This window comes from Saccopteryx bilineata, chromosome 1, assembly GCF_036850765.1.
Source record: "Saccopteryx bilineata isolate mSacBil1 chromosome 1, mSacBil1_pri_phased_curated, whole genome shotgun sequence".
Lineage (NCBI taxonomy): Eukaryota > Metazoa > Chordata > Mammalia > Chiroptera > Emballonuridae > Saccopteryx > Saccopteryx bilineata.
In genome coordinates, this window is record NC_089490.1 from 337,039,018 (window position 1) to 337,153,291 (window position 114,274).

At 39.4% G+C, this 114,274-nt stretch overlaps 2 protein-coding genes across 5 annotated transcripts; one reads left to right on the plus strand and one right to left on the minus strand.

Annotated features, from left to right (window-relative positions):
• The first annotated feature begins 13,539 nt into the window (after nt 1-13,539).
• CCDC90B (coiled-coil domain containing 90B) lies at nt 13,540-40,639 on the plus strand. Of its 4 annotated transcripts, none has more exons than XM_066249219.1 (9): nt 13,540-13,777; nt 15,920-16,039; nt 17,625-17,728; nt 31,104-31,205; nt 31,847-31,888; nt 31,981-32,052; nt 32,148-32,201; nt 34,586-34,700; nt 40,057-40,639. In XM_066249219.1, exons 1-9 carry the CDS (start codon nt 13,705-13,707, stop codon nt 40,110-40,112), a joined length of 738 nt encoding a protein of 245 aa, XP_066105316.1. In that variant the 5' UTR covers nt 13,540-13,704; the 3' UTR covers nt 40,113-40,639. The 4 variants fall into 4 exon arrangements, with proteins under 4 accessions (XP_066105316.1, XP_066105289.1, XP_066105298.1 ...); XM_066249192.1 differs by lacking the exon at nt 13,540-13,777 and adding an exon at nt 13,802-14,008; XM_066249201.1 differs by lacking the exons at nt 13,540-13,777; nt 31,847-31,888 and adding an exon at nt 13,802-14,008.
• Nucleotides 40,640-46,650: 6,011 nt separating this feature from the next.
• On the minus strand, nt 46,651-106,770 carry ANKRD42 (ankyrin repeat domain 42; the record flags this gene model as incomplete). The annotated part of the gene is made up of 12 exons (XM_066249180.1): nt 46,651-46,746; nt 57,767-57,911; nt 60,214-60,340; nt 68,071-68,243; nt 74,473-74,578; nt 81,268-81,393; nt 87,498-87,698; nt 92,345-92,480; nt 93,846-93,965; nt 96,601-96,708; nt 103,628-103,794; nt 105,789-106,770. Coding segments are annotated over 12 exons (2,481 nt in total), but the record flags the coding sequence as incomplete, so codon positions are not given.
• Nucleotides 106,771-114,274: the final 7,504 nt, after the last annotated feature.

The following is a 114,274-nucleotide window of genomic DNA, read 5'->3' on the forward strand; positions in this document are numbered from 1 at the left end:
GATCCATAATGCTTTTAATAAACCCCTTCCTGCTTAACCAGGGAGAACAGATTCTGTTATCTCTAACCAGGAACCCTCACACAGTCAGACTGCTCCTGGCCTTCTACCTTCCAAAGTTAAGGCCCCCAAACTCCAACTCCCACATTCTCCATCAGGACTCAGTTTATCTAAGCAATATGAAGAGCTTGCTCTTCTCAGGGGCTCTGGGCTGCATGCTGGACCTATTGACATGAATGAGACCTAGTCGCTAATTGTGTAATCAAAATTTTATCAGAGACAGAAAATCCAAGAAGGTTTTTGAATAGGAGACACCTATGTCCCAGGAAGCTTATCTCTGTTCTACAAATGCATCTTCTGGAAAGTGAAACAAGGACCAGTAAGCATTTTATGAGATGAGGATTTTAAAATCTACCAAGAGCTAACAGCACTGGTCACCACAGCTAGGCGACTCCCATAAGGACAAAACACACACCTCCCCACCAATGCTACCCTGTTTCCTAGTAACAAAGGCCCCGCTCATTGCTTACCGCAGTGCAATGGCCATTCAAAATTGTACCCACATATGGCTGCTGGGGGAAAGAACCCTGCTTGTCTTGGAGATTCCAAGGACTCTGTGCCATTCCAACCTTATCTCCTATTAATCTCTTCATTCACTGTGAGGCTTGGGGACATCTAACTTCCACCATCCCCCAAGCAGGAGCTGCCCTGTCTCCCTTGAGTCCGTCATCCTGCTCACTGGACTTGTCAAAATCCTACCCACCCGCCATAGCCCAGCCAGATGCCACGGAGCCTTCAGCCATTCCCTGGACACAGGATCTACTTCTTCCACCTCTGTACTGTAGATTCTTGACATTTATAGATTTTAACAATCTCCACTTTGAACATTTTCAAACCACCCTAGATGTCAAAGACATGGACTAATTTGGAAATTTGTTGAGATGTGAGGCTGGTGTAGAGGATAATGTCACGGAGCCAAGAAGGTGGTGACCAAGTTGGGTATAAATGAGGCCCTGGAGGTTAAAGAGGGCAGAGAATGTAGCAATTCCTATTTCTATCCTTACCTTTGCCCCACTCTGTTTGAGAAGGGCTGGTAAGGGATTGGAATCTAGTCACCGAACCTCATCAGAAGGGTCTGGGGGCATCAGGAGAAGCAGGCCAGGTGCTCTTACAAGGGAAAAGGGGAAGGCTGTGTAGGGGAGCTGGCCAGGGACCCAGGGAGCAGGACTGAAGCACTGCCGATCAGGAAGCAGGGCTAAGACACCAGGTGTCAGGTAGGAACAGTAGGTTTTGGAGCCAGAGAACTGACCAGATATCCAGGAACCAAACACCGAATTTCCACGCTCCTTTGTTATATCTGTTGATCGAGCTTGATAAGGTTTCAGTATTTCTGTTATGTCTTTTTCTGAATCCTGTGGAAGACTATAGAGCACCCACCAAATGCCAAGGTCCCAAAGACCTTGCTATATAGTTTCTGAAATGTGAAAGTCTAACAGACTTGCAGAGAGCCTCCTTCACTGTACCTGTCTCTTGGAGTTGTTGGGACCCTGCCTTCTCCTCTACTAGACTGGACAGGGATGTTGTCCAGGCAGTCTTTGTAGTTATCTATGGGACCACAGCTCAAAGTGGAGCAATCACGGCATTTGTACACGTGACTATGCTAAGTGGTCCAGGAGTGACATTGAATTCAAGCTGGCCTATGAATCTTTACCTTCCAATGTTTGAACCTGGAACCTGAGGAAGCCAGGCAGCCTCCCTCTGGTGGTGCAGTGAGTTGTAAAACTTCAGAGCTGTCAAAGGCTATTTTCCTATCATATGGAAGTCAGTCTGCAGAAGTACTAACAGCTAATGCTTTTTAAACACCTTCTATGTACTTAACCCAGGCACTATACCAAGCCCTTTATGCACATGAACTCATTTAGTCCTCGAGCCAACCCCAGGAGGTAAATAACATGAGGATCCTTGTCTACAAATGAGGAAAACGAGGCAAAGCAAGGTTAAGAAGTTTGCTCACCATGACACAGCTAGTAACAAAGCCCAAGCTCGCCTGGTGCCAGAGCCCATTGTCTTACCCACTGTGCCACCTTGCAGAGGGGGCATGCAGAGGGAATACAATAGCAATGAGAGACGACAAGAGGCTCTGTTGTATTCAAGCCCCTTCCGCAGCTGTTCCAGACTGCTGGAACTGTCCTCTCCTGTGTCTACAGAGGATACCTGTGCAACCAACACAGGGTTGGTTCTCAAGGTGAGTTTCTGTCACTAGCAACCAAAACACTCCTGACAAACATAATGTCTCCTCAGCATGGAGCATGTCTACCAACAGCACTCTGCATTTTACTCATCCCATGTCAGCTGGACAGCCAAAGTGAGAGTCCAACTCCACATGAAATCACATTCTTAAAGCCCTCCCATATCCTTGTAGTGCCCTAAGAGAAAGTCGAGACCTGTCTGTGTAACACACAATGTTCTTCAGGGTGTTGCCCCAGCTTCGTTTTTTACCGTTTCCCTCTCCCTGTCCCCTTCCCATAGCGATCTACAGCTAAAGAGAGAAAATGTATTCCTGGACCCCATGTGCTCTTCTCCCCCAACCCTACCACCATTTTATGTAAGTTCACCCCAACTGCTCACTAGTTCTCAGCCCCGGTGTCTGTTTTAGGGCCTGCTACCCTCCCTTCCTCAGGCAGAAGGCCCAAGATGGAAGTGCAAGACACTCCCAGATAGACTGTCCACCTGGCTGACTCCCAAATGTACCCCTATCTTATCCTTTCTGTCCACTGGTATTCTGTTCCCTAACTGAAATGACACACGAGGAAGTACCCTGCACAGTGCCTGGAACACAGTAGTTACTCAGTATGTGATAGTCTCCTTCTTCCTCTCTTCCTCTCCTGGGAACCCTATGACTAAAGTGCTAACATCCTCATCCTGTCTCCTGAAAGCAACTCAGGACAGGCTCTGCACTTCATACGCCCTATGGCACCTCTAAGAACGGTCGAGCCTCCTAAGTCTTAGAATCTGACAAGAATTGTTCAATTCCAAATGCCTTATGTCAAGTTGGGTGCCACTTTGGGGTCTGGGCCCTACAGGGTCTAACTGTGAAGAGGGAAGAGCTCCTGAAGCTGGCACCCCGGCCACCCCAACAGGGCTGGTCCACACAGCACGTTTCCCTGACCCGAGAGTCACTATAAAAAGAACAAGCTCCAAGCAAGCTGTTCTGGAAACATGGTCCCATCCTCACAGCCATTCTATTTGTGTCAGCAGAAGCAAGGCGGTTGGAGCATCACATTCTGGTATAATTGGAACAATTACTCCTTAAACGTGATAATTACAGTTTGATCATTTTGTAGGCAAAGGGAAGCCTGGTTCCAAGATTTTTTCCTCTGTGTTGGAACTTTCTGTGAGGAAAAAACTTACGTTCCAGAGCCAAGGGCTTCATACTGCTCACAAAAATTAGGGGATATTTTATTACTTCATATTCATTTTGAAATATCCCCTAATTTTTGTGAGAAGTATATTTCAGATCCAATTGTGAATGTCTTCCAGTGACTACCTGATCAAAAGGACGCAGGTTCTGAAATTTCTCTTTTGTACTGTGCTGCTACATTTAGGGGGAGCCGAGGCAACTGTGTGGATAATATAAGCCAGAAGAACTAGGCCCTATACATGAACCCGTCAACTTAAAGGTTGTCTTGTCAGAAACCACACTGACATCTTGGCATCCATTTGACCAAGGTGGCAACATAAATAGCATGTCTGTCAAGACCTTGAAAACAGCTTTAACCAAATCACATTTTGTATCTGTAAGCTGCATAACTTGTCTGCCCATTCTGGACATCAGAACCTTACCTGCATGATTCAAGGTTTGAAATTTTATCATGACTGCAAGAAATTGAGACTAAACAAACCCAATCTATGGTATAAATGATATACAGATTACAGTGCATATTATTTTAGCATAAGTGTACAGAAAACCAATTATAACCACCACAGTGGGACAGGAAGTTATCTTCAGGAGTAGTGAATCTCTCTCACCCTCAGCCATGTATGTCTAAAGAAATATTTCTACCCTCTTCCTGTCCACAATGGTCTTCACCTGCCATCCCGACTCTTCATTATAATCCTTTTCTACATCCCACAGGGCCCATGTCCTGCACACATCTGCCTTTAATGGCTACTTCCAGGTCTGGAGGTTTGGAGAATTGTCAATCAAAGTAGTTCCAAGTTCATGCCTGAAATGCTGATAGAACCACTCTATCAATATTTTTATGGTTCCAGTGGCCATTATTCCTAATACACCAATGTGAACATCAACAAAATGCTCAACCTTGGAGAGGCTCGCCATCCTGCGTGCCTTTCCACAGTGGCATGGAGCTGAACAATGCTTGATCTGTCCCTCAGGCTTCTAGAAGGGAGAGCCTCCGCTCCAGACAAAGTGCCATTGTCACTGTCTGGACCACCCAGAGGTCCTCTACCCCAGGCTACTTTTCATATCTCACAAACATGCCTGTAGCAATCTCAAGTTTCTTCATTTCCAATTCTCACATATCTAGGCTGCACATGCTCTTGTAAATCTGCAGAGGATCCCTTTGTCATCCCTCGGTCTTCCCAGAGACATATGTTGAAAACAGCATCTGTGTTGCCTTTTCCCTCTCCTACATCCACAGCAGATAGTGCCAATCAGCAGTGATACTCTTGGCCCTGACTGGGTTGCTCAGTGGATAGTGCATCATCCTTGTGCACTGAGGTCTTGAGTTCGATCTCTGGTCAGGGCACATGCAAGAAGCACATGAAAATGAAACAACTAAGTGGAACAAGGAGCTGATGCCTCTTTTTCTCCCTCCCCACCCCTCAAATCAATGGGGGGGGGGGGGAGTGATATTCTTTCCTGCTGGGCCAGAATTCGGCCTCTCATAATTCAATGCTTTGTTCTGAGCAGTCAATTGATGGAAGTTGTCCTGAAGATAAACCTATTTGCCACCTCTGTTCTTTTTTTTTTAAGACTTCGTTTATTCATTTCAGAGACAAGAGAAAGCCAAAGAGAGAGAGAGCGAGAGAGAGAAGGAGGGAGGAGCAGAAAGCATCACCTTCCATATGTGTCTTGACCAGGCAAGCCCAGGGTTTTGAACCGGCAACCTCAGCGTTCCAGGTTGATGCTTTACCCACTGCACCACCACAGATCAGGCACCACCTCTGTTCTAGAGGTTTGGTTTTCTTGAATAGGAAGGAAGGAAGGAAGGAAGGAAGGAAGGAAGGAAGGAAGGAAGGAAGGAAGGAAGGAAGGAAGGAAGGAAGGAAAGAAAAAAAGAGCCATTTGAAGCTGGGTCATGTGTCTCAGAGTACAAATCGTGATTTCACAATCTGTGTCCTGTGCCCAAGGAAAACAAATGGTAGATGGGTAAGTGGCACAGGGGACTTCTCCATACGGTTCAATGCTGAACTCCACCACTTACTTGCTCTACAACCTGAGTCAGGTCATTTCAGCCGTCTGAACCTCAGTTTTCCCATCTGTAAAATAGAAGCAATAGTACTCAGTTCATGGAGTTGCTAAGAGTTCACACGAGCAAATACATATGAATGAGCTCATATGAAGAGGTGAAGCAATATCAGTTCTTTGGGGGAAAATCATGGTTGAGGAGGAAAGGACACAGGCCACAGAGCAGCTTTGGTGAGATCTGCCAGCTCTCCTATTCCCCACTGCAGAAATTGGCCCCAAAAGAAAGAGACCCCGAAATCCTATTTCTTATTAGGTCCCCGTGAGATCCAGGCAGCCAGGCCGCACAGGGAGGAAAGCCTCGCCAATTCCGCACTTTGATAAGAGCAGTGCACAGTATGGCCCCCTGTGGCTTCTGCCAGGAGAGGGATCATCCCAGCCGGCTAGGAAAGCAGGGCTCTTGAAGGCCTCCCAGCTCAGCATCTAGGACAGGGACCTAGGTGAAATACTTGGCTGTGACTCCTGAAAGTCCAGACAGAAGTGAGCAAAGAGCAGGCAAAGACCCTTTCTTCTCAATGCCACTCCGCAGCCTAATGTCTTTTAGTGAACCCGCTTTACCCCCGATGACGTCAAAGCCACCCAGAGGGCCAGCCCCACATTTGCCCACTTCACCATCTGAAACCCTCTACACTCAACCCATTGTGCCAACCATCCTCAGTTCCTAGACAAGCCAGGTTCTCTCATACATACTTCCTGGCCTTTGCAAGTGTTACCTTTTGTACACAACATACCCCACCCTGCTATCTACCAAATCTACTTATCTAGTAGACTTTTCTAGCCATCCCCCCCAAACTAAAGCCTTCCCAGCACTCCATGCTCTAGGTAGTAGATATAATCCTCCACATTTCCTCAGCAGCCTATACTTTCCTTCCTCATAGTATTGATTACAGTTAAAGTGACAGCAACCTGAGGGCAGGACTGTGTCTTCTGTCTGTAGCCCATGGCTTACCATGCTGCCCGGAACCATCAAGAATCACTTGAAGGAATAAATGAAATAATCAGTAAGAGTCACCATGAGATATGATATACACTGCAAAGTATACAATGTTTTAACAGTTCCTTTTTTTAAATCATTCTTTCTTTTAATTCATTGTAATCAGCAAACTTGTAATTGGGTGTCATTGCCAGCCCCCTGGTACAATTCAGGAAAAGGACTGGGGTTGGTGGTCACTTCCAAGCCATGTGATATTAACATAAAGTAGCCTTACCTGCGATGGCACTGTGAATTGACCTGAAACGCTGAGGTCACCAGTTCAAAACCCCAGTCTTGCCTGGTCAAGACACATATGGGAGTTGATGCTTCCTATTCTTTCCCCATTCTTTCTTTCTCTCTCTCTCTCCTCTCCCTCTATAAAAAACAACAACAACAACAACCAAAAAAAACCAAAACAACAAACAAAAATATGAATAAAGGAAAAATAAAATAAAATAAAAACCATAAAATAACATAAAGCTTTTGTGACAGTGGGCTCCTCTGACTCAAGAATGACACAAAAACTATAAAAATGCATTACAGAAGTAAGAGCAAAGGAGTGTCCTCTGTTCTGTTCTCATACTCCCTCTAGTGTCAAGAACTCCAAGTAAGCTAAGAATGGAAATGAGACACTGGGTCCTGTGTGCGCTCTCTCTCTCTCTCTCTCTCTCTCTCTCTCTCTCGCTCTCTCTCTCTCTCTGAGTGTGTCTCGTTCACCTGCTTCCAGAAATACGCTGGGATCCCTTCCCATCGCCTATTGCAAGAGAAACAGCCTGAGGCATGTGGGTGCTGCAGGCTGCACCTTCTCTCCTCGAAGTCACCAGGGCTACAGTCCCTGCGAGGAGGGCCTTTGGCCACCTCATTCAGTTATGTCCAACCCGAGTCCCCAAACCTCTGGGCAGGAGGAAAGAGTGCTAGGGTCCTTGAAAAAGTTCTAGAATTTCAAAATGTCTAAAGAAACTGTACCATCACTGGGGATGAAAATGGAAACCACCAAAAACAATTGGCAGGCCCTGGCCGGTTGGCTCAGCAGTAGAGTGTCGGCCTGGCGTGCGGAGGACCTGGGTTCGATTCCCAGCCAGGGCACATAGGAGAAGCACCCATTTGCTTCTCCACCCCCCCCCTCCTTCCTCTCTGTCTCTCTCTTCCCCTCCCACAGCCAAGGCTCCATTGGAGCAAAGATGGCCCAGGCACTGGGGATGGCTCCTTGGCCTCTGCCCCAGGCGCTAGAGTGGCTCTGGTCGCGGCAGAGCAATGCCCTGGAGGGGCAGAGCATCGCCCCCTGGTGGGCAGAGCATCGCCCCTGGTGGGCGTGCCAGGTGGATCCCGGTCGGGCGCATGCAGGAGTCTGTCTGACTGTCTCTCCCCGTTTCCAGCTTCAGAAAAATACAAAAATAAATAAATAAATAAATAAACTGAGACCTGAAGGACAGGAAGGAATTAACCAGGTAAGAGTAGAGGGCACTCCAGGTTGAGAGAACACCATGTGCCAAGTCCCTGAAGAGGGAAGGGGCATGGAGATTGCTCACTCCATCCTCTCTCCTAGACTTCTGCCCTACACTCTTGACCTAACAAAAACCTTTAAAACCAGGACTCAAACCTTATCTGTTATTGATAACTATGACAGGAAAGTATCATTCTCAACTGAAACAAAAGATTTATTTTCCATAATCTTTAAATGACACTCATCTATTACTACCTTGTGTAAAGCTAGAGGTATATTTCTTCTGTTTTCCCACTTATATTACAAGTTCTCGAAGAGCAGAAATCTTTGCATATAGAAAGAAACCAAATAGTTATTGGACTGAGTTATGTTTCTTTATATTCCCCCACATTAACCTTAAAACCTAGCTGGCACTCTGTGAGTAAAATTAAAAGGATGAATATATATATATATTTGTCTAGAGTAAGGCAACAATTGTCAAAAACTGCGAAGGGTCTGAGATCTTACCATTTGCAGGCTAAGAAGTTAGCCTGTCACACTTGCATGCATGCTGGCAGGAGACATGAGGATCCTTGGCCAGAGACAGAGGACATTGTTACTCATGGCACCACAAGCTGCATGAGCACCAGTATATCTGTGTCAGTTTCCTGGCCCCAGAGTCTCATGCGGGTGATACAAATAGGGCCAGTAAGAGTGTGTAATAGATTGCATTACAGAAAGAAATCTTGACCAAAAAAACCCCCAAATCTTTTATAATAGGTAGCAAACATGAGACCTATTCCTCCAAAGGGAGATATTATATTTCCCAAGGCTGTTCATTATGCATACTTCCTTAGCCCTTTGAGTAGTATGAACTTTCATGTACGTCCTTGTGCCTCCTGACCAACCAGAGTATGATCAATTTATTTTAAAAATGTGTAAGGTAACATTAAAAAAAGGCAAATATATTTTCTTCTTCTTTCCATAAATCAATTATCAAACATGATTTTAAGTTAATAAAACTGGAACTGGAACTAATTTCATTTTTTGAAAAAAATCTCACTCCCAGGGACCAGCGAGCATGAAAAATACTCACTACTCAAAGGGTTAAAAAGAGAGTTCATAACAAAAGGCAGAGAGGGCCTCTGCATGAGAGGTATGAGAGACCCATGGAGAATTATCTCCCAACATTGAGAACAAGGTCAACAATAAAAATAGCTACTGTTTATTGGGTGCTTATATGTGCCAGGTACTGTGCTAAGCATTTTATATGTTTTAGCTCCTTTATTCCTCCCAACACACTTATAAAAAATGTGAACAAATATATGGGAAAATAATTTTATACATTAAGACTTTCAGCATACAAATAATAGTAAAAATGGAGGTTCTGGAAACACAAAGAAGCATTAGAGAAGTCTCAGGGAGTAGTAAAATCTATTAGCTCCATTCTCACCCCATCTGCTCTCCCTGCCGCTGCCTCTCTATATTTCTCCCGCCCACTGGGCAGAATATTGCTGTCGCAACTCCTAAACTGATTGCTATAGTCCCAGGCAGGCTTAGAAGATAATTAAGAATCCCTAAATAGCCTGACTAGGCAGTGGGATCCCTGACCAGGCAGTGTTATCCCTGACCAGGCAGTGGCACTGTGGACTGGGAGGCAAGGAACCCAGGTTCAAAAACCCCAGGTCGCCAGCTTGAGCACAGGCTCACGAGCTGGAGCTGCGGGGTTACTGACTTGAGCGTGGGATCATAGACATGACCCCATGGTCACTGGCTTGAGCCCAAAGGTTCCTGGCTTGATCAAGGGGTCACTCACTCTGCTGGAGCCCCCCAAGGCAGATATGAGAAAGCAATCAATGAACAACGAAGGTGCCACAACAAAGAACTGATGCTTCTCATCTCTCTCCCTTCCAGTCTATCTGTCCCTCTCTCTGCACTCTCTCCTTCTCTCTCTCTGTCACACACACAAAAAAGAGTCCCTTAATCCAATCCAATCACCAGTTCCATGAAAGAGAACATGATTGGTCCAGCTTTTGTCACATGACTAATCAACACTGTTGTATTTGTGTTGAGAAGAGAATAATTAAGTAACCAGTATTAAAAAATAAGGAGGTACCTGGGAGTTCTCGGGTTACGACAGTCTTGACATATGACATTTTGAGTTTACGATTCTCACTCCTATAAAAATGTAAAAAAACTTGAGACATGCATCTTTTGGCTTACACTGTTGGTATCGTAATTACGGACTACATGGGTAAACTAGTTTGGTTGTATATGGTGGAAGAATATGCAGTATTCTTTTTCTGTGGCTTAGTTGTGTTTTTATGTTCTAGATTATGATTTTACAGCTGTGTTAGGATAGGTAAGTGACATAGGCTAGGGTGTGTTTTAACTTATACCAAAATTCAGGTTATGTCACTGTCATAGGAATGGAACTGTGTCATAACCTGAGGACCCCCTGCATACACTTTTTTTTTTTTTTTTTAGCAGACAGGCAGAAAGGGAGAAAAGGAGAGAGATGAGAAGCATCAACTTGTAGTTGTGCACCTTAGTTGTTCACTGATTGCTTTCTCATATGTGCCATGACAGGGGGGAGCTATGGGGGGGGGGGAGCCCTCCAGCCAAGCCAGTGACACCTTGCTCAAGCCAGCGACCTTGAGCTTCAAGGCAGTGACCTTTGGGTTCAAGCCACTGATCATGGGGTCGTGTCTATGATCCCACGCTAATGCCAGCAACCCTGTGCTCAAGTTGGATGAGCTCCACTCAAGCCAGCAACCTCAGGGTTTCGAACCTGGGTCCTTTGCATCCCAAGCTGATACTTTATCTACTGTTCCAACACTTGGTCAGGCAGGAGGTATAGTTTTTTATTATCATTACTTAATTTATAGTAAGTAAAAATACTGCGGTCCCACTTACTGCTCTGTATCTTCCAGTGGCTATGAACTCCCCCAGAGTAGGGATCATATTATTTAACGAAAGTATAATCATATTGGAGATATACAGTTGACAGTTGAACATCAGTCGCTTGAACTGTGCTGGTCCAACTTACACGCAGATTTCTTTCAATAAATACAGTTGGTGCTTGGTATTCACAGGTTTCACATCTGCAGATTCAAGTAAGCTTGAACAAAAAATAGTAGTTTTTTTAGGTGAGAGGAGGGGAGATAGTGAGGTAGACTCCCACATGTGCCTCCACACCCCACCAGAACCCACCTGGCAACCCCATCTGGGGCCAGTGCTCCAGTACCAGTACCAGAGCACTCCCACAGAGCCATCCTCAGCACCCCGGGCCACACTCAAAACAATCAAGCCACTGGCTGCCGAGGGAAAGAGAGACAGAAGCTGGATGGGGGAGGAGCAGATGGTTGCTTCTCTGTACCCTGACTAGGAATGGGACCTGGAATGTCCATACACTGGGCCAAGGCTTTATCCACTGAGCAGTTGGCCAGGGTCAAAGAAAAAAGTATGTTTGCACTCACAACAATGATTCCCAACCATGAACAGAAAATACCATTTTTAGTTCCCAATTGGTTGATCTGTGGGTGGGAAGGGTTAACTGTACTGTCAAAAATTATATATGAATTTTTAATTAGGCAGAAGTCAGTACCCCTAACCTCGGCCCCATTGTTCAAGGGTCAAGTGTATGTGTGTGTGTGTGTGTGTGTGTGTGTTTATGAATTTTCCTATCTCTAACACTTTTTTTAAAAACACTCAATGGTGCATATTATTCCAACTTGAATCATTTTTGCAAGTTACTGAATCATTTTGAATATTTAGGTTATTTTCAATTTTTCATTATTATAAATAACTGCAAACACTATAAATTTTAAGTCTTACCTACAAATGTGATTCTTTTTTCCTAGGATAGATTTTTGGAAGTGAAACTTTACTTATTCACTTTTTAGAATATATATATATATATATATATATATTTTGACAGAGACAGACAGAGTCAGAGAGAGGGACAGACAGACAGGGAGAGAGATGAGAAGCATAATTTCTTTGTTGTGGCACCTTAATTGTTCAATGATTGCTTTCTCATATGTGTCTTGACCAGGGGCTACAGCAGAGCATGTGACCCCTTGCTCAAGTCAGCAACCTTGGGCTCAAGCCAGTGACCTTGGGCTTTAAGCCAGTGACTTTTGGGCTCAACCCACCAACCATGGGGTCATGTCTATGATCCCACAATCAAGCCAGCAACCCCTTGCTCAAGCTGGTGAGTCCACGCTCAAGCCAGCGACCCTGAGGTTTTGAACCTGAGCCCTCCGTGTCCTAGTCCAACGCTCTATTCACTGCACCATCTCCTGGTCAGGCTCATATATATTATTAAATTGCTTTCCAAATATGCTGTAAGTCTGACTAGTGGTGGCACAATCGATAGAGCATCAACCTGGGACACTGAGGTCCCAGATTCAAAACCCCAAGGTCGCTAGCTTGAGTGCAGGCTTGCCAGTTTGGGTGCAGGGTTGCCAGCTTGAATGTGGGATCATGGACAAGACCCCATAGCCACTGGCTTGAGCCCAAGGTGGCTGGCTTGAGCAAGGGGTCATAGCTCCACTGGAGCACCCCCACAAGGCACGTATAAGAAGTAATCAATGAACAACTGAAGTGCTACAACTATAAATTGATGTTTCTCATCTCTCTCCTTCCTGACTTTCTGTCTCTCTTTCACTAAAAAGAAAAGGTACGAATTTACACTCCTGCCAGCAGAATGAGTGGCCCTAACTGCATATTTTATAGTATTAATAATTATCACTTTAAAAATCTTAAATGGCTTTTTTTGTGTGACGGAGACAGAGAGACAGACAGGAAAGGAGAGAAATGAGAAGCATCAATTCTTCATTGTGGCACCTTAGTTGTTCATTGATTGCTTTCACATATGTGCCTTGTGGCCTGGGGATACAGCAGACCAAGTGATGCCTTGCTCAAGCTGGCGACCCTGGGATTTTGAACCTGGGTCCTCCACATCTCAGTCCAACGCTCTATCCACTGCGCCACCGCCTGGTCAGGCTTAAATGGCTTTTCTTAACTGGTGAGATTAAACTGTTCTTTCTTATTTTCAGTTTTTCATAGCCATTTATATTTCCTCTCCATGAATCATCTATTAAAAGTCCTTCCTGGCAGGAATCAAGTGTTGTTCTTTTACTGTGCCTCAGTGGTTAGAATGGTGCTTTTCACGTAGCTCACGTTCCCGGAGCTTTGAAAACAAATAGGTAGGAAAATCTAGTAGGAAAACCTAGTGGTAACTGGACACCTGTGAGAATAATTCAGCCACTAAAAACTGATTGTGTACTACTTTAAGATCTACAAAAAAATGTATTAGCCCCGCAACTACTATGTGTTATTTTCAGCATTTCACTAGGCAGAGCAAAGTCTGGAGTAACTGAGGTCTGAACGGGATGAGTGGTGAATATTAGCTGTACCCTGGATACAGGAATTCAGTTTCCCTGAAGAGAAGGACTAAACCAAGTTCCTCCTCCTGTGCACCAGAGGGCGAAGCTGCAGGATGTAAAGCAGCAAGCATGAACAATTATCTGGACTACATTCTCCAAAAGGTCTCGACGTCACTACCCACCCCCCAGAATGCTCAGCGGCCGCGGACTTCAAGTCCCAGGTTCCTCTATAGCTAAATGTGACACCATCTCCCACCGATCCAAACGCGCAATGGCCTCTGGCTATCCAGGCTTACTTTGCTGTTAGTTGTGTCTCACTGCCAGAAAGTAGGCGCTGAAAAGTTCACAGACAAGATCTCGCTTTCATAGGGCGGTAACGGCGTGCAGGGGCTGGGGAGGGGTGGCGGATGGAGCGAGGCCGCTCCAAACCATGCTAGCTCACTGTGGGTCCGTCTCCGAGGAGGCCCAGCTTCGCGGAACCGCAGTTCCAGCGGGAGGCGGGAGCGTACCGTGCAAGAGGTAAAAAACTACATTTCCCAGCATCCTCGCGGCGCCAGAACTACCTTGCCCGAAAGCCTGAGCGTCATTCATCCAGCCTTTCGCTTCCTCCCACCCACCGGGGAAGTCGGAGGATATGTGGAGTCGCAGTGTTTGGCGGCTCCTGCGGTCTGAAAGCAGCGGGGGCTACCAGGTCTTAGCGCCTCGCGGGCGTTTTTCGCCGGCCCTGCGGAGAGGTGAGGAAAGGCCTTGTGTCACTGAGGCCTGACGATGCTCGTGCCTGCTCCGGCGAGCGGGGCGGGAGGCGCCACGCCCTCCGGCCCATTCCTGGCGCCGGAGCCCCTGCTGCCCGGTCGGCCCCGAGAGGGCCAGGGCTGCGAGGGGTCTGCCTTCCTTCCCGAGAGCGGGCCTCTGACGGTCTGGGTCATTCGCCTGGCTGCACCATAGACCCCCTCCAGGCTTTCTGAGCTCGTCTCCTTTGCTGTCCAGTGAGGCCGGTGAACCCCGCTCTCGTACATCTGTCAGGAGTTAGCGTAAGGTAACCGGGGTTTGGAGAGTCCTGATTTCTTCCGTGGTCAGTTCAGATTTAGGTGTTCTTTAGTCGCTGGTCTCGAGCTCAGATGTTTGGTAGACTGCAGCATACGTCAGGTCCGCTTTATTCTTGTGCTTTTCTGTACTCGGCAACCATCACGTAGTAGCCATTCAAAAGCAACAGAACATGAATGCTGGAACCCACCGGAGTTGAACTACTAGTTGGCACCCCTGTTAACAGTGCGTCCTGAAGGACATCTGACTTTTTTCTGAGAGAGGCTTTCAAAGTTTTCCCCGTTTAAGGTTGTCCAGAGAGGGCACTTGGTACGGATGCCAGCATTTTCTGTTCACCTTGACTCTTCAGTACCAGGTGAAATGAGATGACCAGTACCCCTGTACTTTATGCTATTTTGCGCTTTGCTTCTTTTTACTCGCACAATAAAACGACGTTTGTTGATCCCCCATAAGGCAGCTGTTTGGCTGCCAGGGTACTTCTCAACGTCTTTGGTTATTTATTTAGGTGTTTGGCATGCATACATATTAGGTGGCCTTTACAAAAAGGAGGTAACATTTTTTGAATCCTGGGAAATCACCCCAATTTCAATCCTATATATGTAAACTTTTAGAGGTGTACTTTGTTTACATATTCAGTGAAAATATTAAGCATTTTTTTTAGAGAATGTTGAAGTACATATGATACTGGAAAGTACATCACCATGCTAAACGATGTCAAAATAATTGTTGAGTTACCCCTCTTGAGTCTGTTGGGTAAACCTTATGTGACCCCTTATTCTTTTTCATCATCTGAATTGAGTTTATGTTTAGATTTTTTAAAAACCATGTATTTCCTGACTACTAGTCTATCAAGTCAATGAAAACGTTATGTCTGTATTTGCTCATCATCCCCTATGCCTTAAAAATTGAGAATTTATTGAAATAGGACATATATTATTAAAAAGTGAAACTTTTCCTAGGGCCTTTGTGTTAACAGTAAATTCTCCTGCTTTTAAAGTCAAATTCATTGATTCAGCATTAAAACATTGCAACAACTTTTTGCTAAGCACTGTTCTAGGTATGAAAGATACAGAAACGAAAATCAGGGCCTCATGGAGTTTATATTCTGGCTCAGAGAGACAAACAGTAAAACAAACAAGATAATTTCATATTAGAACTGAGAGCTATATGGGAAATAAACAAACTGAATATATAAGAGTGGGAGTACAGAAAGCTACTTTGGATGGGGATATAGGTATAAAAAATTCTCAGCTCTCTAAAACTTCTGAGCACTGAGGAGAGCTGGGCAGTTTCTGTTCTCCAGCAATTAGAGACATGGCAGAGTGATATTCTGAGCTTTTGATGTACACGTAACAAACAAAACATTTCTGAATACTAAAAGAAAATATTTATTAAATGTTTGCTACACCAAATAATGCTAGACACATTTTAATGAAAGAGTTGGGCTGAGAGGAGTCAATTATCTTGCCTGAAATTATAGAATTCCTAAGTAGAAGAGTTGGAACTGTATTATAAAGAGATGGGGAAAATACTTTAGAAGCAAAAGTGTGATGCTTCCAGTAGTTACTACAAAAAATAAAAATATTGTTTTCTCTTTTCAGACTTCTTAACTACCACAACCAAGGAAAGCTATGATGCAAGGCCATTGGACATAACTCCTTTAGAGCAAAGGAAATTAACTTTTGATACCCATGCATTGGTTCAAGACTTGGAAACTAATGGTGAGAAACACGGGTATCTCTCAAAAGAATTAAATTAACACCAGTCATAATAAATTACCTAGTCGAGATAATATCACTGTCAGTAGTAACAAGAGTCACTATTTAAATATAAGTGCCATCCATACAGTGGAATATTTTTCAGTCATAAAAATGCTATTGCTTGAATAAAAGATGAGAAATGCTCAAGGTAAATCATATAAAACTACATGTGTGGAATGATTCTAATTATGTAAAAAAGGGGAAAAAATCTATGGAGTTTCTAGGCTGATACTGAAGTCCATGTGGAAGTACAAGGACAGTGTTAGTGTTAGGTTGCCAAAGGAGGGATGCACAAGGCCTAATGAGTTTTATAAGAAATTTATTTATGCACCTGCAAACAGATAGGCTGAGACCCCAGTGGCGTCAGCAGCAAGAGGATAAAAAGCCTCATCCTATATAGGACTGAATTTGGCTGTGTTTCTTGCTGCAGGAGGAAAACTTCTGTTACCTATGGCAGTTCCACAATGGAGGAGGTGGTAGTGATTAATGACCAAGATTAGAATGTCCGGACAAGTGAAGGGGGGATAACTAACTGGCAGGATGTCTCATGGTTAGGCGGAGGTAAGATATCCATCAGGGTGCTCAAGTGCAGAGTTATGGGAACTGCTCTGGTGCTGGGTCACCTCAAGTTCCACCCGGCTTGTTGAGGCTTTTGGTAGGAGGCCCTGGACCCAAAGCTAACATTTAGGAACAGCAAGAAAGAACTAGCATACAAAATGACCAGATACCAAAACACATATGTAATAGCACAAGAAAAGAAAACTATAGAATGGGATTCAGACACATATATATGGATTTAGCAAGCAATAAAGAAGGCATTACAAATTAGGGAAAGGAAGGACTATTTAATAAATGAGTTATGATAACTGACTAGGTAGCCATTGGGAAAAATATATATGATCCCCTTACTGAAAAGTAAATTCTAGACTTTATATATAAATATATATGTAAATATATGTATAAAAGTTTAGTGTAATAATTGAAAAACTAAAAATTGAGCAAGACAGTAATCAAAAGCAATGAAAGTAAAGGTAGACAGATGTGACTACAAAAATATTTAAATATATATCTCAAAGGATATCATCCATAAAGTTAAAATTGTTAGCAACATACATGACAAATGAGCCTGATGCTCTAATATACGAAAAGTTCATGTGAATAAGAAAAAGTTCAGATATTTTATAGGAAAATGGGCAAAAGCTATGAACAAACAGCTCACAGAAAAATAAATATCAATAACCAATAAATATATGTAAAGATGCCTGACAAAAAATGCAAATTTAAGTACCAATTAAAATAATGTAATACCATTTTTATGACAATTATACATTCAAAAATAGTGTTCACATAGATTGGGGAACTGGATCAGTGGGAATTAAAACTGTCGAGTGCTTTTGGAGAGTAATTTAGCATAATCTGTCAAATTTTTAATTATAACTACTTTTTAAAAGAGTATAACAATTTATAGGGAAAATATTTTCAGCTGTCTATTCTGATAAGAATATACAACTTTTAAAAAATACAAATACCTATTTGCTGCCTACAGGATTTGACAAAACACAAGCAGAGACAATTGTATCAGCATTAACCACTTTATCAAATGTCAGCTTGGACAGTATCTATAAGGAGATGGTCACTCAAGCTCAACAGGTAATATTTTCATTTTTATCACTTCTTAACACATTAGACAATCTTTCATAACTGCATGCCTGTCTACCCACTGACCTCTCAGACATACCTACATCTTCCTTATTGTTCTCTCTAAGAAGAGCAAAGCAAAAAACCCCTAAGAAGAGCAAAGCAAAAAACCCTTTAGTAAAGTCATATCTAAAGGGATTGAAGAGTTAGTATAGTCCAGAATTATGGTAACACATTGTGAGATAATTATAGGTATTGATCGACTTACAACCCATGCAAATTACGACCATTCGACTTTATGACCACAATCGCTAGCCACGACTGCTCTGCATCTGGCAGCGCAAGCGTTGCCGGGCTGGGCGTACAACAGTGCTGACCAGCTTCCAACAGCACTACCATCTTCGCATGCACCATTTCAACTGTTATCCCAGACTCGGTACAGCAATTTGTGTTTTGTGTCTTGGATATTTTTCATCAAACCCTTCCCAAGATGTCTACCAAGAGGAAATTGTCTTTGTCTTTGACTTAAAGATTTTTATAACATCATTTCACAGTACTGTACATATAGCCTACTCAACTTACAACCAAATCGTGTTACGACCGGTCTGTCGGAATCAATCGTGGTCGTAAGGCGAGCACTAGCTGTATATTACTTGAATTGTGAGATGGTAGATCATTAGTGATACAGCGTTTTCCCTGTTGAAAGCCCACCACAGTAGAATATAAAAATATTTACTACAGTCATGTGTATATTCTGCTTAATTTTCACAAACTTAGAAGGTTGGAAGGGACTTACCTGGCTGGGAAGGACTTCATAAATCAGCTGGTTAAGATGCTTTAATATGCAGTCCTTTCCTTCAAATAGTGTCATTTAACTAAAAAGTTAAAATGTGAGAGGCACAACATTGGGTACTTTCCAACATTGATTTAACCTCTTTAACAACCTTGAAATGTCAGTAGAATTACTCTCTTTGCCACTGAAGAGATGATCAGAGAGCTTAGCTTGAGTAATTTGCAAGAGCTATCATTGTTGTGCTGTGAACAAAAACAATGATTTTATTTTATTTTTTTATTTTTTTGTATTTTTCCAAAGTGAGAAGCAGGGGAGAGGCAGACAGATAGACTCCTGCATGTGCCCAACTGGGATCCACCCAGTATGCCCACCAGGGGGCAATGCTTGGCCCCTCTGAGGCGTTGCTCTGCTGCAATCGGAGCCATTCTAGCACCTGACGCAGAGGCCATGGAGCCATCCTCAGCACCCAGGCCAACTTTGCTCCAATGGAGCTTTGGCTGCGGGAAGGGAAAAGAGATAGAGGGAAAGGAGAGGGGAAAAGGTGGAGAAGCTGATGGGCACTTCTTTGTGCCCTGGCCAGGAATCGAGCCCAGGACTTCCACACACCAGGCTGACACTCCACTGCTGAGCCAACTGGCTTGGGCCCAAAAGCAATGATTTTATATAAAGAATAGAATAAGTTCAGTGATTTTAACTGCAATAATTCATAGTTTGTCATCATGAATTAATTCACTAGATTTAAGAATCTTCTTATGGTTATATTTTTTAATTTTTCAAATTTAGGCTTCCTTCCTTAGATAAATATTTTACAGCAGAGAGAAATCAGGGTTTCTTTCTTATGTAAAATAAGAAGCTCTTGCATAAAATTTCATTACATTAAAAGCTGTGAAAGGTCAAAAGCTTTTTACAGATTTTTAAGGATAATTTCCAATTAGATATTTAGAATTAAAACTACTCAACACTTGGATTTAACTTATCTGTAAATTTGTGTGCACTTATTTTACCTTATTCAGAGATATAACAGACTACTAAATCCATTAAAGAAAAAACAAGTCATTTAATTCTCCTAAATCTCTGAACTATCTTAAAAGAGCTAATGGAGCTACTGACATTTTTAATAAAGTAATATACTTTCTTTTGTGTGTGTGACAGAGAGAGACAGAGAGGGACAGACAGACTGGAAGGGAGAGATATGAGAAGCATCGATTCTTCGTTGCGGCACCTTAGTTCACTGACAGCTTTCTCATGTGCCTTGCCTGAGGGCTACAGCAGAGCGAGTGACCCCTTGCTCAAGACAGCGACGTTAGACCTTAGGCTCAAGCTGCTAAGCCTGTGCTCAAGCCAGATGAGCCTGTGCTCGAGACGGTGACCTCAGGGTTTTGAACTTGGGTCCTCTGATCCTCCGTGTCCCAGTCTGACACTCTATCCACTGCATGACCGCCTGGTCAGGCTAAAGTAACATACTCTTAAATAAGATTTTTAAGTCTACCTATTATATAGTAGATTAAAACTGGTTTGAAAAATGTTTATACTGCTAGGACCATTTAATTATATATTCAAAATGCAGGATTGGATTTTTGATTTTTTTATTACTGGTGTGTGAAATTAAAATCCCATTCCTTCCTTGAGCCTGATTTCCTTGCTGACACCACCTCGAGGACAGAAGAACTCATAAAGATGTCATGAAAGATGGGGCTGAGGCTCAGGACCATCAGATAAACAAGGTTCATATTTTATCCCTTCAGTAAGGGCCACATTAAGTCTACTCAATCTGAGAATACAGTTACATCCTGAATTCATTTATAATCTGAGTTATAGTCATATTCTCTGATGGTTCCACAACTGTTACAATGATCACACTTTTAATACATTTGACTACTTAATCCTGGATTATACATTTCCATTTAGAGTTGCTGAAGATAGACATCTGTGTTGTTTTATAGGCCTCTTTGAGTCACAAACTATTTAAAGGTGGAAATGGAGATTAAAAAATGGCTATAAGGGTCACAGTACAGTTCCTTATCTTGGATTCAGACTCCACAATAAATCTATAATTACATTTTCAACTATTCTTACATAACTTCAGTAAAATTTTATTAATATATATAATTTAAATAAATAAAACATATTTAATGTTTAGAACTCCTTCATAGAGACATTTTGGGAGAAGGGGACTAACACAGCCCATAGAACCACTTCTATATGACTGCTGAACTAATTCTCATGAATATTTCAAGCAGAACTACATAAAGGAAAATAAACCCATATCCCCAATAATATACAATAGGTGAGTGTTAGGGAAGGCATAAGACTAGGGGATGTCTATTGTATGCAGTAAAAAAATAATTTTTTATGATAGTATTAATATTTAAGGCAAAACTTCTCCACATCAAAACATTGGAGTTAAACTGTCCTGCTTTGGCCATTACATCCCTGTCTCTGGTAAATTTATAATAGAAAATCATGTGCCAAATATTATTTTAAGCACTTGATGTGTACTATGTCATTTCTCCAAACAACTCTTCAAGGCATAGTTACTGTTACTATTTCCATTTTATTCATGAGGAAGTCAAAGAAGTTAAATAACTTGCCCAGAGTCTCAAAGTAAATGGCAACCTTTGAATTCAAAGCCGGGCAGCATGACTCCAGAACTCAAATTTTTTTAACATCTACTCCATATGATAGTACCATCTGCGAACTATTATTGGATAATGTGCATTCTAGATAGACCCTTTGAAGACTGAATCAGTTTTTGGTCATGCCTCTGGACCTGTTAAAATCTCTGTTTTCTAAAAGTCAAGTCAGTTTTGAAATTGTCTTTCTTGCCCATATTGGTCAGTGAAGGACTGTAATTCCAATAATGTACTCCTTGCCACAAACTGTGACCAAAGAAAAGGGGAGGGAAGAGTTCCACTAGTGATCCTGTTCTTGTTTATATACCATGTTATAGATGGTGCTTTTCATGGCTACATCCTCATCTGCTTTTCCTTTTGGTAAATTGGGAGAACTAATGAATCAACAAGCCACTCACATTTAAGAAATTTAATGTGGGCCCTGGCGAGTTGGCTCACTGGTAGTGGTAGAATATTGGCCAGGCGTGCGGATGTCCTGGGTTCAATTTCCAGTCAGAGCACAGAGGAGAAGTGACCATCTGCTTCTCCACCCCTCACCATTCCCTTTCTCGCTCTCTCTCTCCCTCCTCTCTCTAAAAATGAATAAATAAAAATCTTAAAAAATATTAATGTGAAATTTTTATTTTTTTTAAGGCTGCCTTAAATCATTTCTACAAAAATGTCCCTCCCTAACAAAGAAAAAGCTTATAAATCTATTAGATAGGGGTCACTTTTCTTTCACATGTTCTTTGTAGTACCAAATATAGCAAAGTTACATAGGAATGTATTTATTTATTTTGTATATGTATTTATGTTAATTTATTCATGGTGCCACTAGGGATGGGAAAACTGGCTTAAAGGTTTAGCAAAATCAACTACTTAAGGAGCTGAAAATGGAGTGACATCAGAGAAATGGCACTGTGAGGGGTGCTTCCAATATCTCCCCTTGAAATTTCAACAAATTCAACAACTAAAGACAGAAAAAAATCTCAGGAGCACCTGAAATATACACACACCAGACAAAAGTATGATTGGGTGAAAAGGTAGCTGAATATATAATCCACTCTGAAGGAAATAAGACGGAGAACAGTATTCCGCCTTCCTCACTGATCTGAGGAAGGGCCACTTTCATCGGGAACCGAGAGAAACAGAGGATCTGGGGCAGAGGGAAGAAGCTGGGATAGGATGGATGATCAAGCAGAGGAGAGAGTGTGCCGGCTCAGCCTGAGATTGTGGACACGGGGCTAGCACAGGTGGCAGACTCCGATGGAGGTGGCTGGAGCAGGTTGTCTGCTGAATCCGGTGCCAGAATGGCTTTGTGCACTCCCGGGTCTGCGATCACTGGTGGTATGCAAATAGCTCCACCTGGTGCCTCTGGTATGGGCGCACACGCTCACTGGCCAAAGGGCTAAGCCCGAGATTATCAGCAGTGGGTGGTGGCCAGCGTTTCTGTGTAATCCTGGCTCCCAGACCAATAGCATAAAAAGTGTACAAGGTCCGGGATCCCTAGGCCTGGATCTCTCTGGGCGGGGTGCCTCCACAAGCCTATACAGGTCTCAAAGTGCATTCCTGCATTTTTAGCACTGACTGAGATCACAGGCGTGTGTCTAAGTGGGCAGGAGCAGACCTCCGTGTCCACTGCGGAAGTCATGGGGGCTGGACATGCATGTGGCTTGCTGCGGGCTACCAAACGGCACAAGGGAGAAGCCTATGGAGATTAGACTCACGGAGCGCTGAGGCGTACTAGACATGCCCAGTGGCCCTTAAAAAGGCGCCTGATCTGCAATCAGCTTCCAATCCACAGCACACTGAGACATGCTAGACCTGTCTGCCAGCCCTTAGACAGGCACCAGACCTGCAATCCGCTCCCTGCCCTGCCCGCTTTCACTGGCGGCTCTGGTAGGCACAGACTTACCCAGAACTGTGCTTTGAGCAGTACTGGAGGAAGGACTTAGCTGCTCTTAGAGCAACTCTTGCTCTGCAAGCAGTGGCTGTGGGGAACCTCACAGCTAAGTCCCCAGGCTGCTAGCTCAGGAGGGAGAGACTTGGGGAGAAGCACCTAGAAATCTAACTGAGTCTCCCATTGTTGGAGCCTCCAAACCCTAACAAGCTCCACCTACCAACAGGACTGAGGCCCAGCCTACCTCATTGCCATAGCAACACAACAGCAAATCTCTGCTCAAGAGCCCCACGGGAAAAACCAGTAGTACATTGCCACCTGCCAAAAAAAAAGAAGCTACCTCTCAAAACTAGGAAAAAGTTACATTTTTTATAATTTTTTTCTTTTTTTTCCACTCTGGTCATTTTAACTTCTTTTCATTTTATTCTTTCCTTTTCCTTTTAAACTTCATTATCCATAGTTGTTACATTTTTCATTCTTGTTCTCTTTTATGAGGGTTACATTTAAAAAACCTTAACTTCTTTTTCTTTTTCTCTCATTCGATCATTTATCAACAAATTATTTCCTTTTGGATTCATATTTTTCTTTGTGGCATTTTGCATGTTTTGACTTCTTCTATCTCTTTGTCATTTTCCCTCAGTTCTGGCTTCCTGTTCTCTGTAGTTTTTGTTCCACTTATCATAATAGAATTTTCATTTTTTCACTGTATCTTTTCAATTTTTATTTTATTTTTTAATTATCTTATTAGTGTTATTAATACCACTCTCAAATGACATTAAGGAAAAAGAAATTAAATATCATGGATACAAAAGATAGAGATGTAGGTCAGATAGATGATGATAAATCTCTAGAAAACTATTTCAATTGCTTAGAAACCTTGGAGTTAAATGACAGAGAATTAAAAATTGAAGTCCTAAAAATACTTAGGGAAATGCAAGAAAGCACGGAAAGGCAATTTAGAGAGCTCAAAAAACAATTCAATGAGCAAAAAGAATACATCACCAAGGAAATTGAAACTATAAAAAGGAACCAAACCAGATGAAAAAACTCAATACATGAACTGAAAAATGATGTAATAAAGTTTAGCTAATAGAACAGTCCAGATAGAGGAGAGAATTCGTGACATAGAAGACAGGCAACTAGAGACACTACAGAGGTTAGAGGAGAGATACTCACGAATTTAAAAAAATGAGAAAGCCCTACAGGAATTGTCTGACTCCATCAGAAAGAGCAACATAAGAATAATGGGTATATCAGGAGAAGAGAGAGAAAATGGAATGGAGAACATATTCAAACAAATAATAGTTGAGAACTTCCCAAGCCTGTGGAAAGAATTAGAGCAGGGGTCCCTAAACTACGGCCCGCGGGCCACATGCAGCCCCCTGAGGCCATTTATCCGGCCCCCACCGCACTTCTGAAAGGAGCACCTGTTTCATTGGTGATCAGTGAGAGGAGCATAGTTCCCATTGAAATACTGGTCAGTTTGTTGATTTAAATTTACTTGTTCTTTATTTTAAATATTGTATTGATATTTGTTCCCGTTTTGTTTTTTTACTTAAAAATAAGATATGTGCCGTGTGCATAGGGATTTGTTCATAGTTTTTTTTATACTCCGGCCCTCCAACAGTCTGAGGGACAGAGAACTGGCCCCCTATGTAAAAAGTTTGGGGACCCCTGAATTAGAGCCTCGAATCCAAGAAGCAAAGAGAACACCGAGTTACCTTAACCCAAACAGACCAACTCCAAGACACATCATAATGAAATTATCATAAACCAATGACAAAAAATCCTCAAGGCAGCCAGGGAAAAGAAGAATACAACATATAAAAGAAGGCCCATTAGGCTATCATCAGATTTCTCAGCAGAAACTCTACAAGCCAGAAGAGAGTGGACCCCAATTTTTAAAGTACTGAAAGTGAGGAACTTCCAGCCAAGAATGCTATATCCATCAAAGCTATTCTTCAAATACAAAGGGGAAATAAAAGCATTCACAGATACAGAAAAGATGAGGGAATTTATCACCAGATAATCCCCACTTCAGGAAATACTAAAGGGGGTTATCTGACCAGATACAAAGAAAAAAAAAAAAACAAAATTACAAGTAAAAGTTCCAACAAGATCACAATAAAGACAAGATTAATCTGTGACAACAAAAATAAGAGAGAGGAGAGGACAAAATTAACAGTAGCAAAGGAGAAAGGAATGCAGAAGCACTCATGAGATAATAAACTACAATGAATATGATATATATCCTTTTTATTACCTAATGGTAACCACCCCTGAAAAAAACACTACAGAAACACATGGCTTAATAAAAGAAGAAACAGAGGAAAGAAGTACGGAATACAACCAAACAAAAGCAAATGACACAAAAACAAAAGAGAAGAACCAAACAAGAGCTATCAGAAAGCAATACATAAAATGGCAATAGGAAACTCTCAAGTGTCAATAATTACATTAAATGTAAATGGATTGGACTCACCAATAAAAAGACACAGAGTAGCAGAGTGGACCAAAAAAGAAAATCCAACTGTATGCTGCCTTCAAGAAACACATCTAAGCTACAAGGATAAAAACAAATTCAAAGTGAAAGGTTGGAAAACGATTCTCTAAGCAAATAACATCCAAAGAAAAGCAGGTGTAGCCATACTCATATCTAACAATGCCGACAAGACAGCAAAGGTAATCAGACAAAGATGGTCATTTCATAATGATAAAGGGGACATTGAATCAAAAAGACATAACACTTCTTAATATGTCATCTATATGCACCAAACAAAGGAGCACCAAAGTATATAAGACATCTACTAACTGATCTAAAAATAAAAGCCAACAAAAATACAGTTATACTTGGAAACTTCAATACACTGCTGACGGCTCTAGATCATTCATCCAAACAGAAAATTAATAAAGAAATACGGACCTTAAATGAAACACTAGAACAATTGGATATGATAGACATCTACAGGACACTTCATTCCCAAATGCCAGAGTATACATTTTTCTCCAGTGTACATGGAACATTCTCAAGAATTGACCAGCCTGACCTGTGGTGGCGCAGTGGATAAAGCGTCGACCTGGAAATGCTGAGGTCGCCGGTTCGAAACCCTGGGCTTGCCTGGTCAAGGCACATATGGGAGTTGATGCTTCCAGCTCCTCCCCCATCTCTCTCCTCTCTCTCTCTGCCCCTTTCTCTCTCCTCTCTAAAATGAATAAATAAAATAAAAATTAAAAAAAAAAAAAAAAGAATTGACCATATGTTGGACCACAAAACTAACATCAACAAATTCAGAAAGATTGAAATTATACTGAGCATATTCTCTGACTATAAAGCTTTGAAATTCGAATTCAACTACAAAAAAGAAGTAAACTACCCCCAAAAAAAAAAATTTGGAAATTAGCCTGACCAGGGTGGTGGTGCAGTGGATAGAGCGTTGGATTGGGATGCGGAGGACCCAGGTTCGAGACCCCGAGGTTGCCAGCTTGAGCGCAGGCTCATCCGGCTTGAGCAAAAGCTCACCAGCTTGGAACCAAGGTCGCTGGCTCGAACAAGGGGTTACTTAGTCTGCTGAAGGCCCACGGTTGAGGCACATGTGAGAGAGCAATCAATGAACAACTAAAGTGTCGCAACAAAAAACTAGTGATTGATGCTTCTCATCTCTCTCTGTTCCTGTCTGTCTGTCCCTATCTCTCTCTCTCTCTCTCTCTCTCTGTCACTATAAAAAATAAAATGAAATTTAAAAAAATGTGGAAATTAAACAGCATACTTTTAGAAAATGAGTGGGTAAAAGAAGAAATAAAAGCAGAGATCAAAAGATACATACAGACAAATGAAAATGACAATATGATATATCAGAATCTGGGATGCAGCAAAAGCAGTAATAAGAGGGAAGTTCATTATCACTACAGGCTTATATGAACAAACAAAAGAGAGCCCAAGTAAACAACTTAATATCACATCTTAATGAACTAGAAAAAGAATAATAAAGGCAACCCAAAACCAGAAGAATGGAAATATTAAAAATCAGAGCAGAAATAAATGAAATAGAGAACAAAAAAACTATAGAAAAAAATCAATAAAACAAGGAGCTGGTTCTTTGAAAAGATCAACAAAATTGACAAACCCTTGGCAAGACTCACTAAAGAAAAAAGAGAAAGGACTCATATAAACAAAATCCAAAATGAAAGAGGAGAAATCACCATATAGATATCATAGATATACAAAAAATTATCCTAGAATACTATGAAAAACTATATGCCACCAAATTTAACAATCTAGATGAAATGGATAAATTCCTAGAACAATACAACATTCCTAGACTGAGTCATGAAGTAGATAGCCTAAACAGACCCATAAGCAGGGAAGAAATAAAAACAATTATCAAAAACCTCCCAAAAAATAAAAGTCCAGGGCCAGACAGTTATACTAGTGAATTCTATCAAACATTCAAAGAAGACTTGGTTCCTATTCTGCTTAAAGTCTTCCAGAAAATTGAAGAAGAAGCAATACTTCCAAACACATTTTATGAGGTCAATATAACTCTCATACCAAAACCTGGCAAGGACAACACAAAAAAAGAAAACTACAGAAAAACTAATGAATACAAATGCTAAAATCCTAAACAAAGTACTAGCAAATCGAATATAACAACACATTAAAAAATAATTCATCATGATCAGCTGGGATTCATCCCGGAATCACAAGGATGGTTCAACGTACGTAAAACAGTTAACATAATATACCGTATCAACAAAACAAAGAACAAAAACCATATGATCCTATCAATAAATGCAGAAAAGGCATTCGATAAAGTACAACATCATTTTATGTTTACAACACTCAACAAAATGGGTATAGAAAGAAAATATCTCAACATAATAAAGGCCATTTATGATAACCATCAGCCAACATCATATTAAATGGCAAAAAACTGAAGGCTTTTCCTCTAAAATCAGGAACAAGACAAGGCTGCCTACTCTCTCCACTCTTATTTAACATAGTACTGGAAGTTCTAGCCAGAGCAATCAGAGAAGAGAAAGAAATAAAAGGCATTCGTATTGGGAAAGAAGAAGTAAAGGTTTCGCTTTTTGCAGATGATATGATACTATACATCAAAATCCCCAAAGACTCCACAAAAAGACTATTAGAAACAGTAAACCAATACAGTAAGGTCGCAGGACACAAAATTAATATATAGAAGTCTATTCCTTCCTATATGCCAACAATGAAACATCAGAAAATGAACTCAAAAAATTAATCCATTTTATGGTTGCAACAAAAAATAAATAAAATACCTAGGAATAAACATAACAAAGAATGTAAAGGACCTATATAATGAAAACTACAAAGCATTGTTAAGGGAAATGGAAAAAGATACAATGAAATGGAAAAATATTCCTTGTTCTTGGATAGGAAGAATAAATATAGTCAAAATCACCATATTACCCACAGCAATATATAAATTTAATGCAGTTCCCATCAAATTACATCATTTTTTTAAAAAATGGAACAAAAAAAATCATCAGGTTTATACAGAACTATACAAAAACCTCAAACAGCCAAAGTAATCCTAAGGAAAAAGAACAAAGCTAGGGGCACTACAACTGACTTCAAACTATATTATAGAGCCATGACAATCAAAACAGCATGGTATTGGCAGAAAAATAGACACTCAGATCAATGGAACAGAATAGAAAGCCCAGAAATAAAACCACATATATATGGTCAAATCATCTGATGAGCCAAAAACACAATGGAGAAAAGAAAGCTCTTCAATAAATGGTGCTGGGAAAACTGGAGAGCCACTTGCAAAAGAATGAAACTCAACTACAATTTGTCTCTTTGTACCAAAATTAATTCAAAATGGATCAAAGACCTAAATATAAGACCCGAAACAATAAGTTAATATAAGAAAACGTAGGTACTAAACTCATGGACCTTGGCCATAAAGAACACTTTATGAATTTGACTCCAAAGGCAAGGGAAGTGAAGGCAAAGATAAATTAATGGGACTACATCAGACTAAGAAGCTTCTGCACAGCAAAAGAAACTGACAACAAAACAAACAGCCAGCTAAAGGGGAGATATTTTCAAACAACAGCTCAGATAAGGGCCTAATATCCAAAATATACAAAGAACTTACAAAACTCAACAACAAACAAGCAAACAATCCAATAAAAAAATGGGAAGAGGACATGATCAGACACTTTTCCCAGGAAGCAATACAAGTGGCCAATAGATATATGAAAAGATGCTCATTTTCACTAGCTATTAGAGAAATGCAAATCAAAACTACAATGAGATAACCACCTCCCACCTGTTAGATTAGCTATTATCAACGAGACAGGTAATAACAAGTACTGGAGAGACTATGGAGAAAAAGGAACCCTCATTCACTGTGGGTGGAAATGTAAAGTAGTACAACCATATGGAAGAAAGTATGGTGGTTCCTCAAAAAATTAAGAATAGAACTACCATATGACCCAGCAATCCCTCTACTGGGTATATGCCCCCAAAACTCAAAAACATTGGTACGTAAAGACACATGCAGCCCCATGTTCATCGCAGCACTGTTCATAGTGGCCAAGACATGGAAACAACCGAAAAGCTCTTCAATAGATGATTGGATAAAGAAAATGTGGTACACATATACTATGGAATACTACTCAGCCATAAGAAATGATGACATTGGATCATTTACAACATGAATGGACCTTGATAATATTATACTGAGTGAAATAAGTAAGTCAGAAAAAAATAAGAACTGTATGATTCCATACATAGGTGGGACACAAAATTGAGACTCATGGACATGGATAAGAGTGTGGTGGTTACCAGGGGGAGGGGTGGGGAGGGGCATAAAGAAAACCAGATAGAAGGTGACAGAAGACAATTTGCTTTTGGGTAATGGGTATACAACATAATCAAGTGTCAAAATGATCTGGAGATGTTTCTCTAAATCTATCTAATTGATCAATGTCACCCCGTTAAAATTAATTGTCTAAACAAAAAGTGAAAATGTGTAATGCTTTTTTTTTTTATGTTCCTTTTACTATTTCTGTCTTCAGCCAGAGACAGGACTGAAATGTCATTTAAAAAAACCACTAATTATGCTTGACCTATGGTGGTACAGTGGATAGAGCGTTCACCTGGAGAGCTGAGGTTGCCAGTTCGAGGCCCTGGGCTTGCACAGTCAAGGCGAAAACAACAAGTAATCAATGAACCACTAAAACAAAGCAACTATGAATGGAAACTTCTTTCCCCTCCCCCCCCCCCCCCCCCCCCCGCTGTTAAGTCAATAATTTTTTTTTAAACCACAATGTTATGCATTATGTATGGTTATTTAAACCATACTTCTATTTTGTTTTACTACCTGACTCTGAGTCTTATCCAGTACCGTGGAATTTTCTGATGTTGGAAATCCCTCAAAATTAAAGTAATAAAAGGTAACAAAACCCTTTCCATATAGGCTTTTTTTTTTTTTTAAGTGAGAGAGAGAGATGAGAAGCATCAACTTGTTCTTTCTCATATGTGCCTTGATGGGGGGGGGGGGGGTGTGTGCTCCAGCCAGCGACCTTGGGCTTCAAGCCAGCAACCATGGGGTCATGTCTATGCTCTCCGTGCTCAAGCCAGCAACCCTGCACTCAAGCCGGATAAGCCAGCTCTCAAGCTGTTGACCTCGGGGTTTTGTCTAAATAACAAACACTGCCTGGTCAGGTCCATGTAGGCATTTTAAGAAACAGTGTTTGTTGAGGAACACTTAGATGTTAAATAAGCATTTTACTGGGATTCTTTCATAAATGGTCTAGACATTTATTTCTCTTCACTGGGAAATATGTTTTTGTCCTTGAATCTCTTGGTCCTTTTCATTTTGATATTTCTGATATGTATGTTTCATATATTTTGTGGGGGTTTTTTACTTAGATATTTCTGATATGTAGGTTTCATATATTCTGTTGTTGTTTTTTACTTAGACAGGCAACGTTATATCTTCTAGCTTAAACTCTTTAAGTTTCATGAAAACAATTCCATGTAAAGGATAACATTTCATAGATTACTAGGTTGTTTTATTTTGTTTCTAGGAAATAACAGTACAACAGCTAATGGCTCATTTGGACTCCATCAGGAAAGACATGGTCATCCTAGAGAAAAGTGAATTTGCAAATCTGAGAGCAGAGAACGAGGTGACACAAGTTTCGCTTTATTACTACTAAAATAACTGATTTTACAAGTTGTCCATTTGGTGAATAATCGGACCAAATAACAATTTTATATGGTCATTAAATAATTATTTTCAAGTTCTTAGATAAAAATATATGTTTAACAATACCTAACCTTTCTTTGTATAAAGTATACTTTCTTGCATACTAAATGAGCTGTATCTTACATGTATAAAAGTCACCTAAATATGTGAGCTGATGTATTAAATACAATTTTAGCATAGCTCATAGTATAGTGTTCTCAGCTGAAAGTAATGTAGCATTTTCCATTTTATTTGATTCTGCACTAATTATTTTTGTGATTAAAGAAAAATGTTTTTGTAATTCAGTCAAAATTTTGTTATCCACTAGCTTAACTATTTTTAAATTTACATTATCAATCATTTAAAAAAGTAGAATACTAAAACAAATACTTTTTTATGTTTTCATAAGAATTATTTTCTGAATGTGATGAATTATTCTTTTTTGTCTTTATTTTTAATCAAATTTTGTATTAGAAATCTTTACATTGTCCAGTTTTTGCTAACCCAGGGTTTCAGATTTTATGAAAAAATAATATGGGCTTTGATTTAATGCCAATTGTATGTAATCTTTCTTATATCTAGAAAATGAAAATTGAATTAGAACAAGTTAAGCAACAACTCTTAGTAAGTGAAACTTTTCCCATTTTGAGATATTTTACTAATTTCAGAATATTCATTACAAGATCACTTTTTAAATATTTTTATTTTCTTTAAAGAATGAAACTGGTCGAATCAGAGCAGATAATAAACTGGACATCAACCTGGAAAGGAGCAGAGTAACAGATATGGTAATGTGCTTTGAAATGTACTTTCTTGGTTACTTACTGCTTTTTAATCTCTTTTAGTCTTTTTTGTTAACCTCCTGATGCATCATATTCTTTAGTTTACAGATCAGGAAAAGAAACTAATGGAAGCAACCACAGAATTTACCAGAAAGGTAAGCTAGTATGTAAAATCTCCCTTTTGTACAGCTCTCATGCCTTCTGTCACTGCTCTTATAAATTTGGACTCCATGATTTCCTCCTAGATTTTATAGTTAACTGGGGAAAGCTGCCACCAGGTGGATGACTGACTATACCTGAGCTGTGACCTCTGAGTCAGAATCAAGCTTTCTAGGTAGCATACTTCTTTTTAACTAAAATATTTTTATATCAAAAAAAGAACTTTTTTAAAAGACAAAAATTCACAATTAGTATTTGAGTGCCTAGATTAAATTATCTTTTTTTGAAAAATAATAGTAATAATTTAATGAGTACTTAAAATATATCAGATACTGTTCTACTTGTTTTACTTCTATTAATTTATTTAATCCTTATATCGGCCTTTGTGAGACAGACAGCCTTATTCCCATTTTACCTGTTTGGAAAATGAGACACAGGAACATTAAGGTCACACAGCTAGTAAGAGCTGAGCTGAGCTATAAGCCTGGATTTTAAACCCATTACTCATTACTACTGGTACCTTCTCAGTAATCCTAACTTGTAATCATTAATCTCTGTGACTTGAGTAAAACCTAGCTTTCTGGCTTAGCATAGTCCTTTTCTTAAAAGTTATAAGTCATTTGGTCTACATTGTAACAGAAAAGACAGCATTTTTTCTTATTTCTAATTTAATAAAAGAGAAAGTTCCATTTGTCTTTTTAAAATTTTTTATTTACTGATCTTAGAGGAAGGGGTGTGAGAGAGAGAAACATCTCTATGTTTCTGAATGTGGCCTGACCAGGGATTGATCCGGCAATCTTTGCTTATCGGAATAATGTTCTAATCAACCAAGCTGTCTGACCTAGGCCCATTTGTCCTTCTTAATACTCTATTCTGTTCTTCTACTTTTTGGCCAATAAAGGACAAAAGAAAATTTAAAAATTCTCTCACAGCTAATTACTGAGCTCTACATACCATTTTCTATGTCTTGCTATCTTTTAGCTCCTGTACACATAGCATTCAGTGTTACCTAACAAGCATCTCTGCCATTTTCTTTAATATTGGTGCCAGTTCATATTACAAATCTGGTTTGGTTTTTTCTTTCGCAAAATATATTTAAATTTTTAACTATCTTATCCTAAGGATTTTCTATACATAAAGCGATAGTGGAGGCCCTGGCCGGTTGCTCAGTGGTAGAGTAACAGCCCAGCATGTGGATGTCCTGGGTTTGATTTCCGGTCAGGGCATACAGGAGAAGTGACCATCTGCTTCTCCACTCCCCCACCCCCACTCCCTGCAGCCACGGCTTGACTGGTTCAGGTGCATCAGCCCAGGCACTAAGGATGGCTCTTTGGAGCCTCTGCCTCAGGCACTAAAAATAGCTTGGTTGCAGCATCAGCCCTAGATGGGGGTTGCTGGGTAGATCCCAGTCGGGGTGCATGTGAGAGTCTATCTCCCCTCCTCTCCACTTGGAAAAGAAGCAGAAAAAATAAATAAAGTGATAGTTCAGTGACAAATTTTTTCTTTCTAGTTTATCCTCATAAATTTAAGTCTCAAATATATATATATATTTTTTTAATAAAGTTTTTAAAAAAATTTTTATTTTTATTTATTCATTTTGGAAAGGAGAGAGTGAGAAAGAGAGGGGGGGGGCAGGAAGCATCAACTCCCATATGTGCCTTGACCAGACAAGTGCAGGGTTTTGAACCCGTGACCTCAGTGTTCCAGGTCGATGCTTTATCCACTGTGCCACCACAGGTGAGGCCTCAAATATTTTACTATAAAGCTTTTAGTAGAATGTGCCTTGAATGTGATAATCCTAATAAATGGTCTCCAAATATCAATGTAGAAGAAATATTTTTTTGTCCATTCACATGTTTTTTTTAAATATCACACTGCTTTTTGCCTGACTGGTGGTGGCACAATGAATAGAGAGCATCAACCTGGGATGCTGAGGTCCCAGGTGTGAAACTCTGAGGTTGCCTGCTTGAGCATGGGCTCATCCAGGTTGAGTACAAGCTCACCACTTTGAGCTTGGGATCACTGACATGATCCCATGGTCGCTGGCTTGACCTCAACGGTTGCTGGCTTGAAGCCCAAGGTCGCTGGCTTGAGCAAGGAGTCACTGGCTCAGCTAGAGCCCCTGGGTCAAGGCACGTATGAGTAACAATCAATGAACTATTAAAGTGACACAACTACGAGTTGATGCTTCTCATCTTCTCCCTTCCTTTTTGTCTGTTTGTCTCTTTCTGTAGCAAAAAGAAAACCACAGTGCTTTTTTCCCACATGTAAGATTTTTATAATACACAATTCATCCATAAATAAAGGGTTTCTAATGTAAGTATTTTGCCAATAATGTATAAGGACAAAACTTAATTGTCTTTAATTTTATTTACTACAGGATACCAAAACCAGAAGTATTATTTCAGAGACCAGTAATAAAATAGACACTGAAATTGCTTCTTTAAAAACGCTAATGGAATCTAACAGGCTTGAGACAATTCGTTACCTTGCAGGTAAGGCTGTGTCAGAGAAGGAATTACTGTCCTTTGATTTTTCAGATCTGTCAGCTCCTACCTCCCAAGGTAACCATGGCCAGCACAGAAGACAAAATGGAGGAGCTATATCAGGTTTCCTTTATTGCTTGGTCCTCTGCAGTGCGTGAAGATTCTAAGTTTGAAAGGCAATAAGTTTAGGATATAAGTTTAACAGGCAGTTCTCTAACTTACAATAGGAAAAACTTATGGATATAAAGAAATATAAAAAAACAATTATAAAATGATGTGAAGATAAACTGGGTATTCCACAATGAAAAAAATGTTATTTTTATTGCTCTGCTCCTCTATCAGTATTTGAGTGGACTTACAGGGAAACCTAACTAAAATATATATAGCCCATTAAAAATCACAGCAAACAAAGGGGAAAGTACCCCCTACCTTTAATCCAACTGAGTAAGGACAGATAATACCCCAAAATAGACTATTTGTCCCATACTGGGCTCTTCCATGTGACCTGAGCCAATTACAGGACCCCATAGAGAGAGGAAATTGCCCTGGTTAAGTATGTACTTCTTTTCTTTCTTTTTATAAAAAGTAATATATAATTTTGTTATAAATTGTTCATATAATTCAAAAACAATACGCTTAGACCAGGCGGTGGCACAGTAGATAAGAGTGTGGGACTGGGACACAGAGGACCCAGGTTCGAGACCCTGAGGTCGCCAGCTTGAGCACGGGTTTATCTGATTTGAGCAAGGCTCACCTGCTTGAGCCCAAGATCACTGGCTCAAGCAAGGGGTCATCACTCAGTCTGCTGTAGCCTCCCGGGTCGAGGCACATATGAGAAAGCAATCGGTGAACAACTAAGGAGACTAAGGAGCTGCAACAAAGAATTGATATTTCTCACCTCTCTCCCTTCCTGTATATCTGTCCCTATCTGACTCTGTCTCTGTCGCAAAAAAAAACAACAACAAAAGAAACAAGACGCTTAACCTGAAAGCCTTCTACTCCCTCCTCATAGGTATTTACTATTAGTAGTATACATCTTTCTAGGCTTTTTCTTTCTTTCTTTCCTTTCTTAAAAAGATTTTATTTATTGATTTTAGAGGACAGAGAGAGAAAGAAAGGGAGAAGGGAAGAGCAGAAAGCATCAGCTTGTAGTAGTTGCTTCTTGTATGGGCCTTGATCGGGCAAGCCTGAGAATTCAAACTGGCAACCTCAGTATTCCAGGTCAACACTTTAACCACTTCACCACCACAGGTCAGGCAGGCTTTTTGTTCTTTATATAAGCATTATAATTTTTTTAAGTAATAACTAGATCATATTGTATAGACTATAAGTTTTTAAAATTTAACCAAATGTCTTGAATATCTTTCCACATCAACAGACATTTTTGCTAGAAAGCATAGTATTCCATTGTATGAAATTGCCTGTCTGGCTGGATAGCTTAGTTGGTTGAGCATTGTCTCAAAGTGCAGAGGTTGCCAGTTCAATCCCTGGTCAGGACACATACAGGAGCAGCTCCATGTTCCTCTCTCTCTCTCTCTACCCCTCTCTTTTTTCTCTTAAAAAAAATCAATTAAAATAATTTTTAAAAACTTTCCATAATTTATCCAATATACAATACAGTGTACAGATGATGTGTTATAGAATTATGCACCTGAAACCTGTATAATTTTGTCAACCAGTGTCACCCCAATAAAGTCACTTTTATTTTATTTAAAAATATTGTACCAAACATCCATATACATGCTTGTGTTGAATAAATGTAAATACACACACACATACCCCTTTGTGCGCTTGTGCTAATATTTCTTTATAAATTCTTTTGCACATCTATACTTTTGGGTCAAAAAGATATGCACATTTAAATTTTTTCATATTATTGAACTGTTGTCCAAAGTAAAATTGTGATTTCGAGCTCAGTGGTTTTCTAAGCAGCCGCTGATTATGTTGCAGTGGCAGGAGTAAAGATGGAGTCCCCGGCCCTCAATGATGCACATCCCTTATTTCTTCAACTGAATGGCTCATCTCCTATCTCTTTAAAATATTGGGTTTCTGCCAAAGAATCATTTAAAGAAAGGGTTCTAAGGCAAAAACAAGTTTGAAAACCCCCATTCTAGCAAAGTCTCTGGAACTGGAGAGCAGTTCAATGGTAATGCTTAGGGGAAACAGCCCAGTTTAGAGTGTTCCCACTTTCAAAATAGATTTCAAAGCCACGCAGATTAGGAAGAGCTTCAAATTCTATTCAGCTTCCTCTCAAGTATTTACCAAAAGAATCAATTATCTTAGTTAAAATTAAAATCTTTTTTATACTGTTTGAAGATGGCGATGGTCTTCATGCGACTTTTTATTCAGTAGTGGATATATACAAGGCTGACTCGAATAGACTTAATAGCAGTGACAAAAGAAATCAGCAAGTCATTGTTTGAAAATATATCATTCCTAAGTTATCTTCCATTGCCTTTTTCAATGATTTTCAACCAATGTTCTTTTTTAAAAATATATTGTTTCACGTGCACAATTTTACCACACTGTACACTGTATTATTTATTCACCACTCCAAGCCAAGTCTCCGTCCATCACCATTTACCTCTCCATACTCTCCTCCACCCACACCCACCCGCAATCACCACACTGCAACCAGTAGTTCTGAAAGCTTTGTCTTTCTCCTTCCTTATCCTTCTCCAAACATTTGTTTACCACTCCTGCTACTCACAAGCCTTTTAGGAAACTTGAATCCCACACTGTCAGCCGGTGGAAGTTAACACCATGAGTGGATCCATTAGGTCTAGAATACCTGATGTTGCTGGTAAGACAAGAATACTCCACTTATCTGAGATTCACATATTGAATTCAATCATGAACACAGAAAAAAATAGAAAAAATACTAATAAAGCCCAGCATTAAAGGTTTTATGTTTCCCTTAGAGAGGAAATCCTTCTGAAATAGTAAATCTTTTTTTTTTTATTTTAGTAAGGAGAAAGAGAATGGGAGGAGAGGGGGGGACAGGAAGCATCAACTCCCATATGTGTCTTGACCAGGTAACCTCAGCATTCCAGGTCAACACTTTATCCACTGCTCCACCACAGGTTAGGCTGAAATTGTAAATTTTAAATCATTTTGGTTTCCCAACATGCATCAGCTATGGCTTTGTTAGTTTCAGGCATCATACTTCCAACTTGAACTAGCTTAGGCATAAAGGGGAATTTATTGGTTTACATACTAAATTACAGAAGGGCAGTATAGCTTCAGCCCAGGGATAATTGGAATTACAACTTACTCTGTATCCTGGGTCTGAATATCCACCTCATTTTCTTATACCAGCTTCCTCCCTGGATTAGAAAAATGGCCATCAGTAGCTCCCAGAACCCTATCATTCCAAGTGGTTTCACCAACCAAGAAAATATCGCTTTTCTTGGTTCCAATTCAGAAAATCCCAGGGAAAGGATCTGAATGGCCCATTTGAGTTAGACACTACCTTCTGACCCAGATCACTGTTGCCAAGGAAGCAAGAGCTGTAAGATAATGGCAGTTTCCATTTAATCTATACAGTTAATGTGGCAGATTCTGTTCTGGGCAGAGAAATAATAAAATCTAACACAGTCTACTTAAGATGTACCAAGTACATCCTCACCTTTGCATGTTACATACCCAAAGGAAGTATCCTAGACAGGCCATAGAAGATAAACAACAAATTTGAAAGCTATTGGGACTAGCACAATGACAGCAATGAGAAGTGACAGTTGATAAAAAGAAAGGAGAGAGAAACTTAAATACAGTAACCATTGTATTTTGTTTTCTAATAAAGGAGTGAAATACTTCTCACAATAAAGTGCTCACTAGTAGTCTAAGACTCAGCCATTTGGATTAAAGAATATAACCACCTGACTGATAGCATAAGTAGCCCCAAAATGACAAGGGATAAATAAGTATAATAGAATGGATTTTTAAAAATAACAACTTTGGAGTCTGGTACACACATAATGTTGAGTCCAGGTTCAACCACATGTAGCAATATAGCTTTGGGCTTGTTGTCTCATCTGTACAATGGGAATAATATCACTAACCTCATAGGGTTTTAATTATGGTTAAATAAGGTAATGTATGTAATTGCTCAGCACACTGCCTGGAACGTGGTAAATAGCAGCATGATCAAATGGAAGAATGTATAATTGACCAAGAAACTCTCACTATTATACTTTTTCCTCATATGTCCTTGTTTCCTATATGTCTTAGAGAGACCAAATCCCATTTCTTAAAATTAACCAAGTTTCAGTAAGTAGTGAGATCAAATGGGATAATGTCTAATGAAATGTATACAGTAAAATTGGGATAGCTTTACTATGAAAGGCTGTTTCTTGCAGCCTTAGTCAAAGAAGTTTGCCCTTCATCTTAGATTCTCTATTTTAAAAGTCATAGTTGTTTAAAAATTACAAAGAAAAAACTTAAAATCATCCATAATCCCAGCAATTAGAAGTAATAGTTACTGACATGTTACTGTATTTTTTCAGTCTTTTATTCTATGAGTACATGTCATTTTTAATGGCTACCCAGTATCATAGATTACTTCTATTATAATATAGTTAGGTCATTTACAATTTTTCTCTATGTAAATAATGATGGAATAAATATTTTTGTGCATGGTGCTGGGGAGTCATGGCTGTTTAAACAAACTAGAAACTAGGGAGTCCCTAAAAGCCTCACCTAGATTCAGTTCCTTAAAGAGAACAGGAAGTTTTTCTGTCCAGAATGATGTAAGGAAAAGCAGGTGATATATTAATGGTTAAAGAAGTATGATGCTTGTTCTGCCTTTTCTGCTTTTTTTTCAGGGTTTTTATTAAATTTTAACTTTTTATTTATAAGTTTTTAATATAAAATGTAATAGTTATGAGAAAAATTATTTTACTTTTAAATGTATTAAAAAGGCAAATAAAATTTTCTTCTCATGGGTTATATGTCAATTTTACTAGCGTAAATACGTAAGTTTTTCATACAGGTGAAACAGTTTTTCACTTTTAAGATCTGAAATTAGATTTCATAATTGTTTAGTCACAGTTAATAACACTAATATTAATAATGACTAAACAGTTTATAGATTTTAATTGACATATGACCCACATTTTTAAATTATTGTCATCCTTATTGGGTTTTAAATACAAGAAGCTTTTAAGGATTGATACCAACCCTGCCAAAAAAGATATCAACTTTATCTTTAGTTTAATTTTCTAGGGAATGGAAAACCTAAGATAGAACACTGGTTGGATTCCCTTTGTTTTTTGCTCTTCATTTAAATTGAAGGTGACATTATTCTGTTTTTCTCTGCAAAATAATCACAAATGCATGACCTGTAACATGTTTCTTCTGTTCACAGCCTCAGTGTTTACTTGCCTGGCAGTAGCCTTGGGATTTTATAGAATCTGGAAATAGCAGAGAAATGACATTATGCTCCTACTGCTGCTTCTATTGACTTCTTAAAATTCTGCACCATGATAAATTTGCAGCAAAACTTAATGCAAGATCATTCAAAGTATTATACATATGGACTAAAAAGAAATACTTTAGAATAAGAAGATATATTTTATTAACTTTGTTTTTTATGCCTTTTATGTTATTATGTTGAAAAGCTGCCATTCAAAACCTGATATTTTGAGATGGAAGGGCTTTTTGTCTTTGTCCTTTTGATAGTTCATAGAAACTGAACCAGAGTTTTCTTGTGTCCGCTTGAACAATGGTGTAAATTATATAGGATTTCTTTGGTCTCTGCTGCCTACATAGTGTTACTCAATTTTCCTTATAACTAGTGCACAATTACCTTTTCATATAAAGTGAAATATTGTAAGAAAGTTGTTTGGATTTTAAGAGTGACTTAACATATAGCTGGAGATAGTTTTGGATTTATTTTGTAATGAACAATTAAAAACAATAAATTAAAAAATGTAAAATGTGTGTTCTAAGGCAAGTGTATGACACTATGAAACCTGCAGAGTTGTTACATCTTGAGCTCTGATTATTACACATATTTTTAAATTTTTTTTTTTTTAATTTTTTTTTTTCTTTTTCATTTTTCTGAAGCTGGAAACAGGGAGAGACAGTCAGACAGACTCCCGCATGCGCCCGACCGGGATCCACCCGGCACGCCCACCAGGGGCGATGCTCTGCCCACCAGGGGGCGATGCTCTGCCCATCCTGGGCGTCGCCATGTTGCGACCAGAGCCACTCTAGCGCCTGGGGCCGAGGCCAAGGAGCCATCCCCAGCTCCCGGGCCATCTTTGCTCCAATGGAGCCTTGGCTGCAGGAGGGGAAGAGAGAGACAGAGAGGAAAGCGCGGCGGAGGGGTGGAGAAGCAAATGGGCGCTTCTCCTGTGTGCCCTGGCCGGGAATCGAACCTGGGTCCTCCGCACGCTAGGCCGACGCTCTACCGCTGAGCCAACCGGCCAGGGCTATTTTTAAATTTTTTGATTCACAAAAACCAGTTTATATTTGCTTCAAATTAATTGCATAAAATAATTATTTTTCTTCTGATACTTAAATTCAGCAAACATCTATTGATATATAATCCCTACTCAAAAAAATCATGGGGAAATTCAAACCTTTGTTTTATTGCTATTGGGTCTACTATATGGTTTTCCTCATCTATTAGTAGTACACATGTAATTTCAAGGAAAGTAAAAAATATTTTCAACTCAGACCTTCAGTTTTATCCAGATCAAGAAGCCAAGGCCAGGGAGTGCTAAACATTTCAAAAGATTTAATAATGCCTTGGCAATAGCTTTAAAAGTTTAATAATAAATTATTTATTCAATATATTAAAAATAACTGACATGTTACTGTATTTTTTCAGTCTTTTATTCTGAGTACATGTCATTTTTAATGGCTACCCAGTATCATAGATTACTTCTATTATAATATAGTTAGGTCATTTACAATTTTTCTCTATGTAAATAATGATGGAATAAATATCTTTGTGCATGGTGCTGGGGAGTCATGGCTGTTTAAACAAACTAGAAACTAGGGAGTCCCTAAAAGCCTCACCTAGATTCAGTTCCTTAAAGAGAACAGGAAGTTTTTCTGTCCAGAATGATGTAAGGAAAAGCAGGTGATATATTAATGGTTAAAGAAGTTTGATGCTTCTTTAGTTTGTCATCATTTGTTTAGTTATACATAGGGAATCTGAAGAACTGAACAGTCACAGACTGCCCCGTAGGCCCCAGTTAAGTGAGTATCAGAGGCTTTCTAGCTCAGTTTTCTCCAAAGATCTAACGGCTGGGTTGTTTTCAAAACAAAACTCTATTTTACAATAATATCCTGTTTTGTTCTGATTCATTTCTATCTCAGAACATTCTTGGCACATTGCAGATAAATTTTTATTAGATTCATAAATGTGGACCCAAAGGTTCCATTGTAACAAACTACAATGTGTTTGTTCCCTGAATAAATAAGAATGCCTGCTAAGTGCCATACAACACGCCAGCCCGCATGTGCACAGAGGGGAACCCAGTTTCGTTCTCAAGTAAGTAGGCAATCTTAGTGGAGAAGACAAACAGTAAACAAATAAATGATTGGTTTGTTACAGTTCAAAGTACAATAAAATATTGAGAGGACATACTTCCTTAATCCAGGTAAAAGAAGCTCCAGTAGCATAACATTATTGTCACCTGCCCCAGGTGAAGTGAAGGGAGAAACGGTCCAGATGGCCCAGTCACTCGTCCCCATTCCTGTTCAGGACCAGCCTACCTGCAGAGAGCATCCATTCTGCTCTGCTCTTGTGGGATCAGGCTCGGCCTCTGCAGGGTGAAGCCTACCCCGGTATTTTGATGCTTGGGGCAAGGTGAGTAAGTTTGTCCAATTCTGAGGTTCAGTGATAGGAAACTTACTGAACATATAAACCATATTTTCCAATATAGTAAATAAAGGTACTATTCAGGACTATATCAATTCATTTGTTCTTCATCTCAATTATGTTCACAGCCCAGAAGAGAAGAAGGGGTGCCATTTATTGGATCTCCAAAAAACTAAACAAATAAAGGTGCCTATTCCCAGTTCGTAGCCATTAATTATAAAATAGATCTGTTCCATCTTGAGGGATTTAGTAAATGAAGTGCTCTGCATGCAGTAATGAAAGAATAGACGTATACATACCATACCCAATTCCCATTACTTCTAGATCCTATAGCTTTTCCAAGGAGATTTCATTTTGGTGTTAATTTTGGAGTTTAAATTGATTTTTGTTTAGGGAATGGAAATATCTGAAATGAAAATGAGGATTGTGTTCCCATGTACCTCAACACCACCTCTCCCAGCACTTGTACCCACTATAAAATAGCTATTGTTATATAAGTCTGTTTCTTGCACTAAACTGTGAGTTGCCAGAAGGCCACTAAGCATATATGAGGTACTTCTTAAATGCATGTGGGATAAATGATGTGCATAGATCTCAATCTTAATCCAAACTTTTTAATATTTTAAATGAGTGTGGTGAGAATGTTTCATTTATAGTTGCTGAGAACACTACACCTTTTTAGTGTTTTCTGTAGGTGGTAAGTTTCCAAGAGAATTAGTTACCTTCACTCTGTTTATGACCATAGACTAGATCCTAAAACTTGCCCAGACATACTATTCTATGACAGTACACCAGGCAGGATTATATAGGAACTAGTCAAAATTCAGTAAAAACCCTTCACCATATTTGAAAAACACTTTAAAGCATAATGCCCTTTTTATCAATCTTTAAGAATTTAGATATATAACATCTTAAGTTTTAAATATTTAAAAGTTAAATATTTTTTAATATACGAAAATGAAGCAATAGAAGACCATATAGGTCACCAACGCTGAAATTAGTGGTCCTTTTGTGACTAGTGAATATAGTAAAAGAAAATCTGTATCAACTCACGTATTTTTCATGGCAGTCATCTTAGGCAAGTAGTAGTATCCTCATTTTACAACTAAAGAAACAAGCTAAACAAAGTTAATTAACTTGGCAAGGTCACACAGCAGATAACTGACCTAGACTGAAACTCCAGTTCTCATGTTCTTGCTCAATACCCTAGCAATCTCCACTTTGAGCCCTCTATCTCAAGAGATGGTCAATCTACTGTGGCATGAGGGAAATTAGTTTCTACTTAAATATCTCTTTTTAACATCTTCTTCACTTCTGTTTTTGTGTTTCATTGATATAATGTATAATAAATATATATTTGGTTTTTGTCCCCAATTCCTGGCACAAAGCTCCTAAAACCCTTGTTATTTCCTGAGTGATAGAGGTGATAAGTAGCTTTTATCTTCCCCACAACAGCTCCTAAAAATCCTTGGACTCTCCAGAGTGACAGAGTATCTTTTTTATGCTGAGATGACTGGTAGGTAGGAGCCTCTAACTTCAAAACAGGGACTGGTTGCAAGAATGATCAAGGCATGATTAGAGAGTTGAAACTTCTAGTCTCTCCTATCCTTGTCTCAATCTCCAAAGACAGGGAAGAAAAGGAGAAGAGCTGGAGATCGAGTTCAATTACCAATTGGAGCTGGTGAACACATGGAGGTGCCAGGGGGTTAAACACCCAGAGGGCATGGAAGCTCCATGGGCGTCTCTCCATAGCTTTCCCTTTGTGTCTCCCTTCTGACTCCTCCTGAGATGAATCCTTTTTAATAAACTGATAATAGTAAGTAAAGTGTTTTCCTGAGTTCTGCAAGTCATGCTAGCAAATTATTAAACCTGAAGAGGGTAATATGGTAACCCTCAGATGAATAGCAATTCCCTGACAACCTGGGAATTTTAAATGGTGTCTGAAGTAGGGGGAGTATTATGAGAATGAGTCCTTAACTTGTAGTCTAACACTAACTCCGGGTAGTTGTCTGAAATAAATTACTGAACACCCAATTGGTGTCCAGAAAAATCAGAGAATTGGCTATTAAGTGTTGGAAAACATCGCACATAACATGAAGATAATATATTTTTATGATTTACAATTAAATACACGTAATTTGGGGGTTATATTATAATTTAGATTTAACTGCTATAATAAATCCAAAATAATAGTGTCTTAAGTAATACTGGGGTTTATTTCTCTCATCTACAATCCAAGTGTAGACATCTGAGAGCTAGTATGTCAGCTCTATGTGTCATAGACTAGGCTCCTACTTATCTTTGGTGCTCTAACATCCCTGGTGTCCTCATTCACAAGGTCCAAAGACTCTACCACATTCACATTCCAGGAGAAGAAATGGGCAAACGTTTGCGTTTTAGAGGCATGACCCTAAGATTATTCACACTATTTTTGCTATACTCTATTGGCCACAACTTGGTATCTTAGATGCAAAGGAGGCTGGGAAGTAAGCCCTCATCCCGAGCAGCCAAAGCCCAGGTAAGTCCTAATATTATAGAAAAAGGAGAGGACAGAATTGGGGGACAACCAGAGTGCACACTTCTATTACAACACTTCTGCTATTTCTTCGCTCACTTGTATGGAGAGAGAATAGAGAAGTAGCCTTCAGAAAACTCAGGCAAGTATAACAGCCTATTTCCAAGATTGGGTTTAACTCTAGAGGCACCGGACTAGAAGGAAAAAGTAAGGCTTATGTATTCCAGAAAGTGAAAGAAATGTTGGATCAGAAGTGGTTAAGAAGGCAGACTCTGAACTTTTCCTGCTGAGATTAGAATTCTGGCTCCATATTGCTATGTGTTTCTGGGAAAATTAACCTCTATGTATAAACTGTATCACATAGAGCTGTCATGAGAATTTGGAGAGTATCTGTGAAGGACTGGCACAAATCTCACACAAAGTAAATGACCAAAAACATGCTGAAAACTATTACAGATTGAAAGCCCATTGGAAACCACAGAAAAACTAATAGTAATGATTATACAGGTTATCAAAGGGGTTTTTATACTTGCTTACAGACCCTTGACCAGCCCTGTACTGGTCTTAGAAATCACATATTCTCATGTCAGGGCAAACTGGCCCTGTTGATGCTGGGTCCAAATAGCCTTTAGAAGGTGGACAGTCTGACATATGGCCGGAAGCTGCTGCCAGTGAAGCCCTAAGCTAGCAATCAGATCTTCAGAGGAGGCAGGATCTTTCTAGACAATTGTCTCAAGAGAGAGACAAATCTTTGCTAGCTCAAAGAGGAGCGGGGTCAGGTAGGAAAAGTGAGGGAAATGAAGTCAGAATTGAAATGAAATGCCATCCTTACGTTTTTGGTCAGCAAAGTCAAGGAGGAAAAGGGAAAAATAATAAAACCATGTTTTGTATTCTGTCCAATTTGACTTGTCTCTATATTCCTTTCTTACAGAGCTTGCAAGACAGGACAATGGTTGAATTTTAAAGCAGGTTATTTAAATGGGTAGCCTTAGTAAGCACACATTATGGTGTGTGTTTTTTTTCCTTTTCAAATGCTGATCTTCATTTTTAGTAAAACTTTCCTGAGTGAGGTATTTGGCTTGTTATTATGAAGTTGTCCTTCTCTAAAACTTACTGGTCTTATGTTGCATTTTCTCCCTAGTCCTGATGCTTTTTAAAAGTCAAGTCATTTGAAAAATTAAAACATAAAAAGCAAACATAAAAAATAGTAATACTAGTACATAAATGGTACTGTCTAAAATAAATATATATATTATTCTATTATGAAGCTATAATAGAATTTTTAATAATTTTTAATATCTAGAACTGGAATTCTTGAATACTACACTGTACTGTATTATATTTTAAAGTTTATGTAAATATTTGCTATATTAATTTTTCATAAATTTAGAATCTTGACTTGTCTACATAAATATAAAAAGAATATATTGGGAGGGGAGTACAACTGAGTCCATGTAATTTTAACAATTTCTTTGATGTTATGTAACATATTTCTGCCTTCAGAATTGGAATAATAATATATCAGAGTAATTTAAGAAAGGTTTTATCAATTAACATATCAATTTTTAAAATAAAAGAGAAAAATCAAGCAATTTTATTTAAAGTTACTGCATCGATTAGTACCTTCTCACAAAAACTCCCCCAGAACACACTTTTTTCTTCATTCGTCTCTTCTCTTTGCTTGACTCACAGGAAGAGTCATCTTCCTACAATGAAGAAAAAGGGAAACAAATAAGATTTCTACCCTAGAACACAGTTCATCTTTTTACAGTTTTGTTCCAGAAGAAAAAAATTAATGATACTACTAATATTTTCAACTCTGGATAAAAGTTATTTTAGGATTTGGTGTAAATTTTTGTTTGTTTGTTTGCTTTGTTTTTTGAGAAAGGCAGGGAGAGATGGAGACGGGAACATCATGTGCCCTGACTGCGGAATCCAGTTGGCAACCTCCATGCTTTGGGGAGATGCTCCAGGGCTATCTGGTCAGGGACTAACTTTTATGGATTTTTAGAGAGGCAGAGAGAGGAAAGAGAGAGAAGGGGAAGCATTTGTTGTTCCATTCAGTCAAGCAATTTTTGCTTGCTTCCTTTGTGTGCCCTGACTAGGGATCAAACCTTTGACCTTGTTGTTTCTGGATGATGCTCTTAACCGACTGAGCTAACCAGCCAGGGCCTAAATAACTTCCTAAAACTGAAGAACCAGTGTATCAGATTGTGCTGACTCATAAAACTGAGAAGCCCTTGAGAAACCGTCCAGTACTATCTCTATCTAACACATCCCCCCAAATAGAACACCTTATTATTTCTGCTTCTACTTTCACTAACATTTCACAACAGATTGGGAACTGAAATGCACAAAGTGTTACTATATCATCTGTAGTCTTTGCAAGCCCCATAGTTCTAGAAATTACATTTCCTGGCTCTTCCATTCCCTCTGTGTTCACACAACATCCCTCTGCTGCTCTTGCCTCATTTTCCACTTTGCTCTCCCATCCACTGTTTCTGAATATTTTTATCCATCATGGTATTTTCAGAATGTAACACAGAAGATTCACTTAATAAATGCTATGAGAAGGAGCAAGAGAGGGCAAAGAACACAGTGGACGCTCACTAGATGTTAATCATCTCTGAATAAGTCTTCTAGTCAAATATGCTTGCACCCAGTTAGGCAGGACGGATCTGAGCACAGGAGCTCCAAGAGCAGCACAAGGCACTGTCCATGGGTAGATCCCATGGAAGGAGTCAGTATTCCCCAGAGTGCTCCTGCCACACTTTTGCTAATGAGGTCAGGCAGCTAAACTCAAATGGTACTATGCAAACACAGAAGTAAGCTGCCATTATCCCAACACCATCTGAAAAAAACAGAACCACATGTCTGTTCCTCCCCCCTCTCTCAGCTGCAAACTTGAGAGAAGACTAGATGAAGAATCTGGTAGACCTCCCTTACAGGTGGCAAGGCACTGGTGAGCATAGGATAATACAGACGGTCTCTTCCCTTAAAAGAGCATGCCAACTAGTCTGAAAACCAATAACAACACTGTATTTCATACATATATGACAAGGTAAAGTAGATAATATTACCAACATTTTTAGATGTCAACAGAAGTCGAAGAGGATAAGTAACTTCTCCAAAAGTTTAACTAATTAAATGACAGGATTCAAGTCTAAATTTTGTCTGACACCAAAGTGCATGTTATAACCATTCCTCAGTTCTTTTAGCAAAAAAACCCACAAAAAAAAACCCCTCAAACATCCAGTTCCTACAACTGTACTGAATACTCTATATTGTAAATATATATAAAAGAAATAAGATCTGGTTCCTACTCAGGAGTTCGCCGCAGAGTAGCAGATATAAAGGAAAGTGCTCAATCACCCCCCACCCTGGGTTTCAAGAGGTCTTCAAGATCATGAGGGGATGGACATGCAAAGGTGTCCACCAAAGAAAAACACTGGAGAGCAAGGTTTTCACCTCATCCAACTATATGGGATTAGAGAAAGAACACAGAAAATGTAGAGAAACAGGTAGCTACTGCTTCAGTAGCCAGTTTTCTAGTGCTTAATAGAATTACAAGACCCCAGAAACAGTAATATTTATTTTCCTTTACTTTTCACATATGCCAACTCCTAAAAGTTTTTAAAAAATACTCTAGAAATAAGTAAATTTCAAAGCCTCTACTAACACCAAATATGTAACTTCTATCAAAACAATCCTTACTGTATAACTACTTCAAAAGAAAATATGTGCTTAGCACTCAACAGGCCTCCAGTAAGTGTTCACTGCAAATTTCAAACTTTCATATATCAGATGTTTCTAGATTTGGGGAATATTCTTCACCAAAATTCCTCATTTCCTCATCACAAATTATACCCAGAAACAAATTTCCCCCTAATATGTTTTCTCCAAAACCAAGAACTATATTTATTTATTTATTCATTCATTTTTAATTTATTTTTATTGAGAAAGAGAGGAATGGAGAGAAAGAGGAACATTGGTATGTGCCCTGACCAGGGACTGAACTGGCAACTTCTATGCTTCAGAGTGAAGCTCTAACCAACAGCTATCTGGCCAGGGAAAAACTAGAATATTAAGATATTGAATATATGAATCATAGCACCTAGGCGACAAAAGCAAGTCTAAGTGTAAATGCGGTCTAGTACTACAACAAACTAAACAACTCTCTCCTGGGTGAAAAATGTATGTATATATTTTATATAAAAAACTGTTTTTTTATTCTGAAAGAATTCAGAGGTTTGAAGTGATTAATAATACTATACATGAAACTATTGACAGAGGTTATGTAGCTACAAATTATTGCTTGGGTATGTGGAAGTCTTATTTTTTTAAAACTGCATGTAATCTGAGTTCTTAAATCCAACCTTGATTGCTAGAACAGATTCTTCTAAACAGTGTCAAAACAGTATAACAAGAGAGAGAGAGAGAGAGAGAGAGAGAGATCACAAGCTTCTAGAACTTCTCTAGAATAAAAAGCTCAGCTTGGAGAAATTCACTTAAGACCTCCAGTTGCTCCACGGGCCATTACAGGTTCATAAGCTAATGTCAAAGGACAGAGAGAAAGCTAGAAGAGACTATATCAAAGTACAACCCAGTTCCATACCCTTGTAGGTATAGAAAATAAAGGTAAGTTAAACATAAAAGTAATCATGGACTATTACAGTTCCAGTTTGGCCATTCTTGATTAGCAAACATATCCCAAAGCATTGAACCAATGACTTCCTGAATGATACTAGTTTTGGAGATGTGCCAGATAAAAAGTTCTTGGCACTAACTAAAGCAGTGGTCCCCAACCCCCGGGCTGCGGACCAGTACCAGTCTGTGGGCCATTTGGTACTGGTGCGCAGAGAAAGAATAAATAACTTACATTATTTCCGTTTTATTTATATTTAAGTCTGAACGATGTTCTATTTTTAAAAAATGACCAGATTCCCTCTGTTACATCCGTCTAAGACTCACTGTGGACTCTTGTCTTGGTCACGTGATACATTTATCCGTCCCACCCTAAAGGCCAGTCCGTGAAAATATTTTCTGACATTAAACTGGTCCATGGCTCAAAAAAGGTTGGGGACCACTGAACTAAAGTATTCAGTAACTTGTTGATGATGCAGATGTTATTAAGCTAAGTTAGATGAGTCATGGAACTTAAATTTCAGTAATATGGGTAAAGTAAGTACCCAACTAAATTGTAACACAATGAGATGCTATCAAGACTGTACAAAGTGTTTGGTAAAAAAGGGAAATTACATGTGGCTGGGGGATTAAGTCAAGGCTGATAAACAAAATGGTTCCTAGAGGACTCTGAGGCAGAGCTGATAGCCTTCAAACCATATGGACAAAATGAACAAAGACTTGGTGGTGGGGCAAGTTCAGAAAATATAAGCTACACGTAGCAGTAAAGGAAAAAAATAAGGCTGGTGAGGTTTATTTAATGTAGGCTAAGATTAGATAATATATGAGAAAGCACATACAAATAATTATTCCATATTAGTTTCTTTTTAGCCTCCTTCTAGATATTTGTCCCTTTCATTTATCACTCTAAGCACTATATTCTAGAGCTATATTCTGAATTCCAAATTCATAATTCCAGCTGGGAATTATGAAAAGAGCTAAAGCTATGAATCAAAAGTTAGAGATTGAATACTGATCCCACTATAACTACAAAGTTGTGTGAATTTAGACAACTCAACCTCTCTGAGCCTTGGTTTCTTTAGAGATTAAATGAGGGCAGATCAAACACCATATGATAACATGTGAAACAACTTTGTAAAGTGTTACAAAAGTTATTCTGTAATCTGAACAAAGGGATACATGACAACTTCCACACTGGCTCCTTTCCATTCTTTTTTAAACTTTTCCATTGATCTGAGAGAGAGAGAAAGGGAGGAAAAAGAGAGAGAGAGCACCAACTTGTTGTTTTACTTGGTAGTTCCATTTAGTTGTGTACTCATTGGTTGTTTCTATACATGCCCTAACTAGGGGTTGAACCTGTGACTTCTGGCACACTGGGTCAATGCTTTATCCACTGACTCACCCAGCCAGGGCCTCCTTTCTGTTTTTAAAACTGCTCTTTCGAGAAGCTGAAGCTTTCTTACATGGGGTTCCATTCAATGCACTTTATTGTGACTATTTAGAATGTTAAAATACATATACTCTCTAAATGCCATAGAGTTCTTATTGATTACTCTGCAAATAGTTTTTTCCTTATATGTTACAATAAGAAAAATAACAGGGGTAGGCAAAGTAGCTTATGGTTGTGAGTAGACAAAACACAGTTTATTCTTGTGGGGTTTTTTTATTACCGGTAATTTGTATTTTTCCATATGAACTGTAAACCTATGTTTGTCCACCCCTGTATGTATGTGTGTGTGTGTGTGTATATATAAAGTACAGGCAGTCCCTGGGTTATGAACAAGATAGGTTCTGTAGGTTTGAAAATGTTTAAGTATTTATATGCACAGAAAGGTAAAAAATATGACAAGCATCTAAGTTGCATTTAATAGGTAAATATACATGTTCCAACTTACATACAAATTCAATTTAAGAACAAACATGAGTGACGTCATGGAAATGGCGCTGTGAGCAGCGCGTCCGACAGATCTCCCCAAATCTCAACAAATTTATCAAATAGAAACAGAAAAATTTATCCTCAGAGCATTCCGGAGTTCCACACACACTAAAAGTGAAAGGACAGTTATCACTTGAATCTGAGAGACGGGTCGGAGCTGTGGAGGAAGCTAACTACCGCACAGAAGTTCATTCAAGCCAAGGAGGGAGTATGCCTGTGTGCTATCAACAAGACCACCCTCAGATGCCAATAAGAAAAAGGAAATCAAATATTATGGATGCAAAAGATAGAGAGGTAACACAAATAGATGAGGAAAAATCTATGGAGAAAAGATTTAACATATTGGAAACCTTGGAGCTAAATGACAGAGAATTTAAAATAGAAATCCTAAAAATACTCAGAGATATACAAGAAAACACAGAAAGGCAATTTAGGGAGCTCAGAAAACAACTCAACAATCACAAAGAATATATTACCATGGAAATTGAAACTATAAAAACAAATCAAACAGAAATGAAAAACTCAATTTATGAGCTGAAAAATGAGATAACAAGCTTAGCTAATAGAACAGCCCAGATAGAAGATAGGATTAGTGAAGTAGAAGACAAGCAACTTGAGGCACAACAGAGAGAAGAAGAAAGAGACTCAAAAATAATAAAAAATGAGAAAGCCCTACAGGAATTGTCTGACTCCATCAGAAAGAATAACATAAGAATAATAGGTATATCAGAGGGAGAAGAGAAAGAAAATGGAATGGAGAATATACTCAAACATAAATAGACGAGAACTTCCCAAGCCTGTGGAAAGAACTAAAGCCTCAAATTCAAGAAGCAAACAGAACACCGAGTTTTCTTAACCCCAACAAACCCACTCCAAGGCACATCATAATGAAGATGACACAAACCAATGACAAAGAAAAAATTCTCAAGGCAGCCAGGGAAAAGAAGAGTACAACATATAAAGGAAGGCCTATTAGATTATCATCAGATTTCTCAGCAGAAACTCTACGAGCTAGAAGAGAGTGGACCCCAATATTTAAAGCCCTGAAAGAGAGGAACTTTCAGCCAAGAATACTATACCCATCAAAGCTATCCTTCAAGTACGAAGGAGATATAAAAACATTCACAAATACAGAAAAGATGAGAGAATTTATCAGCAGAAAGCCCCCACTCCAGGAAATACTAAAGGGGGTTTTCCAACCAGATTCAAAGAACAAAAGAAAACAACACCACAAGTAACAGCTCCACCAAGAACACAATAAAACCAAATTTATACTGTGACAACAAAAGAAAAAAGGGGGGAGAGGATGGAGATTAACAGTAGCAAAGGACAATGAAGCGCAGAAATACTCATAAAATAGGGTAGTACAATGACTATGGTAGGTACCCTTTTCATTACTTAATGGTAACCACCCTTGAAAAAACCACCACAAAAACACTTGACTTAAAAAAGGTAGCAACAGAGGAAAGAAGTATGGAATATGAACAAACAAAAACAAATGATAGAAAAACAAAAGAGAAGAATCAAACAAGATACAAAACTAACAGAAAGCAATTTATAAAATGGCAATAGGGAACCCACAAGTGTCAATAATTACACTAAATGTAAATGGACTAAACTTACCAATAAAAAGACACAGAGTAGCAGAATGGATTAAAAAAGAAAATCCAACTGTATGCTGCCTACAAGAAACACATCTAAGCAACATGGATAAAAACAAATTCAAAGTGAAAGCTGGAAAACACTACTCCAAGCAAATAAAATCCCCAAAAAAGCAGATGTAGCAATACTCATATCTAATAATGCTGACTACAAGACAGAAAAAGTACGCAGAGACAAAAATGTTCATTTCATAATGGCTAAGGGGACACTGAATCAAGAAGACACAACAATCCTTAATATATATGCACCAAACCAAGGAGCACCAAAATATATAAGACAGCTACTTATTGACCTTAAAACAAAAACTGACAAAAATACAATCATACTTGGAGACCTCAATACACTGCTGACGGCTCTAGATCGATCATTCAAACTGAGAATCAATAAAGATATATTGGCATTAAACGAAATACTAGAACACCTGGATATGATAGACATCTACAGGACACTTCATCCCAAAGCAAAAGAGAATACATTTTTCTCCAGTGTACATGGAACATTCTCAAGAATTGACCATATGTTGGGCCACAAAGACAATATCAGCAAATTTAGAAAAATTGAAATTGTACCAAGCATATTCTCTGATCATAAAGGCTTGAAACTAGAATTCAACTGCAAAAAAGAGGGGGGAAAACACACAAAAATGTGGAAACTAAACAACATACTTCTAAAAAATGAATGAGTCAAAGAAGAAATAAGCGCAGAGATCAAAAGATATATACAGACAAATGAAAATGACAATACGACATATCAGAATCTCTGGGATGCAAGAAAAGCAGTAATAAGAGGAAAGTTCATATCACTTCAGGCCTATATGAACAAACAAGAGAGAGCCCAAGTGAACCACTTAACTTCACACCTTAAGGAAATAGAAAAAGAAGAACAAAGACAACCCAAAACCAGCCGAAGAAAGGAGATAATAAAAATCAGAGCAGAAATAAACGAAATAGAAAACAGAAAAACTATAGAAAAAATCAATAAAACAAGGAGCTGGTTCTTTGAAAAGATCAACAAAATTGACAAACCCTTGGCAAGACTCACCAAGGAAAAAAGGCACAGGACTCAAATAAATAAAATCCAAAATGAAAGAGGAGAAATCACCACAGACATCATAGATATACAAAGAATTATTGTAGAATACTATGAAAAACTATATGCCACCAAATACAACAATCTAGAAGAAATGGATAAATTCCTAGAACAATACAACCTTCCTAGACTGAGTCATGAAGAAGCAGAAAGCCTAAACAGACCAATCAGCAGGGAGGAAACAGAAAAAACTATTAAAAACCTCCCCAAAAATAAAAGTCCAGGCCCAGACGGTTATACTAGTGAATTCTATCAAACATTCAAAGAAGACTTGGTTCCTATTCTACTCAAAGTCTTCCAAAAAATTGAAGAAGAAGCAATACTTCCAAACACATTTTATGAGGCCAACATAACCCTCATACCGAAACCTGGCAAGGATGGCACAAAGAAAGAAAACTACAGACCAATATCTCTAATGAATACAGATGCTAAAATACTACACAAAATACTAGCAAATCGAATACAACAACATATTAAAAAAATAATACATCATGATCAAGTCGGATTCATCCCAGAATCTCAAGGATGGTTCAACATACGTAAAACGGTTAACGTAATACACCATATCAACAAAACAAGAACAAAAACCACATGATCTTATCAATTGATGCAGAAAAGGCTTTTGATAAAATACAACACAACTTTATGTTTAAGACTCTCAACAAAATGGGTATAGAAGGAAAATATCTCAACATGATAAAGGCCATATATGATAAACCATCAGCCAACATCATATTAAATGACATAAAACTGAGGACTTTCCACCTTAAATCAGGAACAAGACAGGGTTGTCCACTCTCTCCACTCTTATTTAACGTGGTGCTAGAAGTTCTGGCCAGAGCAATCAGACAAGACAAAGAAATAAAAGGCATCCATATCGGAAAAGAAGAAGTAAAGGTATCACTTTTTGCTGATTATATGATCCTATACATCGAAAACCCGAAGGACTCCACAAAAAGATTACTAGAAACAATAAACCAATACAGTAAGGTCGCAGGATACAAAATTAACATACAAAAGTCCATAGCCTTTCTATATGCCAACAATGAAATATTAGAAAACAAACTCAAAAAAATAATCCCCTTCACGATTGCAACAAAAAAAATAAAATACCTAGGAATAAACGTAACAAAGAATGTAAAGGACCTATATAACAAAAACTACAAGGCATTGTTAAGAGAAATAGAAAAAGACACAATGAGATGGAAAAATATTCCTTGTTCTTTGATAGGAAGAATAAATATAATTAAAATGGCCATATTACCCAAAGCAATATATAAATTTAATGCAATTCCCATCAAAATTCCTATGACATTTTTTAAAGAAATGGAACAAAAAATCATCAGATTTATATGGAACTATAAAAAACCCCGAATAGCCAAAGCAATCCTAAGGAAAAAGAATGAAGCTGGGGGCATTACAATACCTGAGTTTAAACTATATTATAGGGCCACGATAATCAAAACAGCATGGTATTGGCAGAAAAATAGACACTCAGACCAATGGAACAGAATAAAAAGCCCAGAAATAAAACCACATATATATGGTCAAATAATCTTTGATAAAGGGGCCAACAACACACAATGGAGAAAAGAAAGCCTCTTCAACAAATGATGTTGGGAAAACTGGAAAGCCACATGCAAAAGAATGAAACTCGACTACAGCTTGTCCCCGTGTGCTAAAATTAATTCAAAATGGATCAAAGACCTAAATATAAGACCTGAAACAATAAAGTACATAGAAGAAGATATAGGTACTAAACTCATGGACCTGGGTTTTAAAGAACATTTTATGAACTTGACTCCAATGGCAAGAGAAGTGAAGACAAAGATAAATGAATGGGACTACATCAGAATAAAAAGTTTTTGCTCAGCAAGAGAAACTGATATCAAAATAAACAGACAGCCAACTAAATGGGAAATGATATTTTCAAACAACAGCTCAGATAAGGGCCTAATATCCAAAATTTACAAAGAACTCATCAAACTCAACAACAAACAAACAAACAATCCAATAAAAAAATGGGAAGAGGACTTGAACAGACACTTCTCCCAGGAAGAGATACAAATGGCCAACAGATATATGAAAAGATGCTCATCTTCATTAGTTATTAGAGAAATGCAAATCAAAACTACAATGAGATACCACCTTACCCCTGTTAGATTAGCTATTATCAACAAGACGGGTAATAGCAAATGTTGGAGAGGCTGCGGAGAAAAGGGAACTCTCATCCACTGTTGGTGGGACTGTAAAGTAGTACAACCATTATGGAGGAAAGTATGGTGGTTCCTCAAAAAACTGCAAATAGAACTACCTTATAACCCAGCAATCCCTCTACTGGGTATATACCCCAAAACCTCAGACACATTGATACGTAAAGACACATGTAGCCCCATGTTCATTGCAGCACTGTTCACAGTGGCCAAGACATGGAAACAACCAAAAAGCCCTTCAATAGAAGACTGGATAAAGAAGATGTGGCACATATACACTATGGAATACTACTCAGCCATAAGAAATGATGGCATCAGATCATTTACAGCAAAATGGTGGGATCTTGGTAACATTATACGGAGTGAAATAAGTAAATCAGAAAAAAACAAGAACTACATGATTCCATACATTGGTGGAACATAAAAACGAGACTAAGAGACATGGACAAGAGTATGGTGGTTACCAGGGGTGGGGGGAGGGAGGACGCAGGAGGGAAGGAGGGAGAGAGTTAGGGGGAGGGGGAGGGGCACAGAAAAAACTAGATAGAGGGTGACGGAGGACAATCTGACTCTGGGCGAGGGGTATGCAACATAATCTAATGATAAGATAACCTAGACATGTTTTCTTTGAATATATGTACCCTGATTTATTAATGTCATCCCATTAACATTAATAAAAATTTATTTTAAAAAAAGAACAAACCTACAGAACCTATCTTGTTTGTAACCTGGGGACTGCCTATACTGCATAGACATAATCCTTTAATATTGTTACAACACTCTAGAACAGAGGTCTCAAACTCGCGGCCCGCCCACCAATTTTGTGTGGCCCGCAGACCCCTGCTCTAGAAAGTATAAATTATTGTACTATCTCCAGTTCAAAACTAAGGCGCTGCTTGACCTGTGGTGACACAGTGGATAAAGCATGGACTTGGAACACTGAGGTTGCTGGTTTGAAACTCTGGGATTTCCCAGTCAAGGCACATATGGGAAACAATGACTGTGATTGATGCTTCCCAGTTCTCCCCCCTCTTTCTCTCTAAAAAAAAAAAAATGACTTGTTTAAATCAAAAACAGTTATAACCAGGATTCAAATCCAAACAGCCCCAGTCCAAAGCTTGAACTCTTAGCTACTCTTGTATACTACTTCTTAAGAAAGATAAATGTGTTAAGGACACTAACCACTGCCATAAAGTTGGGGACCTGAATATTTTCCAGGGTCTCCTGAAGTTGATCCACCTCTGCTCGATACTCATCCAGCTGACATTCTAATTTTTCTCTACGTAGCCGTTCATACTCCAGCTGGCCCTGCAGCTCTTGAATGGTCCTGTCAAAAAAGATGTTTTAATTATTTTATTTATTTATTTATTTATTTTTAAGTGAGAGGAGGGAAGAGAGTGAGACAGACTCTTGCGTGTGCCCCGACCGGGATCCACTGGACAACTCTATCTGAAGCCGATGCTCAAGCTATTTTTAGCACCTGAGGGTAATACGCTCAGACCAACCATGCTATCATCAGCGCCAGGGCCTACACTTGAACCAATGGAGCCACTGGCTGAGGGAAGGAAAGAAGGAGAGGAAGGGTAGAGGGAGAGGAGGGGAAGAGGGAGAGGAGGGGAAGAGGGAGAGGAGGAAAAGAAGGAGCCGGAGAGAAGCATGTGGTCGCTTCTCCTGTGTGTCCTGACCTGGAATTAAACCTGGGATGTCCATACACTGGGCAGACATTCTATCCACTGAGCTATCAGCCAAGGCCAAAAAAGATTTTCTTAAATCAGTCTCCAATATGAACTAAGTATTAGTATTTTTGGTAATAGTAAAAAGCATCCATGCATTGTAAATAAAGCAAATAAAAAAGTAACTATTTATTTGACAAATATGTTTTGAGGATCTACAACTAGCCAGAACTGATCTAGACACTGGGGATACAACAGTGAACCAAACAGGCCAAGTCTGCCTTCATGAGGCTTACCTTCTCAGTGGAGGAAGACAGACAGTAAAGAAAATAAGTAAATATTGTATGCTGGAAGTTGATAAATGCTAAGGGAGAAAAAATAGAGCAAGAAAAAGTACTATAAAATGTTGCTGAAGAGAGGGTTAACACTTCATACACAGTGGCCAGGGAAGGCCTTCCTGAGAAGGTACTTCTGAGCAAAGTTCTAAAGAAATAAGAGAGCTAATCAAGTAGACATTCAGGGAAGAGCATTCCACAGAGAGGGAATAGCAAGTGCAAAGGCCCTGAGTCAGAAGTATGCCTGGTAAACTGGAAGAAAACTAGAGGCCAATGTAGCTGGAACAGTCCAAAATATAAATGAGAGAGTAGTAGGTCAGAGAAGTAAAATGAATCTAGAAAAAGTAGAGCCACCCTGGCCGGGTACCTCAGTTGGTTAGAGCGTCATCACAACATGCCGTGGTTGCGGGTTCGATTCCTGGTCTGGGTACATACAAGGATCAACCACGATGGCGTAAATAATGGAACAACAAATTGATGTTTCTCTCTCTCTCTCCCTCCCTCTCTCTAAAATCACTTAATAAATAAAAATTTAAAACAAAAAGAATTGCTCCAGCCTTGGCTAGAGAGCTCAGTTGGTTAGATCATCATCTCGAAGCACAGAGATTGCCAATTCAATCCCTGGTCAGGGCACATACAGGAACAGATCAATGTTTCTGTCTCTGTCTCTCTCTTTCCTTTCCTCTCTCTCTAAAATCAATAAAATAAGCATTAAAACAAAATCACTCCATTGTGAAGGCCTGATCTAGACCACAAGAGATCTAAAAACTTAGGCTCTTAGGCAAAGCCCATACTAAGTATATTCTACATCTCAAAATACTGTAATCAATATAGAGGAAATGGATAGCTAACTAAATGATGTGATTTGTGAGATACCAAGAAGGCCCCTGATTTAAAAAAAATTTTTTTTTTGTTTGCCACAGCATCCTAGTGTCTAAAATCCCACTATGAGCTGGAGTATTTTGACTTAAGGCTTTGTCTTCTGTTTAAATTCCCAAGTACACATGGAAGGATAACATATCAACTCTTATCAAGATTTAGATGTTACTCAATATATTTACCAGACCTCTCACTGAGACTATATCCAGAAGGCAGCAGAGGAAAGAGATCCAGCCAAAGGAGAGGGCAGGGAAAGACAAGAGTCCATGTACTGCTCTTTATAGACCTGAGCTTGATTAAATAAAGTCTCCCCTCCTGTCAGACGAGCAGAGAGGCAGTGGGCGGAAATAAGCACGAGGCACCCTCTATTCCAGCAGCCATTAATTAATTAGGCACCAAATGTGCAGAGAGCCAACTTAGGGCGCAGGAATGAAGAATGCACTGCTCACTGCCTCTAGACCCAGAGCGCTCTCTCATGAGGTGCTAGTCAGTGAACACAGCAATGGGTCTGAGAGAGAATATGTTGGTTGAAAAGTTCAAAGTAGCTGTGGTCTCAAAAAAAACCCTTAACTCTACAGGGTTTCCATTTTGCAAGATGAAAAGAGTTCTGGAGATTGTGCAAAAGTGTGAAATCTTACACCCTTTGGTGGGGATAATAAAAACAAGCTGATGGTCAGCAAACCCTCATATGGTATTTAGAGAGATAACTAAAAATAAGCCATTAAAGTCTGGCAGACATTACTTTTCAGACTCCAGCCGTTCTTTCTTCTGCTTTAGATCTTCTTCTGTTATCCCTCCCAAGTGTTTGTAGTTGCTCTCAGCAATTTCCAGAAGGTGTCTCAATTCCACAATTTTCTTATAAGCTCTCCCTACAAGACAAAGTTGAGCAGAGCATAGTTTAGACAAGTGACAGCTCATGTGCTCACAGGCTGCTCATCCTGGAGCACCTTATTCCTCTAAAGCCAGTGTCCACGTGGCTCGGGGGAGGGGTGGAGGCAGGTGGCATACAGAGAGGACAAAACATCAGGAACAGAGTATTTGGATGAACAAACAATGAAAAACCTCAATGGAAGATTCTTTTCCTGCTATTGGGGGAAGTATCCCATTGTTATGACTATTAACACTATGAACAAGAAGTCTTAAAGACTAGCAGTGTTTTAGGATTAGTAGTATATTGTAAGACCATGAATAATCTACAGGACATCAAAAAATCAGAAAAACTAAAATATGTCAGATTATTTTAAAACAAACAAGAACCCACCCCCCAAATGGTATGATTAGTTACTTGTAATATTTATTCAAGAGGATACTGAGAGAAGGAAGTGTGTTGAGAGCTGCTTTTAGCTATTCTCCAACGTCAAACCTATGAATTTTTTATCCCTTTTGGCAGTGCTTCTCAACCTAAGGTGATTTCCCCCCACAAGGGACATCGGACATCATCTGGATACACTGACTGTTGCTTGTGAACTTGATGGATGGAGGGGAACAGGCTATCGGCATCTACCAGCTCAAGATGCTACTAAACATCTTAAAATGTCCCTGAGAGCCCCACTCAGCAAAAACTATCTGGCCCCAAATGTTAATAGCGCAGATTTGAGAAACCATGCTTTACAGGACCAGGTCGAATTAAAGCCTCTACTCCCTAGCACTTACCACTTGGATTTATCTCTCAGTACGTCAGAGCTGCAGGTTTCCAACTGCATACATCAGAATCGACTGGGATGCCTTTTTAAAGTGTACATATATGAGCCCCATACCATATACATTTTGGTATCAGTACTCAGTAAAAGCTCCTCAGGTAATTCTAATGGGCAGACAGGTTTGGGAACCACTGTACCTACTAGCAAACAAATAGAGGGGATTTTAGAAATGTTACATAAGGAAAGCTAGAACTGTGGCTATTAGCTTATATAATAATTCTTTAATAGTTGAAGGCTTTACTTTGAAAAAACTGTTCTATGGTGTCATCAGAGGTAAGAAGTAGGATCAACGGGGATAAGCTCCAGTAAGAAAGATTTTAACTCAACAAAAGAGAAACTTTTCAACAAAAATAGTGAGAGCTATCATGTGTTGTGGAGAGCCTATGATGTGCAAGATACTACACTAAGTGCCTTATATATTTTAATCCTCACAAGAACCCTGTCAAAAGATGGGAGTGGGTCCCTTCAGCAACAGTAAGTTGAGTCCCTTGTCACTGACGGTGATTGAGTGGATGCTGGATGACATGTGACAGACATGTTAGCCAGGAGTCAAACCTCAAACAGTTACAGGGTGCTCTGATACCATGGTCCTAAACATAATTCACTAAAGAATGTTCTGAATTGAGGCTCAGTTCCAGGAAGTCTGGGATGACAAGAAATCCAAACAGTCTCATGTAGGTGCTCTGGTTAAACCTAGTGTCCTAAGAAGAGGTCATCTAGTCCTTTGAGTTTCACCCTGGAATAAAATTAAACAGGGACATGATATCACATATATTACCTTCACTAGCTACAAGCACCCCAGTTGGATACCAGTGAGTTGCACTATGGCAAGGTGTAAGCACATCTGTAACAGACAACTACATTAGGAAACTGTTCTGACCACATTCTTGTTCTTTCCTAAAACGCCTTTTAAAAATGTTATAATTCACTGACAATGATCCCCTCACAACTATCTCTTACAAAATAATTTCAGAAGAGCTGGGCGCAGTGGATAGAGCATCAGACTGGGATGCGGAGGACCCAGGTTCGAGACCCCGAGGTCACCAGTTTGAGCGTGGGCTCATCTGGTTTGAGCAAAGCTCATCAGCTTGGACCCAAGGTCACTGGCTCGAGCAAGGGGTTACTAGGTCTGCTGAAGGCCCATGGTCAAGGCACATATGAGAAAGCAATCAATGAACAACTAAGGTGTCGCAACGAAAAACTAATGATTGATGCTTCTCATCTCTCTGTTCCTGTCTGTCTGTCCCTATCTATCCCTCTCTCTGATTCTCTGTCTCTGTAAAATAAAATAAAATTAATAATAATAATAATAATAATTTCAGAAGAAACTGAAATTCTATAAATCGACTACTCATTTTCTAGAGTTCTAAGTCCTTGCTAATTCTGAATGCAACCAATAAAAAGAAATCTAAGTACAATTAACAAAATAAAAAATAGATAAATTGGAATTCATAAGTGAAAACTTTTACACCAAACCCCTGGTCGGGTAGTTCAGTTGGTTAGACCAGTGGTTGGCAAACTCATTAGTCCACAGAGCCAAATATCAACAGTACAACGATTGAAATTTCTTTTGAGAGCCAATTTTTTTAAACTTAAACTATATAGGTAGGTACATTGTTATTAACTTAATTAGGGTATTCCTAAGCTGGCCAAAGAGCTGCACTCAAGGGGCCAAAGAGCTGCATGCGCTCGCAAGCCACGGTTTGCCGACCACTGGGTTAGAGTATCATTCTGATATGCTGAAATGCCAAGGTTGTGAGTTCAATCCCTGGTCAGGGCACATACAGGAAGTAACCAATGAAAGCACAACTAAGTGCAACAACAAATGAATGCTTCTCTCGCTTCTCCCTTCCTCTCTAAAATCAATCTAAAAATAATAATAAATTTTTTTCTTTTTTTTTTCTTTATTCATTTTTAGAGAGGAGAGAGAGAGAGAGAGACAGAGAGATAGAAGGGGGGAGGAGCTGGAAGCATCAACTCCCATATGTGCCTTGACCAGGCAAGCCCAGGGTTTCGAACCGGCGACCTCAGCATTTCCAGGTCGATGCGTTATCCACTGCGCCACCAAAATAATAATAAATTTTAAGAAAAAGATGCTTCCACCATACCCTGGAGAGGAAGGTTCTGGAAGGTTCTGCCTGACAGGTATTCTCAGAGTTCTTGAAATTTTTTTTAAAAAATATCTAGACATAAATTAGAAATTTTTCTTAGAGAATTCAGTTTTGGTACAACTGGTTTTTCCTGCCAGAATAACTGAAAATAGTTTGCAGAAAGTGATAAAGCTTTGATGTCTGAATCTAATACCCAAGCTCTCCTCACTTTATACTACAGCTGCCTTAGTTTTGATTAGCCTCAGTGCAAATAGATCCTTCTCACCTTTCCTCTATGAAAGAGCTCCCTCGAAATAACTCTTCTCATGAACCATGAACCATGAACTATGAATCATGGTTCTCTGACCAAGTATCATGAGAACTAAAAGTAGGGTTATGTGGCAAGAAAATATACTTTCATGAGGCAATGTGTATAGTGATAAGGGCACCATGTAAAGAAATCCTTGAGTCTTCCTTCTAGTCATTGTGTGACTTGGGTAAGTACTTAGCTCTTTTGAACTTCAGGCTTCCTACCTATCAAATGAGGATATTATACTAAATGAGCATTTCATGCAATAGAAAGCAGAGATATTACCTACCTCAATGGCTTACTGTGAATAATGTATGTGGAGATATTCTGTAATCTTTGTTAAACACTAAAAAAGTATAAACAATTACTATTAGGATTTTGGAGAACAAAAATTCTAGTAGGAGAGTTATACACCAGTAACTGTACCACCAGTAGAAATGCTACAGAAATGAAAATTTGCTCCAATTATTAGACTTCAATTTAGTTCCAGTATGTTCAATAATAAATATGTATAACACTGAGGTAAGCCACTGTCCTGCTGGCTTCTGGGTACTCATTTGCATCAACCTAATCATATGTCTAGTTAAGAGACAGAAACACTTCCACCTCTATCCTCTGATTTTGTCCTTCAACATTTAACCATTTGATATGAACTCAGTGTTTGTATCTCCTCAAAGTTGATATGTGGAAGCCCTAACTTCCAATTTAACAGCATTTGGAGATGGGGCATTTTGAAGGTAATTAGGATTAGATAAGGTCACAAGGGTGGGACCCTGGTCCAAAGGGATTAGAGCCCTTAAAATTAACAACAGAGAATTAGCTCACTCTCTCTCTACCACATGAGAAAGAGAGAAGATGGCCATCCCCAAGCCAGAAAGAAAGTCCTCATCAGAAACAGATCTGTTCGACTTTGATCTAGGACAAGGGTCCCCAAACTTTTTACACAGGGGGCCAGTTCACTGTCCCTCAGACCATTGGAGGGCCGGACTATAAAAAAAAACTATGGCCTGACCTGTGGTGGTGCAGTAGATAAAGCGTCGATCTGGAATGCTGAGGTCACCGGTTCAAAAAAAACCCTAGGATTACCTGGTCAAGGCATATATGGGAGTTGATGCTTCCTGCTCCTCCCCTCTTCTCTCTCTCTCTCTCTCTCTCTCTCTCTCTCTCCTCCTTCTCTCCTCTCTAAAAAATGAATAAAGTCTTAAAAAATAAAAAAATTTTTTAAAAAGTTAAAAAAAAAAACTATGAAAGCCCTGGCCGGTTGGCTCAGTGGTAGAGCGTCGGCCTGGCGTGCAGAAGTCCCGGGTTCGATTCCCAGCCAGGGCACACAGGAGAAGCGCCCATCTGCTTCTCCACCCCTCCCCCTCTCCTTCCTCTCTGTCTCTCTCTTCCTCTCCCGCAGCCGAGGCTCCACTGGAGCAAAGATGGCCCGGGCGCTGGAGATGGCTCCTCGGCCTCTGCCCCAGGCGCTAGAGTGGCTCTGGTCACAACAGGGCGACCCCCTGGAGGGGCAGAGCATCGCCCCCTAGTGGGCAGAGCGTCGCCCCCTGGTGGGCGTGCCGGGTGGATCCCGGTCGGGCGCATGCGGGAGTCTGTCTGACTGTCTCTCCCTGTTTCCGGCTTCAGAAAAATACAGGGAAAAAAAAAAACAAAAAAAAAACTATGAACAAATCCCTATGCACACTGCACATATCTTATTTTAAAGTAAAAAAAAAAAAGGAACAAATACAATATTTCAAATAAAGAACAAGTAAATTTAAATCAACAAACTGACCAGTATTTCAATGGGAACTATGGGCCTGCTTTTGGCTAACAAGATGGTCAATGTGCTCCTCTCACTGACCACCAATGAAAGAGGTGCCCCTTCCGGAAGTGCGGCGGGGGCGGATAAATGGCATCAGGGGGCCGTAGTTTGGGGACCCCTGATCTAGAACTTTCAGCCTCCAAAACTGTGAGAAAAGAGATTCCTGTTGTTTAAGCTATGCAGTCAGTGGTATTTTGTTATAGCAGACCATGTACACTAAGACATGATTTAATAAAATAAGACTGTTACTCATTGGTAATTATGCAAATTAAATCTTTGACATATATCTCCATAATGCAATTTATGTGAGAGAAAAAAATAAAAAGCATTTTTATTTAGTTGAAATAAGAGCAGATAACCAAGAATTTTATAGCTTAAAAAAATAAAACATCAGACAATTTAGGAAACAAGCAAATATGGAGAAATGATGTATCTGTTCACCAATGTAACCCTAGCACCTAGAACAGCACCTGACACATAACTGAGTACTCCATAAACATACAGAGTAGTGGGAGAGCAAGAATTGATAAAGCACAACTTCAGTCATTTCTTTCAATATTACACGGAGCAGGTTCAGAATGCTTTCTGATTTTCAGAAAGCAGAACTATTTCTACCACACTGCTATAATCTCTTAGTCCAGGGCTGTGCACACAGGAGATATTCAAATATCTGTTGGATAAATGGAATTCCTTCCTTATCTATTTGCCCATCTAAATCCTGGCCAGCCTTTAAGGAAAAGTCCAAGTTCCACTTCTAAAAAGCCTTCCCTGCTACACTCTAGTCCTGAGTGAACAGTCCTTTTAAACTCACTATCTAGTAATCTAGGAATCTTAAGAGCTAAGAGCCATCCTTAATGATTCTCATTTTCTAATATTCCATATTCAAATCTATCAGCAAATACTATCAGCTCTGTGTTCTAAATACACCCAAATCTGGTTATTTCTCACTATCTCCATCATTCTCACCCTAGTCCAAGCCATTACCAGTTTTCACCTTAACTAAGGTCACAACCTCTTAACTGATCTCCCTACTTCTATTTTTGCCCTGTAAAGGCAAATGGGCTTCATAGCACTAGAACTTTAGAGGCAAAAATTGTCAGGGCCAGCAGGATCCTGATTCAGCTTTCTCCCATATCGCCTTCCAGATGAATATCGTCTTACTAATGCTGGGTTTGGATCAAGAACAAAAAAACCTTATGTATATATCCACACACACACTACCTTAAAGGAAAATAAACAGTGTTTATGTTAGCTCCTCTGGAATGGTGGTGAAGCCTTTAGCAACAAGGCTGAAGCAAAACAACAATGGAGATATCCAGCATCACTGGTAGTCGCAGGCCTACACCAGGGACCCTAGGAGCACAGAAAATCTGGGCAAATATTTTACATCTGCTCTTACACAATTCTAATTTAATATTCTTGGTCAATTTTAATTATATCAGGAACTTCCTTTAACCTTGCATTAGCAGGTAAGTGTGTTCTCTTCCTAACTATTTATAATGCATCTGAAATCTATGCTGTCTCTCACCTCCCAATCCATTCTCTACCCAGCAACTAGAATGATGCAATTTTTAAATATAAATCAGATCACACTAACCCCACCTAAAAACTGACCAATAAAAATCTAAACATAAAGACCAGGCAGTGGTGCAGTGGATAGAGTGCTGGACTGGGATGCAGAGGACCCAGGTTCAAAACCCCGAGGTTTGAGCGTGGACTCATCTGGTTTGAGTAAGGCTCACCAACTTGAGGCCAAGGTCACTGGCTTGAGCAAGGGGTTACTTGGTCTGCTGTAGTCCCTCGGTCAAGGCACATATGAGAAAGCAATCAATGAACAACTAAGGTGCCACAAAGAAGAATTGATGCTTCTCATCTCTCTCTCTCCCTTCCTGTCTGTCTGTCCCTATCTGTCCCTCTCTCTGTCTCTGTCACACAAAAAATTTTTTAAATCTAAACATAAAGCCTTATTAGGCCCTATTTGATCTCATTAAGTCCCTGCTTACATCTCCAACCAAATCTGTGACTACTTCCTTGGTGATTTTACACCATCCACACTGACTGAGCTCAATTCCACCTCATGGCCTCCCTCTGCTTGTAATACTCTTCTGAGATCTTCATATAGCTCACTCTCACCATTTAGGTCTCTTCTCAAATGTCACTCCCTTAGGGGTGACCTCCTTTAATGGTTATCATATCTATAGCACCATCCAACTTTATTTTCCTTATGTATCTTTTCTTATTCAATATCTGTCACCACCACCATCACCAAAATCTAAGTTCTTGGTGGCAAGCTGAGGATTTTCTATTGTTCACTGTTTCTCCAATACTTACAACAGTATCGGGCACATAGTAGTAGACAGTCAACATTTGCTGCTATTATTTTCTGTAAAAAATCATTTGCCTACTAACCACAGAAATCCTTGAAATGTCTCTCTTCCTATTTTCTATGATCCACTTAGATAATGTTTTTTCTTATATAACTTTTTCTTCCTTGAGGGAAAGACATCATGTCTTACATTTTTTTGTATGTTTAACAACTCCTAGTACAAAAATTATACTAGTTCTGTTTCTCCCCCAAATCAAAGTATTTTACTTTGTAGATGGTAACTGTGTTTAGGGCAATTTCCAAATTTGTGGCACAAAACAGCTATGGCACTTCTTAAAGAATAAATCCCAACAGAGTTGGTACACTTACTTCTGGCATCTGTTTTATCTGACTCATCAAGATATAAGTCATCCTTGGCATCAGTGCTTCCCTCAACACCATGTCTTACAAAAAACTTCATATCACCTTCATCAACTTCATTATCATCATCTATATATTTCTGTAGCCCCTCTAAAAGCTTTACCGCTGCTAAATGGGCAAACCTGTAGAAAAGAAATCAAGAATTAACAAGAACCACAATTTTCAAATTGAAACTGCAGTTTAAACTCAATTTAGGGAACTACACTCTGTGCATTATGCCAACTCACCCACCAGTAAAGGAGCAAAACTGTATCTAATAATCAGTGCCAATTTGATGTACTGTGTCCAGCCACATGGGAAACTCAGTTACTGGAAGCTAAGGACAAGCTGTCATGTTAGTCCCATAATTTTTACTGGCAAAAACTTAACTAGGAGACCCAAACAGAATTGATAAATTGGATAGAAAGCTCAAAACCATCGTATTGGGTTTGGGTTAGGGGTTAGGATTAGGGTTAGGGTTAGGGTTAGGGAAACAAAAACAAAAACATCGTATTTGATCACCTGTATTTACTACCTTTTTCCGATGGCCTATCTTAGATTGTAGAATTAGTTCTGGTTCCAGTTCTAGGGCAAACTATAGCTCTGGCCCCCTTCATCTTCACCCTTCCTCAAACCAAAGCACTTGGCATAGCTTTGAAATTTAACAAAAATATAGTGACTTTTCTATCCATATTCTTTATTTTCTGTGATCTTTCCCACATCTCTGAAGCTTCCATTATATACTCTTGGTTTTGGAGTTGTAATTGCATGTGACTGGCATATTTTTTCGACATTTCTGCTAATTGAGATGGTTAATGTTTTCTCTTAGGACGTGGAGAATTACTCGCTAAACACAAAAACCTCAAATTCTATTTTTTCATATACATAATCACATAACTACACACACATGCACACACATATATCCTTATCTTTCACCAAGAACTGTAAATCATTAGATACAACAATAAACATGTAGGAAGTTTTAACATTAATAGAATTCATTAGCTCTATTACTAGGTTATAATTTAACATTAAGCTATCATTTACTGAGTACTTGCTTTATACCAGATTCAAGGTTATCTCTATAACATTACATTCGCACCTAGCATTTTGAGGCATGAATGATAAAGAAATGTGGGTCAGAAGTTATGACTAACTCCAGACCCGGTCACAGCACTAAATCACACAAATGGATCAATAGACAAAATATGGAGTCTAAAAATAAGCCCACACATATGGACAACTAAGTTGGACAAAGATACAAAGGTAATATAGCAGAGAAAGGCCCTTTCAACAAATGGTGGTACAATTGAGTGTCCATATTTAAAAAAAAACAAAAAACTTGGATGCATATTTTACAATATACACAAAAATTAAGTCAAAGTGGATCATAGACCTCGATGTAAAACCTAAAACTATACAACATCTACAAGAAAACACAGGACAAAATCTTTTACTTTGTTTTCATCAATAATTTCTTAAATATAATACCAAAAGCATAACTCATAAAAAACAAATTGATAAAAAAAATTTTAAAAAACTTCTGTTCTTCAAAGACATTGTTTAGAGAATGAAAAAGTAAGCCAAAACTGGACGAAAAGTTTTATAAAATAAAAATGTGAGGAAAAAAACTAGTACCTAGGATATATAAAGAACTCTTAAAGCTCAACAATAAAAAAATAACCCAATTTTTAAAAGTGGATGAAAGATCTGAATAGTCACCAAAGGAAAATATGGTATACAGATAGCAAATATGTATATCCAAAAATGCTCGCCTGACCGGGCAGTGGCACAGTGGATAGAGCGTCGGACTGGGATGCAGAAGACCCAGGTTCGAGACCCCGAGGTCGCCAGCTTGAGCGCGGGCTCATCTGGTTTTAGCAAAAGCTCACCAGCTTCAGCCCAAGGTCGCTGGCTTGAGCAAGGGGTTACTTGGTCTGCTGAAGACCCGCAGTCAAGGCACGTATGAGAAGGCAATCAATGAACAATTAAGGTGTTACAATGCGCAATGAAAAACTAATGATTGATGCTTCTCATCTCTCCGTTCCTGTCTGTCTGTCCCTGTCTATCCCTCTCTCTGACTCTCTCTCTGTCTCTGAAAATAAAAAGCTCAAAATCAAAATCATTTATTAGAAAAATGCAAATTAAAACCACAATGAGATACCACTAAACACCTATTAAAATTACTAAAATCAAAGTACCTGACAATATCAAAAGCTGAGGAGATAAGAAGCTACAGAGACTTTCATCTATTGCAAATTGCTGTGGTTACTTTAGAAGGCACTCTGGCAGTTTCTTGTAGAGTTAAACAAACCCTTAAAACATGACCCAACAATACTACCCCTAAGTATTTACCCAAGTGAATTGAAAACAACTTCATACAAAAGTTTGTATATGAATGCTTCTAGTAGCTTTATTCATAATCACCAAAAAATGGATACTATCAAGATATCCAACAAGTTAGTGCTCTGGTCGGGAACCTATGGCTCACGAGCCAGATGTGGCTCTTTTGATGGCTGCATCTGGCTCACAGACAAATCTTTAGTAAAAAAGAATGTTAAAAATATAAAACATTCTCATGTATTACAATCCATTCATTTCCTACCGCTCCTGTTCATGGTTGCAGGTGGCTGGAGCCAATCACAGCTGTCCTCTAGGACAACACCAAATTTTTATTGAATAATGAGTAACATACACGGGTCATTGTATGGCTCTCACGGAATTACATTTTAAAATATGTGGCGTTCATGGCTCTCTCAGCCAAAAAGGTTCCCAACCCCTGAGTTAGTGGATAATCAAACTATGGAATACTATGGAATTCTACATCCAATGGAATACTCTTCAATAATAAGAAAGAATTCTCAAAAATAATTATACTGAGTAAAAGAAGCCAGATATATAAGAGTAAGTTCTGTATTCTTCCCTTTAATAAAACTATAGAAATGCAACCTAATCCATAGTGACAAAAAGCAGGTCAGTGTTTGCTTGGGAAAGCCAGCAGTGGGAGGGAGAAAGGTTACAAAGGAGTACAAGGAGACTTTTGGGGGTCATGATCATATTCCCTATCTTTATTGTGATGGTTTCATGGGTGTATACATATATCAGAATCCATTAATTTATACTATACAAGTATGTGTACTTTATTGTATGCAAACATATCTTGATAAAGCTGCTTATAAAAATAAAAACAAAGTGGGCTTTAGTTGATCAGGATCCTAGGTACATGATATAACAAAATTACACTTCAAGTCTTCAAAGAAATCCCATAGACAAAATTTTACGAAACATGAACCCACAAACAAAAATTGCATGGCAATTTAAAGAATGACTAGGTCCTTGAATTCTTTCAAGCCTCATGTGCATCTTTTAGCCCACAGTCCTACTTTAGATCCAAGTATTTCTGAACCACACATAGTTCCTCAAACATACAAGTTTTCTTACAGCTCTTCCTCCTCAAGTGTCAGCATAACTGTTGCTTTCTCCAAAAATACAGTGTGTCCGTAAAGTCATGGTGCACTTTTAACCAGTCACAGGAAAGCAACAAAAGACGATAGAAATGTGAAATCTGCATCAAGTAAAAGGAAAACTCTCCCAGTTTCATACCTATTCAGTGCAGTTCGATGTGGGCTCACGCACAGATTTTTTAGGGCTCCTTAAGTAGCTATCCTGTATAGCCTCTACAGACTCGTCACTGACTGATAGCCTACCAGAACGGGGTTTCTCCACCAAACTGTCGGTTACCTTCAACTGCTCATCCCACCAAGTAAAGTTATTCCTATGTGGTGGCGCTTCGTTATAAACGCGCTGATATTCACGTTGCACTTTGGTCACGGATTCAAATTTAGCGAGCCACAGAACACACTGAACTTTCCTCTGTACCATCCACATCTCGATTGGCATGGCCGTGGGCTGCTCCGCTGTATACACGGTGTTACATCATCATCTGCGCATGCGCACATGCTGCCACATCATCCTACAGAAACTAGGAGGGTTTTCCTTTTACTTGGTGCAGATTTCACATTTCTATCTTCTTTTGTTGCTTTCCTGTGACCGGTCAAAAGTGCACCATGACTTTACGGACACACTGTAGTTTCCCTTGACTTCTATATAAATTCTGTCCTTCCAGTTTCCTTCATAACTCTAACCATCATCCATATTAATATCCCTTCCTCACAACTGTCCAATAGGAAAAATTAAGCATTGTTTCTACCATGTTCTTACTGTACCTTATACATAATATAATATGACATGATTATAATTAATAATAATTAGCCTGACCAGGTGCTGTGGCACAGTAGATAAAGCATCAGCCTGGGATGCTGAGGACCCAGGTTTGAAACCCTGAGGTCACCGGCTTGAGCACTGGTTCATCCAGCTTGAGTACAGGGTCACGGGCTTGAGCATGGGATCATAGACATGACTGCATGGTCACTGGCTTGAGCCCAAAGGTCACTGGCTTAAAGCCCAAGGTCTCTGGCTTGAGCAAGGGGTCATATGAGAAAGCAATCAATGAATAGCTAAGGTGCTGCAATTATGAGTGGATGCTTTTCATCTCTCTCCCTCCTGTCTGTCTGTTCCTGTCTGTTCCTATCTGTCCCTTTCTCTCTCTCAAAAATAAATAAATAAAATAATAATTATTATTATATTTACACATGCTACTAATAATTATAATTAATAATGAATATTATAATAATTGTAATTCGTCTTTCCACAATTCTCTAAGCTCCTTTGAGGGAAAGAACTGTGTTTTTCCACCTTTGTAATCCTAACACTAACTATAGCACTTGGGACATGATAAATATAATAAAGGTGCATAAAAAAACAATCAAATAAACAAATGAATGGACTAAATATTTCTTGAGGACCTGAGCTGAATGAGGTGTTTGGTAATAGATATTATACTTAATTCAAATGTGAAAACCAAAATTTGTTTTAAAACCCATGTGACTCCTGCCCAATCAGGTGGTGGTTCAGTGGATAGAGCATCAGACTGGGACATGGAGGACCCAAGTTTGAAACCCCATGGTCTCCAGCTTGAGTACAGGCTTATCCGGCTTGAGTGAGGGCTCACCAGCTTGAGCCGTGGGGTTGCTGGCTTAGCGTGGGATCATAGACATGACCCCATATGCTTGCTGGCTTAAGCCCAAAGGTTGCTGCCTTGAGCAAGGAGTCACTCGCTCTGCTGGAGCCCCCCAGTCAAGGCACATATGAGAAAGCAGTCAATGAACAACTAAGATGCCACAAGGAAGAATTGATGCTTCTCATCTCTCTCCCTTTCTGTCAGACCCTATCTGTCCCTCTCTCTGATTCTCTGTCTCTGGCAAAAATAAATAAATAAATAAAACCCATGTGACTTCTTTTGATTACTCCTTTTTATCACTAATATTTCTCAACAGGGGTCAACATTAGGATGAGATGAGCCTATGCTGTATACCACTATTGTGAGTACTGTAGACCAGTGGTCCCCAACCTTTTTTGGGCCACGGACCGGTTTAATGTCAGAAAATATTTTCATAGACCGGCCTTTAGGGTGGGACGGATAAATGCACAAAATAAAATTATGCAACTGGCGTAAAAACTGTGGTATTTTTAAATATAATTGTCGAACTTACGAGACAAGCATCAAGAGTGAGTCTTAGACGGATGTAACAGAGGGAATCTGGTCATTTTTTAAAAATAAAACCGTTTAGACTTAAATATAAATAAAACGGAAATAATGTAAGTTATTTATTCTTTCTCTGTGGACCGATACCAAATGGCCCACAGACCGGTACCGGTCAGTGGCCCGGAGGTTGGGGACCACTGCTGTAGAACAGTTAGCATTTCAGCATTTCTAGACCTGATCTCACTAAATACACTGCTCACAAAAATTAGAGGATCAGGAAACATGCAGATACTCCAGTACTTTCAGCCTTTTGTACAGTGCATTTTCACCAATGAAATAAAAGTTGGTTTTGCATCTCATTTGCATTAACAAACAACTTTCTTTGACTTGTTTGCTTTTCTGATGTCCTTGTTTAATAAAAAAAAATCAAATGCTTTTTTTTATCACTTTATATTCATTTTGAAATATCCCCTAATTTTTGTGAGCAGTATATTAGTGATGGTTGCTAGTCATTGTAACAAACCCCCATATATTTCTAAATGCCCCTCCCCCCAGGAAAAGGGACAATACTACCTCCCAGTTGAGAATCACTGTTTTAGAGAGAATAGTTGATATACCATCAAATATCCATTCAGGTTGAATATTATCATTCCATCAGCATTTGATTGAGTCCTATAATTCCATTAAATCTTCAGAGATTTCTAAGTATAACAGAGTATATGCAAAACTTCAAAAACAAAAAAAGGGAGCAAAGCAGATAAGAATACCTCTTAGCCACATCACTAGGTTTCTCCCCTGCTTTGTTGGTAATATTACTGTCTGCTCCCATTTTAATCATCCACTGCAAACACTCTATGTGGCCTTGTCCAGCAGCTGTAAAAAAACCACACACAAAAAGAAAATACACAGAAAAGAGTTACTGTTATTAGTAGCAATTTTCTAAAATTTTAAATAGTTCCTTAGAGAGTTCCAAGAAAAGTAGATTGGGCAGATGTAATTTTCATTCATTAGACAAACATTTAATCCAATATGTACTGTGCTCATCTTCTAAACAGAGAACTTTACATGCAGATATAAAAGTTGGGGCTCAAAAAGGTTATCTACTTAATATCACATAGTAAGTAATGGATTTGAAACTATAATCTAGTTTTTTCTAATCCTTATCCAGCGCTCTTCTGCTATTTATTGCCCCTGAATAATCTTAAACCAATCTAGCCATAGAGACCTACACTGACTTTGAGAATCTTGTGCTCGCCCAGTTGCTCGGTGGATACCATATGGACGTTCTGAGTTCGATTCCTGGTCAGGGCACGCATGAGAAGTGATCATCTGCTTCTCTTCCCCTCCCTCTCCCATTCTCTCTCTTCCCTTCCTTCAGCCTGTAGCTCAATTGGAACGTTGGTCCCCACGTGCTGAGGATAGCTCAGTTAATTCAAGTATCAGCCCCAGGTGCCAGGTAGATCCCAGTCCAGGCTCATGCAGATGTCTGTCTATCTCCCCACAGAAAAGAAAGGAAGAAAGAAGTGGGGGGAGACAGAAAGAAAGGGAGGGAGCGAGGGACAAAAGAGAAGAGAAAAGAAAAAGAAGAGAGAAGGGAAGAGGAGGGGAGGGGAGGGGAGGGGAGGGGAGGGGAGGGGAGGGGAGGGGAGGGGAGGGGAGGGGAGGGGAGGGGAGGGGAGGGGAGGGGAGGGGAGGGTTAGCTTATTCCTCTAACCCTCACAATTCAAAATTTACAGTTCCCCCACTGGTTACCTAAACTATTTACCACTTTTTGCTAGATCTTGTCCTCAAAACACAGGCATGCAATATTAATTTTTACCTCTACAACTCTGCTTCTGTGTCTTCTGAGTGCCCATCACTCAACTATGTGCTTATCTAACTTCTACCCATCCTTCTAGGTCCATCTCAAGACTCAGGGAAACTATAAGAAAAAGAGTTAAGCCTGACCAGGCAGTGCAGCAGTGGATAAAGCCTCGATCTGAGCTGCTGAGGACTCAGGTTCAAAACTCCATGGTCGCTGGCTTGAGCATGGGCTCATCCGGCTTAAGCATGGGCTCACCAGCTTGAGCATGGGGTTCCTGGCTTGAGCGTGGTATCATAGACGTAACTCTATGGTTGCTGGCTTGAGCCCAAAGATCATTGGCTTGAAGCCCAAGGTAGCTGGCTTGAAGCCCAAGGTTGCTGGCTAGAGCTCAAGGTCGCTGGCTTGATCAAGGAGTCAAGCCATTCTGCTGGAGCCCCCACCCCCACCCCCCGTCAAAGCACATATGAGAAAGCAATCAATGAACAACTAAGGTGCTGCAATGAGGAATTGATGCTTCTCATCTCTCTACCTTCCTATCTGTCCCTCTTCTCTTTCTCTCTCTCTCTCTCTCTCTCTCTCTCTCTCTCGCAAAAAAAAAAAACAAAAAAAACCAAAAAAACTTAGTAGACTTAAAATATCTGAATTTAGGTCTACTTAACAATGAGACTGGAGGATGGAACAGAATTTAGCAAGTGGCTGTCACTTACATAGTTGATGAGTGAATGAATGAAGAAAAAAATGAATGAAATCTCAGCTCTGCTCTTACTAGCTATGTAACCTCAGTCAAAAAAACCTCAATTTCCTCACCTTTTACAGAGATAATTTCACATTTATAAAGCAGCAGGATTTACATGGCTGCTTCATAAAATTACAATAAGGATTAAAAATGACAGTATTGTACCCTATTAAATGTCACATAAACATAGGTATTATTTCTGAATTCCGTGAACACTTTCCTCAATAACTTAACCCTTAGCAACTTGTTTAATTTCTACTCCTGAATTCCTTACGTTGCATGCATTTTAACAACCAAATACTTTTTTGCCATGTATTACATCCTTACTTATGCAAATCTCTAGTTGTCCATGGCATAAGTATGTATGTAGCTCCTTACCAGTAAGGTCTGGATCTCATACTGTCTCCATAGTACGGGCACATTACTAGTGCTGAATATATATGTGCCTCTGTAAAATAAACTAGAGTTTGAACTTTTGGTATGGCTTTGATGCCTTATGATTGACTCCACCTCCAATACTGGGAACAGAGAGGAAAGGATACAAAGCCAGATGCAGTGACCAAGCATCCCCATCACTATGACTCTACGGCCCAGCTTGCAAAAGGTCTGTAAGCACTGTTGTCCTACCTTTCTCTAAGTGACTCAGAGCTATCTGCCAAACCCAGAGTTGGCTCCTGAGGAGCCTGGGGCTTCTCTTTCTCCTACAGCAAATCCAAACCAGCTAACAAAGAACACTACAGGGTTTCCCATACTTCTAGAAATAACCCTACTTTACACAATACCTTTTCTCTTTAAAAGTTAACAAAATTGTATTTGTGAATCCCAAATAATGATGAGTTTTATAAGACAGAGTGAGTTTAACCCAACTTTTCCATTTTATACACACGTAATATTTACGGGGGGGGGGGGGGGCTAAGTAATTTATCTACAGTGAAATACAATAAAAGAATTTTTATCCAAGATCCTTATTGTATAGTCATCAGAATATGTTGATTAATTTGATCAATGTTTTATAAGAGAACAAGATAAAATTAGCAGTGGCTAGAAATTGTTATGAAATGATTTGAAATAATTATGGCCTAAAAGTAAAAGAAAGGAAAAGTCATAGTGGCTTTCACAATCATTAAATGACTAATATACTGTAGCTTACTTAAAATTAAAATGAAAGAAAAAAAGCAGATTGACGAAATGTGAATTAAAATTATAAGGCTTTTTTTTTTCTTAATCCCTTTATCCTTTTCATCCACCCACGCAAGCTCCCTCCTCTTTGACAGCTGTGAGTCTGTTCTCTATCTATGAGTCTGTTTCTATGTTGTTTGTTAATTTATTAAAATATTTAAAAATTCATAGACACAGACAACAATATGGTGATAACCAGAGAGAAAAGGGGGTGGGGGGAGGTAGAAGAGAGTATGGGGGATATATGGCGATGGAAGGAGACTTGAACTGGGGTGGTGAACACACAATACTGTTCGAGGAAAGCCAAAGCACCGAGTGACTTTCTGTTCCCATCCTGAGGAAGTGAAGGTCGAGACCAGGCATACATGACTGAAGGCAGTCACGTCCAGGGAAGACTCAAGGACGTGATGCTTGGCCCTGCTGGAGCTTTCTGCAGGTCAGGAATCAGACAGCAGATGGTGTGGTGTTAAGTCTCAGAAAGGGCAAGAGAAATCTAATCAGTTTTGCAAAACTAAATAATAAAATTGGACACTGTATTCTGCTTGTTAGTTTCTCATGCATGATGTCATGTTTCTGCTTAATAAATTGGATAACTGATCTCTCTAAGGCACCTCAATCCTGGAGAGATTGGGGTCCTCCACTTGCAGTATTGTTGCTGCCTCATTCCTTTGCAGCTCCTCTTCGTGAAACCCTGATTACTATCAACACAATACAATATACAGACAATGTATCATAGAACTGTGCACCAGAAACCTGTAAAATTTTATTAACCAACGTCACATCAATAGATACAATCACCAGGTTTCCCCATGTATAAGACGCATCATTTTTTGGAAAATTTGGGGTCTAAAAACTGGGTGCGTCTTATACAGTGGTTGTAGGTTTATTTTACTTGCATTTCCCGCTTTATTGTGCTTGTTTTTGTGCTCATTTTTTGAAGACAGTGATTCATCATCAGACACAGCTGAGGATAAGTTAATGGATGGGAGTTTTGACAGTGATGAGGAGTTGTATAAATTTTATGATAAATAAAACTTTGAGTTCAATAACTTTATGTAATACTTTTTTTTTTCAAATTTTGTGTCCCAAAACTAAGATGTGTCTTATACATGGGAATGTCTTATATATGGGAAAATACGGTGAAAATTATAAGAAAATATCAACTTTTATTTACTCAATTTGGGCATAATTTATACATACAGATGTTGCCCAGGGAAAAGATAATGTACACAAAAATGTCCCTTTCTCCTGCCGTAGTCACTTAACACCCCTCCACAGCACCATCTGATCCACTGCTGGTCCCAGGAGTCCTTAACAGACTGACAAGAGTAGACGTTAAGGGCAAAGCCTTTTGGTAACTCCTCATTTTCACCCTTTCATCTTTTCACAATGGCTGAATCCCAAACTATCTGTTTTTGTACATCAATCTCTTTAGAACCTTCCTCCAGATCCCTCACTTCCATCTCAATTCAAATGAGGAAGAAATGACTTAGATAGGCTGAAAACCATCTCTGTCAATAAAACTTACTTTATTGTTCCTCCAAAGATGAATTATAAATATCATGAGTGAACCTCTCTTTTGTTCCCTCATGAATGACACCTTACATATACATTAGAAATAAAATCTGCTTAGCCTGACCAGGTGGTAGCGCAGTGGATAGAGCATCGTACTGGGATGTGGAGGACTCAGGTTTGAAACCCCAAGGTGGTTGGCTTGAGCGCAAAATCATCTGGTTTGAGCAAAGCTCACCAGCTTGAGCCCAAGGTCGCTGGCTTGAGCAAGGGGTCACTCAGTCTGCTGTAGCTCCCCCAGTCAAGGCACATATGAGAAAGCAATCAATGAACTAAGGAGCCACAACGAAGAATTGATGTTTCTTATCTCTCTCCCTTCCTGTCTGTCCTTATCTGTCCCTCTCTCTGTCTCTGTCATAAATAAATAAATAAATAAAACCACTTATACTTAAGTTATGAAATGGGGACTCTGCTTCAGGACAGTACTTTTTAAAAAAGAAAAACAACAACAATATTTTATGCACATTTTAAGTGTCCACTCCATTCATAAATCCACAAGTAAAAAGCTAGAAGACAGCTAGACAAGATCAATGGAGAAAGGTTCTCTAAGTATAGTGCTTACCAAAGTGGAGACCTCTCTACATATAAAAGAAACCCTCTTTGCTTCCCCTTCTTCCTACCCCGACCACCCTTTCTCCTATAAAACTATTGGTCCGCATGGTGCTTAAGATTCTTAAGATACATTATGAATTAAACAAACTTTAATGATTAAGCTAAGAACCTAACCAATAGGAACATAATCTGTGATTGGGATTGCCAGATGTTATTTTTGAACTCATGTCCAATTCAAACATATGACTATATTAACAAGATTGTCTTTTTACTTCTAAGACTTTTACAAGAATTACCAGCCATCAGATTATAAAGAAACTCTATCACAAATAAAGCAAAAGGGAAATATCAGGTACAGTAGGTTAAAGATTTGGGTTTTGATTTTATAAATAAAAGACTGACAAGAATGAATCCTAGATATATACTCTCAACACTGAAGTGACAATTTGACAAAGTCTGTTTAAAAAAACAAAGCAAAAAACCCTGATATTTTAAATTCCACATAGAGAGAAAAAGAGTGCAGAGAAAAGTTGCAGGCATCTTTTTTTATGCAGACATCTTAAAAATGTGTCCATATCATGTTAACTGAGATTTTATGAAAGTAAAAACATTTTTGCAAAGTATAAGAATAAAGAAAATTCTGCTAATCTTTTTCAAGAGATACAGTTTCTGTTTTAGCATAAATAGGTTGCTTTTAGTCCCCAAAAAACGTTACTCCAAAAAAACTTCTCTAGCAGTGAATTTCACTTTATTTTTTTGTGTATTTTTCTGAAGTGAGAAGCAGGGTGGCAGAGAGACAGACTCCTGCATGCGTCAGACCAGGATCCACTCCGCAAGGCCACTAGGGGGTGATGCTCTGCCTATCTAGGGCATTGTTCCGTTGTAACCAGAGCCATTATAGCGCCTGAGGTGGAAGCCATGGAGCCATCCTCAGCGCCCAGGCCAACTTTGCTCCAATGGAGCCTTGTTTGTGGGAGGGAGGGGAAGAGAGAGACAGAGAAAAAGGAGGGGGAAGGGGGGAGAAGCAGATGGGTGCTTCTCCTGTGTGCCCTAGCTGGGAATCAAACTGGAGACTTCCACACAGGGGCCAATACTCTACCATTGAGCCAACTAGCCAGGTCCATGAATTTCATATCTTAACTACATGAAAATATCAAGAGAATTTCTATTAGAATTACCCTCAAGCCTGACCAGGCGGTGGCTCAGTGGATAGAGCGTCGGACTGGGAAGCGGAGGACCCAGGTTCGAGACCCTGAGGTTGCCAGCTTGAGTGCGGGCTCATCTGGTTTGAGCAAGGCTCACCAGCTTGGACCCAAGGTTACTGACTTGAGCAAAGGGTTACTCGGTCTGCTGAAGGCCCACGGTCAAGGCAATATGAGAAAGCAATCAATAAACAACTAAAGTGCCACAACAAAAAACTGATGATTGATGCTTCCATCTCTCTCCGTTCCTGTCTGTCCCTATCTATCCCTCTCTCTGACTCTCTCTCTGTTAAAATGAAGTGAAATAAAATAAAATTAAATTAAAAAAAGAATTATCCTCATATATGATAACGTGTGAATGTCTGACATCATAAAAAAGTATCACACTTGAATTAAAAATTAAGCACTCTGTATATCATACATTTTCAGGTGTTTCTGATGGATAATTATTTTAAACGGTAAATAACTCAAAAGTAATTGTGTCTGAATTGAAAATTAAGCATGAACCATAACTCACCTTTATGCATAGGAGTTGATCCATCAATATCACGTTCATTAATATTAATTACTCCATCTTCTATTAATTTCTTAAGCATTTCCAAATCACCCTTAAAGGCAGCCACATGACCTGGAAATGCTAAAGCTATGAATAAAAAATTCAGCACTTCAGTAAACATATGAGTTCATTCCTTTTTCTGGCCTTACAGTTACAGATTTCAATATTAATTGAAGTATGAGAATGTTATATTGGAATTAGTTCAGTTGATACAATGACAAATAATAAAAAGAGAACCATAAAATAAGATTATTATTAATTATGTAGCCCTTCCCCTCTGAACCTCAAACATGCTAGGAGAACTATTAGAGCAAAACTCTTTTTAGTCATATTCTCTTTTACCCAAGGGCCACCACAGAACACAAGGAGCTGGTCATTTTCAACCCTTTGCATAAAGATGTCTTTAGGCTCAAGCCTACCTTTGTACAAACCACTCTCTCTATTTGTTTACATGGAAGTGAAGATATCAAAATAAACAGGAAGCAGATAAAAGTATATGTGTGTATGTCTACATATACAAATACAAATACATAAATATATATACATACACATATACATGTGTGAATGAATGTACCTGACATAGTGTCTAGCACATAGTAAATACTTGATCAAATGGTTTTCATGTTAACAGGTACATATATTGAGTCCTTACTGAATGCCAGGCACAGTTATAAGTACTTTTAAGGACTGCCTCTTAATGCTGAAATATAGCTGTTCTCATTTTTACATACAAAAGGAAAACAACCTAAATGAGCCAGAGTATTTTAAAAAGAACAAAGATGAAGACTTAAACTACCTGATTCTAAGTCTTACTATAAAGCTATAGTAATCAAGACAATGTAAGTACTGGCAAACGAACACACATATTAGTAAGACAGAAAGAATGCCAAGGCCAGAAACACACCTATACACACACAGGTGACTGATTTTGACAAAGCTGCTGAAATATTTCATAGGGAAAAGGAAGGCTTTCCAAAACATGGTGCTAGCATAAGTGGCTATATATATTTTTTAAATTAAAATCAACACTTTACTTCACTCACTACATAAAATTTAACCTGATGTAAATCAAAGACATGAATTAAAAAGCTAATACTGTAAAACTTCTAGAAAACATAAGAGAATATCTTGCTGATGTTGAGGTTGACAAATATTTTATAGATAGGACCCAAAAAATATGACCTGTAGAAAGTATTGATACATTGTACTTCATCAAAATTTAAAACTTGGCCCTGGCCGGTTGGCTCAGTGGTAGAGCGTCGGCCTGGCATGCGGAAGTCCCGGGTTCGATTCCTGGCCAAGGCACACAGGAGAGGCGCCCACCTGCCTCTCCACCCCTCCCCCTCTCCTTCCTTTCCATCTCTCTCTTCCCCTCCTGCAGCGAGGCTCCACTGGAGCAAAAGATGGCCCGGGCGCTGGGGATGGCTCCTTGGCCTCCGCCCCAGGCACTAGAGTGGCTCTGGTCGCGACAGAGTGACGCCCCGGATAGGCAGAGCATCGCCCCCTGGTGGGCGTGCCGGGTGGATCCCGGTTGGGCGCATGCGGGAGTCTGTCTGACTGCCTCCCCATTTCCAGCTTCAGAAAAATACAAAAAAAGAAAAAAATAATAATAAAAATTTTTTTTAACTTTTTTGCTCTTTGAAAGATTCCACTAAAAAATAGCCAAGCTTCAGAGGGGGAGAAAATATTTGCAAAACATAAAAACTGCCAAAACTGGCCTGACCAGGTGGTGGCGCAGTGGATAGAGTGTTGGACTGGATGCGGAAGACCCAGGTTTGAGACCCCAAGGTCACCAGCTTGAGCACGGGCTCATCTGGTTTGAGCAGAGCTCACCAGCTTGGACCCAAGGTCGCTGGCTCGAGCAAGGGGTTACTCGCTCTGCTGTAGCCCCACAGTCAAGGCACATATAAGAAAGCAATCAACTAAGGTGACACGACAAAAAACTAGTGATTGATGCTTCTCATCTCTCTCCATTCCTGTCTGTCTGTCCCTGTCTGTCCCTCTCTCTGACTCTCTGTCTCTGTAAATACAAAAAACAAAACAAACAAAAAAAACTGCCAAAACTGAATAATTAGTAGATAAGCAATCCAATCAAAAACTGGGCAAAAAATTGAACAAACACTTCATAAAAGAAGATATATGAATGCCCATATGAAAAGATGCTCAGCCTGACTGGTGGTGGTGCAGTGGATAGAGTGTCAACCTAGAAAGCTGAGGTCCCAGATTTGAAACCCCAAGGTTGTTGGCTTGAGCTCAGGTTTATCCAGCTTGAGTGCAGGCTTACCAGCCTAACCACAGGGTCCTTGGCTTGAGTGCAGGATCATCAACATAATCCCAAGGTTTCTGACTTAAGCAAGGGGTCACTGGTTTGGCTAGAGTCCCCCAGTCAAGGCACATATGAGAAGCAGTCAATGAACAACTAAAACTGAACAACTATGGGTTGATTCTTCCCCTCTCTCAAAAAAAAAAGAAAAAAAATGTTCAATATTGTTAGTTATCAGAAAAATATAGATTAGCCTGACCTGTGGTGGCGCAGTGGATAAAGCGTCGACCTGGAAATGCTGAGGTCGCCGGTTCGAAACCCTGGGCTTGCCTGGTCAAGGCACATATGGGAGTTGATGCTTCCAGCTCCTCCCCCCTTCTCTCTCTCTGTCTCTCTCTCCTTGCTCTCTCTCTCTCTCTCTGTCTCTCTCTCTCTCCTCTCTAAAAAAATGAATAAATAAAATAAAAATCAAAATAAAAAAAAAAAAAAAAAGAAAAATATAGATTAAAACCACAATAATATAATACCACACATCCACTGGAATGGCTAAAATAAAACAGACTGGCCGTATCAAATGTTAGGAATTCTGTGGAGCAAACAGAATTCTCATTCATATCTAATAGGGATGTAAAGTGATGCAACTACTTTGCAAAACAGTTTTAACAAGTTCCTTTTTTTGTTTGTCTTTTGTTTGTTCTTTTTTTAGTGAAAGAGAGATAGGAAGGGAGAAAGATGAGAAGCACCAACTGGTAGTTGCAGCACCTTAGTTGCTGTTCATTGATTGCTTCCCACACATGCCTTGACCCAGGGGATCCAGCCAAGCCAGTGACCCCTTGTTTAAGCCAGCAATGTTGGGCTTCAAGCCAGTGACCTTGGACTCAAGCCAGCGACCATGAGGTCATGTCTAAGATCCCGCGCTCAAGCCCACAGCCTTGGGGTTTCAAACCTGGTCCTCAGCATCCCAGGTCAACACTCTATCCACTGCACCACTGAACCACCACCTAGTCAGGTGACAACTTTTTTATGTTAAAATACACCTACCAAAAAATAAAATAAAATACACCTACCGCCCTGGCCAGTTGGCTCAGCAGTAGAGCATTGGCCTGGTGTGTGAAAGTCCCAGGTTCAATTTCTGGTCAGGGCACACAGGAGAAGCACCCACTTGCTCTCTACCCTTCCCCCTCTCCTTTCTCTCTCTCTCTTCCCCTCCCACAGCTAAGGCGCTGAGGACAGCTCCATGGCCTCTGCCTCAGGCGCTAGAATGGCTCCAGCTACAACAGAGCGATGCCCCAGATGGGCAAAGCATCATTCCCTGGTGGGCATACCGGGTGGATGTCGGTCCGGTGCATGCGAGAGTCTGTCTTACTGCCTCCCACTTCTAACTTCAGAAAAATACAAAAAATATATATATATATACCTACCATAAACCTACTTCTATCTATTTACCAAGAGAAATGCAAACATGTGTCTATATAAATGTTTACAACAGCTTTTTAAATAACCCCAAATTAGAAATAATCCAAATACTCATAAGCAAGTGAACTGATAAACAAAATACAGTACATCCATACAGTGAAATGCTATTTAGCAATTAAAAGTAATAAATTACTATTATACATAACACAAATAAAACTCTAAATAGTTCCATTAAACATTCTAATTGGCTAACTAGCCTGACTGGCAGTGGTGCAGTGGATAGAGCGTGTACCTGGGACACTGAGGTCCCAGGTTTGAAACCCTGAGGTTGTTGGCTTGGGTGTGGGCTCATCCAGCTTGAGCGCAGGTTCACCAGGCTGAGTATGGGATTGCTGGCTGGAATGTGTAATCATCAACATGATCCCAAGTTCTCTGGTTTGAAGCCCAAGGTCACTAGCTTGAGACCAAGGTTGCTGGCTTGAGCAAAGGGTCACTGGCTCGGCTTGAGCCCCTGCCCCCTCCCCGGTCAAGGTATGTATGAAAAGCAATCAATGAACTAAAGTAACAAAACTATGAGTTTATGCTTCTCATCTCTCTCCCTTCCCTTCTCTCTCTCTCTCTCTCTCTTCCAAAAAAAAAAATAAAAATCTAAAGTGACAGTAAGTAAATCAGTGGTTGTGTGGGACCAATGTCAAAGAAAGTATGAACTTCAAGGGGGTATGAAAAAAACCCTTGAAGTGATGGAAATGTTTTGAATCTTGCTTGTGATAGTGGTTTCATGAGCGTATACAACTGTCAAAACTCACTAAATCACACACTTAAAATAAATAGTTTATTGCATATAAATCATACTTTAATAAAGTGGATTTTTTATAAAAAATACATAATCAAAATAAAAAGAAAGCCAATGTGAGAGAAAATATCTGTATCAGATAAAATTAATAAGGAATTGGCACTGAGACTATAGAAAGAACTCAAATTATTTAGAAAAGGATAAACACAATTTTTTTAAAGGGAGAAATATATAGGCAGGCAATTCATAGAAGAGAAAATGAAAATAGCCAGTAATGTTACAAAAAAGCAGTACTCAAGAAATTGCAAATCAAAACACAAATTAAAGCTTTTCATATCCAACCAGCTGGCAAAAATATTTTAAGCCTGTCAATACTGAATACTGTTTCCCTAAAAGTAGCTCAGTTAGCTAGAGCATCATCCCGATACACCAAGGTTGCGGGTTTGACCTCCAGTCAGGACACATATGAGAATCAATCAATGAATACATAAATAAGTGGAACAACAAATCAATGTTTCTTTCTCTCTCTCTCTCCTCATTCTTAGCAAACATAGCTGATAAGAGTATAAATTTCTACAACCACATTGATGAAGAATGCAGCAATATCTATTTATACTAAAGATGGGAATATCTTACAAAGCAAAACCTAAAGTAGTTTCCCAACTATTTACCAAGACAGAGCTCTTAACTCTCAGTCTTCGGAGAAGATAGGCAGTACCTCAAGAACCCTCATCCAATGGTCCCAGTGTGCCATTTAAACATCATTTTCTGTGTGGGCTATGTGTGAAAAAGGTAGGGAAGCACTTCTCTACAGAATCTCCTGTACATGTACATAGGAGATAAGGACAAGAATATTTACTCCCATATTAACTGTAATAATGAAAAATTGTAAACAGTGTAAATGGCAAAATGGAGAATGGATAAATAATGGTTTGTATAAAATATAACACTATTCAAACACTTAAAAAGAATAAGATATATCTATCAACCTAAACTCAAAAATATGCCATAGAAGGTAAGTCATACAATAATATGTACTCTTTTACACCATTTTTATAAAGTTTTAAAAGAACTTTCAAAGACTGTGAGCTGTCTGCTAAATTCCCTCTCCTTCATTAGTAAGAGAGTTGCAGCTGAGATGAGGCTTTTCAGCTAGGTGGTGAATTCTCCAGGCTTCTTTGCAGCTGCATATGGCCGTGTAACTAAACTCTTGCCAATGGAAAGTTAGTAAAAGTAATGAGTGCAAATTCAACCCTGAAAACCTCTAGTCCTAGGCATTACTCTTGTTCCCTGTGTACCTCCTGCTGCATTAGCAACAACTACAGAAAACTAGTTAGGAAGATAGCAGGTCCTTGAGTGACTGAATAGAACAGATTTACTCTCCAACTCAAGCTGTCATATAAAAGAAATAAACATCATTTAAGCTGCTGAATTCTAGGATTTCTTAGTTATAGCAGTTTGGTCTCTACTCTAAAATTACACAAAACAACACTGCATATTTTCGTGAGTACATATATACTGAATATAAAACCACAGAATGGAATTACAAATCCAAAACAATAGTTACCTTTGAAGAGGAAGAAAAAAGAATGAATGGTATTAAGGGAGAAAGATCCAAAAGATTCAACTGTATCTATAATTTTAATTTATAACTTCTTTCTTTTCCTTTACCATTTATTCTACATATTAAATGTTAAAACATTCAGGTTTATTACTTACTTTCCTGATCTTTTGGATCATGTCTTTCATACTCAGCCCCCTGGATAAACTTTATAATGTTCTGCTTAAAGAACCTCTGGGCCAGGTCCAATACATTTTCTCCGTTATCATTGAAGGCTTTTAAAGCTTGAGTTGCACTGCTCATTCTACTGAGTAGAAATTTGAAACAGTGAAGGTGGCCTTCCATGGCTGCTAAGTGAACTATAGGTGAGAGAGAAAAAAGAATTATCGTTTTTAAATTGACAATAGAATAATCATAAAAAAGAAATAACACATTGGCTCTAATCCTCAGGGAATTACAATCAGGGAGGTCACAATCCTGTCCTATATAATGCTTCATAACCTGAACAAGGGTAACAGAATGTTCGCCAGCCTACATGTCCTTACTGAGCCTTCTAGTTATGCCAAAGAAATAGTGTAAGTGTAGAGAGGCCAGATGAGGGCCACCAAACAGTAGGCCCCAGAAAATTTTGTTGGAAAGTGAAATTCTAATTGTGCAGTTTACCATTACATGAGAAAATGCTGCTATGTAAGGTAGATAGAGGATAGACAGGTAATTTTTTTAATATTTTGCAAAAAAAAAGAGGAGAAAATAAACCAAAATAGCACTATGCAAATATGATGTTATTTTTATCACTATGTATTACTTTTCCATAAACATTATTCTTATTATAAACAAGAAGGCTGGATCAAAATTACAGACTAAGCAAACATACTACCTTATCATTTCTACTCCAAATCCTTAAGAATATTAGAAAAGATATTTTTTACAGCCAGGACTAGAAAGACAAACAACAACGCTATGAACAGACAATAAATGTTAAGGAATATCTGAGAAAACAATATATTGAATCAGATTTAGGGACAGCCATAACCCAAAATGTACTAAAAAATAGGAATGGTTCTGGGGTGTTACAAGCTTAGAGACAATGACTACAAAGAACAAAAGGCCTTTTCAGAGAAGAGACTACTTGGGGAATAGTTTAATCTAATCAATAGTCAAGTCTTGCCTCTGGAGAAGTAGGACAGTGCCCAAGTGACCAGTACCATTCAGGAGAAACAAGTCACAATGCCTGAAAGAGAAGTTGTTGGCACACACTAGTCTACACTTTCTTAGCTGAACCTTCCACTTTAATCTCCTCCCTGAAACTTCAAACTCCTCTAACTCCTTATTCATCATATACATTTATGTCTTATAGGTATTTCTAACTTAACACGTAAAACACTAAACTCCTTATACTTCTTGTATACTTTTCCTTACATAGCTTCTCATTCTTAGTTAATGGAAACTCTCCCTTTCAAAGTTAAGGCCAAAACCCTGGAGCCATCCTTGACTCCGCTGTTACTCCTCACATCTGATCAATCAGCCAATCTAATTGGCTCTGACTTTAAAAGATACACAGGCCCCAGTTACTTCTATCTTTGCTACCTCTACTTCGGTTCAATCAAATAGCAAATTATTGCATCAGTCTCCAAACAGCTATATTTCTGCCCTTGCCACCCTTACTGGAATCCGTTTTAAACACAATAGTTAAAAGGATGCTCTTAAACATAGTGAGATCATGTCATTCTTCTGTTCAAAATCTTTCAATAGTTCCTGTTACCTCTCTGACCTCATCAATTACCCCCTCACTTCTCTTTAACCACACTGACTTACAACTTGCTCTTACTCAAATACACCAGGCACACCTGACTTAGGAGCTTTCTGTTACCTCTCCCTGAAGGGAAAGACCCTGCACAAATATGAACGGTAGTTAACTTCAGAGCAGGGGTTACTCGGAGACAAGAGATCTTGGAGTGTGTTAATCATAGCAGGAGACTGGCCTGGGGTTACTTGAATGCAAGTACATGGGAATCTTGGAGGATTGCCTTCAAGAACCAGATGTCCTTTATGATTGATAAACTCTGAGACTCTGACTCTTCTCGTGTCCTTGATCATGAAGAAAACAGTAGATGTGTAGGACTGGGAATGGTATGGTTGGGAAAAAAGGCTTTTGTAGCTTTCTAGTTTTATCTGCTGAGCTGTGGCTTTTGGAACTCAATAAATATGCAGTGGTGCAGTTTCTCAGGGCTGATTCTGTTTCTGAGTTTCAGCCCTCTGCTTGTACTACTTTCATCCGATGTCTCTTATTCCTTGCGAGTCCGAACCATAAAAGAAAAACTATAACATCTCCCTGAAAAGTTTTTCCCCCCATGATACATACCCACAAGTCTTGTTTCCTCAGCTCCTTCAGGTCTTGACCCAGTTGTTATCTTTCCAGTGAAGGCTTCCCTGACCATTCTATTTTAAACTTCATCCCCTCTAACATTCTACTTCGCTTTCCTATTTTATCCAAATACACGTCACTATTTAATATAATTTTGTTCATTCATTTTGATTATTGTCTGTCTCCCACTTCACCACCACACAAAGGCAGGTACTTTTGTGTGCTTTATGGCTGTAGTATACCCAGAACCTAGAAAAATGATTAACATATAATAGATGCTCAATAAATAAAGGTTGGATTAATAATTTTTTAAGAGAGATTTGAACAAAGGCAGTCTAATGCTGAGGGCGCTTTTTTTTTTTTTTTAATTGAGTGGCGGGGAGGAAGAGAGACAGACTTCTCCATGTGCCCTAACTAGGATCCACCCAGCAAGCCTCCTACAGAGCGATGCTCTACCCATCTGAGGCCACTGCTCCAATGCTTAGCATCTGAGCTATTTTAGTACCTAGGACAAGGCCATGGTGCCATCCTCAGTGCCCAGGGCCAACTTGCTGGAAACATTCAAGACATGGCTGCAGGAAAGGAAGAAAGATAGAGAGAGAGAAAGAGAAGGGGAGGGGGAAGGGAGAGAGGGGATGGAGAAGCAGATGGCCTTTTGTCCTACAGAGGGCACATTCTTAAACTCTACATCACACTATTCAAAAATTAGGCCTGGCCTGTAGTGGTGCAGTGAATGGAGCATCAACCTGGAAGGCTAAGGTCACTGTTCAAGACCATGGGCCTGCCCAGTCAAGGCATATGTGACAACCAAACAATGAACAGCTAAGGTGAAACAATTATGGGTTGATGCTGCTTGCTCCCCTCTCCTCTCTCTGTAAAATCAATAAATAAGAATCTTTAAACAAACAAAAAATATATATATATCTATACTAGCCCTGGCCAGGTAGCTAAGTTGGTTGGAGCATCATCCCCATATGCCAAGGTTATGGATTTGATCCCCAGTAACGGCACATATAAGAATCAACCAATGAATGCATAAGTAGAAAAATAAATTAATGTTTCTCTCTAAAATCAATAAATTAAAAAAAATAATAAAAATATAATATACACAGTTAAAGAAATAAAAGTTAGATTTTTAAAAAGTAAACAGGCATATTTAATAAAATACTAAATAAAAATGAAGTTGCCCCCTACCTTGTATTACAGAAAAGTCAGTTCTAGGTGGCTTGGAAATCTAAATGTGAAAGTAAAATAATAAAATTTCTAGAAGATAACATAAAAGAATGTCTTCATGACTATACAGTAGGGAAAGACTTAGTTAACAACATTCAGAAAGCACTAACCATAAAAAAAGAGCTTATTAAACTGGACTAACTTAAATTAAAACTTCTATTAATCAGGCCTTTGCCAACTGGCTCAAAGGATAGAGCAGTGGTTCTCAAAGTGTGTGCCAGGGTGCACTGGTGCGCCCTATGGTATTCCAGAGAAATATGTGCCTGATGGGGACCTAAAAATCAACAGGGTTTTTGGAGTTTAGATTTTGGGGGGACAGAGGTGTGGGGAATTGGCTGTAAGCTGACAGTCTGCCCAACCCCCGACCTCACTTGCCTGATTAGGTTGCAAAAGGCTGTTAAGCTGTGGTGCTGAATTGTTTACACTACCCCCCATGTTCCCGGGAAAGACTAGAGGCAAGTTTCTTCTATCCTTTGTTTGGTGTCAAGTTAAGATGATATGTATGGTGGGGGTTTTCTGCACTCAACACAATTAAGAGTAAAGAGAGAGGAATTCTTCAATGTATTGACAAGGAAATGAGAGTTTGCCTTTCAAATATATGCCCAAACATTGAAGAAATCGCTAGGACACATCAGGCTCATGTTTCTCATAAACACAAGAATGAAAAAACAACACATTCGTACCGGGACCAGCCAAATTTACTAAATCTTACTAAGAATGTATCTATATATATAAAAAGATAACTTTTTGTTGTTTTTTAATTTTTAACCCCTTTTTTACAAATTCTAGAAAGCATAACTCAAAAAATATAACATAAAAGTGTTTTTTAATGTCAGAATAAATTTAATTTTGTCATATTTATTTCATTTAATTACCATAAAAGCATGCTTAAACTTTACATTTTTTTCTTTAATATGACTTAATTAATATAACATATTTCTCATACATTTGTATATAGTGAGCCTACAATTATTTATAGGATTTTAAATGCTTCCCAACTTCAAGAAATTTGAGAATCACTGGGATAGAGTGTCAACCTGGCGTATGGATGTCCTGGGTTTGATTCCCAGTCAGGGCATACATAAGAAGCAACCATCTGCCTCTTTCTCCTCCCTCTTCTCTCCCTTTTCCCCTCCCACAGCCAGTGGCTTGATTGGTTCAAGCATTGGCCCGGGACACTGAGGATGGCTCAGTTAGTCCAAGAGTGGGCCTCAGGCACTGAGAATGGCTTGGTTGTTTTGAGCGTTGGTCCCAGACAGGTTTCCAGGTGGATCCCAGTCATGAAGCATGCAGGAATCTATCTCCCCTCCTCTCACTTGAAAAAAGGGGGGGAAAACCAAAGGAAAAAAATTTTTCTACTATTCAAAAGACACCCTAAAAAAATAAAATAGTTGTGTTTGCAAATACCTGGAAGGTTCCCATTGTGGTCCACATCTTCTATGCCACACCCCCATTTAACTAGCAGTTGCAAACAGCCAAGTCGTCCATGAAAAGCTGCATAATGTACAGGTTTCCATTCTCTCACATCAGTTTGGCTGGGATCCTAGAGGTAATATTCACAAGGACTAAGGTTCTTTCCATTTTGTAGGGGAAACACTAAGTGTAGCAGCTTAACTATGCAAATGACAACTGGATGCTGCTCTTAAAGCCTAATATAAAATAAAAATTTACTGAAATCACTGATTTGAACTTGTAAGCTAATAACATACTAATGAAGCTTTATATAATACTCTTTAAAAAGAACCTAACTAGCCATATAAAAATAGTTTTTAAAAAAAATCTGGTGAGAAATCATTTACTAATGATTTATTTTAATTTACTGATTTTTTACAGAGAGAGGAAGAAAAGACAGAGGGGGGGGGGCACTGATTTGTTGTTCCACTTATTCATGCTGTAATTGGTTGATTCTTGTATACGTTCTGACCAGGGATCAAACCAGCAACCTCAGCATGTCAGGATGATGCTCTAACCAACTGAACTACCCTGCCAGGGCCAAAAATAGTTTTTAAAAAGAAACTTTACTAGTCATTTTACTGGTCACAGGTTCCTGACCAATAAAGTAAAAGGAATGGACTCAAATGATCAAATCATACCCTTAAAAGCATAAAGGAAAAGTTAATAAAAAAAATTAAGATTTTTCACCTGACCTGGTGGTGGGCAGGGGATAGAGCATCTGACTGGAATACAGAGGACCCAGGTTCAAAACCCCAAGGTCACCAGCTTGAGTGGCTTGAGCAAGGGATCACTCGGTCTGCTGTAGCTCCCCCCTCCAAGTCAACGCACATATGAGAAAGTAATCAATGAACAACTAAGGTGCCGCAATGAACAACTGATGCTTCTTATCTCTCTCCCTTCCTGTCTGTCTGTTCCTCTCTCTGTTTCTGTCACACACAAAAAAAGATTTTTCACTTTTTCTTTATAGAAATACCAATTTTTACCATAATGCCTTCAATATTCATAGTTCTTTTCTTATAAGAAGTTATTTTTTATAACCACTGGGTAAGATTAAAAATAAGTAAAATAATAAATAAAATTTCTGGAGATATAAATCACTTTATAAATTATTATACAAAATAAGAGTTATACACAGAAATTCAGAAAGATTTACAATCACTTATTAACATGTGTTTAGAAGCTTCAGAATCTTCACAGTTTTATACTCTGAGTTCACATGAAGAACCCAAAACCTCTAAAATAGTTTATACAATTAAACGCAGTGGTTTATTTCTTTTAGGATTTATTTAAATTATTGCTCCTGTGTTTAAAGATGGAAAAGCTAAAGTGAGAGATCAAATTACTTCCCTAAAGTCATGAAGATTATTTAAAAAGTCAGGAAGAGATAACTAGACTACCAAAGGCCAATCATTTATATGATTATACATTGCCACAGACCGACAGGAACCCTCACCACTCCACTCCGGAGCATTGTCTGTAGAGTGAAAGAATGGCCATGTGTTGCAGCAAGGTGTAAAGGAGTGCAACCACGATCGTCCTGAGCTGCCAGACTTGCTCCATTGATCATAAGAGCCTAAAAATAAGATTAAAATTAGTTTACATAAATATACACATTAAATTATAAATGCAAATGCAGATTATTTAAAGGCAAGTAATTTATTAACCTAGCTAAGTAATTATATATGTTCTTACATATGTTCCATAGGCAAAGTGTGGGAAGTTCTTTGCTAATCCAAAAAAAACATTTGAGATTCTTTTCAACATTGCCCAGGAGACATTTATAATACCTGATTTCATATTCTGATTTGCACATGTACATACAATCTATAAGACACACTTTTTATGAGCACTGATTAATAACCACTAACTTAAAATACTTTAATACAAAGCTAATAAAACTGAAATTTATACTTCCACTATTTCAAAAACAGAATCTTTTATTAACTGGGTTTTGAATACAATAAAAGGATTTCATTATTAACGTAACTCGATCTGCCTGACCAGGCAGTGGTACAGTGGACAGAACATTGGCCTGGGTCACTGAGGACGCAGGTTCAAAACCCTGAGGTTGCCAGCTTTAGCACAGGTTCACCAGCTTGAGCGTGGGGTTGGAGCTTGAGCATGGGATCACGAACATGATGCCATGGTTGCTGGCTTGAGCCCAGAAATCGCTGGGGTAAAGCCCAAGGTCGCTAGCTTGAGCCCAAGGTCACTGGCTTGACCAAGGGGTAACTCACTCTGCTGTAACCCCCCAGTCAAGGTACATATGAGAGTAATCAATGAACTAGTAAGGAGCTGCAACTATGAGTTGATGCTTCTCTTCTCTATCCCTTCCAGTCTATCTCTCTCTCCCGCTCTCTCACTAAAAAAAAAATTTTTAAAGAAAATAGTTCTAAGCTCCAAAACAAATTTCTAACTGCATTTGAGATAATTCCATCTCAATTTACAATTGGCCCAGTTTCTGTGTGTTATATCACATACACAGCACATCCCTCCCTATATAATGTACACAGTAATTGTTTTCCAAACTCTCTCTTCATCCCATGTAATCCTGGATTTGTTTCACAAGAATAATTTCCTGAAATACTGCTTTCATTACCTTAGTTTCCTGATAACATCCATGTGTATGTGTATGTATGCGTATGCATATATATATATGTGTATACATACATATATATGTAGTACATGTATAAAACCTCTTTCGTACACAAATGGAACTAAAAATCTTTATTCTATTTCTCAGACATTTTACAAATATATACACTGCTTACAAAAATTAGGAGATATTTTATCATTTCATATTTATTTTTGAAATATCCCCTAACTTTTGTGAGCAGTATAGCTTATCCAAACTTAGTTCATTAATAGTCTACAGAACAAACCACCTACATTCAGTCAAACTTATTTAATACTATATCCCCTGACATACCTCATTTTTCCAATTCAGGAACTTCACATAGAATTATAACATATAGCCTGACCAGATGATGGCGCAGTGAATAGAGCGTCAGACTGAGACATGGAGGACCCAGGTTCGAAATCAAGAGGTCACCAGCTTGCCGCAAGCTCCTCTGGTTTGAGCAGGGCTCACCAGTTTGAGTCCAAGGTCACTGGCTTGAGCAAGGGGTCACTCTGTCTGCTATAGTCCCCCAGTCAAGGCACATATGAGAAATCAATCAATGAACAACTAAGGTGCCACAACAAAGAGCTGATGCTTCTCATCTCTCCCTTCCTGTCTGTCTGTCCCTATCTGTCCCTCCCTGTCTCTCTCTGTCCTTGTCACAAATAAAATAAAATAAAATTATAGCACAGAGGTTAAATTTAGGTTAAGAGGACAAAGCAAATTCAAATCCTTGCTTTTTCATTTACTTAGCAAGGTACTTAACTCTTGAATCTGTTTCCTAATCTAAAAAAGGGAAGTCATAGACTGTTGTATTAAATGAGGTAATGCATGGGAGACAGTGACTGACACATTAAAATTGTTCAATATATGATAATCACTATTTTTATTTGCTCCTCACATATTTCCTACTTATAACTTTTTTTTACTACTTACCCTTTGAAATCAACCCGTTTTTTCAGGCTTAGCTGAAATTTTATTTCTTCGATTTATGATTCTTCTATCTGCAGCTAAGTTCTAGAATTCTTTTCATCTGTACTTTTCATTAGAACCTGAATCATAAACTGTGCTTTGTATCATTTTGTAACTCACTGAGCAGAGCTCCTGTCACTCCAGAGTCTCAAGCGTCTTACAGGCAAGGACTGTTTGCTTATATACTTCTGTATTCCTCCAAATTCCAGTCTATTTTGGTACACTGACTAAACCTAGTTGCTCCAATAAGTTAGGTCCTGACACATACTAATGTACTATTAATGTGCTATTTTGGCCAGGAAACATATTAAATAATGAATTTTAGGCATGGTGAGCTATAAAGGAGATAATCTGAGCATGACTGTGACATCTCTTAAAACAACCCAAACAGATAACCAACTAGGTCCAAGATAAAAGGGTCTCATCTTATGTTTAAGTAGACAGTTGATTCCAAAATATTATATTTAAGACATGGAATCCTGTAAATTCCCTTTTAGAACATAGAAATAAATTTATAAGATCAAGTTATTAGAATAAAAGCAATATAGCTTAACAAAATTATGCTGAAGTAATTAAACTTACTAAATTTTTAAAAAGTAAACAAAGTTATTACTACCTGCATACAAGCATCCTGACCCCTGATTGCAGCTATGTGAGCTGCTGTCCAGCCTCTCTTCGTTGCTTGTGTAATATCAGCTCCACGCCAAAGGAGCCAATGAAGACACTAAATTGAGAAAGTAACTATGTTAACAAGTGATAAGACAGGTGTTTTAAACATTTTTATATCTTTTAAATGTATTCTGTCTCACGAAATACTGCAGCCTGAGAAGCATCATAAGTAAATGAGGGAATCAGGCAGAAGAAAAGCACAAGCACATGACAAGGTAACCAACATCTGGCCTTACTGCGGGGTACACAACAGGAAACTGGAAACTGTGACAAACTGGAGGTGACATCCTTGTCAATAAGGTTCAGAGCTACTCCAGTCGTTGGTGTGAGTAAAATGCTGATCTGAATCTTATGTTTGACCAATACTATACAAGCCAAGCAACACATATGTGTGAGCCAAATTCACTCAAGGGCTGCTAGTGTGCAACCTCTGCTACTGATTTTTAAATGGTTCCAGAAGCTACTGTATCAAAGCAAACTTTGTTATTCTGATGACATGTTCTTAAAAAAAAAGTGGTTTAGCCTGACCAGGAGGTGGCACAGTGGATAGAGCGTCAGACTGGGATGCAGAGGACCCAGGTTCAAGACCCCCAAGGTAGCCAGCTTGAGTGCGGGCTCATCTGGTTTGAGCAAAAGCTCACCAGCTTCAACCCAAGGTCGCTGGCTTGAGCAAGGGGTTACTCAGTCTGCTGAAGACCCGTGGTCAAGGCACATATGAGACAGCAATCAATGAACTACTAAGGTGTTGCAACGTGCAACAAAAAACTAATGATTGATGCTTCTCATCTCTCCGTTCCTGTCTGTCTGTCCCTGTCTATCCCTCTCTCTGACTCTCTCTCTCTGTCTCTGTAAATAAATAAATAAATAAATAAATAAATAAATAAATAAAAACATTTAAAAAAAAAGAAAAAGTGGTTTATATAAAAAGGGGTGTGGGGAGAGTCAAATACATCTTCATTTAAGATTTTTAAAATTGCCCTAGCCGGTTGGCTCAGCGGTAGGGCATCGGCCTGGCGTGTGGAAGTTCCAGGTTCGATTCTGGTCAGGGCACACAGGAGAAGCACCCATCTGCTTCTCCACCCTTCCCCCTCTCCTTTCTCTCTCTCTCTCTCTCTCCCCCTCCCACAGCCAAGGCTCCATTGGAGCAAAGTTGGCCCGGGCACTGAGGGCAGCTCCATGGCCTCTGCCTCAGGCGCTAGAATGGTTCTGGTGGCAACGGAGCATCACCCCCTGGTGGGCATGCCAGGTGGATCCCAGTCAGGCACATGCGGGAATCTGTCTGATTGCCTCCTCGCTTCTAACTTCGAAAAATACAAAAAAAAAGATATTTTAAAATTACCATAAGTCTCATTATAGTAGTTCTTGGAGGTCTGTGCCACATATTTATATGTTCAAGTTTGTAGATTCTACCTACAAAAAGTTTCTTTCTAGTCTAGCTAGTTATCTCATCAGTTAGAGCAAAAGCGACCAATGAATGCACAAGTGGAGCAAATGAACACTTCTTTCTCACACTCTCTCTCCCTCCTTCTCTGTCTCTCTAAAATCAATTTTTAAAAACTTTCTTTTTAAAAAACATTGATTGTATCATTCGAATACACTGAAATCAGTCATAGCCATATCATTTGTTGAAAAGGTTTACGATTTAGATCTCCTAAATGGTCATTTTAAAACTAAATTTAAATTTAAAAATTAAATTTGCCTGTCACAGATATTAGTGGCCAATAATACATATATGAGAGGAGGGGAGATAATGAGACAGACTCCCACATGCACCATGAGGCAATGCTTGAATCAACTGAGCTATTTTTAGTACCTGAGGCTGACACACTGGTACCAACCAAGCTATCCTCAGCACCTGTGGCCGAAGCTCAAACCTATGGAGCCACTGGCTGTGAGAAAAGAGGGAGAGAAGGGGGAGAGAGAGGGGGAGAGAAGCAGATGGTCCCTTCTCTTGTGTGCCTTGACTGAGAATCCAACCCAGGACATCCATACACTGGGTAGATATTCTATCTACTGAATCAACCTGCCAAGGCAATATATATTTTTAAAAGCACAACTTCACTAATAATCACAGTAAATCATTCATTTAGTCAACAAATTTTAATGGGTAGACTAGTATATTACTAACACTGTTCAGGTACTGGAGAATAAAACCACTGCAAACATCACGTACAGGTTTTTTATTTGTCCTCAGTAAATATGTAGAAGCAAGATTACTGGCACATAGGTAAGTATAGTTTAACTTTATAAGAAACTGCCAAACTGTTTTCCAAAGTGGCTGTATCATTTTACATTTCTACCAGCAATGTATGAGAGTCCCAGTAATTCCATATTCTTCCCAATACTTCGTATTGTCATTTCTTAAGGTTTTTTTGTTTTGTCATTCTAATAAGTGTGTAGTAGCATCTCATTGTGGTCTCAATTTGCATTTTCCTAATGCCTAATGATGTTGAATATTTTTTCATGTGTTCAACTGCCCTCTATATTATCTTTGAGAAAGTATCTATTGAAGTCATTTGCCGTTTTTTGTTTTTTTTTAATTTGTTTTATTCTTTTTTCTTACTACTGAGTTGTGAGCCTGTTATTCTGGCTACATATTCAGATAAATTTTTTTAAGTGAGAGAAAGACAGACAGACAAGGACAGAGGAAGGGAGAGAGATGAGAATTATCAATTCTTTGTTGCGACACCTTAGTTGTTCAATGATTGCTTTCTCATATGTGCCTTGATCGGGGGGCTTCAACCAAACCAGTGACCCCTTGCTCAAGCCTGTGATGGGCTCAAGCCAGCAACCTTGGGCTTCAAGTCAGTGAGTGACCTTTGGGCTCAAGCCAGTGACCATGGGGTCATATCTATGACCCCATGCTCAAGCTGGAGACTCCACCCTCAAGCTGGTGAGCCCACACTCAAGCTCGTGAGCCCACGCTCAAGCTGCATGAGCCCATAGTCAGGCTGGCGACCTCGGGGTTTCATACCTGGGTCCTCTGCATCCTAAGCCGACATTCTATCCATTGCACCACCACTTGCTCAGGCCAGATACCTGATTTGCAAAGACTTTCTCCTATGTTTTCTTCTAGAAGTTTTATAAGATTAAGTTTCAAATTTTCCTATCATCTGTTTTGAGTACAATTTTGCATATGATGTCAGGTATGGGTCAAGGTTTATTTTTTTAAATATAAATGTCCAATTATGCCAGCACTATTTAATAAAAATAGTATCTGTTTTCCATTAGATTACATTTGCATCTTTATCAAAAATCAATTGACAAGCAGGAATTCAGAAATGACTAAATGAGGAGCTTGGCAAATCCTCCCCAAGAAGCAATGATAAAAGTGAACAAAGTTGTCAAAAACAACAATTTAATGATTCTGGAAACTGACCAAAGGTATACAACAAAATCAAAAGCATTTACTCAAGAAAATCTACTGGGACTACAGCTATCTCTATATCCCATGCAGAAGATCTACCTGGGTGGACAGCTCCATTGTCCTGCTGGAGGGGCTATTAGGAGCTGAACATGGAAAATTCCGTGCCCACACACATTGTCAAAAACAATTCCACTCCTCAGAACAATCTGAGAAAGCCAACATCAGAGCTAGCCTGAAATCAGGACATTGGTCAGAGCAAGCACAAATCTAAAGATTACCAGAAAATTAATAAGAAAATCCAAGAAATGAACCTTACTAAGATTTCACTTATCCCTTGTGATCTAAAAGGCTGTGTGTATGTACAAGGCTTCTCAGACCCAGAAAAGACTGAAGAAGAACTAAGTTAGACAGACATCCCTGGCTAACTTGAGACCTTGTAAACACATTTTTTAAAATGATGTCAGGCTAATATGTAAACTGCTTGGATTTGAAAACATTTCCAAAGCCAAACACAGACCCATCAGTAAAAGATGAAATCATTACTGGCTCACGATATTTAAGCACATGCTGTCATAAGTCACTCGCTGACCACTAAGCCATGCTGACCCAGTGGTGAACCCTAGGAAGCTAGGCTTAAAAATAAAAACAAGAATTAAAAGCAACAACTGAGCAATGGCCACACACTATGAGAAAAACCAACTCCAGGCAAGCAAACGAACACACAAACACACAGCAACAACCACCCCTGGGTAGGAGTTAGGGAGTAAAATCAGACTCCAGAGTTGCTACAACATGTAATCTAAAATGTCCAGCTTTCAAAATGTCCAAGTATGTTAAAAGATAAGATTGGAAATATAAATCTACCACATTAAATAGCTTGAACTTGATCCTGTAGAGGGTGGGGTTAAGTAATATCAGATTTTAGAGTGATAATTTTGTATACAGAATATGAACTAGAGGTAGACAAGACAAAAAAAGAAAGTTAATTAGATTTAAGGCTGTGGCTATGAGGATGAAAAAGGCAAATTTGAAAGACAAAGATGAACAGAATCAAATGACCAAGTGATCAGTTCTCACTGCATCATTGTGCACCACCATGAAGGGTACCTTCACTGAGACAAAGGTTAATAATGTTTAATGCCTCTGTAAAAAACTGATATAATGCAAATAGACATTTTTTAAAATGGTCATATTTAATATTTCTCAGATTTCAGAGGAAATTAACTGCTTTATATTGTATATTACAATAGTCACCGACTAAGAATATTGTTTTACAATAGTTCTATGGGTTTTTTTTCTGTTGTTATTAAAAATATATAATAGATGATGAAAAAAATTGAGACAACTAAATAATGATTCAAAGGTTATTAGCCTAGAAAAATAAGAAAGTGATAGAAACAAATAATAGTTTAGTTTTACAGCAATTAAATTTGAGATGCTAGTCAGATATTCATGAGCTGTGGATCAAGCAAAAGATACATAAGCCAGAATTCAGGAGAGAAAGCAAATCCATGAATTATTATGGAGAAGTGATAAAGTCAGGAAGTCTAAAAACTGCTTGAATTGGCCCTGGCCAGTTGGCTCTGTGGCAGAGCATCCACCCAGTGTGTGGATGTCCTGGTTCAATTCCCGGTCAGGGCACACAGAAGTGGCCATCTGCTTCTCCACCCTTTCTCCTCTCCTTTCTCTCTAGCTCTCTCTCCCCCCCCCATACATTAAGAGATTAAATAAATGGTACATCAAGAAGTCCTATCCTATTGGAATATGGCAGAGTATAATCAGCCTTTCATCTCTTCAAAATCATCAAAAAGAAAAATAAGAAAATCCCATCTTTGATGAAACTAAGAGACAGCTGAAATTCAAACCACAAAACAGATGGAAAAGCTGCCAATGTAGATCAAATAGAGATGTGGGTAGGCTCTGGCCAGTCGGCTCAATGGTAGAGTTCAGCCAGGCATGTGGATGTCCTAGGTTCTATTCCTGGTCAGGGCACACAGGAGAAGCAACCATCTGTTTCTCCAGCCTTCCCCTTCCTCTATCTCTCACTCTCTTTGCCTCCCACAGCCATGGCTCAATTGGTTCCAGCACATCAGCCCAGGCACTGAGGATGGCTCTGTGGAGCCTCCGCTTCAGGAACTAAAAATAGTTCCCTTGCAAGCACAGCCCCAGATGGGAAGAAGTTTGGCTCCAGATAAGGGTTGTTGAGTGGATCCCTGTCGGGGTGCATGCGGAAGTCTGTCTCTCTATCTCCCCTCCTCTCATTTGGAAAAGAAGAAAAATTAAAATTAGAGATGTGGGAGAGAACAGCAGAAAAAAATACTTGCCAAGGGTTGCATTCTCAGAAAGATCTGTCAAGGCACATTTCTCTCAGCTGAGAGGAAATCACTAAAAGGCCAAAGAGAAAATCCTTGTCTACAACAGTTCAAGTAGGGAACACAAACTGGTGAAGAGAGACTCCAAATCAGATTTGGTTCCGAGAAGCAGAGAAGCCCAGACAAACCAGAAATCACGGAGAAGTCATATTGGTAGAAAGCAGCCCTTGTGTGGCGGGGGGAGAAAGACTGCATAGGGAATAAAGCTATCGCAGCCGTCAGGCCAGGGAATGTACAGGTAATAGCTAAAATAAGCTCCCCACACACAACCTGAATCATGAGAACAATTTCAGTTCGTTTTGTACACAGCCCAAGAATAGGAAGTTTTGCATTAAAAAATTCACAAAACACTGCTTGTACTAGCTTAAAATTGAAACCAACTAAATATTTATCAATTGAAAAATAATTAAATTCTGATATTAGTCTAAGAATAAACTATTACAACATGGCTGAAAGACATAGAGTACATATATTTAATCACACATACCAAGCGGCAGAATGATACGTGTCATTTATATAAAATGTCATTTAATACAATGATATAATTATATGCAATAAAAGCACAAAACATAGATGGGAATAATGAACACCAAATTCAGGGTAATAGTTACCTCTGGAGTTGGGAGGAAAGAAATGGTGCCCTGAGGGTTGCTAATGGACTTCAAATATAACTACTATATAATATTCCATTTGTTTTCTAAAAATCTGAAGCAACTTAGAAAAAATGTTAGGATTTAAGAGAACTAGGTATTCATTATGTTATCCTAAGTAACTGTTTATACATACTTGCCTTTGGAACCCAACCACCACACTGTGAGGATGGACAAACTCACCCAGGTAGGCAATCCTCACAAATAACAGGCCCACATGGAGAGGAATTAAGGTGCCCAGGCCACTGCCAGCATCTACCACCAGACATCTGTGTGAACAAGCCTTCAGGAGGTTCTGGCCCCAGCTTTTCAATCTGTAGCTGAAGCCCCAGACATCACGGAGCAGAGACAAGCTGGCCCTGGGATCCAAATTCCTGGTTCACTACTGAGCATAAATAAATGGTTATTTTATGCTACTAAGTTTTGGGATACAAAGCCATTGTAACCAAAACACCCAGTAATTAGACTGAATTGAAAAGAAAAATATTTGCAGTGCCTAGTATAGGGCCTCAGTTATGCTTATTAAATTAATTTATAAAACTGCTAACAGTTATAAACCCACCCTAGTTTTATTTAGCGTCTTACCTCCAAACTTCCAGAATGTGCTGCCCAATGTAAAGGGCTAAATTTATGGAGAATGTCAACTTCATTGATGCTGGCTCCACGTTCTACTATTTCTGAAAGCTGCTTTACATCTCCAGCTCGTATTGCATCATGTATGCTACCAAAATGCACCTTCTTCCTGGCACCCACTGAAAAATCAAATTGCTTAAAATACATTACAATACAAGAAAAATAGTAAAGCAATGAATCAAAAGAAAACACAAGGTCACTTTAGTTTTCCAAATAATTTACTACAAAGATGTTTATGATTAACATCTTTTCTGTGTGTGATTAACATCTTTTTTTTGTGATTAGCATCTTAATCAGTCTTCCATTTCAGTTCTAACATGTAAAGAGAATGGAAGAGTCATTCTCTTATGTACAGGAGAAAAACTGAACAAACTGAAAACCAGTGATTTCCCTAGGACTGATCAGAGAACTGAGGTCTTGGCAAACTGCCACCCTGAATCTGTGAAGACAGGCAAATACAGAAAAATACAACCAAGTTCAGCTTATCTGGAGCAGAAGCCACTAGAACCATGAAGAGCTAGAAACATTTAAATGAAGAATCACTGAGGGTTTTAAACAGAAAACTAATAATGATCAGATGTGTAAAGCTGGGGTTTATAGGACTGGTTGCGGCAAGGGGAATTCACTGAGGAACAAAAATGCAACACTATAGATTCAGGGAGACCATGTAAGAAAACAGCTATGGTAGTCTACAGAAGAAAGGTTGAGATTCAACTAAGAGAATGGTATTAGGGAACAGAATATTCAACAAATATTATGAAAACAGGTTAAACTGAATTTGGACATATATAGTGGACAAAATAGGTAAGAGTACTGGGCTTACTCCAAGGAGTCTGGCTTAGTTCCCTGAGTGGTGTGGTGCCACCTAGAAAGTGAATGCAGGACAGAGAGAGCATATGGATACAAAATTACATTTTAGACATGTTGATCTTAAGGTGCCCAAGGAAGAGTTCCAGAAGGGACTAGTACATATGAGTCTGCAGCTCAGAGGAGAGATCTGGAATTCAGATCTCAGTGTTAGATGTGTCTCAGTAATAGGCAGATTTTTCTGATATCAATCTTCATTCCACACTGGAACCAAGGACACCCTATTTTTCTTTATAAAATTCATCTCAGTAGTCATTATTCGCTCAGTATTTATCTTCCCCAGTAAAAGGTAAGAATATGCCTATCTTCTTTAATTATATATCCTTAAGACATAGCCCATATTAGGCACTCAATAAATATTTACTGCCTGACCAGGCGGAGTGTCGGCCTGGGACCCTGAGGACCCAGTTTGAAACCCTGAGGTCACTGGCTTGGGCGCGGGCTCACCAGCTTGATCACCAGCGTGGGATCACAGACATGACCCCATGGTCGTTGGCTTGAGCCCAGAGTTTGCTGGTTTGAAGCCCAAGGTCGCTGGCGTGAGTCCAAGGTCGCTGGCTTGAGCAAGGGGTCACTAATTCAGCTGCAGTTCCCCCCCACCCCTCGGTCAAGGCACATATGAGAAAGCAATCAATGAACAACTAAGGTGCCACAGCTATGAGTTGATGGGTCTCATCTCTCTCCCTTCCTGTCCCTCTCGCAAAAAAAAAAAAAAAAAAAAAAAAAAATACTGGATGGCTGAATGAATAACATAGATCATAGATTTGGCTATGATATAATGAATAACATAGGTCATCAGTAGTGTTTAAGTTATAGTACATAACAAGAAAAAAAGCACCAGTGATGGCACTGTCCAGGCAAAAAAACATCTAAGGAGAGGATGGAAGAAAAGTCAGCAAAGAAAAGGGAGAGTCGATAGAGTGAAAGGAAGAAAACTAGGTTTGTCTAATGTCATCTGCACAGGATCAAATGCTTCAGAGAAGTCAAGTAGGAACTTAAAAGGGTTCCTAAGTTTAACAAGAGTGGACATCAATGGGCCAGAAGTCTCAGGAATGTGCAGAATGGTCAAATGAGGGAGGTTGGGGAAAAGCTGAACAGCTCTGGGACCCAGTGAAAAGAGGTCAATCAGGGCAAGTGAGGAGTGACAGCTGAAAAAGGGAACTGCTAGAACGGAATACGGCTGATGTGGGCAAAGTGAGAAACGGAGCGTGGCAGAGACCAGGGCCATCGAAGTAACATGACTCACACGGCGTTGCCGTCTCCGTGGAGGAGGTGGCGGTGCCTGACATGGGCACCCCGGGCATGGTGCGATCCCGCGGGCTCCGAGGAGGAGACGAGTCCAGGCCCTCGCTGCTGCGGCGGTCTTCACTTGCTGTCACCCACGAGCCACTGCAGCAGCCGTCCTCGTCCTCGCTAGGACCCGGGCCGCCGTCCTCTCTCGCTCTCTCCCAGAAGCCCCTGCAGCGCGACCCGCCGTCTTCACTTTCCCTCTCCCAGGAGCCACTAAGGAGGCCGCTGGAATCTAGGCTGCCGCTCACCCCGGAGGTGTTGCTGGCCGTGTAGCCGTGGTCCTCACTTACTCCCTCCCAGGAACTACTGAAGCTAGGGCCGCCATCGACACTCTCTTCTTCCCAAGAGCCGCTGAGGCGGCGGCCGCGGTCGTCACTGCCCCCTTTCCCGGAGTAACTGGTGCCGGGGTCGCGGACTTCCTTGACTCCCTCCAAGGTACCGCTGAGGCGGAGACCGCCGAGTTCCCTGACCGCTCCCCTGAAGACACTAGTCTGCTGGCCGCCGCCTTCACTGAAACTGCAGTGACTGCTGCGAAAGCCGCCGCCTCCCCTCCCTCCCTCCCAGGAGCTGCAGTGACCGTGGCCACCACCTCGTCTCACTGTCTCCCGAGAACTACTGCGGCGGTGGCCCAGGTCTTCGCCGACCCTTCTCGAGTCACTGCCGGAGAAACCGACGTCCTCACTTACTCTTCCCGTAGAGTCACCTTCAGAAGTTCTGTCTTCCCTGAGACTACACTCCTGGTCTTCGCTGCCCCTTTCCCTTGCCCCGCCGCCGCGATGGCTGGGTCGGCCGTTTATCCTCCATGCGCGAGGGCCAGCTTGGCGGCCGCCGTCTTCGGCTGCTACTCCACGCGAGTCGCTGTGGCGGCGGCCGCCGTAGACGAGTACCCTCTCCTCAGAGGAGCTTTCCAGCTTCCCGACTCCCGCCACCTGGTTGTATCAGTGCCGGAGCCGTCGCCTTGGAAACGACTAAACTTCCGGCGTGTTACGGTCATTTCCAGTTCCTACGGCTTTGCGTCACTTCCGGCTTCCCTTCCTTCACCTTTTCCCAGGCTTCGTTTCAGGAGGAATCGGATGCTGGTAGAGACCGGTTTTCGGTGAGGTTCCGGTCGGTCTCACACCCAGCGTTTTCCAGGTCGGGTCTCTGTCCCGGCCTGCGTGGATGGCGCCCTCCATGGCTCGGCGCCCAGGTGGAGGCTCCCGGACTGCAGTCAGCGTAGGTGACCTGTGTGGTGCGTGCCGGGCGGGGCCTTTCGTCCTTGGCAAACCCAGAATAAATTTTTCAGTGCTGGTTGGAACGTTGAAGAAAAGCGATTCTTAACCCTAACTTCTCCCAAATACAGAAAAAGACCTAAAGGAGAAGTTAGCAGCTGCAGCTGCTTTCATTGAGTGCTTGCTAGTGCCCAGCCCTTTGATAATCGCTTGGTACTTAATTTATCACAATAATTGTGTAAGGTAGGTGTTATCCCTATTTTAAAGGTGAGGAGATTCAAGTTATCAATAATTTGCTACTAAGGCCAAACATCAGGTAAATTGTAGAGCCAGTATAAAAACACAGGTCATTAGTCAAAAGACTGCTCCAGGTCTCCTCACTTTAAATCCAAGGGTCCTTTCACGTAGAATATTTACTTTCAACAGTTTGGCCCAGATCTATTTCTTCAACCCTAAGGCTTAACGTGTATTCTTCTATTCACTATTTATTGTAAATTTCTGGGTTAAATGCAAATGTGCTAACAGCTGAGAATACAGAAATTAGAATTCTCTGCCGTCCAAGGGCATCACCCACCTTGATTCCCTTCTCACCCTGTTTTTCCATTGTTACTGTCTTGGCACATAGTTTTAGATGTTGTTACCACCTTGGTGGTTTTGTTTTTTTTGGTTTTTTTTGGTTTTTTTTATTAGCTACAGAACTTAAATTTTATTTTCCAATTATAGTTTACATTCAATATTATTTTGTTAGTTTCAGGTGTACAGCATAGTGGTAGCCAACCATATACTTTACAATGTGATCCCCCTGATATTTCCAGTACCCACCTGGCATCATACATAGTTATTACAGTATTATTGACTATATTCTCTGTTCTGTGCTTTACAGCCCCATCCATGACTGTTTTGTAACTACCAATCTGTACTTCTCGTTCCCTTCACCTTTCTCACCTAGCCCCCACCCCCTCTTACCTAAGCTTTGCAACAGGTTTGTGCTGTGTACACATTTGGAAGATTCCCATGACTCTTACTTTTCCTCTAGAAATATAGTAAATTGCCTTTATTTAACTTGCATAACCTTTTGTAATATTAATAACTGCCATATGCTGAGTTCACATGATTAGTCTGGCACTGTAGTAAGTACTTTATGTGCTTTATATTAGATTTTTTTTGTTTGTTTTTAGAGAGAGAGGCAGGGGTAGACAAACAGGAAGGGAGAGAGACGAGAAGCATCAGTTCTTCGTTGCAGCACCTTAGTTCATTGATTGCTTTCTCATATGTGCCTTGACTAGGGGGCTTCAGCCGAGCCAATGACCCCTTGCTCAAGCCAGAAATTTTTGGGCTCAAGCCAACAACAATGCGGTTATGCCTGTGATCCCACTCTCAAGCCAGCGAGCCCACACTCAAGTCCACGACCTCAGGGTTTCAAACCTGGGTCCTCAGCATCCCAGGCTGACACTCGACCCACTGCATCACCGCCTGGTCAGGCTAGTTTTCTTATTTAATCCTTAATATAACCTACCGGGATAGTATTACTTTCGCTTTTTACAGATAAAGCACCAAAGTTAATTGGCTGAGGATACACAGCTAGTATGTAGGAAGTACCTGAATTAGGGTTCCTGCCTAGATCTTTGATTTTGCTGCACATACTCCTCAAAGTTGCTGAATTCCCACAACCTTTATATTAGACCACTTATCAAATTGTATTAAATTACCTGTTTTAATAGTTGATCCTCATCGGTAGCTTCTGGAAGATAAGGACTGTTTCCTTATTCATCATGGAGTTCCTGACATCTAGAATACTTAGTTCAATAGGGAAGGGATTACTAACTGTTATGTGGGTAAGTAGGTCGGTTTATTGGCTGTCTACTGAATAAACTGATAGACTGGAAGTAAGATATTTTTTACAGTTGGAAGGGATTTGGGATTAGTCACCTCAATTCCCTTATTTTTAGAAATGGGGCAGCTGAGACCTTTTACCAGACATCTATTGGATTATTAAAGTGGGACAGTTTTTGTTTTTTTTTAATTTATTCATTTTAGAGAGGAGGGGGAGAGAGAGAGAGAAGGGGAGGAGCAGGAAGCATCAACTCCCATATGTGCCTTGACCAGGCAAGCCAGGGTTTTGAACCTGCAACCTCAGTGTTTCCAGGTTGACGCTTTATCCACTGCACCACCACAGGTCAGGCAAAGTGGGACAGTTTTTATGCTTAAGTGATTTACAAATAGTTTCAAACTTAATCTGTATTATTATTCCTAATCTGTATTATTCCTGTTTTTACAGATGAAGAAACTGCTCAGATTTGGCCAAGATCACATAACTAGGAGGTGGGGAATTGGAACTCACTATGACTGACTCCAGATTAATACAGTGCTTATAGCCACTTATATAATAATAGGAAAGTCTTCATTTTTTACTTTGTTGTATGGATAAACTCACTGAGGGAATGAGGCAGCACATCCTTAAAGGTACACACATGGCAGGAAGGATCAGAAAATGGAAACAGCAACACAGAAAAATTAAATCTCCCAAAATAAATTTCAAAGGATTTAAAAATAAATGAAATAGAAAATAAATTGATTACAATAATAGCTGGTATCCCTGACAAGTGACCAGGAACAAAGCATAAAGAAGAATGGAATACTTCTCAACTGTGAAGATAGCATAACCCAAATAGATTCTAAATAAGGAGAGTAAAAACAAAAACATATCTCAGTTTCACTTATGAATGTATAAGCAAAAATCCTAAGAAAACTATAAAGTCAGCAGTGCATTTAGAGAATAACGTCAAACAAGTTGAGTTTATCCTGCCAGCACATGGATGGGTTAACATTTAAACAATATAGCAATGAAAATTTCCTAATTTAATCAAGGAGAAAAACTATCATCTAAATTGATACTGAAAATTCACTTAAAAATTAGCATCTATTACTGACTCAAAAAGAAGATAATATTAAGTAATAAGTGGAAGCTTGCTTAACTGAATGAACATAAACAGCACACTCAGTAGTATGGTCCAAACTATCTGCTATCATTCCTGTAAGTCAGCATTGTTCTGAGAATTTTGGACCCTGTGTTATAACAAGATAAGTAAGCTATGAAATTGGAAAGGAAGAAATTAAGACAAAATGATGTAATTTACCTGGAGAATGTAATACAACTGTGAAATATTAAATATTAGAATAGAGAGTTCAGTAAGATGGTAAGCTATTAGGGCAGGGGTCCCCAAACTTTGTACACGGGGCCAGTTCACTGTCCCTCAGACCATTGGAGGGCCGGACTATAAAAAAAACAAAAAATAAATTTAAAAAAAATAAAAATAAAAACTAAAGTAAAAAAACAAAACGAGAACAAATACAATATTTAAAATAAACAATAAATTTAAATCAACAAACTGACTTAGTATTTCAATGGGAACTATGGGCCTGCTTTTGGCTAATGAGATGGTCAATGTGCTCCTCTCACTGACCACCAATGGAAGAGGTGCCCCTTCCGGAAATGCGGCGGGGCTGCATGCGGCCCGTGGGCCATAGTTTGGGGACCCCTGCATTAGAGCAACATACAGAAGTTTTTTTAGTTTGTTTTTACTTTTTTTTTTTTTTCAGAGAGGGACAGACAGGAACAGAGAGAGATGAGAAGCATCAATCATTAGTTTTTTTTTTTATAAGTTTTCTTTTTTATTATTATTTTTTGTATTTTTCTGAAGCTGGAAACGGGGAGAGACAGTCAAACAGACTCCCGCTTGCACCCGACCGGGATCCACCCGGTACGCCCACCAGGGGCGATGCTCTGCCGAGACCAGAGCCACTCTAGCACCTGGGGCAGAGGCCAAGAAGCCATCCCCAGCGCCCGGGCCATCTTTGCTCCAATGGAGCCTTGGCTGCGGGAGGGGAAGAGACAGAGAGGAAGGAGGAGGGGTGGAGAAGCAAATGGGCGCTTCTCCTATGTGCCCTGGCCGGGAATTGAACCCGGGTCCCCCACACGCCAGGCCAACACTCTACCGCTGAGCCAACCAGCCAGGGCCAATCATTAGTTTTTCATTGCGCGTTGCAATACCTTAGTTGTTCATTGATTGCTTTCTCATATGTGCCTTGATCATAGGCCTTCAGCAGACCAAGTAACCCCTTGCTGGACCCAGCAACCTTGGGTTCAAGCTGGTGGGCTTTTTGTTCAAACCAGATGAGCCCGCGCTCAAGCTGGCGATCTCGGGGTCTCGAACCTGGGTCCTCTGCATCCCAGTCCGATGCTCTATCCACTGCGCCACTGCCTGGTCAGGCTGTTTTTACTTTATTGATTTTATAGAGAGGAAAGGAGAGAGGACAGGAACATCTGTTCCTGTATGCGCTGATGAGAAATCAAACCTGCAACCTCTGTGCTTCTGAACAATGCTTTACCCAACTGAGCTATCTGGCTAGAGCTAGAAGTAAGATTTCTTATAAACTAATCAATTTTTAAATGTAAAGAAAGATCTTATTTACATGAGTAGCAACAGTGGTGAAATGTTCTAGGAGTAAACCTATCAAGGAGTAAAAAGTTTACATGAAAACAAAACTTGATATCACAATAGATTTGAATAAATAAAAGATGCTGTGTCCCTGTACGAGGAGGTTCAGTATTGTAACAATAGGGTTCTGAGACTAAATTTGTTGAATTTCATGTAAAAATGCTAATGTAATTTCTTAGTGAAAATTAGCAAGATGATTTTAAAGTTTATTTGAAAGATTAAATGTACAATATTAACCAAAAAATTTTTGGAAATGAACCATTAATGAGGACTTAACCCAAATACATGTTAGTAAAACTATAAAGCTAGAGTATTTAGAATAGGATGGTATTGGAACAAGAGTAGACCAAAAGATTAGTGGAACAAACCAGAATCCAGAAATAACCATATTTATTTATTATAGAGGTGGAGTTTTTCAAATACAGAAATACAGGCTCTAATATTTTTATATACAAAAATTTCAGAAGAATTAAAGATATTAGTATAAATGTAAAGTGTTAGAAGGCAGTACAGAAAATATTTTATAAATCTTAGGAAGACCTTTCTAAGCAAGACAAGCCCCAAGACCACAGAAGAAAAATTAGTATATAAACATTTAAAAGGCTATAGGTTATGTTAATATAAAGTCAAAACCACAGAAAACTTAATGCTTATTCTAAAAATTTAAGTCAGTGAGAAAGAATAACAACAATAATTAATGAGCAAAAAAAATAATACCAAGATCAAATTAACAAAAAGAAAAAACTCAAGCTCATAGACTTAACATCACAATTATAAAAACTAAAAGGTCATTCATGGATAATGAGTGTTGGAAAAGGTCTAAACAAGGCACTCTGAAGACTTAGTGAAAGACTAAAGTGTGACCCATGAAGGACAATTTTGCACTATCATAATTCTAAATATACACTACATTCCCTAATAAAATTCAAGTAGAATGTATACTGCTCACAAACATTAGGGGAAATTTCATCGCTTCATATTCATTTTGAACTATCCCCTAATGTTTGTGAGTAGTGTATATATATATACACATGATACTTGAACCAGCAACTGTCAGTTTTAAAATTTTCAGAATAACTTGATTAGATGTATGTTCAAGGATGGTCATTGCAACACTTTGTAATTATAAATAATTAGAAATTTGAATATCCATCAGTGGGAGAATAGCTAAATTACATTCTTAATATAAAATACATAGTAGAAATACAGATCTACATTCATTAACATGAAAAGGGTTGTAACAAAAGGGAAGCAAAACAATACATGTGATTTCATTTAATTTCTGTATTTTTTTATTTTACTTTGTAAAAGAATTTTTTTTCAAAGTTTGCACAGGATCTATACCAAATTAACTTGGGGTTACTTTATACAAGAAGGGATGTGAAGGAGACTGTTTTCTATACTTCTTGTATTTGATTTTAAAGTTTAATTCTTCCTAAGTAAACATACAGAAGCATAAGAAGACACACTGTCACATAAATATGGGCCAGGAGAGATTAAGAGACTAAGAAAAGCACATTAGTTTTGGCAAGGAGCCATTGATAATACTCAGGAGCAATTTTTTTTTTTTTTTTTAAAGTTTTTTTTTTATCTTTTTTATTTTTTTATTTATTCTTTTTTTAATTATTTATTTATTTATTCATTTTAGAGAGGAGAGAGAGACAGAGAGAGACAGAGAGGAGAGAGAGATAGGGGGGAGGAGCTGGAAGCATCAACTCCCATATGTGCCTTGACCAGGCAAGCCCAGGGTTTCGAACCGGCGACCTCAGCATTTCCAGGTCGACGCTTTATCCACTGCGCCACCACAGGTCAGGCAAGAAGTTTTTTCTTTTTTTTTCTTTTTTTTTTTAAAGATTTTATTTATTTATTATAGAGAAGGGGGGGAGGAGCAGGAAGCATCAACTCCCATATGTGCCTTGACCAGGCAAGCCCAGGGTTTTGAACCGGCAACCTCAGTATTTTCAGGTTGACGCTTTATCCACTGCGCCACCACAGGTCAAAGGTATTTTTTTTTTTTTTTTCATTTTTCTGAAGCTGGAAACAGGGAGAGACAATCAGACAGACTCCCGCATGCGCCCGACCGGGATCCACCCGGCACGCCCACCAGGGGGCGACGCTCTGCCCACCAGGGGGCGATGCTCTGCCCATCCTGGGCGTCGCCATGTTGCGACCCTCCTGGGTGTCGCCATATTGCGACCAGAGCCACTCTAGCGCCTGGGGCAGAGGCCACAGAGCCATCCCCAGCGCCCGGGCCATCTTTTGCTCCAATGGAGCCTTGGCTGCGGGAGGGGAAGAGAGAGACAGAGAGGAAGGCGCGGCGGAGGGGTGGAGAAGCAAATGGGCACTTCTCCTATGTGCCCTGGCCGGGAATCAAACCCGGGTCCTCCGCACGCTAGGCCAACGCTCTACCGCTGAGCCAACCGGCCAGGGCAGGAGCAATTTTAATGAAGTAGTCCAGATGTAAAAACCAGATTTCAAGGTAAGTAAGGGACTGATGTGAAGGAAGTTTCTCAAGTGAAACATTTCAGAACACACTGAAGTGGGCATCTCAGCAATCCCAAGTACTGGAACTCATTGTAAGAAGGAAGATTATGATTCCAATTAGTAAAAATGGCTAGTCCACCTCTACAAAGTGGGGTAATTAATCTGGTTGTCTCCATAATCCCCCATAACTCATCTCTTTGTATCTAGTTCCGGAGAGAGAAAGGACAAACCCAACCAAAAACTGAACT

Excerpts from the sequence above, each read along its gene's own strand:
- CCDC90B (XM_066249192.1), top strand. The coding sequence starts at position 13,909 with ATGTGGAGTCGCAGTGTTTGGCGGCTCCTGCGGTCTGAAAGCAGCGGG. Across the intron at positions 14,009-15,919 it reads TTCGCCGGCCCTGCGGAGAG|ACTTCTTAACTACCACAACC; the intron begins GTGAGGAAAGGC and ends TTCTCTTTTCAG. Across the intron at positions 34,701-40,056 it reads GACAATTCGTTACCTTGCAG|CCTCAGTGTTTACTTGCCTG; the intron begins GTAAGGCTGTGT and ends TTCTGTTCACAG.